The sequence below is a fragment of the Diospyros lotus genome, chromosome 7 (assembly GCF_014633365.1).
Source record: "Diospyros lotus cultivar Yz01 chromosome 7, ASM1463336v1, whole genome shotgun sequence".
NCBI lineage: Eukaryota > Viridiplantae > Streptophyta > Magnoliopsida > Ericales > Ebenaceae > Diospyros > Diospyros lotus.
The window spans coordinates 34,219,934-34,364,112 of NC_068344.1; the positions used below are offsets into that span (position 1 = coordinate 34,219,934).

Consider the following 144,179-nt stretch of genomic DNA (forward strand, 5'->3'; position numbering starts at 1 on the left):
ATAATTTTATTTTTTCCACTCACCTTGGCAAGGAATACAAGAAAGGCCGATAAGTACATTGATTTATATTGGGAAGGCCAGAGAAAAGCCCATAGTAACATTGGTCTGGGCCTTTGTTGGTTGGCGGGCTTGTAGGCCCAATGTTCTTGAATTGTTTTCTTTTGCTTGACAATATTTTTCAATCATATTCTTATTAGAAATTTGAAAAACAAAAATTGCTTAAACCCCTTCTAGTTTTAAACTTGAACTCCAACCATCGAACAAGGAACTACAAAGATTAGTCTTTTATTTTTTTTACGTGTGTGTACATAGTAGATGCCCTTTTTTTCTATTCAAATAAAAAAATCGATAAATATATATGACTCTCAACCAATTGACAAGCTCTCTTAAATATAGACATTGAAAATAAAAGATTCAAACTTGATAAAATAATTGCTTGACACATGCTAGGTACTAACTTAATTAAAAGGATAGATTTCGCCTCTTGGAGATGATGTCTTAGTCCCAAATTTCAACAAGCACCTTGTACCAACAATTGAGAAACTTAAAAATAATTTGAACTTAGACCCAACAAACAAAAAATTTTGAGAAGGAAGAGAAGAGCTAGAAACGTGAGAGAAAGAGTGAGTGAGAGAAATAATCATAGTACAAACCCTAAGGTTTGTGCATTTAATCACTTTATTCTGTATATATTAGAGGGTGGTCAGTATTTTGCAAATGTTAAAAAAAAAATTAAAATTTTAAATGAAGATTTATTGGGTTGCATTTGACGATAATATTTTGACATAATTATTATCTTTTTCATTTTTAAACAAGATACGTGAAAGATATTTTTAAAAAATATTTTATCCACGCATTTTTATAACATCAAAACCTCTATAGTATAAATAGAGAGACGTGTATGTGATGGGAATATCCTAAGAACATCAAAAAGCAAATGAAGCAATGTAAATCTAGCATATGGGAAGCAATAAGAATCCTCTAAAAGCTAGGCAATGGAGTATAAGGGGAAGCAATAATGTATGAATAATGGCCCTTCTTGGACCAATGAGAACATATTCTACAATATTACAATATTAGCCACAAGTCGAGAGATAGAGAGAAAATTGAGAATAAATAAGAGATTAATACGTGAAGGTAAGAAATATTAAAAAAATTAAAATTCTTAATTATTTAGTATTGGAGAGTTAAAATTTGGATGGATTATTCTAATATTGTAATAAGATCACAAATGTAAGCATTAAGATCGAACTACGTACGTTAAAGCTTTATATTTTTTTATTTCTTGATTTTTATATATAATATATGTGATGTAATCTTAACAAGCGACAAGAACGATAGTAAGATAATGTAAATAAAGCAAGTAATTCTCACTCATCTAGCTAGATGAGGAATATATAAAAACTGTTAGAAGGGATAGAGGGGTGCAGCAAAGAGAGATTCAACTGAGATCAAAGGGGCAATCAACAGGGGGGGGGGGGGGGGGGGGGGGGGCGCTTGAACTTTGCAGATGCATAGGTGGCCATAAAGCTGGGCATCTGGTTCTTATCTGCATATAATTATATATATTTTGCATTTCTCGGGGTCGGTTTGATGCTTAGAGGAATCGAATTTTGTTCAGATTCTTGAATCTCATTTCCAATTCTGCTATATAATGCTTCGGTAAATGTTTTATGGCATTAATGATTTGCCTAATATTGCTCATTAATGGTGGTCAATGTCTTAACTTGATTAGTTGAAAAGCTCAGTTGCAGAAGCCACTATCTGCCAAGTGTTTCTTGGCCCATCCCTCGAAGAAGATGATGAATTATATATATATATATAGATATATATATAGAGAGAGAGAGAGAGAGAGGAGGGGGGGGAGATTTTCTTTTCTTCTTCATTTTCCGGGAAAATGGAAGTCAACAGATTTCATTGCCTTCATGTGAGAACACTTGGAGCCACACACACACAGTTCAAGCCCCATGTTTGGGCAAATAAGAAAAAAAAGAAGAAAAGAAATAAAAAGTTGTTAGTTGAAGATTCATGAAGTGAACTGAAGTCATCAGGAGAACCCTTCTTGTTACATGGCATCACCTGGAAGCAAAAGAAACAAAAATTAATCAAAGGGTTGGGAACCAAAATTTAATTAATTAGCTGTAACCCAACTTCAATAATTAACTATATGTATATATTGTGTGCAGATTGCTAATTAGTTACCAAAGTCCTTTGGTGCTTTGCATTTGAAGCATTCCATCCTGCTTGCATAGTTGTGCATGCCACATCCCATCCTGGCAACATCCATAACATTTCCATTTTAAGCACAAAATTGCACTAAAAATGGCACATTTCACAAGAATGCTTTAAGCTAGCAGGGATGATATGTTGCCGGGTTGGGACCGTGTTGGGTGCGAATCCCACCCCTCCATGGGGCTCCCGTCCCCCCTTTTGAATTTACTCACGTTGAACAAATTTTATGTTGTCCGTGTCATTTCGTTAAGGATAATTCTAAATATGCCTAATATATTGTTCACCATTTGATAACATTTTTAGTTTAGCATTGCACATATATAATCTGAAAATATAAATGATAGTTTTTCATTTTATCATATTTATGTCCCTAAATTTTTACGATTTTTTTTGTAGAACCCTAAATTTTTTGTGATTTTAAATGTATCTCTAAACTTAGACCAAAAGCATATTTATACCTTTGAATTTTTTCATGATTTTAAATATGCTCCTGAATTATGCAAAAACACTTATTTAAACACCTACCCAACAAGTGATCATGCACATGTACTAATGTGACAATTTTTTAGCGTCTTCTCATCTCCATCTTTCTCTCTCTTTGGTCAAGTATCCTCTATCTTCAATGTTTCCTATGTCTCATTTAGTTGGGCTACGTAGGCCGGTTGGGTTAGATGGGTTACTGACGTGCCCGAGTCAATAATCACCCCATTGTCTAAGGGATCGAAAATGGGGCCAGTATGGGAGTAGCATTTCTTGTAGGAAACACAACCAGAAAATACATTGGAAAGAAAAAAGTTGTAGTTGGAGAGAAAAAGGGAGTTGAGGAGATGTCAAAGAGATAGGGAGCTTAAGAGATGTCGTCGGAAAGAGAGAATGAGTTGAGGAGATGCCATCGAGGAGAGAGAGCATGAGGTGAGGAGACACCGAAAAAAGAAAAGATGCTAAAAAGAGAGTGGAGGGAGTTGATGAGACTCCAAAAAAAACCACTACGTTAATGCACATGCACATTACTTGTTGGCTAGATGTTTAAATGAACGATTTTACGCAATTTAAGAGTATATTTGAAACTATACAAAAAGTTTAGAGTTTAAAAAAAATATAAAAGTTTAAAATATACTTTTGATTTAAGTTCTGGAGTATATTTAATACCAAAAGATTAAAATTAAAAAAAAAGAGAGGCATAAATATGCCTAAGTTATGTAGTTTCTTCATTTCAAAAGCTACGTGGAAGCATTTTCTCTCATTCGTAGAGTAGTGACATAAGTCTATTAAAATTGAATCATGGTAACTTTCTAAGTATAAACTAACTAACCTGTTGCAAATCCAGTCGCCAGACTTCCAGCCAGGGAGGGCGCCGCTGCCGTCGAACATATAGCCTCCGCCGGCCATGACGGAAGTCCCATATCCGGCACAGTAGTCATCTTTGGTGGCGCCACATCGGAAGCAGCTGGTTCGGCTGGCGTAGTTATGGGCTCCACAACTCATGGAGGAGCAGTACCAGTCGCCGGCGAGAACTTCCGTCCGGTTAAGTCCATAAGCTGCTACGTCCGCTGCATCCGCAAACTTCGGGCACCGGCACCGCTGGCACGAGTCCCGCTTCTTGAAGTTCAAGTGCTGGCATGCACTGCACATCCAGTCTCCCTCTCTGCTCATCTTTATTGTATCTGAAATTACAGACGGATAGAGAGCTGAAATGGTGTATCTTAGAAGAAACACGGGATTCAAAACAATGTATTTTTGAACTGAATCCATTGAATTTTATGGGTGTGGTACAGAGCTATTTACGGAAAAAACTATATATATATATATATATATATATATAAAGTATGTAATTAGAAGAGGCTCACCTGAAGAAGAAGAAGAAGAAGAAGAAGAAGAAGATGGAGAAATGAAATGAAGCAGTAGGAGAAGAAATCAATAGCTGAAGATTGGCGATGTTAGCGGATGAGATTGAGAGGGTTTATATAGTAGCTGAGAGGCCTGAAGATGGGGCCCTGGGAACTGCTTTTTCATGTCATATGAGCTTCAGAATGTTTCCTTAAGATGGGTTCCAATCCCAAAAGTAGAAATTTTCCCACGGATTTCAGATAAAATTAATGGCTCTTCTTTCAAGGGTTTGTAAAGCCCCGAAACTGCAAGGTCATGCACAGAACCCAAGCACAGCTAGCTTCTCTTCACGTGATTCGCCAATCAATGGCCTCTAAGTTGGCAATTCTTCAGCCTCACTTTTTCCTCTCTTGAGTTTTAACGTGGGTGGTTTCCTGCTTGTTTGGGTTTAACGTTCTAAACAATATATATATATGTACAAGTTTAGGGTTTAAGATTTTAAGGAAATATTTAAATATTACTTAATTTTGGCATGTGCATAATGTTTCTTTGATATTCAGTCTCACTCTTTTACCCAATAATATCTCATCTTCTTTGAGAAACCCACGCATAAATTTATATTTACTAGCAAAATATCCGTGATTTGTGTGCTGTTAATTATTAACAACTAATTTGCTAGCTAGCTACAAGGTGTTATAAGGGGGAGTTGGTATTCGGAAATGTGTGTTGCTAAGTGAGATATGTTGCATATATATCTCCCGTTCGGCCATGCCTAGTTCACGTGGAGCTGTGATTCTCTTTCAACTATATAGCTAGCTCGCAGCAGGTAGACCTTCCCCAGTAGCCTTGTTCTTGATTAATTGGTCTGGAATCAGTTCCTTTTCATGCACATCCCTCTGTCAAATCCTAGCTATATATATATATATATCTATTCTTCTTCATCGGCAACGGCTCTACATATATTCATGTCCATTAGTAATTATGCATGGATGGTTTTGTGCTGTAAAATTCTGTAAATCATAATTAATTAACAACCAAATTCTCAAAAACCCATAATTAGTTTATTTTCTATCATCATTTTTATATATGAACTCATTTTACAAAGTCAGAGCATAGTTAGATAAATTCTTGTTAAACTTATGTTGAAGGTGTAACAATCAAAGTCTTTATCAAAAAGTGCTAATTGAATATAACAATATATTGGGTTCAAAAGATTAAGTAATTAATATATCGAAGATATCATGACTGGAAGTAGGGTATGGTAAAATCCCCTCCTATTTTTAATTCGTGGTATCAAATTAAGTCCATTTTAAAAATTCACTTCTCAAGTTGGTCCAGATTAAAAACAGTTTCTTAATCTGCCGTCACTTGGTATTAGTTCTAAATAAACTCTTATAAGACTTGTAAAATTATGGGATATCAGTTGAAAGTATTAACTAAATGTGAGATCAAGTATACTCGAGGTCTTCCCAATAATTAAACTACCGCGCGATATAGAATTAACGTGAAATGTATTTACCATAAGCTTTTTCACACAAATATAAACAGTTGAATGTCGTTGATTTTGTGTGTGCGTTGCTTGAAATTGAACTCTCTAATGGTTAAAAAAAGTCACTGTAATGACTAGGACTACAACTCATCCATTAGCTAGAAAAAGTCACATAAGATTGAGAGATGCTGAAAAAGTCGACAGATTTAATTGATGGGGACCCAATGAGCAATGGGCATGCAATGTTAAAGCCACACTTGATGGGGCATGCATATAAATGTTCCTTTTGATGTAGTGTGAGCTTCATATATACATACCGTTTCCCTTGGATGAGATTCCAAAAGGAAGGAATTTATGGAAAGATTTAGATAAAACAGCTCCCCCCCGCCCCCCGCCCCGCCCCCCCTTGCTTCTTCCTCTCCTTTTTGCAGCTGGGTCTCTCATGTGTGACTGTGGGGACAAATGCTTCTAAAACACTATGTGTGTGTGCGCGTGAATATGAACTAGCTAGCAAAGTGCTTCCATTCAAACACTTGTTTTTGTTCCACATAGAGTTCCAATAATATCCTCCCATTCTTTGTGACCCACCATCCCTTATTTCAAGGAAATAGGGTTAGTTTTGGAATGCGATGCTATATATTATGCTCTCTGTCTCTGTCTCTGTCTCTCTCTCTCATGTTTCCATTTCTACATATGCGGTGAAAAGATGATGTTTGAAGATTGGGTAAAGAAGTTTTGTGTGTGTTGGAATCTATTCTTTCTTATGCATGCATGCACACTGTTTGCCAAAAATCATATTGCTTCCTAGCGAGAGGCTCCTACATAATTAACTGTTTTCTTTGCTTTTCCTTGTGCCGATAATTCAACCATCAATCAAACACCAAAATCACAATATTTTCTTTAATTGTTCATGCACTCGTATATATACATCCACTCTATATTGTGAAATGATCTTTTCTTATAAGAATTAAACTCATCAAATCTAATTGTACATAATTAATTTTTATATACTTATATAATCTCATACACATAATTTGTGTGCTATATTAAACGAATTATAAAGTCTCGTAAATGAAAAAAATACACCTCACTTAAGGTTTTCTTAATTAATTTACTCTTAAAAATTGACATATATTAGTATTATATGATTGTAGGTTTGAATCTTCTCATACTTTTTAGTGTGAACATTTCTTATAATTTTTTGTGTATTAAAAAAATTAGGCATATTTTACTTTATTCATTAATGATAAATAATGTAGATTTGGTAGTTACATATATATATAGATAAAAAAATACTTTTATTTTTTTATAATATGCTAATATTGCTATAATAACTTGGTCATTTTAATCATCGTGCATTCTGAAATTGTTAAAAAGGGTTGAAAATGTTGCTGACCCTGGCGTCCACGCAAGCATCTTGCAAAGAAGCTTGCGAGTTGACGTGGGATTCGATAAGGAGGAATCCTCATCATCATCATCATCATCATCATCATCATCAATTTTTCTGGGAAATGAATGAACATTCCAAAATACAAACCTCAGACTGAGACACAAACTCTTTATATATATATTCCATCTCAGTGACTGTTCTTGAAATGGGGCCAATTCCCATCAATAATACTTGGGAGAATCCACATCCCCAGCCGGCGACTGAAAAAGATAGCCGTTGCTTTTGAATTTTTGAATATTCCCCTTATGGTGCCCTCTCAAATCGCCTCCTCAATCTCAACTAGAGGATGGGAATTTAATCTTCCACTGCTGCTGCTGCGACTTCCACATCTTTTCACCATTTATAGGGTTCACCTGACACCAGACTGACCCTTCTATCAAGTTTAATTTACTTCTCTGTTTTATAAATGGATGTTGCTATATGGGTCAAAAATTTAAGGGTCAAAGAGCCGACGATGAGGTTCCAAATTGATTCTCAAATTAAAAGGAAATATATTATGTCTCCGCCATTCAAGTTTTTAAAAATAGTTCCCTCACGTCCATTGTTTGTGTCCACAAATTTGCAAGTAATTGAACCTTATAGGTATATAAATATATATAGATAGATAGATAGATAGATAGATAGATAGATAGATAGATGCCCAGAATAAGAACAACTGAAGAGGCCACAAGAAGCTGCAGTGTGATATTTTTGAAGTCCCCTCAATGATTGGCAGAATGGACCAGAGAAGCTCATTCCCTCTTGTACATGAATATATGATAAAGTTCCTTAATTTATTCCATGGACTGCACAAATCTTCATTTTTTTAATACATTTTTTAATTTATATCTACCTTTTTAATTTGAAGAATAGGTATGACTAACTGTGTTATTATTAAAAATGAAATAATCAAAACACTTATAAAGTGACAGTATAGTGGGAGTCAGACTCAAACAGGAACCAAATATTTCGAGTTTAAGTGTCATATCTTAGTTAAAAGAATACCAAAATATGTAATTACTAATCACATCAATATTCATATTAGCTTTTGTTAAATGCTTTTAAGTTATGTTTGTTAAATGCTTTTAAGTTATGTTTGGGACTAGGATTTTTAGATAGGAATGGAAAAGATAGTAAATGTTCTAAATTTTGGTAAATTAATTTATTTTATTTTGGTAAATGATTGTTGAATGGAGGAACCCTTCATGATTTTGGAATTTTGGACATACATTGTTGAATGAGGTACCCTTCAAGTGATGATTCTTCATCCTCTGGAACAGTGATGCTAAAGCAAATTTATCTTCCTTAGGGTTTCTTGATGAAGCCATAACAATTAACAGAGCACATTCAAGGAAATTAGAGCTACTGATTCACTGTGAGTCAAATGCATCTTTGCATGATAAAATGCGTCAATTAAATTAAATTGAGATGAATCCAATACGTTATATCCAACAGAATGCAGAAGTAAAGAATGGTATTTAATTTCAGGCCACTATCAAGACGGGAAAAAAAATCACAGAAACCAGTTTGAAAATGGGGCTATACAAGTTTGATGAAACTTCTTCTTCTTCTTGGCTGCATAACTGTACTATCGGCCTTCAAGCGAATCAACATCTACCATGCCTAAATGAGTGGGAAAAGCAGGCTGCTTCGGCAGACGTAGATGTGTTCTTTCATTGTTTATCATCAAAAGAACATCTGACATGGAAGGCCGGTCTCCTGCATTTTCCTGGACGCACAAGAGAGCCACCTGAACAACGAGCGCAAGCTTGTCTAGACAACATTTGTTTTCCATTGCCGGATCCATCAACTCCACATATCGACCATCTTCCCACACCCTCCAAGCCTGTACATTTTCAAAATGAGTGTTGGTCATCAATCTTATGGCTACAACAACAACGACAATGACATATCAAGCTTTTATCACATTATGTGAGGTCTGCTACATGAATTCTAACTTGTCAATTATTTCTATCTATAGCCTTGTCTTTTGTTATCAAACATATGGCTGCTGGCATGGAAATATGTCAGAGGAGTAACTTAAAAGCAGTTTAACGTACATGCCCTAGCAAGTTCAAAGGGCCCTCTGTCTCATAGAAGGTCGAGTTTCTTCTGCCACTAACGATCTCTATCATAATCACTCCGAAGCTAAATACATCAGACCTTGCAGAGAAAAGGCCATGCACTGCATATTCTGGAGACATATAGCCACTCGTTTCATCATTCAATTAAGACATGTTAATATGCCCTTTCTGTTTCTCTGTGGCTTGTCTAGAAAAGGAAATTTACCTACAATGTCCCTGCAACCCTCCTTGTTTTTGCTAGAGATATTTTCTCATAAAAAATTCTCGCTATTCTTAAGTCTGATATTTTAGGGTTCATGTAACCATCCAGCAAAATATTGCTGGTTTTCAAGTCTCGATGAATGATTCTTAGTCTTGAATATTTATGAAGATAAAGAAGTCCTTGGGCAATGCCTTCAATGATATTCACGCATTTTCTCCAATCTAGCAGTTTTCACTTCACTGGATCTGCATCAGTTGTATATTAAACCACATAGCATACTCCAAAAAAGATGAGGAAAAAAGCTGTAAAAAAGTAGGAAATTGACAAACCAAATATGAAGGAATCCAAGCTTCCATTGGGCATGTACTCATAGACTAGTATCTTTTCTTCTCCTTCAATGCAGTAACCCAGAAGCCGAACAAGATTCCTCTGCTGCAGCTTGGAAATCAATTGCACCTCATTTCTGAATTCCTCTAGTCCTTGTCCAGACATTCTAGAGAGTCTTTTCACTGCAATCTCATATCCTAGCAACATACCCTGCAAGAGCTACATATATTCGTTACTATATATCCTATGGATTCCTATCTACAGCCAGCCCCAATCCAAAAAGGACAAGGGTGGGTTAGATAGCCGACAGTCAATATAGAACTTGCTGGATCAAACAAGATGAATTATGTTGTATAGCTTTTGAGATCGGGTTATAAACAACTAAATTGCACCTTATAAACTGGGCCAAAACCACCCTCTCCAATTTTACGTGCAGCAGAGAAGCTATCGGTTGCAGTTACTATGCAAGAGAAACTGAGCAGTGGCACTTCAGGATCCTTCCCACTGGCAAATTCAAGACCATCTGCATCACTTCCTTCATCAATAGCTACTATATGAGTACCAAACTTATAAAGCAATAGTGATGCAGTTTCTTTTATGGCATCCTGTTTTTCAATTGTACCTGGTTGATATTGAAAATGAAAACAGAACACTTAAAAACATATGGTGATATCTTAAGTATGTATGAGCGCTAGTGTTAGAAGGGTACCTGTAGCTGTGTTCTTTCTCCATTTTCTGTAGCATGGTACTGAGATGAGAACCAGAAAAATGAAGAAAGAAGTTGGAAAAATAACTTCCAGAACTAGCCTCCTTTTCCTTGGTAAATCTAGAGAGGAGTAGAAAGGAAGAAATTTAACCATCCAATTTATGCAATATAAAGCCTTAGGAAGTTACTTCAAGGTTTTACAAATTATGTAGAGAAATGTAACTTTGATGCGCTGATCATCTAGGATTTTCAGCATACTTAAAAAATCAATTATATAGTATCAATGCCCTCTTAATATCAGATTCTGAACCCTTACACAATTCATAAACACATAAAAAAAAAAAAAAAACGAATGACAGAAGATTCTTGCACGATCTTATGGAATAATTTTTTTTTAAATTGTTAGTAAATACATCAAGCTCACCGGACTGGAAAGGGGCAAGTCCTCTGATGTAAATTGTTCCATTTCCCTTGCCTATCATGCCAAGAAGACCCTTTACTTCCCCAAAATACAGTTCACATCCTGTTCCATCATCATGAAAAGAGGCATATGCAGTACACGAACAATTGCCCCTGCACATTATCTCACAGTCACTAGGTCCCATCCAAATTGATCCACTCACAACCAAAGACGTTGGCAGTATTCCTCTAATTTGTGAGAATGTACCATCCTTTCCACACATGGATGGCATTGGTATCAAGCATCCGTCTGAGGGATCTGCTGATGCACTGTCACATAAAGTATGGTTGACCATTACAATACTTTGATCCTGCCAAGTGTACTCATTAATGTCCCCCATTGAGTTCAGCACAAACCAAGACATATTGTTCCCTACTGTATCAAATCCAAGATATATATCTTTCTGGTTGGACATATATGAAAAGTAGTAGGATTTTGATGAACTCTGGAAGTAAAATCTGAAATTACGACCATCCCAAAAACCAATTTGCCTAAGTAGACCATCTCTGCGCCAAAGGTTTAAGACTCATATTTTTTGCAGCAAGTGCTATTGCAAATGCACCAGTTGTTGGCACAAGTGGACTCAACCAAGATACAAGAAACATTAGCTTTACATGATCTGTGTCCAAGCCCAACCATCCCAACTTCATACCCGGCAGAAAAGTATCAGATGGGAAATAAAAACTCTGCCAAGCAATGTTTTTGCCTTCCATGAGAACTAGATTTCCTGAATCAAGAAGCTTTGCAGTTGTGTTACCACTGGATGCAAGCATTCCATAATCTACTATAATGGGAATTAGCCTTGTATCTGTAATCACCAAGTTTCCATCATACCTTATAGTTAAAATTCCTGTGTTATCCAAAATAGGATTGTTGTGGTTTGCAACCGAAACAGGCTTTTTGTAGGGGTCATTCTTGAACCAAATTCCCAGGTAGTGATTGCTTGAAGGTCCACCCGTGCCAAAGAAGCCTAATTCAAAAACCCCACCAGCAGAGACTAAAGTTTGATTGTTTGTTAAACTGTCTCCTGGTCTCAGGGTGTCTAATGCTTGACAAAAGTACACGAAGTAACAACAAAACGATAGAAAAGAAGCAAGAAAAGCTAACCCTTTTAGTTCTTTCATGTTGGCCACTTACAGAGAGCTTGCTGGTTCAAACAAACTCCAGAAAGAAACTAATTTCCAGAAGAGAAGGAACTATCTAGAAGACTAGAACCAAATACGATAGGAAATAGGCATCTTAAGAGAGGTGCTAAGGGTAAATAAACTTCATAGGAGGGAGGGTTAAGTTGGTTGACTCTTCCATAAATTAGTATTATCCTGATGCAATGGAATGCTACATAGCAGTCCAAGTCAATTGTGCCTTTTTCATATCATTTCTCCAATTCAACTCTCCATGTTTCCTCTGTATTGGGTGGGGATTCATTAATCATCACAAAGAGTCCTGCAACATCAATTGGTCTCCATCTCAGATAGCTGCCAATTTAACTGTCTGATTTGAACTTCAAGGATTGAGTAATAATTGTTGACACCATCTAGTTCCCGTGGTTAAGTAAGATTGTAGCCATCTTAATTCTCAAATATTAGGTTGTGAGGTAAAGTTGGGAGGTGTATGTCAAGCTGTACCTACCAAGTTTTTTACTTGTGCATTAAAAAATGATTCATTTTAGAATCTCACTTACGGCTTGAACACTGTTTATATCATTTCCAGCATGAACAATTTCCATAATTATCAATCAAAATCTTGAACAACAAATGAGAGATAAAACTTGTTTCATCAATCTGCTTTATCTATGTTGTTTCAAATTAGAACTTATTTTCTTAAAGATAAGATATAACAATCTCAAAGGCATATTATTCCACTTAGACCTGAACGTATGGTTGAATGCCCTTGTCAACATCATGTGTACGTCATTCTCTATTATTTGAAACACCTTAATACTCAATAGTCTACATTACCTTTTAGAATCTCACAAGTGACAAGACAAACAATCTGACTCCAAGATGACAATCAACACCAAGACAAGAAAAATTCATGCTGGAACATGTACATACCATGGCATACATGTTCTTTTATGCGTTTAGTTCAGGTAGAAAAATAACAGTGAATTACAGCGCATTCAAAAATTGCTAGTTACATAAGGACTGACAATAAAAGAACTCAAGTGATTGGTTTTTCTTTTTTAATTTTAGGTTAACCCATGATTTCTTTATTTATATCTTAAATGACGTGTTGACTTTTTAATAGATGAAATAAAGATATTCAATGGAGATGATCTCTGGTCAGCCAAAATAAAAACAGAGATGATCTCTGCCCCTTTTTTATTCAATGCAAATTTCACATAATGTGTAGGAAAAATAGTAAAAGAAGCACCTCTTAACCATATTATTACCGTTTCTACCTGGTCATACACCCCCTTTCTCTACATGTATAATGAGCACAACCATGAAGTCCCAAGAAAGAGAATCAATAAGCAAGCAATCATTCAATAATGAGACAAATTTGAACAAAAGAGAGAACCAATTAATTTATTGGTCTAACTTGTCAACTTGACCAAACAACTCATCCATTTCAGGGAAAATGAGAGGGGGAAAGAAATGTTATCTAAGCAGAACGGCATTCCCTATCATGTGTTGGTAAACTGAGTTCTTTTAATTGTCAATTGAAATATAAACACATTTGAATATTTGGATCCCTTTCCTCTTTGCCCAACCTTGTGTAATCCTCAAATAAGCAAGTGCATTACTTGGTCAACTTGGCTCCTCTCCCTTATAATATATATATATATATATATAATGTCTAGAAAACAGATTGAACGTAGGAAATGGATGTCAAAAAGGGTTGCTAAAAATTTCCTTGAGGGGTAATGTTCAAATTTTGTTCGATGTATTTTAAGAGAATTTTTTACTGGAAATTTATATTCACAGAAATTGCAAGTCACTTTGATAAATTTTCTGTAAATTACATATATAATTCTGTTTATCCCCATGTATTTGATCAGGTGTATGTTTTACTATAACTTCTATGGTTACAATTTCGAGCTTTAACAACAATATAGATGAAAAGGAAATTCTAATCATTCATGAAATAATTTGCTGAATTTGAATCAATATCTGCCCCAGAATCTTCAAGTAGCGCAATTACTCCTGGGGTAATTAACCAAAAAAGTTGTGAATTGACCAGAACATGGTTATGGCAGCCCCAGCTCCCATTTGTTGTCATGTGTCTTTCTTCTTTTATTTTTCTTACCTTTTGCAACAGGAACAGTAGAGTTTTATTGCTCAAATATGAATTTGAATTTGGGTTAATCATATGTTTGATTGTAAGAAAGTGATTGAACAAATACATGATTTATTGGCATGTAACTTTTGCAGAAATTTCTTATATCAGTCTGTACAATGGAGTTCACTGTCATTTGCATTTTGCCTATGCCTCCTCCATAGAGCTCTGATTATGTATATATTTTCCACCTTTTCCAAGTGAAGGAGAAAAAACAGAATAAATTTAGGCAAATGTTGTAATCTTCTAATCTAAAAGGCATTTGCTTACTGCTCTGCAAGGGTCTGGGAGGGCCATATACAAACCCGGGACCTTCCATGGTCACAAATGAGCAACCTTTTCGTTCCTAGCTCACTCACATAGACAAAGTCAAAAATAAATTGAATAAAAATATAAATTAATGTAATATTTCAGAAATGCCACAGCTTCTATAAAGTAACAAGTAGCGCCAAAAAGGAATATACAATTACCTCTGCTGGTCTTTCTGGCTCAAAACGCCCATCAGTTTGCTGTAAAAAAGTCCTGTGAGACACTTGCAATCGGCATGGCCAGCGGCGGAGGCCGTGTTCCGCAGCCGCTGCGCGCGTTGGCGTCGGGCGCCGCCGTCCTGCTCGGCGGAATGTTCGCTCTGTCTCTAACTGCTTCCGCCACCATCCGAACGCTTCAATCCATCGCCGAGGCTAAGCGGGTAAGCTCATTACACATTACACCCCTGCATATCCAACGAACCAGTGTATGAATGTATATTCTTGGCGTGATTTGGGTTAGAATTGGATCTGAATTTGGACAGAAAAAGTTCGCGTTGCCGTGTGGAGCATGCAGGGGAAAAGGGTTCTATCCTTGCAAATTGTGCCAGGGAAAATCAACCATAGAATGGTCTCCTCTGTATGATCCTCTGGTTATCAATCCGTGTCTCTGCCCTACTTGCGATGGCAACAGGTCTGTGATTGTTTGCATTTTCATACCCCTCTTGGAAGGCTTTGAAAATGCGAATTCAATAAGTTATTGGAATTTGGTTTTCCACTCTAATTGCAGGGTGCAGCGCTGTCTCAATTGTTTGGGCAGAGGGTATTACTGACGATCTTAATTCCAGCTTTCCGTTGATTGCAGTTGCATCCGACTCTGTATATCTTTGAATCTATTGTTACCGGGAAAATTTGTCTTCTTGAAGTGACTGATGGTAGCTACTAGTTTGGTTGATAGGATGAGCAAAGGTGTTTGATAAAATGCTTACATGAACTATGAACCCTCTGCCTGCAATTCTTGAATTTTTTTTTTTTTTTTCTGCTGAGCAAATTATTTGAAGACTTTTGTTGAAGCTATTTTATCTTATTATTTTAATTCAAATGCTATTAATAGAGTTTTGAAATTTTTATGCACAAAATATCATTAGAATTGATATATTTTTTTTTAAGTAATGTTTACGAACATTATTTAAGGGCAGATACCTGTTTAAGTATTTTTGATGAATTTAAGTTTTTTTTTTTTTTTTGTGATCATCGGAATTATACGCACATCTCTCTTTATTTTCACGTAATTATTGAATATGCACAATTGGCCCTTAGCACTAGAAAATCAATGTCCATGATATTCCATTCCACTCAATCCTACAATGCCCTTATTGCGTGCCCCCCTTGCAGCCTCCACCTCTACCTCTACGCAACCCTTTGCGTGAACGCTGCTTGGCTGAACCTTCGCTTGCGCCACCTCAAAGCTCTTTGCACTTCAATGCTTCTAGCTCGTTTCATCTTTTCCTACGCAACCATTAGAGATGCATACCCACTTGCTTGTTCTACCCAGCCCTATTCAGCACTATCATGCTAAAACCAAGTCAACTCTAGTACTGTTTGTCATATGGCTAGTGAATTTCCCTATGTGGTGTCCCAAGTGCAAGAAGAAAGGGTCAACCTTACTCGTTAGGTAACAAACATAATCGTTAAGAATAAGGTATCTTGAAAGTAGTATACCTAAACCAGCAACATATACGCATCGACACTCAATAAGAATATGTAGATCACCTTCTATGCATGACTGACCCTTAACATTAGGGAGTAAGTCATGGTTTGTAACATTCTCACCTACCCAATTCCTTAACACCCTCGTGACCTATAATATTAAGCGCTTAGTATAAGCAAGCCGCTATCTACTCCGCCTTGAGGTAATTGGCGTTTCGTGCTTCCAACTTATTTCTCACTTAATATGTCTTTTCTTATGCGACCACTAAAGAAGCATGCCCACTTGTTTATTTGTGCTACCATTTAACCCACTTTTGATCCCATTTATCAGAAGACATACATTTCTCAAGTGACATCCTCAACCCCAAATAATAACAAAGAACTAATTTTCCTCCACGAGCAACAAACATAATTATTAAAAATAAAACATAACTGCCCTTAGAGTTGAGTTTAGCAATTGAGACTGTATACGAGCATGATCTCCACGTAGAGTTTGCATGTCCCGTGTTTGATTTCAGCCAGTTACGCCTCCCGCGATTTAATCTCTCTGTTGGAATTAAAGGGTTAAGTGACAAAAGCGCCAATAATAAGACATAATCTAAAAATAAAATAAAATAAAATATAGCACAATCCACACCTGCAATAAGAATAATTTACTCAAAAAATTAAAAAGACTAAAATTCATTACATTTTTTAATTTACAAGTGCATGACATTGGCTTGCCCCAATAAGATTAATTTATTCAAAAATTTTAAATTTTGACTCAAATATATTTTTTAATTCACACATACATAAAATATATGGCACGGTGATAAGAATAATTTAAAATATATTTGACCAGGTTTAAAAACTAGTCAACGCTAGGGTGTGCAAAACTAAATTGGTAAAAATTTATTAACTGATTAAACTAAACTAGAAGCAAAATCGAATCAAACTAATTAATTAAGCCAACAAACCAAATTAATCGATAATCAAAAAAATTAAACTCAAACTGTATAAACAAAATCGAATCAATTAAATTAAAAAAATGTAAAAAAAATTAAAATAAATAAACAAAATTAAAGAAAATAATACCATTTTATAAATATCAAAATAATATTAGTTCAGCTAATTGAAAAATTGAAGTGAAAATTGATTACCGTACTTTTAAAAAAAATTAATCAAACCAAATCAATGCAAAAAAAAATTAAACCGAATCAACAAGTTTGATCATCCAATTCAATTTAGATAAATTAAATTTTTAGTCACCCCTCATCAACCCTAACAATTAGCCTAGAGAAATCAATAAATTTCAAGACACGTCCCCTAAATCCCTAAGCCAGAATCAATTCCTTGAGTCATAATTTTCTCTCTATCTTCCTTCTCTCTCGACGACATCCGTGGCGTGCATCTCAGGCGTCCCTTGTTTGCAGTCCATCTTGGGCGTACGACGTTCGACGTCGCAGCTTCATCTCCCATCGTTGTTGCTGCTGTTTCCGTCATCCCTTGTTCGTCACCTTTGTTTCCTTGCTTCGTTCGCTTCGCTCTATCATTTCCGACGTCTACGTGCATATTCGGCGTCCCTCATCTATCCATCATCTCCCGGCGCCGCTGACCTATCATCTTCTTTCTGTGGTTGTTCCTGCTGTTTTCAGGGTCCTTTCCTTTGTCCGTCGCTGCTGCTACTTCATCTCCCTCACTCTGTTTGCCTTATCATCTCCGAGTCTCCGACGGCTGCGCATTCCCATTTGGCTTCACATTTCTGACATCATAGCAAGTTCAAGTTGTCTTCTTTGCTGCAGCCTGCTCGTATGAAAAATAATAAAAAAAATTAAAAATAAAAATAACTTAAAACTCCATCCTAAAACTTTACCCTTACGGCTGTATGTAATTCCAAAAAGAATGCGAAGCGGGTTATTTTCGTGGGTCGGTGCTTTAAAACCGACTCAACTCGGGTAGAACCAAGGCTTCAGGTTTTCCTTGCAATTTGCATCACTTGACCCTCTTGCAGACCACACGGGTGTGGGCCCGATTTGAATCGGGGCTCAACACTAAAATGGGCCGACCACGCGCGCATAAGAGCGTGGATCTTGTAAACAACACGAAAACAGATACCAATTTTTTTATTTGTTGTAAATAATTTAAAAATGTAATAAAAATATGAATGTTGTGTTGATTAGTTGGTAATAAGATAAAATAATTATATGCTTCTAAATCTATCCCTGTTTAAGTGAATTTAGACAGTGTTAAGTCAATTGAGATAGATTTATTGATAAATAATAGATTTACCTCTCTTATAGAAAAATATATAATTATTTATTTTTTTAAATAATTGAATCTCTAATTAAAGAACAAACATTAATGAAATAAGGATAGATATAGATAAAAATGATAAAAGAGATTGAACGAAGGAAAAACCTTCGGCATGTGATAGAACAAATATTTCAAACTTAAAAAGTATTCTTATTAAGTCAAAATTCTAAATAAATAGATAAATAAAGAAGAATGATAACAGGGGATCTCGAATGATTAGTTCAATAATAAAGGGTTCAGTATATTTCTTATTTAATTAAGTTACGAGATTAGTTTTAATTTTATTAGTTTAGTTTAGATTATTTCTATATTTTTTATTGTCAAATTTATTTATTTTGTAGTCACTCGAGACATACATCGACATAAACAGTAGACCCTTTATAGTTTTTTCCTATAATATTCACTTATAGAAATTTAAAGATTTGATGTCACGTATTAACGGGTAACAAAATATTACATAATTAAATTCTAATATTATGTTGGGTGAGTTATTAAAAACATAAGTGACGTCAAAATTGTGGCTTCAACATTTTGTCCAATTATTGGGAGCCGCGAGACACGCACTAGAGGCGCGTGGTGAAGTGATGGGGAAGAATACAAAAACGCGCCGACTTAGTGTGACGATTTAAATTTGAAAGAAAACGTGACTCGTGATTCGTGAACGGACGCCAGTTTTCCATGTCAGCTCGGCTCGGTGTTCTATGAACTCGTCTCTTATAGCCTACTCTCCACCACATTCTGTCTTTCTCTCTCTCTCCTCTCTCCCTCTTTAGGGTTTCTTCAACCCTTCACTTTTCAGAAGCGAGATTCGAAATCGGAAGCTGAAATCGTTTGCTGGAGGATAAAGATACGCGGTTGTTTCGGATCGACTGGCCTTTGAGGTTCTGGTAAATTTTCTAATCTGAAAAAGAAAAAAAAGCCCTAAGTTTGATTTGCTTGGCAGATCGGTCGTTTTTCCTCGGGTTTTGTCTTTGTTCGGGTTACTTTTATGCGGATTCTGGTGTACGTCGGACTGTTGACGATCGTGCTGATTAGGGCTTGAGGTTCTTTGAGGGCGGGGGTTAGGTTTTCCGCCTGATTTTAGCCGGATATGCCGTAATTTAGTTTTCTGGGTTGGATTTCGCATGTGGACCATGTGGGGATTCTGTGTGTTTGCTTTCTAATCTGAAAATTATCACTTCAATTCAAGCAAACGGTCTCTTTTTTCTTTTTGCCTTTTCACTTTCTTATCGTTCTTTTTTATTAAACTAGTTGGAAGATAGGGTTTATTTTCGTGCGATTATAAATAGAAATCGTAGTAGAAATAAAAAGGCAGACAACTGGGCTGAGTTCTACCGACAAAATTGTGTGAGGTGACTTATACTCCGGTATGTGAACTTCAATTCACCAGTTTGATCTTTCTTTGACAGTTATAGCTTTAAAAAAGGCTTTTCAATGCTTGCAATTTGATAAAACCTTGTGAAAGTAAATGAAGTGTACCTGATGAATGGAATTGTCATGGGCCTATAAAGGCATTTCATATTTCATATAATGGTATATGAAGTACTCTTATGGTCTATTATTTCTTATTGTAATTTGACAACTTTGCATTTCAACAATTCCCATTGTGTACATTGCCTTGAGTTGAATCCTTGATGGTCTGGACTTATAATGTTGTTACATCAGTGTCTACATTGTGTATGGCTATATGTTTAGATGAGATGTATAAACTTGTAGAATACATTGATTGGTTGTTACTTTTTATCTATCTTTTTTTAGTCATATACTATACTATAGAAAGTGTACTCTATGTTTTCCTTTATCAAAAGGAAAGCTTGGGTCGTGTTTGATTGGTGTTTAGTTAGAGTGGTGGAGAAGCACCAGTTAGAAGAAGAGGTAATTAAGAATGGACTGCAAAAGAATATTTGAGAAATTAAGCAAATGAATAAGGGTTAGAACATTTGAATGAATTATTGATAAAATAGAACAGTTTTAATGGGGGCAGTTATCTCACCAGATGAGGCCTTATGATTGTGAAATGGGTTTTGTATGGATTAAGAGTATCTTGGAGCTGGGAATTTATGCTTTATATATGTTGTTTGGCAGATTCCATAATCAGCATTTTGCAGGTGATGCGTAGCTTCTTTTTGTTTTATGTTCTCTTTATGTAGTTCCTGTTGGCTGTCCAATTTCCTGAGGGATGTTTATCTTTTGTCACAGTTTTATCTCCTTAACATATAATCTAATAAAACAAGAATATTAATGTTGACAATTGCCCACCGAAATGGTTGTCTGGTTATGGTTACCATTCATTCTTGGCATTGTTGTGTGAAAGAAAGCTGTTGAGGAATCAGAGCCATCCAGTGCATGTTCCAACATGTATTCTCTCACCACATCCATTGTTGTTAAAATCGCGAGTTGACTCGTATGATTTTACGAGTCAGCAAGTGTTAAACAAGTCATCTCGGATGTAGTATCGGTTGTGGCAAAATTGGAGCAAACTCGCTAGTGGAACTTGTAAACTCAGACCGAGTTTACCGAGTTCAATTTAGGCCCCATTTCCAGGTTAGAGACGGAAACATTTCCATCTCTAACCAACATATATATATGTGTATATATATATAACGTGTTGCTGACTGCTCCGTAAGTTGTCTCCTTCAAACCTAATTGGCTGCTGAAACCCTTGCAATCGACGCTCCCCCTTGCTGCGATGTGCTTGATCGGAGTTCTCCCTTGCTGCAATGTGGTTGATCGGTGTGGCGGTGTCGGTGGTGCTTGCTGCGTGCAATTGCTCTGTATTTGCTCTGCTTCTTCTTCGTTTGTTCACGGGTTCACCTTCCAAGTTCAAATAATCAAAGCCTCAAAGGTATGTGAGTCATGACTATGTTTTTTGCTAAGTCCGATTGCTGTTTTTGTGCTGTGCCGAGCTATGTGCTGCGCCTGAAGTCCAATCGCTGTGTGTGTACTGTGCTGAGTGAGACAGTGAGTGATACATATATATATTATATATTTTTGGGTGCATATTTTGTGCATACATTTCATTCACTTCACTGCAGTTCTCTTTCAGAAAAATTAGGCTCAGATATCTGTTAATAAAAATCTTTTTATTAGTAAATGTAGGCGTGGACATATATATTACAAATTTACAATTCTTTCGTCTGATTGCAAACCGTAGTGATGTTGTAAAAATATAACATTTAAACAACAAAAAAATTTACCTTTAGTATTTTTGAAATTGATAGATTAAGTAATTTTGAAATAGGTACATGTATTTCATTTATATTAAGGATTATGTTATTATAAATATATATTTATATAAACTAGATAATATTTTTAATTATCCATAAAATTGTAAAATGATCCGATTTTATGGACCCTATTACAATCCCACGTAAAATCTCAATTTTAACAACCTTGACCACATCCAATCTCAATAGCTCACGGTAAATGTTGTACCCAAGGGTACACCATCTTTGGCTGCATGATTTTGAAAAATCTTTGATGTAGGGATTGATTAAGGAACAATATCTGCAGCGATAATTCCTTTAGTGGCAGTAATGCCATTTGTATTGCAAGAAATTTTGGGTTCTTACCCATTTTGTTTTCCTTGGATGATGTTGATACAGTTCCTACTAAAGCAGTTTATGATTATTGCAAGTGTTACTTTTCAGGTGTGTATATCAACTATGGAGATATATATTTTTCTAGTGTTGCAACATCAACATGATGCCACTACAATTAGCTTATCTTATATGATATTGTCACATTCCATTCCATATACAAGTACAAAGTTGAAGATCTCTTGTTAATGTGCTTAAGCATGGTGGTCTATCTGGGAACCAAAGCCTCTTTAAGTTTGTGGGTGGCATACTTGCATAGAACTTGTTTTACATTAAATTCCAGTCTTTTTTCTAATCTCTTTGTCAAAGCAATTGTTGGTGATGGAGAACAAGATCATGTTTTACTTGAAGCATGTATGCTAATATTCTAAATGTTCCTTGATCTCTCTCGAAACTCCTTCACACCGTATAAGATGTTAATTTCAAGGCAGTCAAAGGTGAAAGGCACCCTCAAGGCACTGGACCCCCCCCCCCCCCCCCCCAAACACGCACACGCGCGCACGCACACACACATAGATTGAGGCGCTAGGCACTAAAAAGCTTTCTGCCATCAGTGTGAGGCTAATTCATCTTTACAGTAGAGCACTTCTTTTGTTTTTCCACTGAATTTGTACAACTACTAAAGTAGAGCACTTCTTTTGTTTTCATCTTTTCAGTTTGTACTATTCTGCTACTGTCTATTCTGAGGTGCCAAACATTTGTTCAGAGTTTGTGCTGATATATTGACATCTCAACATGCCAAAGGAGAGGAGAGATCGTTCTGTTTCTTTTGATAGATCCCAGGCATCTCCTTATACTAGTAGCTCTAGTCGCCCAAGACAATCCTTGCCCAAAAACTCTGAAAGTGAAGATAACATGAAAGAATGGGAGGAAGCACGATGTCCTGTCTGCATGGAACATCCACACAATGCAGTTCTCCTTGTATGTTCATCCCATAATAAAGGCTGTCGCCCTTACATGTGTGACACAAGCTACCGCCACTCAAACTGTTTTGACCAGTTTCGGAAATCATTTGCTGAAACATCATCAGCAACACCTCAGCAACAAGAAAGTGCTCCACTACCATCAGAACATTCTACCAATGATTTGATGTCAGAAGCCATGGTGGCCAATTTGCAGGTTGAAAGGGTTGAGGAAGGTTCCACCTCATTACATCCCCTCTCATGCGAAGACAAGGGAAAGTCAAAGCTGCTGTGTCCTCTCTGTCGCGGGCATATCACTGGATGGATTGTGGTGGAGTCTGCTCGGCATTTCATGAATGCAAAGTCAAGAAGCTGTGCGTGTGAGACTTGCAGTTTTAGTGGCTCGTATAAAGATCTGAGGAAGCACGCAAGGCTGGAACATCCTGATGTCAGGCCATCAGAGGCGGACCCAGAGAGGCAGCGCAGTTGGAGGAGGCTAGAGAGGCAGAGGGATTTTGGAGATTTAATTAGCACTCTCCAATCTTCTATTGGAGAGGAAAGGAGTGACGATAGCCACTTGTCTTTTGATGATGAGGGCTGGCTTACCGTGTATTTCCTCATTCGAGTTTTCCGACCTGGGAGTGGTTTGAGAAGCAGTAGCTGGTCTAGTACCTCAAGAACGAGGGCACAAGTGACTGTCAGACGGAGAGCAAGGCTTTGGGGGGAAACCCATGACGGGGAAACTGAGTCTGCTTCGAGAGATGAGGATAATGACTCTTCAGATGGTGGATCGGGCTCTTGGTGGCCACGTGACTGGACCAGGCGACGACCCACACCAGACAATGAGTTATGATTGTCATACCATTTCCAATTTGCTCATTATTTATGCTTGGATATCTCAACTGTAAGCAGTAAATTTACGCTGTCTATATTATATTTCCGCCTCAGTAGTTTTCCAGTCATTTGTACTGTCTTGATGAGTGGGTGGTGTCTCTTCGGGTGTTTTTAACATAATCTTTGTTTTTTGTTTCAGGTGGACGAATGACAGGAAAGAAGTGCAAGTTATTTTGCTTAAAAATAGGTCCACTCAGTTAAGCTATTACTTGGGAATTGCAGATTGTATTGTGTACCAGGGAAAGGAAACAGTTTTAATTTTTATCTTTAAATTAGCCAATTTTCATTTCTTTGGCATATGGTACGTCTTATATATATTCATGGGCTTCTAGTTGAACTGAATACACTTATTTCAAATCTTGCTTGCATTATATATATATACATATATATATAATTCCATCATTGTATTAGAGAATGGCTGTCAGTTTGCCTCCGGAAACTTATAATACTTTGATTTTTGCTTGCCTCAGTCACAACAAATTCTTCTATATGAGTTTGAACTTTTTGATATTTGGTTGAATGGTATTTGAATTTCTGGGAGGATGTATTTTGTTGGAGCCGTTGTCCAATTAAATTTGATGCTCTTCTTATGACAATTAGGCAATATTTTGAGCTTCTCTAGTTCTGGGTCAAAAGTTCTTCTTTGTAATTTTATTTTTATCTCTTTATCTTTGGGGCTCATTATTTTACAACCCCCCCTCCCCCCTCATTTGTTTTACTTCATTTTTTTGCTAACTGGAACCTCTATAGGTCATCTTTAAATTTTTGGTTACACTAATCTCTTGTTAGACAATTAAGTTCTTTCTAAAAAAATATATTTATTAAATATGTTTTTGTAATTTTAATTTTGTATGGGACAGAGCAATAAAAATTAAATTTTGTAAAAAAAACTTTTATATAGAATAATATAAGACTTCTGCTAAAAAGTGAAAACAAAGAGTGGGAGCTGTCAAAAAGTCTCTAAAGTTGAACCAATGAAAAGAATAATTTTTTAATTTGAATTAAAAGAACAAAAGTGAGAGTGAGGGCACAGAAATGAAGCATCAAAGGTTCCAATTTAGTTTTTGAATGGGTAATGGGTTTGGGTGTCATCCACGCAAACATTACAGACAATTCATAGCTAAAAATAAAATTTTCATAAATTCTAAGAAAAATTCTATTTGCAACCATAATTTTTTTTCTCCGCAACCAACATAAGTAAAATTTTAGTTTTTGCCATTTGTAACTAGAGTGATTTACTTTTTGCAACCATTTATATTCCAAACATACTCTCTAAACACCCATCTTTTAAAAGACACCTCCCACGCGCAACAAACCCTCTTTACATCATTCCTCACATCAAACCTTCTTCAGACCATTGCCATCTCGTCGTCGCCAGAATCCCTTGACTAGCCCGTCCTCTTCGCTGGAGTCACTCGTTTTTTCATCGGAATCACAAAAGCCAAGCAATAAAGATTTATGAAAATTCTATTTGCAGTCAAGTGTTTTGCTTTTCGCGAGATAGTGTGGCTGCCCATCATCACACCTAAACTTTAACGTTTGGGGGCTTTGAAAGCACCCGAATGCATGATTTTAGGAAAATATAATTCTCCTGAACCCATGGGTTCGGGAGAATTCTCCTGAATACATAACTTCGGGAAAAATGGTTTTTCTCGAACTCATGGGTTCGGGATAATTGATTTTTATTGAATTCATGGATTCGGGGTGCTTTCAAAGTCCCTGAACCCTAGGATTTGCATTCGATTGCCAGTATTCAGAGGCATCGAACGGCTCCAATAACAGTTGGTTGGAATGCCTCCGAATCGCAGCATTCGAAGGCAGTCAGCCTCCCCAAACCCTAAGGTTCGAGGTTTCCCGAACATGCAGAACACTAGGGTTCGGGCGGTTAGGGGTTCCCTAAATCCCGGGATTCGGGGAACCCCGAACCCCCCAAGCCCCGAATCCCAGGGTTCGAGGATTCAAGGCACCGTATTTTTTATTTTTTAATTAATCTTATTTTTTTAATTCATTCGTCATTATGTGATTGAACTAGTGATCGATGTTGTAAATTGTGATGTTTCTTGTTAGAACAAAAATATTCGTTATCTTCTTCGTCAAACTTTGGTGTAAATATTTGCGGATAATAATCTTTTATTGCTGACAATAACTGGTAATTGACTATGACGAAGAGAACTGGGCTGAACAATGTTTGATGTTAAATAATAGTGGCTACATAATGTTTAGTGTTGAATAATAGTGGTTACGCGATGTTCAATTGTGGCTGAGTAAAATAATTGTGACAATAGTGGGTGAGAAAGTAGATGTATGCGTTTGAGAAGTAATAGTGGGTGATTGAGCATCAAAGATTTAAATGAAAGATAAATATGAATTTTCATCTCAAAATATTTTAAGAATTTTAAAAATAAGTTGTGAAGAGCAAAATATGGTTGCAAATAAATTTTCTCAAATTCTAATAATGACTTCATCCTCTTGTATGAATATTTCTTGTATGGACGGATTAACCCCATAAACACTCCTTAATTTCCAGTTTTGCCCCTTCCTTTTTTCGTTTCAAGAAAAGGTTGCCTTTCCTCTTCTGGCCGCAAAGAACAGAGAGAGGGGGAGGGAGGAGGGAAGGACAGAGAGAGATCGATCTCGGAGGGTCGCTGCTTGTTTCCCGAGAAAACGGAGTAAGAAAGAAATTTCTTTGCCGCGGGATTCTCTCAGATTTTGGTTGGGTCTTTACCAGAAGAAGAAATCTGAAGAATTTGAAATGGGGGCAGAGAACGCCTCGAACTCGAGCTCCGAGCCCCGTGGTGGGGACACTGAATTCCAGACTCAAGTTGTGTTGAATGTCTACGACCTCACGCCCGCCAACAATTACACCTCTTGGATCGGATTCGGGATCTTTCATTCCGGTATTGAAGGTGAGAAAATTTTCGGTCCAAGCCAAATTTGGCTTGGTTTTAGCCCTATTCCCGTGACAATACGAATTGTTTTTCTTCTTTGCAAAGTTTTTTGGTTTGTCAGTTTTATGTGGTTTCTTAATCTTGAATTTGGTTCGATCATTGGAAATGCGAGAGATTATCTGGGATTTTGATTATGGGGGCTGCCGTATAATTAGTTTGCCTAACAAGATTATAAATGGGATTTACTTTGATTTACCTTCGTATTGAAGGATATCTGGAGCATTGCCTGCAAAACAGGGCTGATAGGATTTTTGTGATTCTTCTCAGTTAAATCTGTGAATTGAAGGTTTTTGCAGTCTGGATGATTTGGATGCAGTCGACTTGTTAAAATGGTCTGTGATGATGATTGATAGCGAATATGCCTTTTTCATATAAATATGCTATAGGTTGAGGCACATGGGTCTGTCTGAAAATGATTGATCGTTTTTTGTTTTAGTTTTTGATTACTTATGTTTCACTCTTCTTTATTAAATGAATGCAAGATAGAAAATTAAAAGTATATAGTATTTCGTAGTTATGAAACTCCCCACTTTCCCTCTCTTATGATGGGAATTGTTAAAGATATTGTGGAAAATATTGGAATAATGCTACTTTTATATGTTTAGCTTCATGTTTGCTTTAGATAAATTGCTGCAAAATTGATTGAATCAGTGAATAGCTAAATCCCCTAGTGACACATTTGACATTTTGAAGTAGTGACAATATCAATGTGTTAACATTAAATGGTGCACACCTTGCAGATTTTCTCTCCTTACCTTTCTCTCACACTGTTCTGTTTTTATATTTCTGTTGTGATAATTTTCTCACATGCGAATATAGAAACAACAAAAAGGAGGGATATGAAAAAACTTAACATCTGTACTGTTGGGTTACTATCTCTCTCTCTCGCGTGCGCGCCTGCGTAAATTGGACTGATGAAAAATGATGGTTGCAAAGACATATAGAGATGCTGGTGTGCTATGTCAAAACTGTAGTTGTTGTAGGTTTGGAGTATGGCGGAGGCATCTTTAACCACCACTTGAAATATTGACCCCATCAAGTTGATAAATTTATACATAATTTAGTTTGTAATTAAGGTAATTTCAAGGCAGACTTTTGACCAAATAAAATTGGGACACAGATTCAAAATTAAAATGGCACAAAATGGAGCTCTCCCTTTGTAAATAATCTTTACTGGATCATCCGTGTGAATAATCATAAGATTAATTAAGCTCTTCTATCCCTGTAATGTGAAGAATCATAAGATTAATAGTTTAATACTGCATTTAGTTGTTTACCATCTAACATATAGCACCCTGTTTTTCTCAGTCCATGGTATGGAATATGGATTTGGAGCGCACGACTTCCCCATTAGTGGAGTATTTGAAGTGGAGCCTAAAAATTGCCCAGGTTTTATTTTCAGATGTTCCATCCCACTGGGTCTTGTAAATATGCCTCCCGCTGAATTTCGGGCATTTCTTGAGCGTATGGCTTCTGATTATCATGGGAACACGTACCACCTCATCTCCAAGAATTGCAACCATTTTACAGATGACATTGCGTGGAGACTTACTGGCAAACATATCCCTGGTTGGGTGAATCGGCTTGCCCGGCTGGGTATGTTCAATTTTGATCACAAGATAATTTTTCTCTAGGCCTGCTTTATGCAGTCTTTATTTCTTGTGTTCAATGCACCCGTGCATTAGTATGCATGTTTGCACTTGGCCGTAGTCCTTGAATTCATAATTACAAATATGCTTTTAGCGTTTCTTTTTATCTATTTAGGACTTCTGTCCAAGTCAGAGTATCTGTCAAGGTTTTGCTTATTTATTTTTTGGTCAGAATATTGTTGTTCAAAGACGATCTAAATTTAGGACTTCTACAGCACTTTGGCTGACCGTACAAATGAAAACTACTCCACTTATTAGAAAAAATAACTAAATAAATGAACATGATTCCATTAAGCCTTCATTCTCATGCAAACTATGAAGTTTCCTTTTGTGTCAGGTGTGTTTGGCAGTATCAGATATGGATGCTCTTTTGACACATCAAAGTACATATTTTCTCTTTACCTGGCATGTCCAATGGGTTCTTGTAGAAATTAATTCTACTTAAGTTAGAAGTTTGGATGTTTACTCTTTTATTTATTTGTTCATTATTATTTACATTCTTAATGAATACCGTATCTTGATTGACACTTTTGAAGCTTGCAATGGCGTATCAAATAATCTTCTTAGACTTGTGACAATATCTCTTTTTTATGGATGGCTTATTAACTAGTCAATTTACATGGTTTTCAGAGTGTTGCTTTTTCCAATGATCTTCGAGAATATTGATTGAATAGTATTTTTCATGTTTATCTAGTGGTCCTAATATTTTGGTTGTTTGTGGATATATTTCCAGGTTGCCCAATAATGTATAAATATTTCCCTTAACCCTGCCATGCCCTTTTCCATACTGTTTCTGTTTATATCTGGGCTGATGAGTGGACTTCTTTTTTAGTAAAAGTTGAGTGGACTTTGTTTTTTAATTCCTTTCATCCTCCACTCTATTGCGGGGTGCATGTGCGAATTGTATCTAGTCATCAACTTTTTTTTGTCATGCAGAACTTTTTTGGTGAAAGATGTGCTAGGCTTAGCAGTCATCATCATCATCAACTACTGCACTTTATCCTAAGCAAGTTCGGATCAGTGGCCTGGCATTCATAATGTCAATTAACTTCTAAAAATCACATTGATAACACAAAATTGAAGCTAATTCATTTCCTAGAAATATATTAAGATCTGGCTTGTCTGCAGTGGATACATTGTCATACCAACATTCTAATGTTTTACATCCATGGCTGAAGTATGTTAATTTTAGTAATACTCCATGAAAATCCACTTCCATTTTCAGTGTCATTTTTACATATTCTTGAATTCATAAAACATGACAAGAAATGTAAAAATATGTTATTTTGCCCCAAATTACAGGTGCTCTATGCAGCTGTCTGCTCCCTGAAAGTCTTCAAGTCACTACTGTTAAACAGTTGCCGGAGTACCATGCACACCCAGGTTTGTTGTCGCAATCCCCCCCTCCTTTTCCTTCATATATCTGTCTCAAGAAATGATCAGGCAGCTCTCTAATTTCTTCTTTTCCGATTCAGACGATGACGGGGTTGAGTGTTTGTCGGTCACCACGCACGAGCAGACAGAAAGTGACGATGATCAAGATAAGCTCTTGGCGTCACTGTCAACCTGTGGCTCAGATGTTGCTTTCATTAAGGAGGTCCAAAGGTGAAGTTAATCAAGCTTAAGCTCAAGCTCGTATGAAAGACGGGGAAGGTGGAAGAGAGGATTCTTTGTTTACTGTTCCATGTTTTCGCATCTTAGGCAGCTTTAGAATTATTTGCTTCAACATTTTCGTAGGAAAATTCCCAGCCACCGTCCCTCGTCGCCTGTATGTGTGGTTGTTTGCTTGATTTCCTGTAATTCCCTCTCTTTCTTTTTCCAAATTTTTGCTCTTCCTTTCATTAAGTTCCTGAACCTGGATATAGAAGGAAGTGGATTGTATTGTAATCCATTTGTACAAAATCTTTGTATTGGTCTCTGAGCAATTGGTACTGACATCCCCCATTAGTTGAATCTTGCAAAATCCTAAGCTCCAAAAATGTATAAGCTTTTCCTCTAAATTTCAGAGTTGGATTTTGAAGACTCTAGTCCCATCTGATGTTTTCTTTGATGGTAGAATTGGAAATTGAGGGAGAAATAACAATAATTGAGGGGTGGATAGAGCGAAATTAGGGAGATTGACAGAAAATAGAGGAAAAATCAGGAGAAGGGGGAGAAATCTGGCAAGATTGAGGGGAAAATTGGAGAAAATGATAGGGGAAAGGAAGATAATTTAATAAATTATTGATAACTTGTAACATTGATATTCCAACCATGAGGGTTATCGTTGTACATATAAGCAACCTATAATTTTATAGAGCAGTTATTAATCCTCCACTATTAGTAATTGTTTCTTAACCACTCCATTACTTTTTTGACTATTCCATAACTGTAATTTTTAGAACATAATTGTAAATAATTATTAAATAAATATATATGATAACTTAAAATAAAAATAAAAAAATATCTTCTTAATTCTTGTGGTCTTGACGCATTTGCTTATTATAATCTCAACTCAAGGTAACAATGTTTATTGGGATTATCGTGATTTTCTTGTTTTTTTTTTCTTTTTATGAAAAAAAGTGGTAGAAAGTTGATTCAAGATCATCTTTGGACTAGGAATTGTAGATAGATTTGGAAAGAGTAGGGAAATGGTCTTGAGAGCATGGGAATTGGGAACTTCATTGGCATAACGAACCATATAGCACTAAACAAGGAATTTTGTGTGCATGGTATAGAATTGAAATTCAATTTCTATCTTTGGCACAGTCCTGTATGTAAAGAGTTTAGTGGGAAGCTGCTCAACTATGAACACAACCACCAAAGTTCACCCTCCAAGAAGTTCCAGAGTTGTTACAAGCAGGGCCTGTGCTCTTCCATATTTTAAGGTCATCAAATTTGGTTATTAGATAATGCTTTGCTCCCAAATGTTCAATTCAAAGGGTGCTTGACTGAGCGGTTTAATCGTTTATAAGTTATTAGTGAAATTTAAATATTGTATAAATTATATATTTGTTAAAAATTAAAAAAATTAAATGCTGTCGAACTTAAACGCTATTTGACAGAATTTTAAAAAAGTTCCTTCAATTTTTTTCAAAATATTGTCCATAACTTATTTAGTTGACAAAGTATTTTATAATTTTACTCTCCAATGATTATTATATTTCTAACTTTAAACATTACAAAATTCTATTTGCCCTCCCTCCATCTCCTTTTCATCGCTGCCTTCTTCCATCTCCTCCATTGCAGCCATCGCCTCCAACCCCATCCCCATCGCTGTCGCTTCCATCGCCGCCTCCTCCATCTCCTTCAATCGCCCATCCCCAAATGTTCAATTCAAACACCCAAGCAATGTCAAGATGGTGCTTTTCTTTCTTAGGTGCATGGTCAAAAGAAAGCTGAAGGAAGCATATTTGGACATGCCTACAATGAACTTTTCATGAATCCCAAGTTCAAATTTTCTACCGTTGCCATTTACTTAACGGGACAAATTGGGACACAAAAGAACTTAGTTAATCATCCAGACTTGGTTCTTCACTAAAATGGAAAAAAAAAATGACTGGCGCATGAAGCTCTTGCTTTATGAGAGTAGTATTTATACACAGCCTCCTTCATCTTTTTCGCAAGGCAGATTTCGCAACTTAAATCTGTAACCTTTAAGTCACAAAGGAGCAACTTTACAGTTGCTATAAAGATTAATAGAGAAATTTTTTTTTGCTATTATACCAGTGAGATACCCCGAGTCCGAAGCACACTGAGCAGGCCACACTTGGTTGGGGTTCCAAAAGCTATTTTCTGGTTCCAGAACTAGTGAATTGATTCAGGAACTATCCCCAAAAACTATGTTTCCAGTAGTTCCAAAAATCAATAATTATGGTATCTCAATATTTACAATGTTGTTGGAAGCAAAAGACAATGGAACAAGAGGAGGGAGGGGGGGGGGGGGGGGGGGGTGTAAAAGAACAGTTGAATTATAACCAAATGGATTCTACCTTCCAACATTCAAAAATCTAGCACGTGTGTCACATGTATCTCAACTAAACTTCTCCACCAACTCAACCAGCATACTACATACACACATGGTAAGCTAATTTAGCAAACTTGGTCATTCAGAAATAATATATCACACACAATAATGCTAATTTAAGTATTCAGATTGACTACTCTTGTTCATATTAAAACACGACCATAAAAGTTCATAGCTCCATCAGACAGAGGCACATATCCCAGCACTCCAAATCCAAACATAAAAGGGTAAAAAAGAATTGAGCAGTGAAATGTCAATGTGCCATGCATCTTGCATCACTACTGGCTTTAAGGTGTTATCCTCTTCAATAATTTCCCCACTAATTATTATTCTAGGTTCCAATGTTTTGGCAAATTATGAATGCTCCCCCAGACCAAGCTTTGATGTCAGCCAAGAGCACAACTCTTCCATTTCTTCAGGAATTGTGTAATGACCAAGCCTGCAAAGTTTGAATGCAGCTTTGAAAGCTCTTCTAAAATTTACGAAAGGAATGAAAATTTTAGAGGCAAATATGAAATCACGTACCCACGATACTCTCTGAATGTCACATCTTGGAATCCAGATGAAGTTAAGACCTGTGAGGATTTCTGACCAAATTTGAAAGGAACTACATCATCACCTGCATCAGTTTGTGCCAAATTTAATACTGCATGGTTTCAGTTTATACCATTATGAGCCAAGAAACACTTGCCAAAAAGCTTTGACAAAGACCTAGGTACCTTGTATAATCAAGCCTACTCTAATATTCACCAGAAAACAAGATAGTTAACTTGAAAAGTAGACCTATTCATACTTTATTTGATAGGATGTAATGTTTCTATAAAGAGAATGAATAAAGAAACAACACAGTCCCAATTGCCAGGCACCGCCTTTTGAGTTATTCTAGCTTCTTGATTCATTTCCATTCCTTCCAAGTGCTAAAATGTTATAAATCTGAGATTCAAACCAATTTGTCTGTCTAGGTGAAAGAGGTGTAGCAAAAAGTGCAGGGAATTTTAGTATCATATCATATGTAGCAAACCAGCTTGTCTGTCTATGAGCTCACACGCGTTTAAAATCTGCAAGCAAACTATCAGAAAACTTGACGGGTAATATTATGGGACAATAAGACAAGACAGGCTGTGTACTGGTCTTCTGCACTTGTTAATAAGCTCATCAAATCAGACTTTCTGTTAGGAAACTTGGTCAGCTATGCTTGACCATGGATGAATAATTGAGCACTTAAAGATCACACATGCACGCACTGATTTGAAGACATCAATATCAAGGAGATAATAAGGAATATGCAGTGAAGAACTAGAGAAGTCATGGGTCCACTAGTTAATCTCAATGAAGATACATGCTCAAATGTATCTACAGGCAAACATTGATTGCACAAAATTTACTTGTAAGTGATTCATTAACACTCTAGATTTCATCCTCACCAACCTTATTCCCAACAGGTGAGGCATTAAAACTCTAGATTTAAAATAATAAAAAAAAACAGAAAATACACAAATTATTGACAAGGTACAAAAAGTTAAAAAGGAAATGGGCTGGTGATATGCCGTGTGTGTGTGTGTGTTTATTGGGGTGGGGAAAGGGGAATGTCACCATTAAGTACATTTCTGGACACAGCAGGATGATAGTGAGGGAAAACCGAACAATTGTGGCGTGTTTGAAGTTGTTGTCAGCTTTTATTTGTTTTGTGTTAGTCTTCATTTTCTATTAAAAAAGTAGAAGCTGAATGTTATGTTTGATAATTTGCTGTTTTCCAAGATTTTCCAACTAAAAACTGAAAATAATATTTGAGAAAAATATTGTGTATTTTATTAGATGATTAAAAATATTTGATAGGGAATTTGTATTATGTATTTTCAGTCAATGGAGTATGGCTGGTTAGTGACCAAAGGTTGGGTTGATGAAGGAAGCATGTCTCAGTCATCAAAGGTTAGATTGATGGAAGGAGTGAATGAAAACAAAATATAAACAGAAAAAGGTTCAAATTGGCCCTCCAACTTTTTCAATCAGGTCAATTGACCCCAAAATTAAGTTTTGGGCCAAATAAACCCAAACCTTTTATTTACGAACCAAATAAACCCAATTTTTTCCTGGCTCCCACGCATTGCTCACCTTACGAAAAAAAATGAAAGAAAAGAAAAGCCCTAACTTCTCTCATCTTCCACCCAAAACAAAAGCCCTAACTTATCTTATCTTCCACCCAAAATCAAAGATCACATAATCGATGGACTCACTAGTGAGATCGGCTTCAAGTGTTTCCACTACATTATGACGATGCCGGAATAGCAATCGGCCTAACTTCAACTACAAGGGGTGTGCTAGGTATTGTCATTGTGGTATGAAGGCACCAAAATGGGTATTTTGGAGTATCAGCAATCTAGACAAAAGATTCTACTCTTGTAAGGTATTTGTTTGCAAAAACATTATTGTTTTTCCTTTATTTTATAAAGGAGTTTAAAGGAAAAACAATTTTATGGCTTAGGGCAAACTTTTGACATCTTTAGAAAAAAGGTCAACTTCTTTAAAAATTCAGCAGACAGATTTTGCAACATATTAACAGTTTCATGCAAAAGGTCAACTGTTTTATCAAACATGTCGAGAATTTTGAGAAATTTTCGATATGTTACAATGACGGTCAACATTTTTTGAACCTACACAAAAATTACAAAGAGTGTGAAAATGCCATGTCGATAGTTCATAGGAACGGCTGACTGTTTTTGTTCTAAGGCTAAAAAGGGTCGACTCTTTTGACAAAGAGGTCGACAGTTTTTGCTTGATTCATCAGCCCATTTTCTAAGCCTCCTTACGCACTGCATTCAGGGCATGTAAGTCACGAATGGGAGCAGGCAAAAATTGGGTTTATTTGGCCCGTAAACAAAAGGTTTGGGTTTATTTGGCCCAAAACTTAATTTTGGGTTTAATTGACCTAATTGAAAAAGTTGGGGGGGGGGGGGGGGGGTGCGACTTGAACCTTTTTCCAAATATAAACACAGAAACACCATTTCAAAAAATGGAGTTGGAGAAGAAAGGAGTTTAAATTGCTTATAGGCAAGTTATTGAGGACATGTATTATCAAGCAAAAACATGTGTTGGGAATTGTAGAGGAGAGATTGAAGCTTTCCCAATTACAATTGGAGTACATTGAAAACATGTGTTGGGATTTGTAGAGGAGATATTGAAGCTTTCCCAATTACAATTGGAGTACATCGAGAATCTGCATTAAGCTCTTACCTTTTTTCTCTTACCATGAACGAACTCACAAAACACATCCAAGAAGTGCCTTGATGCATGTTAATCATAGATAATATTGTCTTGATGGATGAGACAAAAGAAAGTGTGACTAATATACTTGAATTATGAATAAACACATTAGAATCCAAAGGTTTTAAATTAAGTAGGCTGAATCAAAACTAAAAATGTGAAATGGGAGAGTAACAAGTCAAAATTCATTAACAGGGAAAAACCGGGCAGTGGCCAGCAAAACATTGAAGAAATTAAGAGAAATGGTGGAACTGTGCCTCAGTAGCCAGAAAAAAGAATGGAAGAGACAACTGGTGGGAACTATACAGTCCAATTTGCTTGTTTATCAACAAAAACATTATGAAGAGAAATCATAAGCCTTCTTGCTTTCTTGGATAGCAAATGAGTGAGCCTGAAAAATGGTAAATAACATTTGTTACATCAGTTCATTGCCTCATTCATGCTGCAATAGCCATTCATAGTTCCTCAGTGCCATATACATGTCTATTCTTCAATTAAGTGAACCATACACCTAAGCTATCAAATATATCTTACATTAATAAGACATGAAAGAGTAATGCAAATACCTTTGCCATGACAAAGTAAAACAGGCAAGGATGCAGCTCGCCCTGCAGCTTCAACTTTCCCTGCAATCTTGCTACTCAAGTCCCTAGTAAACAAAAAAGTAAAATTATTGTTACATGCATGAGATAGTGGAAAAAGAAATTAAATGTGGCACAAGGATGAGAACAAACTTTGAACATGGAAGCCAGCCGCTTAAACCAACAGCTGCACTTAAATTGGTTGTGTATGGGTTGCCATTTGTATATTTTTCGAGAGCAAAGCAAGTTGCAGAGTATAGGGCCGTCGCTGCACCCATACTGAAGCCTCCAACAGCAAGCTTAACTGTAATAGAGAATATAATAAATGATATTATACCAAGATCACACAACAGCATTGTCTTTAAACATTTCAGTTGTTTGTCAAGGCACTAGAAAGAAGTGAATCCTTGAGAGTAAACTCAACTTTAAGGTCAGCAAAAAAACTATAAATCAAGCACAAAAACAAAAAGGAACCAGTGTCAATGCATGAAGTCCTGGCATGAATAGCATACAAAATGTCAAAGCTTAATAAAAGAAGACTGAACTAACTTAAGTCTGAAGTTTTACATGATGGAATACCTCCAACTTCATGGAATTTCAATTTTATCTTTTTAATATATCAGAAATTCAAGGCAAACCCACAAATGCACCATGAGAAACCTTACAGAACCAGTAGCAAAAGTAGTAACAGCAGCAACATTTCACTGTGCATTACAGAAAATATTACCCACATAACTTTGCAATTGCTAATGAGTATAGATAAAGAAATTATAGAAATACAAAGAGTATTTGTTCTACAAAAAATTAAATGGGACCAAAAAATGTCAAACTTAATGAGAAAAGGAAACTGAAAATAATTAACTAGATCCATGAAAATATCCAAGATCCAGTGTATCAGAGAAATAAAATTGATTTATGGTAGTGCTTAAAAAGGGATGAAGTTTTAAGGAATATTGTAGTTTCCCATGAGTCATAGATTACACCTGAACATTAGTAAGCAAGTCCTCACAAAAGGAGGATCATGTACAAGAATGCTGATGAACAGAACTTACTGTCAGCAGGCTCTGTTGATAACAGACTTGCAACATGTGCTGCTGATGCATCCAGACCGTCTAAATCATCTTGAGCAGTTTCCGAAAGGTCAGCTACATCAAACCCTGTTTTTGTTCGAATGTATCATGTTCATCACAAAATTATGAAGACCGTGAGGGATTTTCATTTTGGGTATAAAAGAAGAAGGAAAGGAGATATATTCTTATGTCATTAACTCTTCTTGCTTTTCCATCTTCTTTTTTTTTTTTGTATAGTTTTAAAATCAGTTATTTCTTACCATAGCAACAATCACAAGTCTTAATCCCACTAGGTGGGGTTGGCCACATGAATTATAGATATTCAATCAGCTCTTAAATCAGGCTACTTCTTAAAAAAAAAAAAAATCAGATCACTTTAACAATAGAACAAATTTTGAAAGGTGATGCAGAAGGCTAAAGGTTTCCTGGAGTAAGTTAACTTACAAGCAGTAGAAGGAAAACCACCAAACAAGGCTATCGGTTGAGAAGGAGCAGTTGGGCAGATCCATTTGATCTGCATGGCACCACATATGTTTGACCTAGAATATATTAGAATTTTATTGACAAAAAGGAATATACATCTTTTCATCATAGATAGTGAAGCAAACCAATTTTTCATATCAGTGTGAGATACATGCAAAAGAACTCAAGCTCTCCTTACATTTGGAAGAGGAAGCGTCTCCAAGAGTTGGGACCAGCTGCCAGGAGGGGGGAAGAAAAACACCATATGAGGTTTAAGCCATGATTGTGATTTCTTACAAAATTTTGGCATAGATGAAACTCAAAGTAATTCATTGTTCTCCACACGCAACTGAATACAACCTTGATACTTGTTAGACAACATAATAAATAAAAAATATTTTCTTTCCCCTTGGCATTTCAGTATATAATAAAGGCTTGGAATGCCATCGCTTAGCCAATAATGGTAACAACAATAATAAAGAACAATCTAAGTGCTTGAAAAGCAGTTAAACTGAGTTTTTTGGTCCAATGCTAAAACATAAAAAGCAGAAAGAAACTTTAAAGGATATTCCAACTACAGATGTACAGATAGAACATATTTCACAAAACTCAAATAATGAAAAATGCAGACCACTCAATTTGTCCTTGTCTCCATTTACACAAAACTCAAGAAAAGAATAGAAGGCCAATAAACGTATAAACTATTAAATCAAATGAAATGTTGTATCCACACATCTGGACTAAAAGCAATGGAAACGAGAAATATTAAAGCTACCTGGAACCAGTATCACCAAGGCCGTGCAGCCAGACTATGGTGGCCTGGTGCCTGCCTTTAGGCTTGACCACATGGGTCCTCCCAAACTCAAAGGCCCTTCTAAAAGTTCTACCACCTGAAACAGAATAGATTCGGTTCTGAAACAAAACCAAGAATTAACAACATCACGAAGATACATTTGTGGTATACCCCAACATTTTTTTCAAGTGTTAAAAATGAAAGGAGATAGTAAATTGAAGGTCCATCCACTTTAACTAATAAATTCAGGAGAAGAGGAGAAGCAGATGAATTAAGATGTCAAATCTTGGTATATCACTTTGCAGCCAAAGACAATGAGAGGCATTTGGCAAGTGAACCGTATATAAACCATACTGCAATGGTTTAGCCAAGATATTCAATTAGGGAAGTAAAAAAACAAGAGAGACATTCAAAGTGGCATATCATTTTGCTTGAAAAAGATTGAAAATTTCCCCCTCTTTTCTTTTTTTCCTCTCTTCGGTGTTTCATCTTGGTAACCAAAATATAATGCTGACTTATCAAACCACAGAATGCAGAGAGAGACCAGAAAGAAACTGACCAGAACTCACAGAAGGGCCACTGAGGCTCATGTTTAACCCCTCAAACAAGAACTTCGAAAAGAGATGGATGAGCTAATCAGTGATCGCAAAAAAGTTCCTGCAATGAAAGTAAAAACGCAACTTGACATTAATAGTACATCCCAACTGGATGAAATCAACTTTCAACCAACACAGCTCCATTAAAACTATGCTTGATTTCACAAAAGTCAATTGAAAGCACAACGTACTGATTACATTAAAAAAATAAATACATAAACCCCCAACAAGAAAAAATAGGGGGAAAAAGCCCTGGTTGACTTGCTAATATATATACCCATCTGGGTGCTAACACCAATCATGTACCAACACCGACCAATCTAGCCCGATTTGATTGAAAAAAAAAGGCTAAAATGCCAAAAGGAGCTCAAAATTAATAACAAAACATGAGTAATTAACAAGAATTTTTCCAATAAATCGTCAATCCATAGCTCCAATTACAGCCATTTCGCAAAAAAGATCTGAGAAACGTGCGGTTCACATACATAAATCTTGGGTGCGCGAGAAGATCTAAAGAAAATGAAGGAAAGAAGAGATTGAAGGACACGGGATAGGCATGAAATTACACAAACCTGAGCTGATCAGAAACAGGAACACAAATCGGAGACCCCAAGGTGAACGTTAGAACACCTCCCCCTTCTCCGTCTCTCTCTATATTCTATCTATCACTTCGCGGATTATACCATTCTCTGTTGTGTGTTTCCCTCTAGGCTCTGTCGTTATGTCCACGTCATCTTGACGCTGTATAAAGGATAAATTATTTGGTTACTTTGAAATAATAGGAACACCAACATCCTATCCCGTGCTATCTGAAAATACTGATATTTGGGGGTATTCATTTTGCTATTCGTGTTTTTTTATTATATCAGGGAGATAAATTATAAATTAAGTTTTTTATTTTTATGTAAAATGAAAATTAAAGTCACAATTTATTGGATTAACACCTACATATTATTTATTCAATCACTAGACTTATATGTTAAGAGGGCTTTTATTAAAATAAACAAGATAAGAGACATTAAGATAAAGTTATAATGCATTCCAGATCGAGATATGAAATGATCAAGATAAGATTAAAAAATATTTTAATATTTTTATCAAATTGTATGTTAATTTTTTTAAAATGCACTAAAGAACACAAATGTCTTTTTTTTTTTTTTTATCTATAAAGACCAAAATATATTTATCTTGAGAGAAGAAGAAATAAACATATCTTGAAAAATCAAAATAAATGGTCATTAATGATTTTTTTTTTAAAATTTAGATAAGCTTAACAAACATGCTAGAAATGATAAAAGTCCAGTATACATCCTATATCTTGACTTTTTCATCCCACATATTGATTAACAAATGCCCCCTAAATTCTTTTTATAATGCAAATGGTGTTACGATATAATATTGCATAAAGATCTCTTATAGAGTGAGAACAACTAAGTATAAGTTTGATACCCTAAACTAATGATTCCCTATTATATATATATATATGTTAATATTAAACAAAAAATCTTAAAAATGTATTAAGAAATTTAATTTTATTATTAATGAGTGAAAACAAATTTGAGAAGTTATATTATTAGTAACTATTGTATTAGTAATACTTTTATAATGATAAAATAACTAAATAACATATTATAAAAATACTTTTACTATTTTAACCAAATTATATATAGACTTTACCCCACTTAATGTTTGTGATTGCTGTTGTTAATGTATATTATATGTTTATTTATTTATTTTCCTTGTTCTTGCATTTTTTAGTAAAAGAAAATGTGATATAACTCAAATCTTAATAATAAGCAAAAGGAGAAAAATGAATTAGAATTACTATAAGCATGTGTATTTCCTTTTTACAAAATTAAAAAAAAAAATGTCACTTTGAGGAGCTCTTAAGGCGGACGAAAGGACACTTGATTCTATTGTAATTTGTTTTATTTAAATTTATAAATATATTAAAAACTATCCATATTTTTAAATATATTGCAGTTATCAATTAATAATTATAAATGAAAATCCTTTTTAAAAATATTCATTTAACTCCTTATTTTATTCTTATTATTCTTGAAGTCCTCAATGCAATTAGTAATCACCATCTAAACCTTTCTTTTTTCTTGGTCCAAGGTGAAATCGCTCATCCCAGGCGTCTCCCATACCTGGCCCGATAGGACGTGGGAGAGGTTAATTATGGTGACCCAGCCGGACGCAGTAGTTAGACCCAAACTCACCGTGCACAAGAAACCCCCTCACTTTGGAGAGAAGTATCTCACACTGTCGCTTGCGAGACTCGATCCTCGATCTTGGTCCAAAATTCACCACGAAAGACATTTTGTACCCCCTTCTTGACCAACTAGGCTACCCATGCGGGCAATTTTTCTTTTTTCTTTTCTCACATCATATAAGTTGTCAATGTAATTAGTAATCCCCGTCTTATCCTCAGTACTTAAAATTATTAAAAAAATATTTTTTAATTTTATTTATAGAAAACAATGAAAAACATAATATATATATATATATGTATATTGTCAACCTGGCTGGCTCTAAGCTTTGGCACCGCCATGACATGACAGGAACAGGATGAGATAGGAATGAGGCTTAATTGTGTAGTCCCCTAAAGTTTATTGCATTTTCTCATCAACAGCTTGGGCAGGGGCGGTCATGATCCCAAGCCAAGTCTTCTGGTATCATCAACTTTTTTTTTTTTTTTTTTATTCGCATGGGATATTTGAGTTTCACCTAATTAATTTTTAAGGACACATGAGATGCATCATTTAGATAAATTCAAATGCGATCATAGTTTATACATACTCAAATCTAAATATTCAACGCAATTCATACGAAATTTGCCTTCAACCCTCCCTTACTACTATTTTTCAGCAATAATTCTGCCTTTCAAATTGTCATATTGATTCAAATCTTGATATTCTATATAAAACTCTAAATATTTTTCTTCCTTTCTTTGTCACTTACAATTACAAGCAACCAATACCTATTGAATAACAACAATTACAATGAACAACTACCTATTACCTATTACATGCCAACAAAAAGTCACCTTAAGGTTGCAGTATGTTAGGAGTGAGATTCGACACAATTCAAGTAGAATTTGCCTTCCACCTTTCCCGCTGTCTTTCAATTATAATTCTGCTTTTCAAATTATGATATTGATTCGAACTTTGATATTCCATGTAAAACTCTAAATATTTTACCTTTACACCTTTCTTTGTCACTTACAATTACAAATAATAAATACTTATTGAATAGCAACAATTACAATAAACAAGTACCTATTACATACCAACAAAAAGTCACCTTAAGATTTCAGTATCTTAGGAGCTAGGTAGCACGGAAACGCGTTCGGAGCGCCGTTTCGGCGTTTCCGAACCGTTTCTCGTTTCGGAAACGGCCAAAACGCCCAGAAACGGATTTTGGGCGTTTCTGTAAATTGCGAAACGTATGGGGGCCGTTTCGCAATTTATTTAAACATATTGGAAACGCGTTTCACACAGAAACGCATTTCCATTTCCAGCAACTAGCAGCCTTGCATTTTGGAGGCAAAAAATCAACTGTTCGGCGCCCGCCCACGTTGCACACATCTCCAAAGGAACACTGCCCAATGCCATTTAATGCTCATTCTTCTTCTTCTTCTTCTTCTTCTTCATTTTTCTGGTTTTTTCCTTCTTCATTTTTCTGGTTTTCTTCTTCTGGTTTTCTGGTTAAGTTGTTGCTCCTAGTGTTAGCTTTGCCGCCGTCCGTCGTTCCTTCAGTTGCCATCGCTTCTTCTTTCGGTGTCGACCTCGAAGTCTCGCCATCACTTGCTCCTTCTCAGGTCGCTGCTGCCTACTGGTATCTCTCTCTATATATATATATATATATTCATTTCTATTTGTGTTTGGATTTATATTTGTATGTATTCTATGTATTCATTATTATTTGAATTTGTATGTGTTCTGTGTGCAGGTATCTCTCTCTCTATATATATATATATTCATTTTTGTTTGTGTTTGGATTTATATTTGTATGTATTATGTGTATTCATTATTATTTGAATTTGTATGTGTTCTGTGTGTGTTTGGATTTGGATTTGTATGTGTTCATTATTATTTGAATTTGTATGTGTTCTGTGTGTTTGGATTTGGATTTTAATGGCTGATTTATGTTATGGAATTAAGAACTTGGACGGATGTATCTGTGTTTGGCGTTTTTATGTATTAGAGGATTGACTTTTGTTATTATATGAACTAATAGGAAACAGAATTTAGAAACTAGTATTGAATTATTTTTACAGTTTTTCTACTTGTTATTAATTTGCTATATATGTTGATCTTGCCCTCATGAATAGTAAAGCTCAAACGAGAGCTTTTCTGGAGGCTTGAATTCAATGCATTTCAAGTGGTAATCAAAATAAAAATTCTGTTTTATAATGACATAAATGGTATTTGGCATAAATGATATTTGGCAATTTTAACTAATCTTTAATGTAAGGCATGGAGGCTTTAAATAATCTTTAAAATTTAAGTGTTATTAATTAAATCCTCATTCAATCCTCTTTTAAGTCTTATTAACTTCAATCCTCTTTCAATTCTCTTTTAGTATTTTAGTCAATTGTTTTCAAAAATTTTAAATAAATCTTTAAAATTTTCTTTTATTTAGTCTACCAATATCAAAACTAGTGGTTGAAAATGATAAATTATGAACACTAGTTATTGACAATTCACTATTCTTTCATTTACTTACAGATTTATTAATTTAATTCATAGATTTGTTCTTTTATTTATTTATTGATTTATTAATTTAATTTCTAGGTCATATGGCGCAAGCTCATTCAACTTCAAGTTCAGGATCTAACAGTTGTGTTGCATCAAAAAATAAGGATGAGGAAAATAGTCCGTTATGGAAATATGTGACTAGAATTGAGAAAATAGGAGAATGAGGGGGTAGTTGGAAATGGACTTGTAACTTTTGCGGTTTGCAAAAATTTGGGACATACACAAGAGTTAGGGCTCATCTATTAAATATCAGTGGGAAAGGAATTGCTTGTTGTAAAAAGGTTGGTCTTGAAATTATAGCTGAGATGAAAAAAATTGAAGGAGAAAGTGCAGAAAGATTGTCAAATTTACAACCTAAGCAAGTGCCATTACCGACAAGTAGTGTTTCTTTGGGATCTTCTTTGTCTTTACATGAACCAATAGTTTCAGAACTATTAAAGAAGAGAAAAGCTATTAATTCACCTATTGCTAAAGCTTTTGACATGCAAGTTAGAGCACAATTAGATGCTGAGATTGCTCGAATGTTCTATACTGGGGGTTTGCCTTTTAATCTTGTTAGAAACCCATATTATTTAAGTTCTTATTCATTTGCTGCTAATCATCAATTGGGTAGTTATGTGCCTCCTGCTTATAATAAGTTGAGAACCACATTACTTCAACAAGAAAAGGCAAATGTTGAAAAATTGTTGGAACCTATTAAAAGCAATTGGTTGGGAAAAGGTGTTAGCATTGTTACTGATGGTTGGAGTGACCCACAAAGAAGGCCCTTGATTAATTTTATGGTTGTTTCTGAAAGTAGTCCAGTGTTTATCAAATCTGTGAATTGTTCAGGTGAAGTAAAGGATAAACAATTCATTGCTAATTTGATGAAAGAGGTAATAGATGAAGTTGGTGATCGAAAAATTGTACAAATTATTACTGATAATGCTGCTAACTGTAAGGGAGCTGGAGAAATAATTGAAGGTATGTTTCCGCATATTTATTGGACTCCTTGTGTTGTCCATACACTTAATCTTGCTTTGAAGAATATATGTGCAGCTAGGAATTTACAAAGTAATCAAGAGACATATGATGAGTGTCATTGGATCACTGAAGTTCATGGAGATGTTTTGGTCATCAAAAATTTTATAATGAATCACTCAATGAGATTGGCCATGTTCAATCGATTTAGTTCTTTGAAGTTACTTGCAGTTGCTGACACTCGATTTGCTTCAATTGTTATTATGCTTAAAAGATTTAAACTACTTAGACGTGCACTTGAAGCAATGGTTATGAGTGATGAATGGGCACATTATCGGGATGATGACCAAGGAAAAGCTCGATTTGTTCGTGAATTGGTTGTGAATGAGAATTGGTGGGAAAAAATTAATTACATTCTCGCCTTCACAGCACCTATTTATGACATGATTAGAGTTTGTGATACAAACCAACCATGTCTTCATTTGGTTTATGAGATGTGGGATTCTATGATTTTCAATATAAAAAAGGTTATTTATGATCATGAAGGAAAGCTACCAAGTGAATTTTCATCATTTTATCATGTCATTCATTGTATTCTTCTTGCTCGTTGGACAAAACATAGCACTCCATTACATTGCCTAGCTCATTCATTAAACCCGAGGTAATTTTCAAATTTAATCTCTATTTCTTATTAATTCAATACTTTATGTATTACTTATTTTTTTAATTTATTTTTGTTGATTTTGTCTTTTGAAGGTATTATAGTTATAAATGGCTTGAAGAAAAAGAAGGTAGAATGGCTCCACATATGAATGCTGAAGTCTCCACACAAAGAATGAAGTGTTTTAGGAGACTTTTTCCTAATCCAGATGAGCGTGCTATTATTGATGATGAGTTTGCTAATTTTTCTCTTGAAAGTGGGCCATTTGGAAATCTAGATTCTATCCAGAACAAGTATGACAGTGAACCTAGAAAATGGTGGGCATGTTATGGTTCACATGCTCCTTTGCTTCAAAAGTTAGCTTTTAAAGTGCTTGGCCAACCTACTTCTTCCTCTTGTTGTGAAAGGAATTGGAGTACTTATTCATTTCTTCATTCATTTAGAAGGAATAAACTTTCTCCAAAACGTGCAGAGGATTTAGTCTTTATTCATAACAATCTTCGTCTTTTATCAAGGAACACCTCCTAATATTACGACGAAAAAACAAAGATGTGGGATGTTGGTGGAGATGAATTTGGGAGTATGGAAGATGTGGGTGTTCTCGAGTTTGCTAATCTCTCCCTAGATGAACCAGAGTTGGAGTCTATATTTTTTGATGAAGATGTTAATGGAGACAAAGAATGATGAACTGAATGAACTTTTATAAATTGTATTAGGTTTGATTTTGTTATTTAAATTTACTATTTGTTTTTAATTATTAAGTTGTGTAAGAATTATAGAACTTTAAAAATATTGTTGATGAATGTTTGAATGCATTGTGAAATTTATGTTTATATTTGTTTGAATGTATTATTGAATTTATATTTATTGTTTACGTTTATTTGTATTATATTATAATTATTTTGTATAATTTTTATATTAAAATTTATATTTACAAAAAATCTCCTATATTTTTTAAATTTACAGTTTACCCCACGTTTCCGTTTCTTACTTTTTTTAAAAAATACCATTTCAGCGTTTCCGTTTCATTTCGGAAACGTATCGTTTTCCGTTTCTGTGCTACTTAGCTTAGGAGTGAGATTTGAGCCGGATTAAAGATATGAAGTTTAAGTATTGTATCAGGAATAAAATTTAGAAAATTATTTATCATATTTAAATAGGATTTATAAGTGAAGAGATTTATATGTTATCATTGATAGACAATGAAGAATTATTTGGTTCTTCTGTACAACTGAATAACAAAATATTGAATTCACCTCACATGAAACTCTCTTAATAGTGAAATAACTCTTTAAAAAAAAATGCAAAGAAAGCCCCTTGCAATAAGGGAATTTAGTTTTTTTTTCTTAATATGAAAAATCTAAATCTTTAACTTGACTAATTTTTATGAACACATGTAAATCACCTTGTTCGCATGAGTCAAGTAAATCTTTATCATGAGATAGACAAAATCTCATCACGGTCATAAGAGATACATAGTATTTACATAAATTTTATCACACAATATGACGAGTGAAGTAGTGCATCAACGACATATAATACACAAGACAACGCAAATTTTATCATAGACTGTGACATGCATAGCGATCCTAGAATACAATTAAAAAATATCATTTCATATAGTTAGCAAAGATTCAGACTTACCCCCAAACAATCCAAGATCACGAGAAACTGCTTGTTTGATAAGTCCCTTGGCTGAAAGCCTTGCATAAAGCATAATATTTATACTCATGGTTGAAATGCAGAGCTCCATAAGAAAACCTTATTATATTGAAATATTCTACATTGTTTAGTCAGTGGGATTGATTGCCATGCAACCTCAAAGTTGACTACTCTAATTTGTTTTACGTTTATGGATGGTTTTCTAACATTATTTGCAGTTTGAATCCGATAAAAATTTTATTTTTAGTTTGAGAAATTAAACTGTATTGTCATAGAAAAATAAAAAAAGCTGTGTGAAAATGAATATATTTTTTAAATTTAATTTTAAAACAAAAACAAAAACAATGCATCCAAATGGTTGATCATTTCAACTGTCAATGTTTTACTCTGCTTATTTATAGTTTGGATGGTTGCATAGAAGAATTCGTGGTGAATAACAGTACCTCCTGTTAAGAAATCACTGAGATATTGACAAAAATGGAGGCTATACACAGATACAGGAAGGGTAAATACTGACCCACAAATCATATTTTCACAATGAAGCAGATGCTGATTCAAAATGGGAACAAAAGGAAAAGAAAAGCAATATTAATTTTTAGAACAATAACAGATCTCTCTTCCCGTAGATTGGGATTCCAAATCGTAGTTAACAAAAACATGGTGCGTCTCGAATACTGATATGGTATTAAGAAAGAAGTATACTAATATGCTAACAATATGATTAGAAGGGGTAGGTTTAACAACATGATTAGAAGGGGTAGGTTTAAATTTGGTCGTGGTACAATTTGCAGTATGCACTTTGATGGAATTAGTTTGGATTAATATTTTGTTATTATAGAAGCTAGTTAGTTCGTTTTCTTTTGAATTATTTGTTGTGTGTGAGTGTATATGTCTCAAGTGTGTTGGAGTATTTGTTATTTCACATTATTTGGCAAGGAGATTTTAAGTGGATATAAATAAGCCAAATCATGATATTGGGTTTGAACCCTAAAACTCAAATTGTAATACCCTAAGAGCTCAGAGAATGGTAGTATATATCGAGAATAAGTAAGGAATGAAATAATACCAGTTAAATATCTTTTGAGCTGAATGTAAGCAAAGAACTCTTGGGTTAAGCATGCTTGAGTTGAGAAAGTTCGAGAATGGGTGACTACCTGAAAAGTTCGCGTAGGCCTATCAAGATAAGTTGTTTCGGTCATCCTTATCGCTCGATGTGGGATGTTATAAGTGGTATCAGAGCTAGCTCTTGGAGACGACGGTTCGATGAGGACGGGGAATGGCGTCAGGACGCGAAGGCCTGAGCAAGGAACGGCTCCTAGCAGACTTTTAGAATGGCAAGCTCCAAATGGGAGAAAATCTGAGACAGTTATAAGGTCGCATGACGAGTACGCTATGTGCTCAATGGGGGAGAATGTAATATTTCAAAAGCCTAGAAAAGGGTAATATATATCGAGCATAAATAAGAAATGAAATAACACTAGTTGAATATCTTTTAAGCTGAATATAAGCAAAGTACTCCTAAATTAAGCGTGCTTGAACTGGGGAGCTTAATGATGGATGATCCCCTAGGAAGTTCGCGTAAACCCATAAAAGTAAGTTGTTTCGATCTTTCCTATCACTCGATGCGGGATGTAATTTTGTGAGTGGGCAAACCCATATCCACATGCGCACGTCGCCGGTCGGACAGATGGACGGATTAGAAAAAAAAAAAAAATTAAAATTTTATTTAATATATTATATTTTAGTAAAAATTGCTTCGCGCGTCCAGCATGTTTCCGAAATTGCTTCCCCACATGTTTCTCTCCAACAACTTTTCGATTTTTCTGCTGCTGCTTTCCACATTTTGTGCGTTTGTGTTGGGCCGTCCAATGCTTTGTATTAATCGAGCTTCCAGTTCTTGTGGGAATAGATTAGCAGCTTCAGTCTCTCTTTCTTGCTGTAGTACGAAAATCGAAGAGGTTATTCTTTGCTTTTCTTCTTTCTGCCAGCCAAAATCAAATGCCCAGTTTGTGTGTGTTCCTTTCTTGATTATTCTACTGTTCACCAGAGAGCAAATACCGTTCGATTTTTGCCAGCACCGGCCATTCTTGGCTGTTATTCTGCTGGTGAGATCGTTTCATCCTACTAAGACTATTGCCGTAGTCTACAAGTTGCCGGTATAGGGCGATTTTGTCTTCAAGACAGTGCGTTTGCACGACTCAATCTGTAAAATTTTTCTGTTCGTTGTGATCGTTCCGTCTTCGTAGACTTAATTACAATTTTCTTGTACCGATTTTATATTAATATTGTTATTTACCCCAACATTATTTTCTATGCTTTTTTGATTCATGCAACAAAAAATACTATACAAATTAAGTCAAGTTTGAATATAATTCAAAATGAAAAAAAAAATAGAAAAAGTGAATTAGGCATTCTCTTTTCTGTAATTCTTTTAAAAAATTATTCAGAGAGTCATTTTAATAAAATTGTACATGACTGACTTAGGGTTCGCATTCTTGAGAATCTAGATCACGAAAAACTACGACATGGAACATGTAATCCGAACGGCAATTCAAGGGGATGAGCAAACCTGGTAACGAAGTACCAAATGCTATCTGCCTGATAACACTGACATTGCAAGTGAGCCTGATAATGGGGAAGGAATATCACCATCTACCTGACGTCTTGCAACTGCAGCAACTCTTCTTCTATCATGGCCAGGGATTGGGTCTTCTTCATCAATCGCCAAAAGATCAACGACGATCATTTGTGTCTGAGGAGGCTCTTCCACTGGCACACGGCCTTCAAGCATTTCCAACACTTCAGCCATGGCTGGCCTCAGCCTAGCCTTCTCCTGAATGCACCACAAAGCTACACAAACCAATCTCTTGACCTCTCTCTCATCAATGTTTCCCTGTTCTAATAGCCTCGCGTCCACCACTTCCATAACGCTGCCTTCTCGCAGTTTCTCGCTCACAATCTTGGGGAAGAAATCAAATCTCCTCCTTGACTTGTCCATGTGATTGTCGGTCACGCAAATGTTCCTCCGGCCACCGATGATCTCCAGAAGGACCATTCCGAAACTGTAAATGTCGGATTTCTCAGAGATGCCGTGTTCCAGAATCCACTCTGGCGCCAAGTAGCCTCGAGTCCCTCGAATCGTGGTCACAACTCTGCTCTCATCTTTCCCCATGAGCTTTGAGAGGCCGAAATCCGAAATTAAGGCTCGGTAATTCTCATCGAGAAGGATGTTTTCCGGCTTGACGTCCAGGTGCAGGATCCTCGACCGGCAATCGTGGTGCAGGTAAGAAAGCCCCTTAGCTACATCGACGGCGATTCTACGCCTCAACTCCCACGGCAAGCATTCAGCATTTGAGTTTTGGTTTCCTCTTTGAGGAAAAATCCATCTATTCAGCGATCCATTCGAGATGAACTCGTAAACGAGAAATTGGGGACCGGTTGGGACGCAGCAGTATCCAATGAGGCGAACGAGATTCACGTGTTGAACACTGGCAATGGCGGCAACTTCCGATCTGAATTCCTTCTCGCCGCGCTGATTTGACTCGATCCGTTTCACGGCCACGGCGGTGCCGTCGCTCAGTATTCCTTTGAAAACCGAAGCCGACGATCCTTTCCCTATCAGCGACCGGAAACCGTCTGTTGCTATTTCAAGTTCCCGGTGCCTGAATTTAGTCGGAACTCCGGCTACTTTCCGGAGAAAACTGTACTCGATTCTAAGCTCTCGGCCTTCTGAAACCACCTGAGTCTCGAACAATCTCCTTCGGGAGTTGAATCGGCGTCTGACTAGAACAATCGCTATGACTGCAAGGATCGCTGCTGCATCTGCTCCGGCAATGAGATAGAAAGTCTTGGACAATCCGAGGGAGACACGAGCAACGATGATGACAATGATAAGGGCGATGATCGACGAACCAGCAACTATGTTTGCCCTTTTGTCCTCCATCAAAGTTTCATTGCGTTTCCATGCTCAAGTTGTAAAGAAAAGGGATTTTCTTGTGTATTTTCCTAGGAAAGAAGACGACCGCGTCCCCTTGGGAAATTACTCTGCTTCTTTAAAGGGCCGCTTTCCATCTAGATAGTCGACAACTTGCATGGAAATGAAAAATGAATATGACTTCAAATAAAAGGCACAGAAATGATAATTTTTTTTAAAAGTAAGAAATAAAAATATAAAATTATTTGTAAATAAAAAATATAAGAATCTTTTTATAAATATATTTTTTAATATAAAAAAATTATTATTCAATCTAAAAATAAACATAAATTTCATAATATATTCAAACAAATATCAAAAATAAATTTTAAAAAAATAAATATTTTAAATTAGAAAAAAAAATATTCATCTCTAATCTCTTGTAGACATAAATGTGTTTCTAAATTAAAAAAGTGTTTCTGATATTTTTTTAATATTATGAAATAATCTCAAAATATTTTTAAAATTATAAAAATGGTCTGAAAATATATTTTTAATATTTTGGAAAATGCTCAAATGGTGCGAGACATTTCTGTACATCAAAGTTAGTCATGTCAGCCAAAAAACGAGTCAAGGAATGAACAAGAAAACAAAAAATGAAATAATTAAGAATGCAAATAGAATTAACAGAATTTTTACCATACAAACAACAACCAACATGTTTAATGGATTTTAAGAGTTAGGATTAAATTACTAATTGTATTTTTAAAATATTATATAATTTAATATTAAAGGTCACTTTAGTCATTATGATAGATGCTTTTTAATGCCGTATATTTTAATTTTATTAATAATATAACATCCTACATTGAGCGATAGAAAGGACCGGAATAACTTATCCCGATAGGTTTATGCAAACTTTTCAGGGGTCACCCATCCTTGAGCTGGCTCAAACACGCTTAACCCCGAAATTCTTTGTCTACATTCAATCCAAAAAAGATCCAACTAGTATTGTTTATTTTCTTACTTATTTTCGATATACATTATCATTCTTTGGGCTCATTGGAGTATTACAAATAATGTCAGTTATATCCTTAATTAAAATAATCCCACGTAATCGCAAACACCTCTCAAATTCATATCCTCACAAGTTGCAATTTGTATATTTTTAAAATACTATAGCCAATTTAACTCTAACAACTTGTTTGATTTTTTTTTTATAATTACAGTAGTTAATTTTATCTCTTGTCTAAAATACAGTACTTATTTGACACATCATTTTATTTTTAAATTTTATTATGTGATTCTATGCTTAGATTTCATTTTCATTAGGTAAGGGTGGCAGTTCTCCATGCCCACATTGTCGCATCTAAATGTCTTCTAATAAGTTTTCTTAGATTTTTATTATCTCTTTGTCATTAAACTCTTGTCTCTTTATCTTTGCCAAGGGTCATTTATTTTATTTTATTTTTATATATCCGGACATCCACCTTAATATCTTGATTATAAATCGTAATTGACATTTAAATTAAATTTTAAAGCTACTATAAAAAATTATATATCAAGTTTATAGTTATTTATAAATTTGATAGGATCTTAAATAATTTTTTCAAAGAATATTTTAAAATTTATGTAACCAATCTGGCCTAATAGCACTTAGAATTTAGCCAAAAATAAAATAAAAGAAAGATTTAAAATTGTTGTTATGGCTATTGTTGTCATATCCTAAATAATTTTCTTAATTTTTAAAAATTTAAAAATAATCGAGTCAATGAAAGCGGACAGCGAAAGAACACCTAACATAAATGTAGCTAACTTGACTCATTCATTCCCTATATTTAATAAGCCACCCACTCAAGACCATAGTCGATTGAATTAATTGTGACACGGGGGGAGGGTCAAAACAACCATTTATTTTGGGTAAGCGTTTTGATGCCATTTGATGGCACGGGCAATTTGACCATTTGTAATTTTAGAATGGGTCTTAGATTTGAGGCTAGCCGTGGAGGACAGGTTGACTATATAAGCATATGAGAACTAATATAAAGGGTGAATTATTAAATAAGTCACTTATTTTGGGTTTAGGGTTAATTTAGTCATTGTATTTTAAGAAATATCAAGTAAATCCTTGTGTTTTTAAACTTAAGATCATTTGGTCACCATGTTATAAAAAGTGTGAAATAAATTTATAGTGGGGTATTCTAGAAAAATTAAAACTAAAAATTCAAAAATTCAAGAAATATTTAAGAAGACCGAATATCCAAATGACTCTAAAAAGTCTTTAGAAAACTTTGAAGAATCTCCAAGCTAGCCAAACCTTTAAGCTCATTTAAGTCCATCCAAAAAGTGTTTCAAACCCAACTCACTCAATAACTTTGAATAGTCTTTTAGGGAAACCCACTAAAAAAAATACTTTTTGGGATATTCCATTCACATTCAAGCCCTTCGCCCTCATATGCATTCTTCTCACCCAAAGAGTTTTCCAAGTTATATTAGCATGTCAATGCCTAGAAATACCCTTGGTACGCGTCAAAATAGGGGGATGACTCATATCTAAGACTTAAAGACTCAGACCCAAGTCTAACACCAAACACATTAGAAGACACTCATTCGAATCTTCATACCACATTCATGCATACTACACTCTGTATCATGGCATCACCTGACAATGACATCGAATGGCTTGCTTGGAGGAGCTTCCTACATGCTTTCTAACTATTCTTGTTTTGCAGACACGTTTAGAGACTCTCCCAACTTTCTTAGAGCCTACCCATCTAGAGACTCGCCACAACCAAGCCATCTAAAGACCCGAGTCATCGAGGACCAAGTTTCCTGAATACTCCCCAAGCCATCCGAAGACTCAAGGCACCCTCTTTGCTCTCCCGAACAACTGATCGAGTCTCGCCCTAAGGATCCTACTTTCTCAAATAATAGATCGAGCCATATTCCAACCAGGCGCCCGTTCACCTCCTTTACCGTCACAAACCTTATTCCTCACCTTCTTGTCGAGTTCTACCAAATTATTTTCTATGACATATAAATTTAATTATTGTATTCTAATAACAATAAAAATCATTAATTTTTTAAATTTTAGATTACATTAATTATTATCATTATCTAACGATATTTTAATTCTATTAAGAATGCCAACTTTTGTTCAATTCAAATAACAACCCCCCCCCCCCCCCCCCCCCAATCACAAATATAGTTAGCTGTAATTTGTGTATTTACAAAGTACAGTAACTATTTTGCCTCCGGACTTAAAATACAGTGCCCATATGTACTGTAGTACTTATTCTTTTTTTTTTTGGGATCAATTTTGTAGTTAAAGTTTTAAAATTGTTTAAACTTAAACAATTGTTAGCTCATGGTTAGTCAAACTAGCATTGGTTAGTACTAGAAATTGACTCATTTTTAAAAATTCTAAACATTAGTTTGATACAATTTGACTTATTAAACGCTAAATTTTTATCATTTTTTTATTTTGCTTCTATTTTTTCATAGTTAAGTAACATAAACATATCACATTTAAATTCAGAAGGTATAAAATTAAATCTAAATGTATTGAGTACACAATTCTAAAGACTATCTGCCTAGTTTAAGTATGTTAATAGATTTAATTACCCAAATCAAAATTTAAATTCAATTATATATATATATATATCATAAACGATCTAAATATAGATGATTAATTAAATAGATAATATTAAATATATTTAACATTATATTAGTTAATAATTATATATAATAGTAAACATATTTAAATATTAAAGATTACATAATATATTTTATATTTAATATAATATAATATTTTTTGCTGACAAATATTATATAATATTAAATAATAAATATATTTAATATATTATATATTTAGTTTATTACCTATATCTGCACCGTTCATAATATAATCAAATTCAAATTTAGTTTTCTTAATCGTATCCATGAGTACTCTATTAAAAGGATTTGACTATTGATAAGCATAAGGCAAGAAAATTACCTTTGGAAGTACTTATCTCTAGATTTAAGTTTGGTTTTATATTTTTATAATTTAAACATGTTATGATCTCATTTACAAAATTAGATCAATTTAATATTTAAATTTTTTGAAAAAATAGATTAATTTCATACTCATCGTTAGTCAATTATTTGTTTGACTAACGATGATTAATAGGTTAATGATTAAATGATGATAGATATTAAAGTGTGACTATTTTTGAAACTTCAAATACTAATTAACTAATTTAAAAAATTATAAATTAACTATTGGTGTATAATATGGGGACCAAATTAGACTTTTTGCCAAATAAAAACATAACATAGGGTCCCTATCATGCCTTGATTGAACTTGTTATGGCCTGTCATATTAGAGCCTTTTTTTTTTGCTAGTTTCATTAATTATCATCCTAGACATGCCTTAATTGAACCCAGCTTTGTCACACCCTAATTAAAATGGGAAATTGAGACTCCTATAATGAATTTAATCAATAATGGGATGGGGATGGGATACTTATACGCCTATAACACCTATTAGTTATTTCATTTTGATACCCGTTGTTGGATTTTGCATAAGAGTTTAACATAGTTTTTCCCATGTTGGTTTAGTTATTTTAATAAATACTATTGTAATTTATTTTTTAATATTCTAGTCTCTATAGTTCAGTCCAGGAAGAAGACGTTTTTATTTAAAGATCATAAGAATTTAAAATATTAGAAATGAGGATAAATTACAATTGGTACGCTTGACTTTTGAAAATAACAAAAGCATCTCTTGACTTTTGACGATTTATAATATTTTGACGTCGCTTAGTAATTTGTAGTTATTTTTTAAAACTATAAAAAAATCTCTATTTTTTTCTCTTTTCTTTATCTCTTTAGAATTAACATTTTCGCTTTTCTATATTTTCTCAAACGACAAGAGAGGCAACCCTCTTCCCTTCCAATATCTTTACCTCTTTTTCCTTTTTTACAACAATTTTTATCATCAAACGCATTATGTTCAAGTTCAACTATGTTCGAATATCACTCGACCATGGTTGAACTTTAGAAGTTGGGATGAGAGAGAGCGACATCATTTATTCATGGTCAAAACCTTACAAAATTAAATTTCTATAAAAAGCATTAATCTTGAAAATAATTATTTTATTTTCTCAGAGAGAACAGGGAAAGAAGGATATCTTTATATATAATGAATTTTACAATCTCAACAAGTGGAATTTATAAACTCACTTGTTGCACACGGGCATACACACAGATTTTATAAAAGATTTTCTAACCAAGTCTCTTTATTGGAGATTTTTTGCAAAAAATAAAATATTTTATTTTTGTTGAGTATTACTCTAATTTTCACATTCCCCAATGACTATTCTTGCAAAAATGTGCAATAATGGTGAAGTGCTTGTCTTTCTCCCATAATCTCAACCTCTACGATTAACTATTTAAGATTTTATTATTTCAACGAGTAAGAGAGTTTCTTTGTAACTTATTTGACCGGAGTACTACTATTTATTTAAATCTTCAGTTTAAATGACACTTTTTTATTAGATAATAAAAATATATCTTTTCATTGTTCAATAAAAAATGTATCACCTATTTCCAATTTAAATAAATATTATGATTCATTTGATTATGGCAAAGAGAAATAATAAAGAAAAAAAAAGAAAAAATAAAATAATAGCGTCTTACAAACCTATTATAAGAGTTTTAAAACCCCTATAAGTAAGAGAAAGAGAGAAATAGTTGGTCAATACTTTAATCACAACTTTTGTTGAGATAAATGATGAAATAGAGATATATATATATATATAAAAAGATATATAATGAAACCAAAAAAAAAACAGATATAGACAGAAGATAGGAACTGGAAGGTAGAGAAAGAGCCAAGAGAATGAGTCAAGGGCAAAACGGTAAATTTATATGATTTGTTAATGAAGAGGGAGGTTTTTGTTATTTTTAAAAATATAAATGTAATAATTGTATTTTTGCTAAACTTGAAAGTGCGTAGAGTGTAATTTACCTTAAAAACAAGTTTGTAAATATAATCCAAACGACTACTATATTTGGTGGTTGTGCAGTGATAAGCCAAACAAATATATATTTTTAAATAAAAACATATATATGAATCTAGCAAAAAGTATTTATTGTCAGTTTTTGCAATGTTTGGTCAAAATTAAAAATACCTTTTTGTTTTATATAGTAAAAGTAAAGGCGTAGCAACTCTTCGGCTGTGACAAAAAAAAGTTTTTTGTCATTATAAAATATTAACTAAATATATATTTTGTTTTATGTAATTGTATATATTTTTTCATTTAGACGTTGGAATTTGTTATTATTTTAATTATATCTTTTAATTATATAATTTTAAATTAATTACACACATTACCACAATTAATCTAATAAGTGTAACGCACGCATGTTAAAATATCCAAATTATATTTTATGCACATGTAAATCGATCATCATCTATGCTACATATTCTTTTTTCAGTAGCTAGAAATGAGGTAAGTGTAGACCGTTGAGAAGTAATAGGCAAAGACGACATGTGTAGGTCATCGTCTATCAAAGAAGATGAAAGGCAAAGTTGTTTCTTCGTCTTTTGTCTTCTTAAATTGATGACGGCCTGCACCTACTACCTTCGCTTATCACTTCTCTACGGCCTACACCTGTCTCATATCAAACCATTGAAAAAAAAAGTTATGACAGAGATAATTAGTTTACACGCACGTAAAGAGTAATTTGTGTATTTTAGCGCAATTACAATTAATTGTGGCGAGGTGAATAATTGACTTAAAATTATATAATTTAGGTGTGTGATTAAAATAATAAAAAAATTAACTATCTAAATAAAAAAATATACAAATACAAAAATAAAATATATATTTGGCTAAAAATTATTCCCATCAACATTATCTACATGCACAATAATGAGACTCCTGCCTTGCATCGCGACGAAGAAGGTACATTCCCCGTAAAACACATCCAAGTTGCACGGTAGTGCCGTGCCCCTCGACACGCGCGGTTCTGCTCTCCTATAAACCACTTTAGAGATATTTTGTTGCTTTCTTTACCATAAACATGGGCTCCACATGCATCCATGTATATGAATGATCGCTGCCCTAAAATGGAGCCGTTTCTCGCACTCATCAGTCTCCGAGCAGTCACGGTTTCTCTCTGTTCTACTTCTACCAACGCAGGATGGGAAGCTCCGCCAACCGCGTCGCCGGCAACCGCGCCTCCTCAAGCAATGGAGGCGCCGCCGCCATCGACAAGGGCGTCGACTACGCTAACTATTTCTGCACCTACGCTTTTCTCTACCACCAGAAAGAGATGCTCTGCGACCGTGTTCGCATGGACGCTTACTACAACGCCGTTTTTGAGAATAAACATCACTTCAACGGAAAGGTAGATGCAACTCTATTTAGGGATGTTGATACTCCTCTATTGTCTTGTCATCGTTTGTGAGCAGTGAAAGCTCATTCAAGTTATTTAATTTTAGATCACCTATTGCTAGAAAATTTCTAATTTTCAAGTTAATTCTGCATGGTTTCTTGCATTAGCTCATGCCTTCTGCGTGGTTTATTTAGTATCAGAAGAAAGTCTGTTAATACATGGTCTGATATACTTCCATGTCTGGTTCAAATGTTTTTGAATTTTTTTATGGGAACGAACAATGGTGAATTGAAGTTTGTAAAGGGAACAAGAAGGACAAATTATGTCAAGCCCTTTTATTGATGCACCTCTGGAAAAAAAAAATCACTTTGGACCTGTTGACATATGTCAAATGCTAGGAATGAAAGCAGTATCAATTGCTTATTTATCGTACAATGCCCAAAAGCTGGAGAAAAGAAGTCACCAACTCTCAATATTGTTAATTTGAGAGAATTTCTGGGACAGCCCTTTCATCGGCACTTGTAAGTAAAGCTAGAACTGGCAAAAAGTGAAAGAAAACATTAAATGAGCTAGTTCTACTTCTACAAGTAAATTGCACGAAAAGAATTAAGTAGGGTGGAGAAATCACGATACAAGTGGCCTAAATGACAGAATGTGGTCAGTTTCTGAATTGGTCCTAGCAAAACCTGAATAATCTTGCATCCATATTTCCAATTAGACGACCATATTTAACTTAATTTGGAGTTTGCAGAGCTAGGCATCTGTGTTATGCCACTTAATAAGTGAATTTGCATAACTGTTAGTTGGTGTGCAGACATAGGGTCTAGTGACTTAGTTTGGTGTTTGAATGAGATGTAATGTTATTCTAGTCAGGCAGTTGAAGTATTTACTGTTTGATTTAAGGAAAATTCCCTTAGATGTGTAATTAACTTGTGCATCCAAGGAAGGGAAAAAGAAACCTGTAATTAACTTGAAGGATATTTTTGAATGAGAATATCAACCATCCTATTTCATTTTGTTATAGACTTATGTTATTGAACTAACTAATATCTAAATTGACTTAAAAATTGGAGCCTTCTGAACGCAGGGAATTAATGGACTTATATATGTTTTTGATGGACCTAGATGCACTTAAGTTGCAAAACCTATGTGCGATAAATAAGCATACATGTGCTTGAGCACTCCATAGGGCTCACCAAGATATATGATTGTCCTTCATATTGGTGAATATGTGATGAAACTATATGTAAGAAATACGTTAATATGTGTTTGAGACTAAATTGGTGTGTATGTGAAGACTGTACTGGATGTGGGAACTGGGAGTGGCATTCTTGCAATCTGGGCAGGACAAGCTGGTGCTAGAAAGGTGTATGCAGTGGAAGCGACAAAGATGTCAGAACATGCACGCGAGCTTGTGAAGGCAAACAAACTTCAAGATGTCGTTGAAGTGATTGAGGGTTCAATAGAAGATATTATTCTACCAGAGAAAGGTTACAGCTTGTAATTTTCAACACCTGACTCTCCCTCACTAGCATATTAATATGCTAATTTCTTTTTTGATTTCATGCAACTCCTGTAGCTTTTACTCTAAACATTGAGATTGATGGATGTGCAGTTGATGTTATTATCTCTGAATGGATGGGATATTTCCTTCTGCGTGAATCTATGTTTGATTCTGTTATTTGCGCGCGTGACCGCTGGCTAAAGCCAACTGGGGTTATGTAAGTGCTTCTACAATACAACCTGATACTTTGCATGCTTTTCATGGTTTTATTTGCTTGGTCTTAGTTTTGTTTGTCTGAATGATCATTCCTCTTCTATGTCATTTTCATTCTTCTTGGATTTTGTACAATGAGTTAAGACTGCCTTACGTAGATCAAACTTCCTTTGAATTGAGATATGTGCTTCCTAAATGAAAACATCCTTTTGAGCTGGGATGCTTTTTATTTTTCAGACACACTATGGAGTTCCTTAGGAATAAAGAGGCTAGATCTCATAAATTTTATTGGTACATGTCAAAATTCACACAGAGGACCACTCTGTTTTTAAAGGCCTTTGCCTATATGCCTTTGAGCTTTCATATATGAGAAGGTCTGAACTTGTTACCTCTAGAAGATATAGCTATGGAAATTTGGCAGGTTTGAAATGGGTTTTGCTCATCCCTACCAAGTAGCAGCTGCTATTAGAAAAATGTCTTCCTATAGTTCTCAAACCACATTGGGTTATACCCAGCCATCCTGTTCTGTGAATGGTTGAACACCCTTATCCTTTCCTGATCTGCCCTAAGTTAAATTGGTGTGGGTTGAGCAGGTTAGATAAGCTACACTTGCACAATACTTGAAATTTAAAAGGCAATGCTAAAATTTGAAATATAAAACTACATGTGTTAAAGATTAGGAGCACTAGGAATGCAAATCTCTCACACTCTTAGTTGAAATAAAAACCAACAACATAAATAAGAAACTGAAATGCAAGAACAGAATTTAAATGAGATAGAAGCAACCAAACCACACAAGTAAACAAGCGCAAGTTATCCTGGTTCGGATTGCTTGAAAGCAACCCCACATCCAGCCTCTTCGATCCAAGAGCAATCCATTAGAATGAATGAAATCAGTACACAAGAGTCCCTCTCACACATACACACGAGTACAGTCAATCTTGGAGATTACAAAGTCTATCTTTCTTCTAGCTTTTCTCTCACACACTGCACTTGCACACCAGAATGAATGATTGCCCCCAAACGGCTGCCCTATGTCTTCTATTTATAGACATTATGGGCGGATGTTACAAAGGAAATAAAAGACTACACATTTCCTATTATAACCCCCATACATAAGTACATAACTATACTAAGAATTATCTGCCGCTTGATACTGTGGACTTCACTGGTTTCTTCTAGGGCTTAAACTCGATGCAAACAACAACATGATGTATAATGTTAAACTAAATCAATAACTTATAGTGATATTGTAATAGGGGTTATCATTGTTAAAGTATATATAATTGGAGAGTTATGGCAGGGTAACCTAAATAGTACCTGCGCCAATCTGTATTTAGGTTATTAGTAATTTTCCATAACTCGCTTTTAAATTGATTATATAAATCTCATAATCTTTCTCATTAGGCACCAGGCAAGGGTGAGAGTAGGAGCATGGCCCAGGCTTTTTTTGGTCCAAATGTCATTCCTCATAGAATACATGCAATTGGTTGATGAACTCTGAGTGAGTGTGCTAAGTTTGTACTGTCAACTTGTGTGTTGAGAAGGTGTGGCCATCCTACTTCACGTATCTGTTAATGAAGAAATTGCAGAGGGATTTTTATTTTATGGATTGAGGTTAACTTGAAGTATTATGGGTTGGTGTTGTCTCTGTTAGAACAAGAAGGTTTAGGTTAGGGAGTTGAAAATTTTCAATCATGCCATGTTATGTGGTGAGTGGTGATGGAGATCTGATTGCGATAGGGAGAAGTGCTCTGTGGTATTAAATTCATGGAGGGGCATTCCATCTAGTTCGAAGGAATTTGAAACTTCATTCATTTTTAAGGTTGGAAATAGCTTAAGCTTCTAGGTCTATGTGTTGTATGGTAACTTGAGATGGAAGGAGGCTTCACAGCATTAGTTTGAGTTATATGGCTCAAAAGGGCAGCAGTTGGTCATTATCACAGATGCACCGTCTGTGGCTTGTTTAGGGCATTAGTTCAGGAATCTACATGAACAGGAAATTAAGGAGTTCAAAGAGTTGCTGGAATCGTATATCCTTTACCTTTTTCAGGTGGAGGAGGAGATTCTTTAGATGAATCATAGGTGCTTGCAGTGTTTTGTTGGTGAAATCATTTTATGAGACTTTTGATGAGTCAAAATGAGATTTCGTTTTCTTGGAACGGATAATGTATCCAGAGGTGCCATTCTTTGTGTGGATGCCCATGGTAAGATCTTGACAATTGGGAACTTACAAGAACATTTCTTGTTAATTGGCGGTCCTTGGAAGTAGACACTGAGGGAGTTGACTAATCTCTTTATCACTCGAGTGTTACTGCATTTTGGTCTCTCATATGTAACCAATGAAGGACGGGTTAGGTGTTTCCTTGGCAGTGAATTATTTGATTTTGTCTGGGTGAGGAGCTTCTATTGCCAAAAGGTAGCAAATAGCTTTATGCTTTGTGTTTGATTTTTAATGTAGAATGTCCCTGAATGTCTTTCCAAGATAGTGAATTTCCTTTGTTTGGGCTTAAGAGTTGAATCCTGTTGTTTTGTATTGCTAGCTTTCTGAAGTCAAGGGGCATTCTATGAACTATTTTCAGAATCTGTTGGGGATATTGATTGATTATTTTTGTTGTAAATAGGAATTTAGGTTTTTGTGGTGATACACCCTGGTGCCTCTTCCATGGTTTTCTTTCTTTAAAAAGAATGGAAGTCAGAGTAAAAGCATGGGGTGGTTATGATTGGAGGCAACATATTTCCAAGAGCAATCAATTTGGATAGGATTTGTTTTTCCCCCTATTTGTTTTTTTTTCTCTTCTGAAAGTTATAAGGAGGGTTAATTGAAAAAAGGATCCTCAAGGGGCTGTATTGAATAATCTGAACTATGTCAAGCAGAGAAATATTGTGAAGTTGCTGCCGAAGCACCTTTGCTGGTATGAGTAGGTGAGAACCAAAAAATATGATATGACAAACTTGATTCAGAACCGCCTAGGTGAGATATGTTGATGGAGATGAGCCTTACTGATAAAAAAAATTGAGATGGGGATGGGAGTTTTTGACTGAGTATCCATGGTCCATGGACAGCAGACCAGTAATATTTGGCCATGAACTGAATGTGACAAGCAAACCTGTAGCTGCAGAATTCGGGGGGGGGGGGGGGGGGGGTGTAGTCAAAATTAGGTATGAGGATCTATTAGGAAGTGTTGAGTTTTGCATTGAGTATTTTTGTAGAAGGATAGAAGTAATCAGGAGAACTCTCAAGTGATTGGAAGCGGCTAAATAAACTAAGTTAGGAAGAGGCTATCTTATGTTGTATATACGAGGGGTAGTTTAGACTTTGTGTAGTCTAACTTTAAAACTTTGTAATATCCACCCAAATCCTCTATAAATAGAAGGCTTAGGCAGGCATTCGTGATCACTTGATCATTCATTCTATATACGAGTATTGTTCTGAAAACTGAGAGAAAAGGCTGATTAGAGATTCTTTGTAATCTGGTTTGAGCAGTGTACTCGTGTGGTAGATGTGAGGGTTTCTTGTACCGATTCAATTTGGATTTCTAGTGGATTGCTCTTGGATCGAAGAGGCTGGATGTAGGATTGCTCACAGCAATCTGAACCAGGATAATTCTTGTCTCTTGTGTGGTTTGGTTGTCTCTTTCCCTATTTCCATTCTTGCTTTAAATTCTGCTTTTACATTCTGTTGATTGATTTGAATTGGGGTGAGGATGTGTTTTATATTTGGCTGAGATTAGAGTGGTCCTAGAGCTCCTAATCATAACAGGAAGATTTGTCGGTAATAGTGTTGGATGTGTATTTATATGTACAAAGAATCCAGAACATGATAAAACCTTAAGGCTAACAAGCCTCCTGCAGAGCTTGTGTGAATGATAGGTTTTAATAATTAGGAAGGTGGATTACTTTAAATATTCTTTTCTTAAATATGATTTTTGCCTTGGTGGTTGACCAAGGAGCTTTATTTTGCAGGTACCCAAGCCATGCTCGCATGTGGTTGGCACCTATGAGGTCAGGATTGGGAGATCAAAAAATGAGCGACTTTGAAGGAGATATGGATGACTGGTTTTGTTTTCTGGATGAGACTAAGGCTTATTATGGTGTGGATATGAGTGTTCTAACGAAGCCTTTCTCTGAAGAGCAGGACAAATACTATCTACAGGTGAGTGCCACATTTCATTAGGCTCCAAGTCTAAAATCTCTAATGTAAGTATTGACCGTGGCAGCATTCCTTTTGACAATGTGCTATAGATTGTTAGTTTCTTTTTCTCTATGCTAGTGTGTTACTGTGTTTGGCTGCATTTAGGTGGATTGTAATTATAAAATTTCTAATGTAATTATTGATCATTATAGTGTTCTCTTCTAGTAATGCTCTATGGGTTTGTAGTTTCTTGTTCTTGTCATATTTCAGCAATGAAATGGATATGAATTTGTCAGACACTACTGCCATATTAGTTATATATACCACATCCCTTGTTTTATGTTTGCCTATTATCATGATTGAGACATTTTGGGTTTCTAACTTTGATTTATTTCAGGTATTATTTGGTGTTTCAGTATTGCAAAGGACAGTTAATTGTGGCCTTTTTTTTGTCTGAATTCCTTGGATTTAGTAGGGTCCAATGAATCTATAGTTCCAGCATAGTTAAAAATTTGACTTGTTTCTTTTTCACATTTATATCATGGATTTATGCCTATACCGGACAATGTCTGTTTAAGCAGTTTGCATGCTTCTAAAGCCTGCTACTGTCAGCCCCATTGATGCAGGTGCTTTGGGGGACGGAGATGTGGTTGCACTACGGATCTAATCTTGGCATTATTTCTTTATCTACTATGTGAGATATAATTAGTTATTTTTATTTTGCTGATGAGTTTGGAGAATATAATTGTGGTTAAACTTGCTGGTTGTCAAATTCTGAACACTAAATCCTTCTCCGTCTTATGCTTTAACTGGTTGCACCTTAGTAATGATTGCAAACCAATCTCTTCAGGATACCAGCCCTTCATTTCCGTTTCCCTAACATTTTGTACTGTTAATTTTTCTTTTGGTAAGTTACTTTTATATTTGTTTGTCGGATTTGATCATCATAATCTATACTGATATTTTAGTCTCATATTTGTGGCAGGATACCACATATTTAGAGGTTCTTGATTTTTTATTAACTAACCATCAAATAAAGTCTTCCCCCCCAATGAGCAGAAAAGGTCTTCCAATTGTTTGGTTCTTTCTAAGTATCTTCTAGCATTAGGGTTTGTGAATTATAAACAAAGTTTGTTGATGGAGGCATCTAGCTGGGTCAGGGAACAATATGTGTTAAGAGGATTGTACATTATCTATATAACTTTTAAATTCTTTGTTTTTTGGTTTTATTTTTTATGCTTAGATATTCAATGAGTTGATAAATTCACATGATTTTGAAGTTATTCTCTCCATTCTGACTCACTTGTGAGGCTTTGCCTTTTGCTTTCAAACCAAGGCACATCAATGTTATCATATTGTATATACTTATTAAAAAGTTCATTTTACCATTCCCTTCTCCAATTGTTGGCTGATTTTATAACTGAAGTTCTTCCTGTGCTTATCCCCTATATTTTCTTATCAACACTATATTTTGTTAATGGTATTTTTGTGTTTGTTCATTTTGGAAGTTGATATGGCCATAAATAGAAATGAATGGCGAGGTAGAATTCATGTAGCCAAGTCCATCTAGTGGGATTAAGGCTCAATATGTTGTTAATTTTTAAAATTGAGCTAAGGAAATATGAGACATCAATATATAGATCTAAACTCTTGATGATCATATTGTTTCCACATAAGAAAAGAAAAGAAATTGCATTGTGAACTTTTAATCCTGATTATCTACTTTGTATTATGCTAATTGTTGGATGAGTGCAGGGGCGGAGCCAGGATTTTGATTTAGTGGGGCAAATTTAAATACAAAAAATAATTTCAAAAATAAGATAATAATGATAATATTAAAATGTAAAAACTTTTTGAAATATTGTTCTTTACGGCTTTTCATACTAGAAATTACAATTGTTCAAGAAAGTTATCTTGATTATGAATCTTTAGACTCGTCATGACCACGAAAGGCTAGTATTTGTCGTAGAAAAAGTTGAACTCAATCAATTGATGCATTCAGATGAATTTGATAATCACACAGTGTTTATTCTAACTGCCTGAAGAAAACTGTCTCAATATTTTGCTCTTGATTCATTAAGCCTTCACAGTTGTTTCGAACTTAATTGTGTGCACTATTGGCATCTCCAACATAAACTTAAAGTCTATCATTTTTTTTTTTTTTAAATTTCTAAACCCTTCTTTCACAAAAAAATCATCACCTCCTTGTTCCCCATTATTTGTTTTAAAAAGATAATAATATAAGTAAAATGCGACATTTTTGCTTATACTATATTCCAACCAATCACCAAATTCATTAAACTAAGTTGGAATGAATCGTCTTGATTTCGAGGTTGACATAGACCTCTTTGCAAGTAGACTCTTCTAATTTGATCTCGAAAATTAATATTATAATCTATTATTGTAGTTCTTAGCCCGAGATCCATAGAAAGTTGTGCAATATCAATTTGCTCAATACTTGCTTTGTTAACTTATTCATTTTCTTCAATATAAATTTCATCCATGCTTTCTTTACTTCACAATTTTCTTCAATACTTGCTTTCTTTGCATCATCATTGTAAAAAAATAAAATTATGAGCAAATTGTAAAAAATGTTGTGATGGTTACTATTGGGCCATTATGTACTTGCTTTTTTCAATACTTACTTTTTTTATTTCTAATAGTAAGTATAATATAACTTTCTTTATTTCAAGTAGTAAATCATTGTAAAAAATATTTTTTTTAAAAAAAATTCTGCGTGGCTTCTAGTTCTACGACTTGTTAGAATGCATGATAGCTGTGGCACACAAACACACTGCACTTCCTGTTTATGTATCTGACATGTATTCAATACATGCTTGTCTTAACATGTCAAAATATGTGTTGGACACATCATTTGTGTATCTGATAGCCTATACTTGAAATTGGATTTACTTCAAAAGTCGAAAGGGAATACTTTATGAATACTGGATGTTGGTTAATATTTTTGAATTTTTAAATATCATTGGGTTATGGTTTGCTTGACCTATAAATTTATCTATTTCTGATTCTTAATTGGTATTGTATTTTTGGGTGTCTTTTGGATATTATTTTTATAAAATTGACTAATTAAAATTTAAAAGATAACATTTTTTTAGCTGCATCCACCATCCACACCGTGTATAAGTATCTTCTTTTTTCTTTTTCTTTCCTTACATCTCTTGTCTGTATCTACATGCATATGTGAATTAATGCTTCTTAGCATGGTTCTACTTGGATTTTACCTGCTAAAAGTGGTAGCTATTTAAAGTTACTTCTATGTAATTTATGTATCAATTGTTTCTTCTTACTGTCCCATCCCCTAAGACAGTGCTGTTAAATTGTTTTAGACAGCATTGTGGAACAACCTCCATCCTAATCAAGTTATAGGAACTGCTTCCATTATAAAGGAGATTGATTGTTTAACAGCTACAGTGAATGACATCCTTAATGTTAGAGCTAGCGTTTTATCATCAATCTCTGCAAAGGAAACAAAGCTCTGTGGTTTTGCCGGGTGGTTTGATGTCCATTTCCGGGTAAGTTGATCTTTAGTATTTCTGTTTGTTCTGGCATGGACTAAATCTCAAGCAACTATGAACTAATTTGAATACTAACTTATAACCCCTGTTTATATGCCTCAAGGGAAGTAAGGAGAATCCAGCAGAACAGGAAATTGAATTGACCACTGCTCCCAGTGAAGATTACGGCACACATTGGGGCCAGCAGGTTTGTGTTGTACAATAATTGTTGCAGACGGATACAATAATCTAGATGGGGTTTGATGAAGTTTTTTAGAGTTTGTAAAGTTGAATTTCTACACTAGAACCTTTTGTGCCTATCATCTGTGGTAACATATAATTAGTAACATTCTGCCATTTGTACATCGCTCATTCTGCCAGTAGCACGACCAAAAGGGTTAATATGGTAAGATCTGCTACTGCTATTAATTTCACACAGTTTACGTGATATGGCATAGGCTTGAGTTTTTGTAGAATGGCTAATCAGCCTTTTGTGATGCTTGCAAACATGTTGGTTACTTATTACCGCTAAAAACTATAAATATGATTCTTCTCAATGGTTATGAGCTCACAGCTACTACCCCGTACAAATGTCAGATGTTGAAAGGCTGTTCCTACTTTTGCTTATCTTGTGGCACTGATATCTCGCATGTTTTTTCAATTAATATGTTTTGTTTCTGATTGTTTCCGTCTTGTGTTAAATGCAGGTGTTTCTTTTGCATCCTCCTGTATGCCTCAGTGAAGGTGATGATCTGAATGTTAATTTTTCAATGGAGCGATCCAGAGAAAATCATCGGTTGATGGAGGTTGAGCTTAGTTGTGAGATTAAAAAGTCTTCTGGCACGCTGCTTCCCCCATTCAGAAAAAAGTTTTACATTGAATGATAAAGAAATAGATGCCACTAGCATTATACTAGTAAGTCCTTTTAGCACCTTTTGTTATCACATAACATATGCCTAGAGGGCCATGGTGCTGCTATTTGCTCACAAATTTTCCTGGATTTGCCATTATTTTTGTTGTGGTACTCTTCAAGCTAAATTTATTTTAAGCTTCCAAAGTATAGTCATCATAACCGAACTAGTGATTGAACTGGTCGAGGCGTTAGTTAGTGGTTCTACCCAAGTTCACCTGGACACATAACAACAACAATCACAAGCCTTAACCCTGCTAGATGGAGTCACTTACATGACTTCTAGATCTCCAACCATCTGTGTCAATGGCATTTTGTGTAGCTGAATCCATATATCCGAGCCGACCTCACCTACTGGGAGTTTGATATGTTGTTGTAATATTAGAGCATCATAATTCAGTGTAGCATTATGTGCATAACATTTTATAATGTAAAACTTTGCAATGAATTTTTCTTAAAAGATTGATATCTCATGGTATAGACCTAATAGTATGATACGTTGCCTATCCAAAAAGAATATTAACTTTATAAAATGTTGTAATGTAAAATATATAGCACATATATATTCTTGTATAATATAGTATTATTGTAAAGAAGTCAGTGTAAACATATAGACTTATAGTTTATACTCTTATTAATTTTACAACATATTAAGTTAATTAGGCAAGGGTATTGGTGCCAAACCGAGGCTGTGAGAAGAATGATCAATAGGAGAAGAAGGAAGAGATGAGGATAAGAAGAAGAAATCTGAAGAGAAGGGGAAAAAAGAAGAAAAAGAGAAGGGAGAGAGACGTAGAAGTGACAGAGAAGTGGAGAAGAGGGCAAAATCAGAATTTTTTGTATGTTCAATATCAATCAATTTTGTTCATACTCTTGCCTTTTCATCTATTTGTACGGGAAAATCAACGTAATCCTACTACAATTATACTACTCAAAATACAAAATATTGAAAAATGAAATACGAACCTATTCTTAAATTTCTCTTGGTTTGTACTGGTGGTTTTGTCCATTGGGAAACGTTTCCTCCTTTCCTTCTCCCAGAATGCTTCTATCTTCCTTATCCCTATTGGATACAATCGTCTTTTTATCTCTATCCTATGGGATCATATCCCACAAGGGACTACGTATGTATACTGTAAATGCTGCTGTAATATTAGATGTTCCAATATCATTTTAACGTTCTTGAATTTCACAGCAAAAGGATTCATCCATGGTCTAGTTTGTAATTGCAGTACTAATAACTGGATAGTGTAATTTCTAGGATGGAAGATTGTAAGAATTGCTTTGCTTTGGATGCCTAAAATGTTGGAATGCATATAGTGAGAGGGTGTACTTTACTAAAGCTTGGGGTTTAGTGTGTATTTTCCTAAACCCTAATCAATTTTTCCTTTCTTAAGCATTCAATTCTTAGTCGACTTGGTTAATTAATGCACATGATTTCATGTATCTAATTAAGTCTTTGCTTTATTTTAGGGCTTTGCTTTTTGGCGAAAGCGTGCTGACTGCAATGCACCTCAGTTTTCATAACTGAGCGCGTCTGCCTCAAATTTTGAGCCGTTTTGCATCTTGGTTGTTTTCTTCTTCCTAAACATGAAGCAAGATACTGTTCTTGTTAAGAATTCTGATTTCAAGGTGTTGTGATAGTAGATAGGCTGCTTGTCTTCCTTGTAGTTCCTTTCTCATAAGCAATGACAAAGGCCATGACTATAAGTTTAATGTGTAAACACAATATATTATCAATTGCAGCAATTGTCTGCCCAAATGAACCTTTTTTTACAAGAGATTCCCTTCAATACAAAAACCATAAAATTGGTTCTGTTTTTAGTAGCCGAGACAATGACTCTTCCCTAGAAAAGGAAGAGAGAGAAAGCAAAAGGACATGTGGTTGTTATCACAGCTTGTAATGTCTTTGTTGCAGGTACCTTTTGTTAAATTTAAGTTTGCTTCCAAGCAACACATTACATCACAGGCAGCTTGGCATTGCCAATATGGTGATACAATTGAGCTTCAAAGCAAAAATATCCATATCTATATAAAGATATGAGCAAGATATTATTTGTAGAGTAAAATACGTCGTAGACCTTTGAGGTTTAATAGAAGTGCATAGATGACTCTTCACTTTTAAAAATTACATTATTTCTATTCTTCAGAGGTTGTTTTAAAGTGCTTTTTGTCATTATAATTTCTGACATTTTATATACTCGCATAAATTTTGTATCCTTTATTTAATGAAGAGGGATAAGTGTAATATCTTAAGACCTGGGGATATATTGTAATTTAATGAAACTTTATTAGTGCTGAGTGTAACTTTCTTTATTATATGTTGCTTTAGACATTGTCCAAGAGATTAGAGTGGGGCATGGTGCCAAACCAACATGTATTTAAGATTAATGCTAAAGGAAACTCTTGCATATTTATTCATTCATAATGGTATCTTTGTGTGACCAATTACATTATTCACTTACAATAATAGCTTTGTTTGATCGATCACTCTATCCTTGTTTCTGAATAGGACACCCCACCTGCCTCTACATTCACAATGTTAAAAGAAGAAAGGTCCTGTGCCTTGCATTGGATTAATCCCAACATAATCCATTCCCTAATTTAGTACCCTCATAACCTTTCATTCTAGATATAGAATTTTCATAGTTGCTTGCAAACTCATACAATTAATAGTTCTTTTCTGTTACAACCATAGAAGAGAGGCTTATTATCGAAATATTGAGTTTTAACTTCTTTTAGTACTTATTTTTCGTAATTTAGAATAACAACTTTCTCAAATTGGCATGTTATAATACTTATTTTATATAAAAAGCTTTTCAAGACTAAAGTTCGGTATTGGTTATCCAATTTTGACTCGAATTAAATTTGGCTAAAAAAGTTATTGTAATTCACAATTAAAGCTCTAATTGAAGTATTTATACACTACCCATTTTGTATGAAATGCTTTATAAATATAGGCTAAAATTGGGTATCAGTTATGCAATTTTGGCTTGAGTTAAATTTAGCTAGAAATATTTTTGTAATTTATAATTAAAGCACAAATAATTAGTTGGTAACTAGTGATTTAAATTCAAGTTCTTTTCTTTCCCCTAAAGGCTTCCAACAAAAACCAACCATTTTTACCTTATTTGGTGTTCATTAGCAAACATATTTGGAAAGTATGGTCAAAATTATGAAGTCAAAGTCAAATAGGCTAATTGCTGATGGCTGGCAAACAAAATTCAAAACATTGTAACTGAGGAGGGTGGCTTGACCCAAAAGTCTTTAGATCATTAGACAGCTAAGTTAGTAATAATCATATATATTAATAAGAAAAGCATTCACCAAAGTGACTTGTAAATTCAGAAATGCAGTTGTTATGTCCTTTTTAATAATATTTCTTTATGTAAATCTTACAATCTGACATTCTTATTTGTTGATTAATCCACATTATTACATTCTAACATTCATATTAAATATAAGAACCAATTGACTAAATATTAAAAGTAGTGTTCATAATGAATGTTAAATATGCCTTTGTATAATACTATACATAAAATTGTGAAATCATCAAAATAGACTATTTCTTGAGGTCATAATCTAGTCTACATTAAGACTCGATATGCATAGATTTATATAAAACTACTCTAACAAACTTTAGAATACTTATGTTAACGAAAAAAAAAAAAACCCTAAATTGTTGAAAATAAACTTTTATTTGAAAATTTTCTTTATTTTTAACTTGCACGCATGTAGCACGATGAGCTCTCAATTTTTATTATTTTCATTAGTTGCTCATTTTCATTTTGCAAAAATTTTAAAAATTTCCAAAATTGAAAAATAATAAAATAGTACTTTCACAAACTATTTTCGATCGGTGACCTAATATTGTCGGAATATTATTAAAGTGGTCACTCATAATCTATAATAACCTTCGCTTGAGATTAAGTCAATGAACCACAAAAATTTTCTTGATATTGTTGAGAGTCGACTCTATAACTCATTGGTGAATTCTAACACTCTCATTAGTGATCAAAGATTTCGTTATTAATGGCGCATTCAATACATTTGTAAAGTGTGATATTATTAAGTCATATTAAACCTTACTATTATTTTTATTGGATGTCATAAATTTTAAGAATAACAAATAGTCTTCATTTTATTAGTACATTTTTTAGGATTACTATTTTTGCGTGATCTCCGATACTCATACTCTCGATTACATCCAGAGAGGTAAATTGTAGGTTTGATCTTTGGCCCTTGCATAGAGCAATGATCAAACTCTCAATCTATCGGATTGATATCGATATATTACTCATCTGACCATTTTTGATATTTATTTATTCTATAGAAAACAGAAAAAAAAAAGAAAAAAAAGCGCAATGAACACCCAAGAACACGATAAGGAATAGAGGTAAATCCTCGTAACCAAACAAAGCAATCCGGGGGCAGTTGGCGACTTGGCATACAATGCACACCATCATATTCCCTTCTGTTTATTAAAATTTGAAAACAAAAACAAAACCCTGTTTTTCATAAACAAAAACACATCAGCAGGGCGTGAAACAAAATCAAATTCCATTGAATTGAAATCTCTCTCTCTCTCTCTCTCTCTCTCTCTCTGTATCATCGATCCACCGATCGAAGCCGGAATCTCCAAGAACGGGTTGGTGCATCTCTTCGCCTATTTCTTCTTCCCGATCAATTTGTTTTCGCTTTTGATCCAAATTGCTTGGAGAAATCAATTTCCGTGGTTTCTAAAAGCAACTCCTCGAGTACGTCTTGGTTCTTCGTTGTTGACTTGTTGATACTGATATCTTCTGTTCTCTTGGTTTCTCTCGTAATAAATAATTTACATGCTGCTGCTGTGTTTTCTTCTTGTTTTGTTGTATTTGTTTTTATCTGTTTTAAGATCGTTGTACTCCTGTATGTGTTTCTTTGTATGCATGTTTGCAATAGAGCGATTAGAGAAGATAAGAGAGAAGCAGCGTTCGAATTTAGGACATAAACCTAACCCTAGAAACAAAAAATATGCAATCTGTATGTATATATAGCTATATATCACAATGATGTAGATAACTAGGTCATATTAATTGTACCGGCCTTCGTAAACACATATATGCTCGCTCGGTTTTAGAATTCAACTACATAAAAATATATTAGAATGTGAATATATGTCTATGCATATGTGGACATACCTCAAATATCTCAATATGTGAATGCTGCTGATTGTGGAAGTTCTTCAAACATGTATACTCTTTTGAGTCCTGAAGTGCAATCGGTGCATTCATGTATATGTATGCCTGTATACATGCATACACTATATATCTTTGCATATAGTTAGTTGCATTTGTTCTTCCTCGTTATTGCTTGATACTTGTTGATGGTTTTTTCTTGCATTTTGTTCCCAAATTTAAAAGTTATCTTTTTAGTTTTATGATCTCTTTTAGCTTTTGTTCTTTTGCTTACTTTATCTTGTGGTTGATCAATAGGTTTTCTGCATTGCATATTGGTGCTGAGAATATAGTGATCATGAGGTATAAAAAGGGGAGTATTGTGGAGGTCTTGGGCAAAAATGAGTTGCCATCAGGCTCATGGCGCTGTGCTGAGATAATCTATGGTAATGGACACAACTACACTGTTAAATACAATCTGGACTCTGGCAACACCAGCGAGGCAGTTGTTGAACGGGTATCTAGGAAGTCAATTAGGCCCTGTCCTCCTCCAGTGGAACTGTTGGAGGATTGGGTTCCTGGTGATATTTTGGAGGTGTATCACAATTTCTCTTGGAAAATGGGAATCGTGTCTAAGTTATTGGGGAGAAAATACTTTTTGGTTAGGTTAATTGGATCATCCCATGAGTTCAAAATCAGCAAACTTTACCTTCGGGTGCGACAATGTTGGCATGGTAACAAATGGATCGTGATTAGAAAGGTAGTTTTATCTGAATCTGTTTTATAATTAATATTACATAACCTTTCTATTTATTCATGCAAAATTTAGGAGTTCCTTTATTACATTCTCCTGATTCCAGACAGTTGTCCATGTAGCATTTTATAGCTGTTACTCTTACAACAATGTCACAAGCCTTAATCCTACTAGGTGTAGTTGATTGATAATTCTTATCAAGATGTGATATTTGATAGATGAGTAATTAAATTCATGTTTATTATATCTATAGTCATCAGTATCTATATTAAGTCATTTGGTTTGAAGTTTCTTCAGCAATATTGATCATCTTATAATTTCAAGTTGTCATACAATCAAAACCATGTAAGATGAAGTTTTGACGCATCAACTCTATACTAATTTAGTATTTTCCTTTTCTTTTTCATCTTTTTGTGCAAACAGAGCTTTCATAAATCTGAAGATGGAAGCAAATACAATCAAATGGTGAGTCCTCAAGCTAAGAAAAAAGATAGGAGGATGAATTTGCTTGCAAAAGATGAACTTCCTGCTAGGAGCAAGAACTTTGAGGAATCATATATCATTCCTTCTAGGACTCTGAAGAGAGCACTTCCTAATGGCAATTTTCAAGTTGAGGCACCTGTGAAATTTAGAGCGATTGAGAAAGAAGACAGGCACCGTCGTTTTCTTGCTGAAAATCAAACCCCTTTACCTGTAAAGGTAGACACCGTTGCTTCCTTGCGAGTCATGAAGGGTGAAAAACACATACATGCTTCTATTAACCACAGAACAGCTCACTTAACTGAAGTGGATGAGAGGGAGAAATCAAGTGGAGCTCTTGGGTTTTCGCATGCAATTAGGTTAGGACCTAATGATGCAGATAATACTATATCGTCTGTGGCTAGTTGTAGTGTTATTAGCAATCATTCTCTTAAGCTGGACTGTAATTTTCTTAGGTTCCCTGTTGAAGGTACTGATGGTAACTCTAGTGATGCGGAGTCTGTTTTTCATTGGGGTTTGGAGGAAGGGAATTTTTCTCTTCCAACTCAAGAGGAATTGGCAGCAGAAATTCATAGGTTAGAGTTGCATGCCTACCGTTGCACCATGGAGGCATTGCATGCATTGGGACCCTTAAGTTGGGAACAAGAAACATTGGTGACAGATCTGCGCCTTGTGCTCCATATATCAAATGATGAACATTTGATGGAGCTAAGGAGCTTAATTTCTACTACTACCAGCATGCCTCTTAGTTGACAGGAAATAATTCCCTTCTCCTCGACACATTCTCTCCCTCTTCTTCCGTTTTTTAGATAGAAATTTTTTTATCTTTGGTATTAGTGTCATTGTATGCAGAAGCAGGATGACCTGATTTTTTTTTGGTGGCTTTTACTTTGTTCATAAAAGTCTGTACTGCTCTAGTTCGAAAAGCTTGTAACACAAAATTCTATATTGCAGTGGACATTTCTGAGCTTATCATGTGTATACTTCAAAAGATGACGTATTGCTAACTACATGACATGAATTGACTCCGATGTGATTAACTATTTTTGTGATGTTATGGTATGGCCAATTTATGCTTATGATTTTCTCTTTATTTGTAATTAAGCTTGTGGCATTTGTTTTTTCTTATTATTTCTAAGTGATGTTTTTAGCAATCCTCACCATTTGGCTTCCTGGTTCTTAAGAACACACCAATACACTCCATTTTGATACAAGTATTTTGTGGGGTTCATTTGAAATATCTGAATATATTCATACCATTTGGCAGTGTAAGCAGTTTTAGGACAGTATTGATACTTCCCCTGCATTTTCCAGGACTGAAGTAGGAGGCTGTACTCCTTGCTTCCAAATCTCTAGAGATGATCCTGGGGTTTGCCACTTTCTCTCAGTGTACTCAGTAGTTTCTTGGCATCACTTTAGCTACAAATTATATGAGATTATGATGAGCCATTGGTAAATTTAATACATTTAGGTGCTTCATTCCTTGTTCATAGGGCACCTTTGAGCCCTGGATGTGTTCTTCCAAAGGATGTAGAACTGGAATTATGTGGCTGCAAGGGATTCCCTGATATGTGGCTGCTTGGAAGGTTTTAGTTTGGACCTTTATTTCAACTCATCTATATACTTTTATCTTGTTCTTCTACCTGTTTATTTTCATTTGTTGAGTTGTTGTGGATATTATAACTTCTATAACCTATGAATATTGTTTTGATATATTGGATGACCATCTAATGATGATGACGGGCATCTATATATATATATATACATATATTTTTTTTGTTTTTCAGAAATTTGACTGTAATATTGTGAAAACATGCATATATCATTTTTTGACAAGTCAAGAAGCAACATGCTTATCTAAAAAGAAGGCTAGTAAAAAAAAATCTTTCCTGCTAGCAATGGTAGAATTTTGATGCGCCAAGTATAGGATTGCAGTCTCAAGTTTGAAAGCGAGAAGCAAGATTAGATCTAAAACTAGACTTAACCTTCATTAACTGGGGCCAACATTAGACTGTTCTTTTTGGTATTTTATAATCTCTATGATGAATTTTGCTCCAAGGTTTGGAGGGAGGAGCTTGATGAATTGAAATTTGGTGCCTTTTCAAAGAATGAGCTAGTTATCTGTTCCAAAGATTTGGTACAGTAATATCCTTGTTCTTGCTATCACCATTTACTTGTGTGACCACATTGCTGGGATCCCTTAGATTGCAAATATGCACAAAGATCAACCTTCATTCCATTACATCTAGGTACTATTAGAATATCCATTTCCACTTCTTGCTTTATTATGATGGATATTGATGGTGCTTTCTAATTTTGAGTTGTTTAGCAGTTATGTTTCAAATGTGTTGATCAATTTGAGAAGCCATGTTGCATAGCACTGTGGACAAAAATGGAAAGAGCTGACAAAAAATGAACACGCTAAAGATGACAAATTCTTGAAAAAGTTCTAGACTTGCACAATGCGAAGGCATCGCAATTCATGACAGGTACATGAATATGAAAGCAAATTTATATGCTTCTCTATTTATGCTTGAGTTTATAGTGGTAGTATAACTCTAAAGAAGCAAAAAGAAAGAAACTTTTTGTAGAAAGCCTAAATTTCTCCATTATCAGAAAGAATTGTTTTTATTTTATGTATCCAGTGTTGGACAATTAGAGAGTGAACCTTAGTAGCAATGGTAAAGTTGCTCCTTTGTGACTAGAAGATCATGGGTTTCTAGATTGTAGAAACAGCCTTTTTGCAAAACAAAGGTAACTTGAGTACAAAGATGATCTTTTCCCATTCCTCACGAATTGGAGAGCCCTTGTGTTCTGTGGGCCTATCATAGTAGTGTTGGTGTCAAATATCAGCTGATTTCTGTTTGGCAGTTTTTGTACTTCTTGGTGACAAGGAAATACACATTATTGTTATTTAATGTTTTTTACCAACACAACTGATATGAGAGTGTTGTTGTAGATATGCTATCATAAAAATAAAAAAGAAGGTTGAAGCAGAAATGAAATTATCTATAAGATAAGATGTGTGAAATTTCATTAAGATTGTTCAAATATGTGAAAGAAGATTATGGATGCACCTAAAACAACAGTGGAGGAAATGATAGAAATTAAGTTTGAAAAAAAGAGGTAAACAAACACCAAAACGTTTAGACATGATGTAAGATTTAGTAGCCTTACAAAAGATACAATTATATATAGGGATGCACAAGAGCTAGAATTCATATAGTCAACTCATCTAGCGAGAACACTTGTAATGATGATGGTTATTTAATGTTTTTTTCGCATTAGTCAATAGTGTCGTGGACTCATTTGTGCCATTTGGATAGCTTTTCTATGAGTGCTGATCATTTGTTTAAGCTGAAAGTCCTTCTTAACTTTTATCCATATGCATCAGAAATGGTGCAGATTTCTTTTTATGGTCAGTAGAGTTCAATATTCGTCATGGTTAAACATCTTCTTTGATGTTCCAACGTGTCTCATCCTTCTTTTTCACTTTAGTTTATGGGTCTGAATCTTGTAATCTTGATCCTTGTTCAACCTACCTAAGATGCTATGGTGTAAGTTTTATTAGTAAGCATGGTTTAACTGGATAATTTTATGATAATGATTGATGGGTGAGATTTTATGCTGAGAAACCAATTCTTTTGTACATGTTCTTTTTGAAATAATATGATATATGTTGATAGAGCAGAATGAGAAAAGGGCTGTTTGAGAAGCACTTCATCTCCCCAATATTCAGCAAAACAACTGTCAAAAATGGTCAGGATCTCTCACCATCTGCATGTTTTTCTCTAGCCTATATCTAAGGCGGGTCACATTGGTATGCACTGATGGTAAAACATGGCATTATTTCCCCTACGCTGTATCACTTTTTTGCATTTCCTTGTGATGGTGCTTTTGTAAGACACAGTGATTTCTTGTATTTCTGCTGCTCCGAGCATTATCAGTCTGGGTAAACTTCAACAATAATAATATATGAAGTCTTAATTTCACTATGTGGAGACAATTTTTTATCTATAACCTTATATTATATAAGACTCTTATAACTCATATTATAATTAAGGAGTTCCTCGGGAAATTTTGTTAAGCCTTTCTACCCATTTTACCCGAAAAAACCAAAAATTTTCATCGCAAGAGTTATGAACTCCACTTCCTAGGCTCTCAGACATCTGTTACTAAAATTATTGCCAGCAGTGACATCAGACTTTTTGTTTCCCAATACAGCAGGTCTGTGATTGTCTCTGCTCTGATGGTGTAGTTTTTAAATGTCAGGTTTCCAGTTCAGTGAATTAGAAAATGTTATTGATCATGCGAAAGGAAGCCTATCTACTTTTTTACCCTTGTATCATAATATTGCCCACGTGACAGTGTTCATTTGGTTCTTTCCGTACAAATACGATTATTGCCATACACTCGCAGAGCAGCGAGCCATGCATGCATCTAGACCGCCCTTTTTTCCCTTTAGTATTATGCTATAATGTGTAAAAACGTGGTGTGTGAGAATCAAGAATTCTGTTACAGAGAGAGGGTGAGTAGAAATTCGGTAATTTCCAAGTGTTAACTTCATATTTTTGGGACAAGAAGTTGCCCATTATTCTTGAAAATTGAAGCTTTGAATCCTGATGCAGAATATGATAGAATTTACTAACGGCTCTTTCGCTTACAGCATTGAATTCTAGAATCAGAAGTATAGCATCTGATCAGACAACGCATACGCTACACGTCTTGTCTTGTCTTCTGCAGGATCAGTTCGTTTTCATATTATCATACCAAACAAGTTTGTTATGATGAGAAAGCACGATGATGCTATTTTAACAGCACATACAACTGTCAGGGTAAAGAAGTGCATGCCGCTTTAGCAGTGGCTGGTGGTTTTTAGACGTGAGCTTGCATTTTCGTTTTTTTTGCTAAGAATTAGCTTCCATTTTTATTTTGTAATTTCCTTTATGTTCAAACACCCCCCAAAGAAAAAGAAAAGAAAAGAAAAAAATGAAAAAAATTGGAGATCTAAATTATGCTATAATCCAATACTACAATAAAAATCACGAGCCTTAATCCCTTCAATGAATGTCAGCTCTAAGAATTTTTTAACAAGTTTTCTTCAATCTTTTCCTCTTTTTTTTTTTTTTCCAAAATATTTCCTCTATTTATTAAAGTTCTAAGATACAGTCGATTCTTGAATATTCATCAACGATTGCCTATTGTCCTATTGTTCTTTCTCAGCTAAACTTAGATGTGTTGTTTTCAGCAAATGCAGGACTGCTTTTGGCCAGTTCCCAAATGTGATTGCTGCCTTCCAAGGTTAGCCTACCTAGGCTCATGAGATTAGTCAGTTTTACTAATTTCTGGTTCCACTTTAAGCTAAAGTTGAATGCTTATCAGAAGTTAATTTCAAATTCTTAAGATAATAGTCCTAGTGCTAACCTTTTAATGAATCATTCGTGGGATGACAATAGCTCCCATTTTTTTTATTTAAAGTTAAAATAACTATGAAAAAGTTATATTTTTAAGTAGAGATAAAATTTGTTTAAACATTTACTAAATAAATCCTAAATACTCATTTAAAATTAAAATAAATTTAAAATTTTATAATTAAAAAATAGAAACATAAAGACATGTTTTGAACATTTATTAAATGAGAGATTTACTACTAATTTGCTATCTCTATAATTGTGTCTCAAAACAGAAATAATTAATGAAAAAAAAAAAACAGAGGTTGCATTTCAGACATTTAGTTATGGAGCTAGTGGCTAGTCGTGCATCTTAAACAAATATTTAGTCTCATTTTGATGGCTTGAGCATTGAACAAGGATTCTACACCTCTGTTGAAGTGCTCCATAATAGTCTTTCCATTAGATATTCATAGATTCAGAGACTATGCAAGGGGAAAATTCACTCAAATAGATGAAAACGCTCGAGAGTATGCATTTTCTTGTCCAAATTAGTTTTGAAGATTCAGCACGTAAAAGACAACTGCATCATGTAAATTCTCACCACAGTGGGCATGAGAGAATCTAAAGGCGCGTAAGCAAACCATGGAAAAAGCAGATCAAGGCTAAACAGCATTTGCTGGCTAAACAGCTGTGGGGAAACGAGTAGGCAGTAAATCAGCAAATAATATATTAAGGCTTGTAACGATCTTCAGGATTAATATAATGCAAACAACAGCTAAGTGGATTTGCTAGGATGACTCACAGTGATAATGCGCACACAAACAATAAGCAGATCAATAGCAGATCACTTGAAAACCTGTTGTGCAGAATTAATTAACATTTCAGTCAAACAAAAAGATATGAGAGGCCACAAGTTCTCGTTTGGTAAGCAAATCACAAACGGTTTTTTGAGAATTAAACTCTTACTAAACCACGACGAATTGCCAGCTTGACCCAGGGGTTTGGATAAAATCCAAATTAAAAAAGAGCCGAATGATTGACCAAACTGATAAGATAATGTCACGACCCCAAACATTAGGATTTTCTTATTTTTATTTTTAGTTGTTATATATATTTATTTAGTAATTATTTATAGTTATATTCTAGATATTATTGAGTGTTGAAAAGGTAGTGGAGTGATTTAGAAATAATTACTGGTTGTGGAGGATATGATAACTATCTTATAGAATTTGGAATAACTTATATATAAAACTATACCTTCAATGCCGTGACATCATGGTTTGAATTATCAAAAAATATAAAATAAATTCTTTCTATTTTTTCTGAAGTTCAGTATATTCTCTCTCCTATTTCTCTTGAATTTCCCTTCTCCCTAATTTCAATTTGTTCTCCCTACAATTCTTGCTATTTCTCCCTCAATTTTCAGTTTTATCTTCTAAGCAAGCTTCAATTAAGACTAAAATTCTTGTGGAAAGATTCAGGAGTGGCGTCTTGAAAGGAAGCTCTAAAAACAAATATTATTTTCGAAGGTGGGTACCTATTTGAGCCACATTTTCTTCAAGGCTTGACAAGTAAGAATAGGCATTAAAAAAAACAAAAGCAACAGAATTGAATATCCCTCGTTTTGAGATAGTCTGATGTAGCATCACAATACAACCGTAAAGCCATCAATTGAAGAATAACAATTTTCTGACTTACGAGGTTTTAATGGATTGTCGGATCAACTTATTCAACATAACGCAGCCAATTCATGAGAGAGAGAGAGAGAGAGAGAGAGAGAGAGAGATGGGCTGCAACCATGGCTATCAGCTCAATAAAGGAGGGTAAAATTGTATAAGGCTCAAGTGAATCAAGAGATTCATTCAGCAGCCAAAGATTTCTACCACGAGGACATAAGCGTCAACCTGAGTAAATAACACAGCCAGGACTGTCTTACTATGGAAATGACATTCACATTCAACAGTGAAATGCTGACAATTTGGGGAGAACTCAGCACCCAATAAAAAGGAGCATAGGAAAGGATATAGCAACAGATAAGAGCCTCCCCATCATTCCAAGCACTTCACTCAAATGCATCATCATCATCATCAGGAAGCGGCTGACTAGCTGCTGCAGCAAGCTCAGCTTCGTGCCTGTAAGAGTACCAAAGAGGTAAGGAACGCCACATATTGATCACACAGTTTCAATGCAATCTTTGATTCTCCTAGATCATTAATGGCCAATCTCACAGGGTCACCGAACTATGACTCGGAAATCATCTTCACTGACCAGGTTCGAGAAAGCTTTCTAAACACTAATTTATCATCTTTTAGTGTTGGATTAGCAACCTGAGATCACCTAAGTAGAAAAAACTTAAACAGATGTGTCCCAAGTAAGACTTTTGTTATGGTAGGTTGATCCTATTAGTACTCAGATATTATCAATAAAAATTTAACGGGCAAAAAAGCAAAAGCAGATTCTCCAATAATAAGTCTTACTGTTGCTGTGCAGCCAAGTCGATATTAACTTCTGGAGGAGCAAGTGCAGGAGACTCCACAAAATGGAGATTGGGGTCCCTAACATCAGAAAAGCAATCATTTTCAGCACAGGCCATGGTATCTACAAACATATATAGGAAAAACGTGCTACTTCCATTACCCGGCAAGCTTCCTAGCAAGGTACAAGAAAGGTTTTTCAAAGTTGTAGTTGCTCTTTGCAGAGATTTCATAGTATTGCAAGTTCTTCTTCCTGTGGAAAGTAACCTGCTTTGCCTTGACCTGCCTGTTCTTCACATCAACTTTGTTTCCACACAGAACTATGGGTATATTCTCACAGACCCTGCATTTGCCACAAATGGTAAAGTTAATACTTGGATAAACTAAGGAGCCATAGTATAACAAGCTACACATATTTTTCTAACATACCTGCATAAATCTCGATGCCATGTAGGAACATTCTTGTAGGTCAGCCGAGCAGTAACATCAAACATAATGATTGCACATTGCCCATGAATGCTGTAAATAGATGCAGAAGATTTTAGCATGAATGCACAATTTTTTTTTTCAATAAATAATGGTGTGTAATACAAAACCTCCATAAAGGGGTGAACCCTATATAAAAGAAAGACAGCAAACCAGAATATCATTCTATTCACAACCAGGAGCTAGAAGAGGATGAGCAAACAAGACATTCCACAAAGGTTCTACAGCTAGTGGCTTAAATGGCAATAAGCACCAAACCAATCTAAAAGCATTCAGACTATTGCCAAGGACCTAAAATATAAACAAAGTTAACAAGTCATTTTGAGAGACTATGCAGCAGAGTAAACCCACCATAAAATTTCTTGCAAAAGATCTTCTACAAGTAATCCAATCTTAACAGATTGAGAAAGCCCATAAAACCATTCATGGAAATAGTTTCCAAATCAAACTATGAACTGGGCTTTCAATCTTCTTGTCACTTGCAGACAATAAGACTGTCAGCTAGGGAACTGTAACACCAGCAGCCTTCGAAGGTAGATAAATCCAACAGAGAGCACAATTCCTCTTAAAACCTAATTAGCACAATCCCAATCTCATTGTACCATTTTCATGGAACCGAGCCGGATGGCACAAGGGACTGTACTTCAATAGGGCATTAGTGGGATCTGTGTAGGTTTGTATAATCATAGGTCCTAGATCTAGATCATCACCCTACACGATTCTAATTAAGTTGCATTTTGGGATAAAATGAGGCCTATTTACTATCTGTTTTTGGCCTATTTACTAAAGCTCCTACAAGTCTACAACAATAACAATTTAGGATTGTTGAGTAGTGAAAAAAGCAGTTTTGTTTTCTTAAAAAAATATAAAATAGATAACTGAGAAACTGAAGAAAAAAAAAAAAAACAAGACTAGAGGGCAGATCAATTAGTCATTGATCCAGTTGGTTTTGTTTTTGAATTTATTTTTAAGTTTGTCATTTTTTTAGGAATTATTTGTATATTAGGTTGATTAGTCAATTACAAACACATTCCAGTTATATCATCATCGCAAGACCTTAGCCCTAATTATAGTCATCATCAAGACCTTAGTGTTATGGACCTTAATTGAAACCATCATTGTAATCAGTTGATAGTTTCAATGATAGCTTCAATTCACGTGGACCATCAAGATAGCAATAATATAGTTGAGCAATTTTTCACTTCGCAGAACCTTCCACTTTTCCATTAGTGAATAAATTTACTCATCAAAACAATTATTTGAATTGTTTATCAAAATGAGCGTGAGGCTTAGTGGTGGCAATAAGGTTGTTCCTTTGTGATTGAAAGGTGACGAGTTTGAGCTGCAAAAACAGCCTCATTGCAAAGGAAAGGTAAGCTTGCTGACAAAAAATTACCCTTATCCAATCCTCATAAACGGAGAGTCTCATGCATTGGAAACACCTTTTTTAAAATTGTTTATCCAACTAAAAATGAGCCTTGATAATAACAATAGGGTTGTTCCTTTGTGATGGAAAGGTTACAGGTTTGAGTTGTGGGAATTGCCTCTTTGCATTGCAAGGGTAAAGTTACGAACAAAATGACACACCCCGACCCTGGAAAATGAGGAACCTTGTGATAACATTCCTCACAAATGTGATCGAAAGGTTACAAATTCACGATGTGGAAAGTCTCAAGAAGGGATCCAATGTAAAATTTAGCCACATCATTCTTGTTAATGGATCTGGATTGTCAATGTGACTTTGAAAAGTCAATTGACGTTATGAATGTCGTGCCATCGACCCTAAGTTAGGATAAGGTGTAGTTAAGGATGATGATTGATGATTTATCACTCTATGTAAATCATAAATCAAACTCTGATACCCTCAACCCTCTAATCTCAAAAGACGGTTGAAAGTTGAAACCCATAACTACTTGGAGTCTTGGACCAATTAGCAGCCTAAATTGCAAGTTTTGTCCAACACTCGCAAACTGGCATTCAAATATGCAATTCTGATTTTAGGAAAAGTTTATGAAAATTAATCCATACTCTCCAACCTATCTTCAGTCGAATTTCTATCAAGGCCCAAAATAGATTGAGAATCTTAGTAAAATATGAAGTATAAAGCATTATTATAAAATGTTGTCCAGAACTTTCATACAAATTGTGGAATGCAAATGAAGTAAAACATATCTGTAGGTCACAGTCAAGTAAAACAAAGCATTGTCAACATTCATAAATAGTAACTGATTCCAAAAACCTTACTAGTAACCATCTCGAAGACCACCAAATTTCTCTTGGCCAGCAGTATCCCAGCAATAAAATCGGATTTTCCCACAGTTTGTGAAGAAATCCAACGGATGAACTTCCACACCAATGGTAGCTATTGAAACAAAAGAATTGACATATCAAATTAATATCCATTCATGCCTGGTAGAATAAATCTACATATACAAGTGATCCAACAATGAAACCCCAAGAAAGATTTGGCTTCTATTACACACTCACGTTCATACTTCTTTTCAAATTCCCCCGTGAGATGCCTCTTCACAAAAGTTGTTTTCCCTGCATCATTCAAAAACATTCAGCATCCAAAGCTGTACGCATCAAAGAATTCATTTATTGAAAAACTAAATCGTATGCTGATCAGTGATGTTCACTAGAATAGTTAAAAGCTTTGATTGAAAAAATATGAACGAGAGCAGTTCCATTTCTCAGAAATTATCGGTTCTGTTAATGGCAAATGGTCTGGCTAACTTTTTCTAGGAAAAACTTTATTAATTGCCTCATCTCAGTTAACAATTCTAAATTGCTTTCCAAACACTTGTCAACACAGGCCCTAAGAATCTTCTGTCCTAGTCTAGTGGCAACACTTGTCAACGATGTCTTGGTCTAGTGGCAACACAGGCCCTAAGAATCTTCTGTCCTGGGAATCCTGCCGTATTGCAGGGATTTTTCCAACTTCAAGTTGGTAATTCGTAATTAGATGGTTTATTTGGTTGTATTATAGTGAATTATTTACAAACGCTTGTCAAAAGAAATAACGATTTCATGCCAAGAGATTCTTGATAAAACGTATGCGAAATAGTCGGTAGAGGAAGTAGATAAAAAAGGAAAAAGAAAAAAATATTAAATTACCAGTTCCACCATCGCCGACAATGACGAGCTTGAAGTTAGGGTAATCAACAACCTGCTGGTTCGGCAAAGCCTGCAAAAGCGCGCACACACGAAAATAAAACATCAAACTCAGCCCCACAAATGTCACCGAGCCCTAGAGCTCCATTCTTAACATGCAAAAACTCTTCAAATGAACAAAAATACTAAAAGAGGATAAAATTTTCCCCTAGACAACGAACGTAACAGGTCGCGATCCATATAGAGCACATATAGAGCAGGAACTGAGTTACGAAAGCCCTAGAACCGAACTGAAAGGGGGCACGAAATCGGCCAGATCGGAGCATGAAAACTGCGAGCAGAAAGAATAACCAGAGAGATTGGGGGAGAAGTCGTACCATTTGATTCGATTTTCCCGATTCTGAAACTGCAACTTGAAAGCGGCTTCCAGAAATGAGAATGAAAACAGATACAGCACAAAGGAGGCGGCGAGGTGAAGAATATTACATATTATAGACACGTATATATAGTGTGGAGAGAGAGAGAGAGAGAGAGAGAGAGAGGGGGGGGGGGGGGGGTGGGGGGGGGGGGGGTGGGGGGGGGAGCGGGGACGGCTTTAAATTGACGCGACTCCACTTTCTCTATTCCTAATTGCACTTCCACCCTCGCACTAAGCGAAAATTTCACCTAAAACACCCCTGTCGCGTTAAGAAAAAGCAAATATTATAATTAATCTAATGTCTCTCGTTTATATAGTTTTTTTTTTTAATATGATATGGTATAGATAACGATTCTATTTATTATTGATCATGATAAAAATTTAAAATAATAATTTTTAATAATTAAGATAATGAATATTGACATTTTAACCTTCGCATACCAAACACCATTTTTTTGAATTATTGAGAGCCCCAAACATATTAAGCCATATACTTATTTTTGTTAAACTTTAAAATAATTATTAGCATTACCTTATTTCAAAAATTATAATTACTTTTAGATCAAATATATATTTTTATTCTTATACTTTCACGTTTTATTACTTGAACTTTTCGTTGTTTCAATTACACCTCTAAATTTGTATTTTTGAATTAATTTAATCTTATATTTTAATTTTTTTTTTGTGATAACTTAAACTTTTTATTGTTTCGATTATATTCTTAGACCTAAATTTTCGAATCAATTTAAATCTTTTAGTTTGATATGAATAGAGTGTGACGTGTATTTTATCATCTTACTTTATTTATTTTTTTTACATATGAAAGTACAAGAATTAAATTAATTAAAAAATATAAATGTATTAGCATAATTAAAACATGAAAAGTTTGTGTTGTCACACAAAAAAAAATCAGAATATAGTGATTAAATTGACTTAAAAATTAAATTTAATTATATAATCAAAATAATAAAAAAATTAATAATTATATAAAAATATATAAAAATACAAGAACAAAAATATAGATTTAACCATTATTTTTATATAACTAATTATTTTGAAACTTAATTAGCCCCGTTTCAATAGTTAATTGTTGAACTTTTCCTTTTTGGGGATTTAACACCTTTTTGGTTATGATATAGAGAAAATAAAAGAATAGAATATTGGTGTAAAAACTGATCAAAATTAAGTTATCTTCAATTAATCAATTTAATGCTTGGACTTTGAGACACGTAGTGTTATTCAAGTGGAACCACTCACTTAGGTACTAATTTACAAATTTATATATTAGATGTAGGATAAACTTCTCCCAAATTACATTTGAGGTTTTATAAAAAAATACATCCACCACCCTTGTGCCATAAAAAAATGATGGCAACTTTTCTTAAATTTCATTACCCCGTATAGTTTCCTCATATCATTTGAAAATGGGCTATTAGTATGAAAATTTTAAATATTTTTTATAATTTTATCTAAAAATTTTAATTTTAGCAATAAATTCTGATTTGATTAATTGATTACAATTTTATTCACAATCTCGAATCTAATTCGTTGGCGTCCAAAACCCTATGGCATGGCATAACACCTCGTATTTTAAAATAATTTAAGTGGGTCTCACATGCAAATATGTAAAAAAAAGTTATTAACATGAAAAATTCAAACATTTTTTGTGTTTTTGTGATTTTATCCAAAAGTTTCAATTTTGGTAATAAAGTCTGACTGCACTCTCACCCTGCAATTAAAACACAATAAAAACAAATCATAATAAAATTTTTATATTTTTTTTATTTTAGTGAGAGGTTTATACTCGCCAGTGTACGAGTGCAGTTGTAGTCCAAATTTAAATTTATATTTTCTGGATGAATCCAGGTCGTCCACTGAGAGATTTATTTATGGCAAAAGAAAAAGAATGTCACACACACGCACACGCATTTGGACAAATTGACAACAAGATTTTTTATGGTTTTGTTTTTAGACAACAGATACTAGAAAATAAAGTAAGGCAAAAATTGAAATAAACATTAAACGTAAAAATATGAATTTGGATAGTGCTTGAGTTAAGACAATTTCAGTACCAACCCGTTGATTTCCAAATTTTAGCATATAAGATTAGCAACATTAATTTAATTTCAGATATGAGGGTTTGTTATTAAATGCAATTAGAGATGATGATAGTTCTAGGTTAAGCAATCCCCATACATGATATGCGGGATTCTAATTTAAGCAACTACCATAAATCCAATTACAATTAATATACAAAACAACTAAATTAATCATCTGGGTTTGGGTATGATAGCGTTTCCAGTTCTAGTAACTCTCATACATGGCATGAAAGCTCTAAGTTAGGCTTACGCTCCAATCCAAACCTAGTGATTTTTTAATAATTAATACACAGTCATACTGAAATTTAAATTAATGTTACTTATTTAAAGCGCAGTTTTCTTTGGGAATCATTGGCATTGGACACTGTCCTTGCCTTAACCCAAGATTTTAACTACTCATTTTTATTTGAAAGTTAATTGACAGAAATTTAAATAACGTAATTTAAATAACAGAATTTAAATGACAAGAAATTTAAAAGCATAAACTAACCGGCCATTTAGGCGGTGGATAATTAAATGACAAGAATTAAAATTGCAGAAATTTAAAAGCATAAACTAACCGGCCATTTAGGCGGTGAATAATTAAATGACAAGAATTAAAATTACAGAAATTTAAAGGCACAAATTAACCGGCCATTTAGGCGGTGAATAATAAAGTAATAATAAATGACATAAGAATTTAAAAGAAGAAAGAAAAAAAAGTAAGATTATAAGAGAAAGTACTAAAGAACATGAGAAAGAACAAGAACAATTCTCAAAGAGAGAATTATAAGGAAACAACTAAACTTTTATTCAAGAATAATAATCACCCTTACAAATGCAATCAAGTGAGCTATTTATAGACCACAAGATGCAATACATACCACATAATTTCAATTATTCAATTAGACATAATTATATCTAATGGGCACTCACACACTTAAAGTTAAATGGATTTTAGCTATAATATCCACCTAATAGTTAAATGGATTTTAGCTAAAAAACACATCTAATAAAGCTCTCACATAAAAAATAAAAATAGATTTCTATAAATTGGTTTTTAATCTTCATTAGGATTAAAAATAATCCTTGGGCCTTCTCCAAATAATATTTTCCATGGGTTGCTCAAATTAGGCCTTAATTCTTCATGGGCTTGAATTCTTCATGGACTTTAATTTTTCATGGGTTTGATTTCTTCATGGACTTGATTTCTCCATGGCTTTGATTTCTTCATGGACTTGAATTCTTCATGGACTTTAAGTCTTCATGGGCTTGAATTCTTCATGCCTAAAAAAAATAAAAATAATTTAATGTTATTAATAAATTATATATTATATATATGTATTACACATGGCACATATATATTAGATTATATTATATATATATTACATGCATGCATATAATGATATATATGTATTATATATAATTTTATATATTATTATTATTTACTTTAGAACTTCATTTCATTCATCTTTCAATTTAAATTTACATATAACCATAAAATATATATTAATATCTAATTTAAACCATATTTAAGATCGAAAGAAGGGTATAATTATAACAAAATTTTTACAAAATTAACCACTAATCATACCCCCCAACTTAAACATTGCTAGTCCCTTAGCAAGCAGATTATACACCTGCCAAACTTTATTCACAATAACTGTATGAATGTAAAAATTTCAAATTCGAAACCGAAATGCATAAAATTAAATAAATAATTTAGCATTCTAAATCAGATTTTTGGTTAAAGGTCATACAATCTCAGGAATGGAAATTAGGATAACCAACACACAGACTTACTCCCTCGAAGTTTTGACTTCAAATCTTACTATGGATTTTCTCTCCAATAAAAAGGATTCCTCAGGTGTACACACAAGGGGGTGCACCGTTATAAGAGTAAATGCAGAAAAAGTTCAAAACTCGGTGCCATCCCAAATACAAGGAACGTATTTTCATGAAAGAACAAAGAAATTGACATAGCTTCATGATTGGAATAATGCTCTAGATGAGTAACTTCTGAATTTAAACATGATTCCCTACTCCAAACTTGAATTCTGAGATCACATGATTTATAGCATCAAAAGGGACCGGACTGGGTTGTAATGGGGCTATAAGGTTAATACGGATTGTCAAAGAAAAGGTAGAGTGTGCAAAGGGTGTGTCGGGATTTTTTTTTTTTTTTTTTTTTTTTTTTTTAGCATTCATTTTGAAACAGTTATGCTGAATAGCTAAGAGAATTTGCCCCCTTTTTTTTCACTTTTTTTTTTCTTCTTTTTTTTTTCTTTTTTTTTCTTTTTAAATATGAAAATAGATAAACAGACTAATTCCCAAAATCACACCAGGTTGGATAAAATTCATATGGTTATGGGTTAAACGAGGGTAACGAAAGAAGTTGTACTACAAATGGCTCAAATAGGCTAACAAGAGGTTGATTTAAAGAAAAAAAATAGGCTCAAAATGAAAGAAATTGATCCCCCTATCATGCTTCTCAGTCATCTAATTCATAGTTTGAAACCAGTCAAATTCATCCGCTATCATACTAGACATTCAAAGCGAATTGATATTTTGAAGCCATTGAAAAGATAAGATAAACAAGAGAGCATATTTAGAGTAAGTGTTATTTCACTCAGAATTAACGGTTATTAGGCTCAAACACTTGCTTGGGTAATAGTCTCCACTTCTGTTGAGGGATCATTCAATGTACTAATCAGCTAATTACTGTTACCTTTGACTTTATGACCGATAACCAATTTCTAAATTTTGAATCCCTGATAAATGTAAATTACTTATTCTCATGCATAAACGTTTTCAAATGAGAAATCAATGCATTCATGTTTCGTATTGCAAACTTAACAAGCTATCAGTGCATAACTTTAAAGCTTTAGGAATAGCATTATTTAAAACACATAATAATTTTTTTTTTTTATAAGAGCAGATAAAGATAATCAATTCACACAAGACTACAAACTAGCAATAGCAAACTCACAGTTAAATATGAACCAAATAATTCATAACTAAACCTTACACCCTCAAACTTGAATTGCAGTAATAAATTAGGGTTGTTAAGAATACCTGTAACTCCACAAGTCCATAGATTTGCTGTGAACTGCTAAAACTTAAACAACAAATGAGCACACCATATATATATATATATTTATATTTTCACACCAAAATAAAAATTTTATGCAAGTCATAAGATAAGCAAAATGCGTCTCAAGAGTACAAAAAGTACTCCTTACTCAGCCACCTTATCAAAGACTTTGCTAACAACATTCCACAGTTTTGTTTTGTTTTGTTTTTTTTTTTTTTTTTTTTAAAGAACACAATCAAGAAAAATTCTGCGAGTTGTACAATAACTAGATGCGTCTCAAGAGTACAAAAAGTACTCCTTACTCAGCCATCTTAATAAAGAGCATTTCTCACAGTGATAAATCTAAATTAATCGGACCTCTTTGGCGCTTGTTACTAATTGCCTTAGACCAATCTATCCGAGGCTCATGAGGATCGTACTGTGGAACATAAGCATGTAATTTCTCTAGCAGCTTATCAATGGTGGATGCAGAAATGAGAATCTTTCTTGCTGAACGAGAAATGAACTGTTGGTCCACAGCCTGATCAAGAAAAGAGAGTAACCCATCGAAAAAATGGTTAACATTTAAAAGTCCAATGGGTTTGGTATGGAGATTACTCTTGGCCCAGGAGATTATACAAAAGATTTCTTCAAGTGTTCCAAAACCTCCTGGTAAAGCAATGAAGGCATCTGACTGATAAATCTTACAAGCCATGCGCTCAGACATAGAAGTCGTTTCTATAAGTTGACCGCGTGTAATCCCGGAAATATGTGGTTCAGCTAAAGGGATTGGCATTACACCTACCACAGATGAATTTCCAAGATGTACAGCTTGTGAAACATAACCATTCAATCCACGACTTCCCCCTCCATATACCAAATTAATTTTTTTCTCTCCTAATTGTTTACCAAGTTCGCTCGCTGCAAGTGCGTAACAAATATCGCTCCCAAGTTGAGAGCCACAAAGTACACATATGGTATTGATTCGACGAACTAACTGGCCTTCCATGTTTGTTCCTTTTGTATGTCCTGAAAAGAAGTTTGGCGATCAAAAGTAGCTATACAACAATTCAACAAGAAATAAATACAAACAAAAATCATGCGTATGTATAAGTAGTTGTGATTGTGGCTCACATCTTTCTCTGGTTTTACGTCCAGAAACGGCTTAAACACTTTCTATGAAGTGGGGATAAGCTTTCCATCCAATTTTCTTATAGATTGGCAAACAGGGTCGTTTTTAGTCAGATTCCCAAGACTATAGCGTTGGTGGTCACTTCTGAACTGGGTCCATAAAGCAAGAAGTTCTCTTTGCACTATTCCACATGGATGCGTCTCAAGAGTCAATCGGATATCATCCAGAGACTCCTTACTCAGTCCATCCTTTATGAAACTAATTTTATCTTCTCGATTTATGGACGTAAACCCCACAGATTTGCATCGTGTGTTACAGGTCCATCGAGCACATTTGTAACAACCATTCACTCTTTTCGCTCTTCTTTTCTTCGCAAAACTACTCTTCCCTAAGCCTGGAAAATGCTTAAAACTAGGTGAAGTTTCACCAGCTAATCGAACTTTTGCTTCGATCAGCCAACGAATATCTTCAGGGATGTTATTAAGCATCAACAACCTAAGTCTTTCACACCTAGCAACATAAATTTTTTTCAAATCATTCTGCGGGAGAGATGGATAGTACTTGTGAATTTTTGAGAGATAAAGATCCATTTTTTTTTTTTAAAAAAAAATTATACTAAGAAGAAAGTAAAGAACTATAAACTTTACAAAAGGGATGAGAGTACCTGATCGGAGAATAACACAAAGGAGAGAAGATTGAGCTCAAGAGGGGTGACTTGCCTCATACAGATATGGAGTCTCTTATAGAGCAATGGGCATCACTATTCTACACTCGACTCGAGGCATGCCATAATTGCACCGTCAGACTTGACGTCGTTTAGCGTCTCATTTTTCAACATTTGGCAGTGTGCCTTTTTTTTTTTCAACGCTCGGCGCCTCTGTTTTCAACATTTGGCAGTGTCCCTTTTTTTTTTTTTCAACGCTCGGCGCCTCTGTTTTCAACATTTGGCAGTGTGCCTTTTTTCTTTATAGGGCAGTGTGATTGCACTGCCCAAGAAAAGATGGCTACCACCAGCGTCAATTCTGTCTCTCTCAATTCAATTTTTTTTTTAATTAATTTTGTTTTAATTTTTTTTTTTTTTAGGTAAAATTTTGTAGACACCTTACCCCCAACTTAAATTGCGTATTGTCCTCAATTGGCAATAAAATGATAGAAGATAGGCATACCTGGCGGTCTTCAATACATAAACTCGTATGGAGAAATTTTATTTAGACTGCACATAGAGAAACACTAGTTAAGTAATGAAGAAAAGGAACAACTTATATGTATATATATATATATATAAAATTATTTTATTATATTTTTATTTATTTATTTTTTTTAGAATTTTTTTTTTCTTTTCTTCCAATTAAGGATCAAATGAGTGGTTGCCCACCTAATCGTATAATATCTCCCATTCACTACACCACTTTTAAAGTTATTTTCAAAATTATATAAATTGATTTTTCTCATGAATGCACATATATATTTTGAAAATATATCGTCCGGAGGTGTTGGTTTTATTATATCCGCGTATGGCACATTAATTTGCACAAACATCTCACACGTGTTTGGTTTAATTTGATCCTCAATAATATCGACTAACCTAAAAGATAGAAATTGAGGGGTAAATGTGGATAAACTTATGATTTTTTCACATTTTGGCTCTCGAATTTTATCCTCTTCTTTCTCCTAGGTTTCTTCTTTTCTTACATCATTTTGGTCTTTTTCTTCCTCCAAGGCTTCATTGACATCTACCTCACTGTGATCAACCACTCTCTCTTCTTGCACCAAAGGGTGTACTGTCCTAGGGGCATCAAGTTTCTCAATTATTTCTCCATTCCTTAAGACAGTCACTCCTATGTCCTGCTCCTGACTTTCACTTTTGATGATGGATTTTATTAATGGGATTTGGAGTGAGTTGGGATGGACAGGCTCTGACATGCTCAAAGTCTGTGTTAGCTGTGTCAATTGGTTCCTAATGTCCTCTGTAACTCTAATGGTATGTTCTTGACATTTGGACATTTGTGTAAAAATTTCCATTTGGCCTTGCATAAATAGATTGAAGGTATCTTCTAATGAACTCCCATGAGGGGGTTGATATGCATCGAATGTAGACCCTTCATTAGTTTGAAATGATTGAGGCTGGGAAAGGAAGTGCTCATGTGGTTGGGCTACAAAATCATTTTCCCATGAGAAATTTGGATGAAAGTGTGAATTAAGGTGATATGCATCAAAGTCCGAATGGTAGTTTTCCTCATGGTTCTGGTAATACATTCTCTCATAGTTGTGTGTGTGTGTGTAACTGGATTGACCATACAATACCTCCTTAAAAGCAGGTATTATAGGGCAGTCATCCGTTAAATGAGCTGAAGTCTCACACACAGCACACCAAACCTCAATTTCATGGTAAGTGGGTAACAAATGGGTAGTTTCTGATTGCAAATCAAAAGTGGTTTGCCTAAGAGGGTATAGATAATCCTTAAGAGGTCTAGACAAATCAGATTCAAAATGATAATTTTCATCATGATAAGTATCTTGTGCAGACAGATTGTAGTAATTTTGAGACATGAGTGTAAAGTTGACAATTCAATTGCAGGTAAAGACTCAGAATGATATGAAAATACTGTTTCAAAATTCTACCTGATCTCAGTCTCATATACAATGCACAAACAAAAATAAAGTAAAAGAGAAATAGAGTTACCGATTTTATCAAGAGATGCTTATTCTTTTTTCTTTTTTTTTTATTTTTTTCTTTTTATTTTTGCCTTAATCTCCCCGGCAACGGCGCCAAAATTTGACTGCACTCTCACCCTGCAATTAAAACACAATAAAAACAAATCATAATAAAACTTTTATATTTTTTTTATTTTAGTGAGAGGTTTATACTCGCCAGTGTACGAGTGCAGTTGTAGTCCAAATTTAAATTTATATTTTCTGGATGAATCCAGGTCGTCCACTGAGAGATTTATTTATGGCAAAAGAAAAAGAATGTCACACACACGCACACGCATTTGGACAAATTGACAACAAGATTTTTTATGGTTTTGTTTTTAGACAACAGATACTAGAAAATAAAGTAAGGCAAAAATTGAAATAAATATTAAACGTAAAAATATGAATTTGGATAGTGCTTGAGTTAAGACAATTTCAGTACCAACCCGTTGATTCCCAAATTTTAGCATATAAGATTAGCAACATTAATTTAATTTCAGATATGAGGGTTTGTTATTAAATGCAATTAGAGATGATGATAGTTATAGGTTAAGCAATCCCCATACATGATATGCGGGATTCTAATTTAAGCAACTACCATAAATCCAATTACAATTAATATACAAAACAACTAAATTAATCATCTGGGTTTGGGTATGATAGCGTTTCCAGTTCTAGTAACTCTCATACATGGCATGAAAGCTCTAAGTTAGGCTTACGCTCCAATCCAAACCTAGTGATTTTTTAATAATTAATACACAGTCATACTGAAATTTAAATTAATGTTACTTATTTAAAGCGCAGCTTTCTTTGGGAATCATTGGCATTGGACACTGTCCTTGCCTTAACCCAAGATTTTAACTACTCATTTTTATTTGAAAGTTAATTGACAGAAATTTAAATAACGTAATTTAAATAACAGAATTTAAATGACAAGAAATTTAAAAGCATAAACTAACCGGCCATTTAGGCGGTGGATAATTAAATGACAAGAATTAAAATTACAGAAATTTAAAAGCATAAACTAACCGGCCATTTAGGCGGTGAATAATTAAATGACAAGAATTAAAATTACAGAAATTTAAAGGCACAAATTAACCGGCCATTTAGGCGGTGAATAATAAAGTAATAATAAATGACATAAGAATTTAAAAGAAGAAAGAAAAAAAAGTAAGATTATAAGAGAAAGTACTAAAGAACATGAGAAAGAACAAGAACAATTCTCAAAGAGAGAATTATAAGGAAACAACTAAACTTTTATTCAAGAATAATAATCACCCTTACAAATGCAATCAAGTGAGCTATTTATAGGCCACAAGATGCAATACAAACCACACAATTTCAATTATTCAATTAGACATAATTATATCTAATGGGCACTCACACACTTAAAGTTAAATGGATTTTAGCTATAATACACACCTAATATTAAATGGATTTTAGCTAAAATACATACCTAATAAAGCACTCATAAAGTTAAATGGATTTTAGCTATAATATCCACCTAATAGTTAAATGGATTTTAGCTAAAAAACACACCTAATAAAGCTCTCACATAAAAAATAAAAATAGATTTCTATAAATTGGTTTTTAATCTTCATTAGGATTAAAAATAATCCTTGGGCCTTCTCCAAATAATATTTTCCATGGGTTGCTCAAATTGGGCCTTAATTCTTCATGGGCTTGAATTCTTCATGGACTTTAATTTTTCATGGGTTTGATTTCTTCATGGACTTGATTTCTCCATGGCTTTGATTTCTTCATGGACTTGAATTCTTCATGGACTTTAAGTCTTCATGGGCTTGAATTCTTCATGCCTAAAAAAAATAAAAATAATTTAATGTTATTAATAAATTATATATTATATATATGTATTACACATGGCACATATATATATTAGATTATATTATATATATATTACATGCATACATATAATGATATATATGTATTATATATAATTTTATATATTATTATTATTTACTTTAGAACTTCATTTCATTCATCTTTCAATTTAAATTTACATATAACCATAAAATATATATTAATATCTAATTTAAACCATATTTAAGATCGAAAGAAGGGTATAATTATAACAAAATTTTTACAAAATTAACCACTAATCAAAGTCCCGATTTGATTGATTGGTTACAATTTTATTCATGACCTCGATTCAATTTGTCGGTGTCCAAGACCGCTAACAAGACATACCACTTGACATTTTAAAATATTTTGAGTGGATCTTACATGCACATGTGTAAAAAAATAGAAACATTTTAACATATATATATGTTATATATATATATATATATGCACAGAGAGAATGAAACAGACGGTGACAGTGACGAAAGAATATGGCAACGGCGATGACTGATTAGTGGTTAATTTTGTAAAAATTTTGTTATAATTATACCCTTCTTTTGATCTTAAAAATGGTTTAAATTAGATATTAATATATATTTTATGGTTATATGCAAGTTTAAATTGAAAAATGAATGAAATGAAATTTTAAAGTAAAATTTAATAATAATAATAATAATATATAAAATTATATATAATACATATACATCATTATATGCATGCATGCAATATATATATATATATATAATATAATCTAATATATATATGTGTGCCATGTGTAATACATATATATAATATATAATTTATTAATAACATTAAATTATTTTTTTTAGGCATGAAGAATTCAAGCCCATGAAGATTTAAAGTCCATGAAGAATTCAAATCTATGAAAAAATCAAACCCATGAAGAAATCAAGCCCATGAAGATTTAAAGTCCATGAAGAATTCAAATCCATGAAGAAATCAAACTCATGAAGAAATCAAGCCCATGAAAAATTAAAGTCCATGAAGAATTAAGGCCCAATTTGAGCAACCCATGGAAGATATTATTTGGAGAAGGCCCAAGGATTATTTTTAATCCTAATGAAGATTAAAAACCAATTTATAGAAATCTATTTTTATTTTTTTATGTGAGAGCTTTATTAGGTGTGTTTTTTTAGCTAAAATCCATTTAACTATTAGGTGGATATTATAGCTAAAATCCATTTAACTTTATGAGTGCTTTATTAGGTATGTATTTTAGCTAAAATCCATTTAATATTAGGTGTGTATTATAGCTAAAATCCATTTAACTTTAAGTGTGTAAGTGCCCATTAGATATAATTATGTCTAATTGAATAATTGAAATTGTGTGGTTTGTATTGCATCTTGTGGCCTATAAATAGATCACTTGATTGCATTTGTAAGTGTGATTATTATTCTTGAATAAAAGTTTAGTTATTTCCTTAGAATTCTCTCTCATTTTTTTTAGTATTTTCTCTTGCGATCTTACTTCCTTCCTTTCTTCTTTTAAATTCTTATGTCATTTATTATTACTTTATTATTCACCGCCTAAATGGACGGTTAGTTTTTGCCTTTAAATTCCTGTAATTTTAATTCTGTTATTTAAATTGTTCACCGCCTAAATGGCCGGTTAGTTTATGTCTTTAAATTCTTGCAATTTTAATTCTTGTATTTTAATTATCTACCGCCTAAATGGCCGGTTAGTTTCTTCTATTTTAATTCCTGTCATTTAAATTCTGTTATTTAAATTATGTCATTTAAATTCCTGTCAATTAATTTAATGGAGATGAGTAGCTAAATCTAATCTTGGGTTAAGGCAAGGACAGTGTCTAACGCCAATGATTCCCAAAGAAAGCTACGCTTTAAATGAGTAACATTGGTTTAAACTTCAATATGAGTGTGTTTTGATTATTGAAAAATCACTAGGTTTGGATTGGAGCGTAAGCCTAACTTAGAGCTTTCATGTCACGCATGAGAGTTACTAGAACTGGAAACGCTATCATACCCAAACCCGGATGATTAATTTAGTTGTTTTGTGTATTAATTGTAATTGAATTTATGGTAGTTTCTTAAATTAGAATCCCGCATATCATGTATGGGGATTGCTTAAACTAGAGCTATCATTATCTTTAATTGCATTTAATAACAAATCCTCATATCTGAAATTAAATTAATGTTGCTAATCTTTTATGCTAATATTTGGGAATCAACGGGTTGGCACTGAAATTGTCTTAACTCAAGTACTTTCCAATTTCATATTCTCACGTTTAGTATTTATTTCAACTTCTGTCTTGCTTTATTTTCTAGTATTTGTTATCTAAAAAGAATCATAAAAAATCATGTTATCAATCCATCTAAATGCGTGTGCGTGTGTGTGACATTCTTTTTTTTCTTTTGCCATAAATAAATCTCTCAGTGGACGACCTGGACTTATCCAGAAAGTATAAATTTAAATTTGAACTACAACTGCACTCGTACACTGACGAGTATAAACCTCTCGCCTAAATAAATAAAAAATATAAAATTTTTATTGTGTTTTGTTTTGTGTTTTAATTGCAGGGTGAGAGTGCAGTCAATGACCGATCTAGAAACTGGAGGTGACGATCAATCTGGGTTTGCTCCTACTCACGGCAACGATGCTTGATCTTGAAACTGAACCGACCACTAATCTGGGCTTCTTTTTACTTAGGGCCATCTCAAAAAATGTGATCGATGGCCGTTTGCTCTTGCTGGCCGATGACGTCATTTGTTGGTTGCCTCACCTTCGCCGTTGGTTGCTTAAGTCGACTCCATCGACGTCAACGATTAGCCATCAAGATTCCAGATTAGGTCTCCTCCAGCTTCTAGATTGATCGTCGCCTCCAACCCAGCATCGTCGCCTACTGCCATCTTCCGTCGTCGCTATCCCTGTCCTTCGCCTGCCTTTCTTTGTAAATATAGCTATAACACACACATACATATATATATATAACATATACATAACATTATTTTATTTTTTTTACACATGTGCATGTGGGGCCAACTCAAAATGTTTTAAATGTCATGTGGCATGCCACGTCATTAGGTCTTGGACGCCAACGAATCGGATTCAAGTCGTGTATAAAATTGCAATCAATTAATTAAATTAGGATCTTGTTGCCAAAATTAAAATTTTTGAATAAAATCATAAAAATGCAAAAAAAATAAATTTTTCATATTAATATTATTTTTTTACACATATGCATGTGGTACTTACTCAAAATATTTTAAAATACCAAGTGGCATGCCATGTTAATGGGTCTTAGACGTCGACGAATCAGATTCGAGTCATGAATAAAATTGTACTCAATTGATTAAATCGAGACCCTATTGTTAAAATTAAAATTTTTGAATAAAATCACAAAAATGTAAAAATGTTTAACTTTCTCATGCTAATAGGTCTTTGAAAATTGCTATTAAATTTTTATAAATGCTCAAAATGCCATCGTACTTATATTTTCTTTCGTCTTTTCCTTGTTCTCCCCCTTATTCCTCCTTGTTCTTTTTTTTTATTTCTTATTTATATCTTACTTGCAAAGTTCTTAGTAAAGTTATCAACAACAATTATTCTATCTCCCTCTCTCTCTTGAAGGCGCAACAATGATCATTAAACAATTTCTTGACAGTGAAATTATAGAGACTTACCACCAAGGGTGGAGCCAGGAATTTTTAACAACACAGACAAAAATTAAATAATACAAGAAAATTTAAAATAATATAATATTAAAAAATATATTGATAAACTATTACAATTGTTCTCTATGTGTTTTCATATTTTGATAACGCTGCATAATAACATCATTATCAATTTCATTAAATACACATTTTTCAATATACACAATCAAACTATCATTCAACCACTGATCTCCAATTCGATTGCACAGCTGAATCTTGACAAGCTTCATAACAGAAAATACTATTTCTATTGTAGCAGTAACAACAAGAAGAATTAATGCTAGTGTCAAGAGTTTGTAAATTAATGGATATACATCATTTTTCTTTGTCATTATCAACTTCTGCGCAAGATTACTAAGGCCCTGTAGTCCTTCAAAATTAGTGTTAGTATGCACATCAATAATATATGTTTCAAATATATCATCAAGCGCCAAAAGATCTATTGGTGAAAAATCTTCAGGATAATACTCACAAAGTTGAATTAACTTATTCTTATCAAAAGTAGATAATGAATCATTTAGACACAAGCATGCTACATAAAGGCACAATTCACTATTTACCTAAGAAAAACAATAATTCAACTCCTGAAGTTACATATCAATGATTGCATAAAAGAAATCCACTCGTAAGTGATGCAAATTTGTCATTTCTGGGGTGTTACGTCATGAACGACCTGGAGGTTTATAAATATCATCCATGTTAGGAACATTAATACTATGCTTTCGACAAAAATAATAAATTGTTTCCAAAAAAGAATCTCATTCATTATCCCTCATTGCTTGAAATTGTTATTTACAAATTTTCACTAATCTTATGGCATTAATAATATCTTGATCTTTCTTTTGTAGTGTCTTTGACAATTCATTTGATATTCCTAAAATCTTTTTCATGAGATGTAGTGTAACATCCCGTTCGAGCGATAGAAAGGTCCGGAACAACTTATCCTGATGGGCCTACACGAACTTCCCAGGGGGGTCACCCATCCCTGGATTACCCCAGGTCAAGCACGCTTAACTTGGGAGTTCTTTGCCAACATTCAGCCCAAAAGGTATCCAGCTGGTGTTGTTTCCTTTCTTACACTATCCTCGATATAATCTAACTTCTCTGGGCTCTCGGGGTATTACATTCTCCCCCCCTTAAGCACATGACGTCCTCGTCATGCGACCTTACAACTGGTCCCAGACCTTCTCCCCTTGGGGGCTGCCATCCTAGAAGCCTGCCAGAAGCCGCTCCTTGTACAGGCCCTCAAGCCCCGGCGCCACTCCCCGCCCTCATCGGACCGCTTTCGCCAAGGGTCGGCTCTGATACCACCTGTAACATCCCGTTCAAGCGATAGAAAGGTCCGGAACAACTTATCCTGATGGGCCTACACGAACTTTCCAGGGGGGTCACCCATCCCTGGATTACCCCAGGTCAAGCACGCTTAACTTGGGAGTTCTTTGCCAACATTCAGCCCAAAAGGTATCCAGCTGGTGTTGTTTCATTTCTTACACTATCCTCGATATAATCTAACTTCTCTGGGCTCTCGGGGTATTACATGTAGACTAAATGTAAAGTCAAATGTTATTATCAAACTTAACAAATTATGTGCTTCACCTATTTTTCTAGAACTTGGAACATCATTAGCAATCATTTCAAGAACATCAATTGTAGGTGAAAACATATGAATCAAGTTCAATAAAGAACCATAGTAAGAGCCCTAACGTGTATCACCGGAATGCATAAGAATAGTTTGTTGATTAAGGCCCCATCAACTTGATATTTCACCATGACTAAGTGCTTCAAGAATTTGGAGTCTTTGTTTTTCTCTAAGAAGATCACACCGTTTAGTTGATCCTTCAACAACATTCACAACCCTATCAACCAAGTCAAAGAATGCTTCAATCTCTACATGCTTGTTTGCTATGGCTATAAGAGTCTGTTAGTTCTATATAATATGGTAAGTATATCCCAAGAGGGGGGTGAATTGGGATTTGGATAAATTTTTGTCAACTTAAAAAACTTTGGCTTGTAGGATACTATGTTTCGAAACTTTGAGGGAGTATGTTTCGAAATTTACCTTTCTGCTAAGTATGTTTCGAAATATAGATAAGTATGTTTCGAAATCACACTTACTGGTAGGTATCTTTCGAAACCTTACTCACTGATTTGTAAATTTTGAAACTCCTTTAGATTTTTAAAAATGATTCTTTTAAAAAACATAAACAAGGATAACAAGTAGGAATGAGAAATTAAGTACGCATAAGATTTATAGTGGTTCGGCAATTTGCCTACTCCACTACCTTCAAGCTTTTACTCACTTGAAGGATTTGCAAACCGCAATCACTTTCACTAGTAATCAATGACATCAAGGGTTTTACTACGGTTCACCCTAAAACCTTACACAATGAGTTTTTATGAGCTCAATTCAAACCTTATAACAAGATAAAATAACACTTATCTTTTACAACCCAACAATTTGAATGTAATTAAAAAAACACCTTACCAAATAGTTATAACAAACCTATTGGTATGAAGTGAGGAAAGGTTGAAGGAATGAGAGCTTTAGTTTTGGCTTACTTCTCCTTTTTGCACCACAATGCACACCAAGGAATGATTGAAAGGATCTTTCTTGAGAGTTCGTTAGAAGAGCTTCGTTCGCTTGTGCTTGTGGCAAAAATTTCTTGTAGATGTGTAAACTTGTGTATGCTTGTGAGAGAGAGTTTTCTTGTCTTCAAAGAGTTGATATATATAACAAAAAGATAGACTTTTGGCTAATTATAACCGTTAGAGACAAGATAAAAGAAGTAGGTTTCGAAACATACTTATTAGGTTTCGAAACAACACATTTTTACACAGAGATTTTGAAACATACATAACATCTTTCAAAACATACAGCCTTTACAGTTAGATATGCACCAAGAGACAAAATGAGTAGAAAACATCTCTTTAAAAACAAAATGATTTGGTTTTATTCTCCACTTAAAGTATATTTGAAATTAAATCATCAGGGTATGGGGGTAATTTTAAAAATAGGCTTTTAAAAATAGCTTTTAAAATAAAGTGCAAAAGCATGACATAATTTTTTAAAACTCTTATGATAGAGTCAGATGTTTCGAAATATGAAAAGGTTTCGAAACATACTTCAGAAATATGTTTCAAAACATGTTGAATAGGGATACATTGCTAACAGAGGTTTCAAAACATACTATATAGGTTTTGAAAGATAAACTTAGTTTTCAAATAGGTTTCGAAATACAACATATAGATTTAGAAAAATTTGAGACCTTATCAATATACATTTCGAAACATGTTTAGAAACATGGCAAACTGATGTTTCGAAACATGAGAACTTTGTTTCGAAACATGATGCATAAAAAAAATTGGATTTATTCAAACATATCAAAGGGCATTTTGAATATGTATAGAAACATAACAGAATAATGTTTTGAAACATAAAACCTTGGTTTCGAAACATCTTGCATGAGATTGGATTTTTTTATCATTTAAGCATTCGCGCCAAAAATATTCATGCATGTTTTCGAAATATGAAAATTTATTTCGAAATATGATTTTCACAAGGATATGTTTGCATCACACACATTTTCTCATATACCAAAAAATATGATACAACAATTCTCCTCATATTTTTTGGAAATGATGAAACCTTTTGAAAAAATAATATACACATAACTCCCCTATAAACTTACATCGGAGATAGAAATACAAACCTTTGAAGTGGCACATTCACTTTTGTATTTGTTTGAAACTACATAACACAAAAGTTTTCTTGATACCAAGAGTTAGTGTTTCAAAATAGGATGCCAATTGTTAACTTGGATATGAAAACGTTTTTGATACAAATTTTTACTAGGCATACAATGCATGCATCATGCATTTTCATACATTTTTATCTTTTTCTATTTTTCTCCCCCTTTTTTATCATAAGCAAAAAATATGGTAGGCAAGTTAAAAACATCTAAATCATGGAAATTCAATACCAAAACATCCAGCAGGTAATACATGCTAAAATATCCAAAACAAAAATACATCAATGTAAAAACATCTAAAACCTAAGGGGACGGGGAATAAGGAGAACTATCTCTCAGATGGCTAACTACTAGCTCTTCTAAATTTCCTATCTGATCTCAAAGACTATCAAGGTACTCTTTGGTTTGGCGATGATTGTCGTTGACCTTGTCGTTTAAGGATTGCAGTTGAGTCCCAAAAGAAGCTTGGATAGCCAAAACGTCATCGAATCTCCTTGTCATGGATGCAAAACGTTCAACTATAGTGGACTGAAGTGATGCTAGCATATTAGGCGTGACTCGAGTCGATGGTCCAGCATCAAAGGCGACTGGTGCGTCTTCATCTTCTTTGTTTTCTGCTTCCTCATCTTCTTCCTCATTTTCTTCCTTATTTTGCGCATCCATCTCAAAACTAAATCTTTGGTGACGATGTATAATTTTGGTGTATCGTTGATTTACATCATCATATCGATATCCTATTTTGGTAAGCGATGTATGGTTAAAAATAATGAGTTTTGATATAGGGAGAATGGATAAGGATTGAATGTTAGGAAATTTGGATTTGATAAATGCTGAAAGCAAGCAACCGTATGGAAGTGATTTCTTACGATGAGCACAGGCATTTACTATTTTGTTGCACATAATGGAGGGAAGATTTATTAGCTTATTATCGATAAACTTTTCCATGAACCACAAGTCTTCAGGATAGAGTTGAGCAAAATTGCCCTTCCTAGGATGCAAACTTAGCAAATGATAAGATGCAAGATACGGAAGTCAACAAATAAAGTGTTAATGTTTTTAAAAGGCTTTGTAAGATTAGGATTTCCTGAGATTTTCTTGCAAATATCTAAGGATTTGAAAGTATAGGGAACATAGATATCACCAGTGGCTGGAATGTCCAAAAAAATAGCAAGGTTTGTAGGGTTAAATTCAATTTCGGTGTCGTGGAGAAAGGTTTTAAAATGATCGGTATAGTCATGCCCATCAAATGAGGTTTGAGCATTTGAGTAGAAAATACGAACATAGTCTTGAACCAGAACTCGTAGTTCAAGAAGTTGTAACCAGTTTCGATTACAAAGAGAAGTGAGATATGAGAAATTAGCTTTTCCTAAGACATCAAGATCAAAGAGGCCACCGAGGTTTACCTCGCGTTTCTTGAATAAGGATTCGAAGATCTGGAAGGATTGAATGGTAGGAAAATCATCGTGATATTCTTGAGGAGGCGAAGACGGCGAAAGTTGAGTGCGTTGACGCTTGCTGGCGAATCTCTTCAACCTTACCATGATTGATTTGATAGAATGAAGAGAAAGATTGAGAGAGATTTCGAGTGGGTGAGAGTAGGAGAGAAGTTTCGGAGGCTAGGGTTTCGAAATAAGGAGGAGATTTCAGAAGAGTTGAAGTTTTGAAACTGCTCAGGTATTTATAATCCCGACATTAGATTTTGAAACATGCTAATCATGTTTTGAAACATACCTCTCTGAAAAATAGGTTTCGAAACATAGATCAAGTATGTTTCGAAATAACACTCTTTGGAAAATAGGTTTCGAAACATGGAACAAGTATGTTTCAAAATACAACTATCTAGAAATTGTGTTTCAAATTAAGATGATATGATGTTTCGAAACACTATATTCTTGATATAGCACATGTTTCGAAACTTCCTTAAGTAAAAACACTCAGATTCAAATTTTGAGAAAAGCAAATCTAGAATTTGATTTCCAACAAATTAAGGCATGATCTAAAGTGTTCAAACTTTTTGTTATCCAATGGTTTGGTAAAGATATCGGTGACTTGATTATTTGTATCTACGAATTCCAATGTGATATCTTCTTTTTGAACATGATCCCTTTATAAATGATGTTTGATTTCAATATGCTTGGTTCTTGCATGGAATACCAGATTTTTGGATAAAGCTATTGTACTTGTGTTATCACACTTGATTGGTATTCTTTCTAAGTGGATGTCATAATCTTCTAGTTGATGCTTAATCCAAAGGACTTGTGTGCAACATAAGCTAGCTGCTACATATTCAGCTTCGGTTGAGAATAGGGCAACGGTATTTTGTTTCTTACTACCCCAAGACACTAAAGAGTTTCTTAGAAAGTGACATATTCCACTTGTACTTTTTCTATCAATCTTACATCTTTCATAATCAGCATCGGTATAAGACTTTAGTTTGAAATCTTTTGATTTTGCATAGAATAGACCTAGGTTTTCAAAGCCTTTGATATATCTTAAAATTCTTTTAGTGGCTTTCAAGTGAGACTCTTCTGGATCGGCTTGGTATCTAGCACATATACCAACACTAAATACAATATCAGGCCTAGAGGCCGTTAACTATAGCAAAGAGCCAATGATTCCTCTATATAGCTTTTAATCCACTGCTTTTCCTTTCTCATCTTTATTAATGACACTAGATGCACTCATAGGAGTTGATATAGGTTTATAATCTTTCATACCAAATTTTGCTAGGATTTCTTTTACATACTTAGCTTGGCTTAAATAAGTTCCTTGAGGTGTTTGCCTAATTTGAAGACCTAGGAAGTATGTTAATTCTCTCATCATGCTCATTTCAAACTCGTTTTGCATTATTAAGGAAAACTCTTCACATAACTTAAGATTTGAGGATCCAAAAATAATATCTACATAAATTTGGGCAAGCAACATATCATTTCTTTTCTTTTTAATGAAAAGTGTTGTGTTAACCTTACATCTTTGAAATCCATTTTCAGTAAGAAACTTACTTAGCCTTTCATACCAAGCTCTGGGAGCTTGTTTTAAACCATATAGGGCTTTAGTAAGCTTATATACACGATTTGGATATTTTGGATCTTCAAAGCCGGGTGGTTATTTTACAAACACTTGCTCCGAAATGAAACCATTTAAGAATGCACTTTTAACATCCATTTGATATAAAGTGAAGTTCTTGTAGCATGAGAAAGATAATAGGATTCTTATAGCTTTAAAACTTGCTACTGGAGCATAGGTTTCATCATAATCTATGCCTTCTTCTTGACTATAACCTTAAGCAACTAATCTAGCTTTATTTCTAATGATGTTGCCACTTTCATCAAGCTTGTTTCTAAAGACCCATTTTGTTCCAATGATAGGATGATTTGAAGGTTCAAGTACAAGACACTGAACTTCATTCTTTTCGAATTGATTTACCTCATCTTGCATAGCTTTAACCCATTCATCATCATTTAAAGCTTCTTGAACATTTTTTGGTTCTATTTGAGAGATTAGAACTAGATCTGTGTTTAATCTAAGGGAAGATCTAGTTGATACTCCTTTACTAGGATCTCCTAGAATTTCATTTTCTTTAACATAGTTTCTTTCTCTTGGAAATGAAACTTCTTTTTGATTTTCAGGATTTTGGACAATAGATTGATCTTTTTTTTCATTGATTTGAATCTAATTTACCTTATTTGAAATGACTTCTAGATCATCATCATTATTGTCTATTCTTGGATTTTCATCAAACATTATATGAATTTATTCTTCTACAACTAGTGTTCTTTTGTTAAAGAATCAATAGGCTTTGCTTTGAGATGAATAACCTATGAATATGCCTTCTTCACTTTTAACATCAAACTTTCCTAGTTGATCTTTTCCGTTGTTTAGAATGAAAGACTTGCACCCAAAAGGATGAAAATATGAAATATTGGGTTTATTGTGCTTGAATAATTCATATGGGGTTCTTTTAATGATAGGCCTTATTGATATTCTATTTAGAACATAGCATACTATATTTACAGCTTCAGCCCAAAAATATTTTGGCAAGTTACCTTCTAGCAACATGGTTCTAGACATTTCTATAAGAGTTTTATTCTTTCTTTCAACGACACTATTTTGTTGAGGGATTCTAGAGACCAAGAAGTTATGATGAATTCCGTTTTCTTCACAAAAGTATTGATTTTCAAATTCTCCACCATGATCACTCCTTATTTGTTTTATTTTTAATTCTTGTTCGTTTTGAAGTCTTTTGCATGATTAGTGGTTAATTTTATAAAAATTTTGTTATAATTATATCCTTCTTTTGATCTTAAAAATAGTTTAAATTAGATATTAATATATATTTTATGGTTATATGCAAGTTTAAATTGAAAAATGAATGAAATGAAATTTTAAAGTAAAATTTAATAATAATAATAATAATATATAAAATTATATATAATACATATACATCATTATATGCATTCATGTAATATATATAATATAATATAATATATATATATGTGCCATGCGTAATACATATATATAATATATAATTTATTAATAATATTAAATTATTTTTATTTTTTTTTAGGCATGAAGAATTAAAGCCCATGAAGACTTAAAGTCCATGAAGAATTCAAGTCCATGAAGAAATCAAACCCATGGAGAAATCAAGCCCATGAAGAATTCAAGCCCATGAAGAAATCAAGCACATGAAAAATTAAAGTCCATGAAGAATTTAAGCCCATGAAGAATTAAGGCCCAATTTGAGCAACCCATGGAAGATATTATTTGGAGAAGGCCCAAGGATTATTTTTAATCCTAATGAAGATTAAAAATCAATTTATAGAAATCTATTTTTATTTTTTATGTGAGAGCTTTATTAGGTGTGTTTTTTAGCTAAAATCCACTTAACTATTAGGTGGATATTATAGCTAAAATCCATTTAACTTTATGAATGCTTTATTAGGTATGTATTTTAGCTAAAATCCATTTAATATTAGGTGTGTATTATAGCTAAAATCCATTTAACTTTAAGTGTGTGAGTGCCCATTAGATATAATTATGTCTAGTTGAATAATTGAAATTGTGTGGTTTGTATTGCATCTTGTGGCCTATAAATAGATCACTTGATTGCATTTGTAAGTGTGATTATTATTCTTGAATCAAAGTTTAGTTGTTTCCTTATAATTCTCTCTTTGAGAATTGTTCTTGTTCTTTCCCCTTTTCTTTAGTATTCTCTCTTGTGATCTTACTTCCTTCCTTTCTTCTTTTAAATTCTTATGTCATTTATTATTACTTTATTATTCACCGCCTAAATGGCCGGTTAATTTGTGCCTTTAAATTTCTGCAATTTTAATTCTTGTCATTTAATTGTTCACCGCCTAAATGGACGGTTAGTTTCTTCTATTTTAATTCCTGTCATTTAAATTCTGTTATTTAAATTATGTCATTTAAATTGTTGTCAATTAATTTAATAGAGATGAGTAGCTAAATCTAATCTTGGGTTAAGGCAAGGACAGTGTCTAACGCCAATGATTCCCAAAGAAAGCTACGCTTTAAATGAGTAACATTGGTTTAAACTTCAATATGAGTGTGTTTTGATTATTGAAAAATCACTAGGTTTGGATTGGAGCGTAAGCCTAACTTAGAGCTTTCATGTCACGCATGAGAGTTACTAGAACTGGAAACGCTATCATACCCAAACCCGGATGATTAATTTAGTTGTTTTGTGTATTAATTGTAATTGAATTTATGGTAGTTTCTTAAATTAGAATCCCGCATATCATGTATGGGGATTGCTTAAACTAGAGCTATCATTATCTTTAATTGCATTTAATAACAAATCCTCATATCTGAAATTAAATTAATGTTGCTAATCTTTTATGCTAATATTTGGGAATCAACGGGTTGGCACTGAAATTGTCTTAACTCAAGTACTTTCCAATTTCATATTCTCACGTTTAGTATTTATTTCAACTTCTGTCTTGCTTTATTTTCTAGTATTTGTTATCTAAAAAAATCATAAAAAATCATGTTATCAATCCATCTAAATGCGTGTGCGTGTGTGTGACATTCTTTTTTTTCTTTTGCCATAAATAAATCTCTCAGTGGACGACTTGGACTTATCCAGAAAGTATAAATTTAAATTTGAACTACAACTGCACTCGTACACTGACAAGTATAAACCTCTCGCCTAAATAAATAAATAAAATATAAAATTTTTATTGTGTTTTGTTTTGTGTTTTAATTGCAGGGTGAGAGTGCAGTCATTGCACAATCTAGAGAATGCTTTAAAAGCATCACTTTTATTTCCTAAAAATAACACCCATGTAAACCTTGAGAAATCATTTACTATAACTAGGGTATAGGATTTTCCTCCTAAACTTTGAGTTCTCATAGGACTCAATAAATCTAAGTAAAGCAATTCTAAAGGTTTAGCTGTGCTAACTAAATTTATAGGTTTAAATGAAGCTCTAGTTTGTTTTGCTTTCATACACATATCACATACATAATCCTTTTTAAAGTTGATGTGGGTAAGCCTCTAACTAGTTGTTTTCTAGCCAATTTGTCAATTAAGCTCATACTTGCATGTCCTAATTTCTTATGCCATAACCAAGACAAGTTTGAATTTGATGCAATAAGGAAATTTTCATGTTTTAGCACAACATCATCAAGTTAAATAACATATACATTACCATGTCTATTTCCAGAAAAAATAAGTTCATTTGATTTCAAATCATAGACTTTGCATTTGCTTGATTTAAAAGTGACTCTATGTCCTTTATCACATAATTGGCTTATACTTAGCAAGTTGTGTTTTAAACCTTCAATTAGGCATACATTTTCAATCTTTGTTTTACATAAACCAATTGTGCCATAGTCAAGAATTTTACCTTTAGAGTTGTCTCCATAGACGACATTACCCCTTTCTTTATAGATGAGAGAGACGAATTGATCCTTGTCTCCCGTCATGTGCTTGGTGCATCCACTATCAAGATACCACTTCTTCTTTCCTTATTTGGATGCCAAGCTTACCTACAAGAAACATATTATATTGGTACTTTTGGAACCCAAGTATTTTTGGGTTCATCAATGTTAGTAAACACATCATTGTTAACTTTTGGAATCCACTTCAAATTTAATTTATGAGCATTTTTTCTATAAAAACATTACTTGATAGAGTGTCCTTTCTTGTTATAATAATGACAAGTTAAACTTGTTCTTCTATAGAGATCTTGATTATGTTGGACAACATGTTTTCTAAATGAATGGGGTTTGTTCAAAGATTTTTCCTTAACAAACTTAGTTGTTGAGGTAGATGGCATATCATCTATATATCCAAGACCTCTTTTATCCCCAAATAATTTTTGATTTCCCAAAATTATTTCCAGCTTTTTCTTTCCTTCTAATAATTTTTCAAATAAGTCTAATAGATCCTTGTTCTTCTTTTTTAATTCTGAAAGTTTGATCTTTAAGTTTGCATTTTTATTATTCTTTTGTTCAATAATTTTTTCTAAGTCATCATATGCAATTTTAAGATCATTACATTCTTTTTCTTTGATTATTGAGTTATTTTTCAGAATTTTATTTTTTGCCAACACTTTGTTATATGTTTCTAAAAGTAAGTTGTATTCATCTTGTAAGGAATTAAACGAAAGAGAGTTGCTACTAGATGAACATGAAGTTATCTCATTTTCTTCTTATGCCATAAGACAAAAATTTGTAGCATCTTCTTATTGACTTGAATCGGAGGAGAAGGAATCTTCTTCATTTAATGTAGATAGTGACTTCTTCTTCTTGTTCCTTTCCAGCTTTTTGTATTGAGAACAATCTGCCTTGATATGTCCTGGTTTCTTACACTCAAAACATTTTAATTCGTAAGGAGTATCCTTAAAAAAGAATTTCTTGTTTTTGTATGGTTTTCTCTTGGAAAATTTTCCTTTTCTCATAAACTTATTAAAACGTTTTGTGAGTAGAGTATGTTCTTCATTTTCATCACTTGTTTCACTTTCATCTTCTTCTTTGGCCTTGAATGCTATGGATTTCATTTTAAGCTCATTTGATTCTTTTCTGTTTAGCTTAATCTCATGAGTCAATAGTGAGCCTAGTAAATCATCCATTGTAAGTGTAGATATGTCTCTAGCTTCTTCTAGGGCCGTGACTTTAGGCTCCCAACTAGATGGTAAGTTTCCTAAGATCTTATGAACCTTTTCTTCTATTGTTATTGTTTTTCCTAAAGCTTGAAAGTTTGTTACAGTGTTATTAAACCTTGTGAACATCTCTTTAATGGATTCACTAGTATTCATTACGAAATTTTGATATTCACTAGTAAGAATTGAAATTTTAGTGCTTTTCACTTTCTTAGTTCCTTCATGTGTTACTTCTAAGTGATCCCAAATTTCTTTTGTTGTAGTACACGAAATTATTCTATTAAACTCAGCTAGATTTAATGCACAATGTAATATATTGACAGCTCTAGCATTTAACTCATTGGTTTGTTTTTATTGTTCATTCCAAGTTTCCGTAGGAGGTTCTGGAAGTGTAACCGTACTAGATATACATGTATATAGTTCAGTATTTTGCATCAAGAAATACCTCATTCTTGTTTTCCAGTAGGTCTAGTTTGAACCGTCGAAATAGGGTGGCCTTGAGGTGTTTTGTCCTTCCAACTTGAAGTCGGTGTTGAATGCCATTTGGATCTTTGCTCATTGGTGCTTAAACCTATAAAACACTTAGAAACCTTGCTCTGATACCAATTGTTAGTTCTATATAATGGCAAGTATATCCCAAGAGGGGGGGTGAATTGGGATTTGGGTAAATTTTTGTCAACTTAAAAAACTTTGGCTTGTAGGACACTATGTTTTGAAACTTTGAGGGAGTATGTTTCAAAATTTACCTTTCTGCTAAGTATGTTTCAAAACCTACTAAGGTATATTTCGAAACCTTACTCACTAATTTGCAAATTTTGAAACTCCTTTAGATTTTCAAAAACGATTCTTCTAAAAAACATAAACAAGGATAACAAGTAGGAATGAGAAATTAAGTACACACAAGATTTATAGTGGTTCGACAACTTGCCTACTCCACTACCTTTAAACTTTTACTCACTTGAAAGATTTGCAAACCACAATCACTTTCACTAGCGATCAATGACACCAAGGGTTTTACTACGATTCACCCTAAAACCTTACACAATGAGTTCTTACGGGCTCAACTCAAACCTACAACAAGATAAATAACACTTATCTTTTACAACCAAACAATTTGAATGTAATTAAAAAAACACCTTACCAAATAGTTATAATAAACCTATTGGTATGGAGTGATGAGAGCTTGAAGGAATGAGAGCTTTGGTTTCAGCTTGCTTCTCTTTTTTGCACCACAATGCACACCAATGAATGATTGAAAGGATCTTCCTTGAGAGTTCGTTAGAAGAGGTTCGTTCGCTTGTGTTTGTGACAAAAATCTCTTGTAGATGTGTAAACTTGTGTATGCTTGTGAGAGAGAGTTTTCTTGTTTTCAAAGAGTTGATATATATAACAAAAAAATAGACTTTTGGCTAATTATAACCGTTGGAGACAAGATAAAAGAAATAGGTTTTGAGACATACTTATTAGGTTTCGAAACAACATATTTTTACATAGAGGTTTTGAAACATACATAACATCTTTCGAAACATACAACCTTTACAGCTGGATATGCACCAAGAGACAAAATGAGTGGAAAACATCTCTTTGAAAACAAAATGATTTGGTTTTATTCTCCACTTAAAGCATATTTGAAATTAAATCATCAAGGTATGGGAATAATTTTAAAAATAGCTTTTGAAATAAAGTGCAAAAGCATGACATAATTTTTTAAAATTCTTTTGACAGAGTCAGATGTTTCGAAATATGAAAAGAAGGTTTCGAAACATACTTCAGAAACATGTTTCAAAACATGTTGAACAATGATACACTGTTGACAGAGGTTTCGAATGAAACATAAGCTTAGTTTTCAAATAGGTTTTGAAATACAACATATAGATTTAGAAAAACTTGAGACCTTATCAATATACATTTCGAAACATGTTTAGAAACATGGCAAACTGATGTTTCAAAACATGGAAACTTTATTTCGAAACATGATGCATAAAAAAAATTGAATTTATTCAAACATATCAAAGAGCATTTCGAATATGTATAGAAACATAACAAAACAGTGTTTTGAAACATAAAACCTTGGTTTCGAAACATCTTGCATGAGATTGGATTTTTTATCATTTAAGCATTCGCGCCAAAAATATTCATGCATGTTTTTGAAATACGAAAGCTTATTTTGAAATATGATTTTCACAAGGATATGTTTGCATCACACACATTTTCTCATATACTAAAAAATATGATACAACAGAGCCAGTTGAAGTTGATGAGCAAAGCAATGAATATAAAAAGCACTTAGGTTCTTATTTAAAATAAGTGCTTTGAGACCATTAAACTCACCTTGCATATTGCTAGCTCCATTATAACCTTGACCTTTCAAACTAGATATACTCAATTTGTATCTAGAAAATAAATTATCAATAGTATCCTTAAGCGAGAGAGCTGTGGTACTCAAAACATATTCGATACCTACAAAACATTCAACTGCACATCCCTTCTTATTCACATAACATAAAATAGTATACATTTATTCCTTAACTGAAATGTCACGAGATTCATCAACTAAAATAGAAAATAACCTATCACTAATCTCGTTGATAATGACATTTATTGTTTCAAAAGCAGCATCACTTATAATATCTTTTTGAATGTCAGGTGATGTAAGTTTGAGATTTTCAGAAGCATTCTTGAAAGTAACTGCCTTAATCTCATCATTATGATCTGCCAAAGTTTTCAACAATTCAAGAAAATTCCCTTGATTATTTGAATCTTCAGATTTATCATGTCCACGAAATGTAAGTCCTTGTCGTAAAAGAAATCGAATACAATCTATTGATGCACCCAAACGAATTTGATAGTCATTTCGTGTTTGTTGTGATTGCTTCAAGAAAATTACTCGAATATCTTTCTCTTGATTTATAAAGGCTTCAAACTTAATTCGAACTTTATTGTGTGGACTATTGTGACTTCCAAGTGCTCTTGAAGTTTTTCTTTCATTTTCCAATTTGAGAACTCCCTCTCAACAAAAGTGTCACTACCTCCTCGTTCCACAATTGGTTGAAAAAGATAACAATAGAAACAAAATATTGCATCTTTTTAAATGTTATATTCTAACCAAAAAGGAAATTCATTAAACCAAGAAGCTTGGAAACATCTCAATGTTGATTTTCCAATTTTTGTTTGTGAAAATTTATGCTTACGAGGTTGACAAGGACCTAATTGTATGTATGCTTTTCGAATTTTATCTCGAGCATTAACATCATATTCTATAATTGGAATTCGTAATCCAGGATCTGTAGGAAGTAGAGTAACATCAATTCTATTATGAATATCTTCACCTCTAACATCCATTTCGACCTGAATATCTCTTTTATCATGAATTTCACTTTGATCTTGAATAACATTCTTTCTATGCAAATATCACTTTCTTGTCGAACGATATCAGTTTCACTTTGATTCCCAGCAATATTAGATTTCTTTCTATTAGCATTTTGCTCTTCAATAGAAAATGGGATTTTCCTTTTAAAAAATCTCACTATTGACATTAAATTTAAATAAAGAACAAAAAATTAACATAATTTCAAATATGTAATTGAAGGACTAACATAAAAACACAATCTCTAAGTAAACACAGTTTCAAATATGTAATTGAATGACTAATCATTTGAAGACAACAAGCTGTTAACATTGAGGCTATTATGGAAGCATTATCCAAGCTGTTAATAGTGACATTAAATTTAACTCTTATTATTTTTGTTTCTTCCAATAAGTGAGAAGTGGCCTCCAATAACTAACCCAGCAATTTCATGCATACATAAATTCCCACTAATTTGATTTCTACATATTTCAATCTCTTAATTTTTTGCTAAAAAAACTCATTAAAACAAAGCAATTTCACTAGCAGCATTAGAAATAAAAAATTCTAGAGATTATAAACTATTGGATCTGAAAAAAAAGAGAAGAAAATAAAAATTGAAAACAAAAGAATTAACAATACAGAGCAAAATGAGAAGCAAACAACAGAAAATATATATATAAAAAAAATACTAATGTTCGAACAAAAAGCTTAAAGTTAAAGGTTTATACGATAATCACATATGGATTGAATCACATATGCAAACAAAACAAAATCTCACTGTCACATAGTCACATCCTCACACAGGTTAAGAGCCTATCGTGTAAAGTTTTCCCACAAATTTTGTTTATTATGTTATAATTAAATTAAAATATTATAATGTATAAAAGAAAGATCTCAACCCCTTCCGGCCAAACCCAATGCACTGGCAGTGGTCGCCGGCCACTGTGGCCGGTTGTTTCCGGCGATTAGAGGCAACCACCCGACACCCTTATCCCCATTAACCAACATACCAAAAAATTAACAAAATCTAATGGCCGAATCTTCGTAAATCTAAGCATAAACTTCCAGCCAAACCCAACATCCACATATATACATATATATCATGGATTTGTGATGAAAAGACTTACCTCCTTGTAGATCGGAGCACTTTGACAATGAAAATACGATTGGATCGAAGATCAGACATCGATTTGTGGTTGGATTAGGGTGGGTTCTTGTTTTTGCTTCAGTGCGGTGCGGGAGAGAGAGAGAGAGAGAGAGAGACATTGGAAAGAGATAGAAAGAGTAGTCGAGTGAGCGAGGTGGGGTGCTACTGCTCGATATTAAAAAAAATTAAATTATATATATAATAACATTTTTAAAAAAACAGGGTGGGCAATTACCCACCCTTGGCTGGGTGTAGCTCCGCCACTGGGTTCTTATTCTTACTTTATTGCTGTAATACCCCGTGAGCCCAGAGAGATTAGTATATATCAAGGATAGTGTAAGAAAGGAAACAACACCAGCTGAATACCTTTTGTGCTGAATGTTGGCAAAGAACTTCCAAGTTAAGCGTGCTTGACCTAGGGTAATCCAGGGATGGGTGACCCCCCTAGGAAGTTCGTGTAGGCCTATCAGGGTAAGTTGCTTCGGTTCTTCCTATCGCTCGATTGGGTCGTTACAAATGGTATCAGAGCCGACCGCCGAGCTTCTGAGCGCGATGGTGGGGCAAACCTCAGCGAGAAGGCTGAGTCCCGATGGGGGTGCGTGTAGGCCCCTATGGGGAGTGCGTGTAGGCACCTTAGGCAAATCCCACATCGACCATGCAAAATGGGAAATCTGGGACCGGTTGTAAGGTCGCATGACGAGGACGTCATGTGCTTAAGGAGGGGAGAATGTAATACCCCGTGAGCCCAGAAAGATTAGTATATATTAAGGATAATGTAAGAAAGGAAACAACACCAGCTAGATACCTTTTGGACTGAATGTTGGCAAAGAACTTCCAAATTAAGTGTGCTTGACCTGGGGTAATCCAGGGATGAGTGGCCCTCCTGGGAAGTTCGTGTAGGCCCATCAAGGTAAGTTGCTCCGGTTCTTCTTATCGCTCGATCGGGTCGTTACAAGTGCGGTGCAAGGGAGAGAGAGAAATGTTGGAGAGAGTAGCCGAGCAAGTGAGGTGAAGGAGATGCCGGTGACCGATGGCAATGGGGGCGTCTGACGGATCGACTATCCAAGTAGAGTAGGTGAAAGAGAGAAAATGAGGTTGGGTTGGGTGAGGGGTGGGGTGCTAATGCTGATATTCAGAAAAAAAATTAGAAGAAAATAAATTATATATATAATAACATTTTTTAAAAAAACTAGTGAATCACCCATGCGATGCATGGATGAATGGATATCGTAAAAAAAAAAAAAAAAATTGTTAAAGTAAAAATTATATAATTTAATAGTTACAATAAATAAAAATCACAATAAAGAAGCAAAAAATAAATAAAATAACTGTGTTACAATCATGAAAATACAACAAAAAAATTATAAATTTTGAAAGATTTCCTTATATGCATTCAAGGGTAGACAAACAATTAAAACAACATAACTCTATCTCGAAACCATGTAAAATAAACCTAAATTAACATGTAATACAATAAGCAATGCGTAAAAAATAAAAAAATTACACAATAACAGGAAAAAAAAATAAACGATAACCAACCTCTTTATTTTGAAATATGCATTCAAGGGTAGACTTTTTTTGGAGGGCATTTTTACGTGTATTTGTCTCATATGTGCAAACCACATGAACTCTCAAGGCCTAATTTTTCTTAGTTGCATTCACATCACTCACTTGACAGAATAGTGATGCTATGTTACACCAGAAGACCAAACTGGGTAAAAAAATACGGTTAAAATTTAATAAGTAAAAGTAAAAAAGAAGAGAAAATTTGAAAAGAATAATTGAGAAATGAGAAGAGAAGAAATTGAAAGGTTGAACGGGAATGGAGAGGAAGAAGAGAGAGATATTTACTTTCTTTTATTAATTTTTCTTCATTCAAATTCTCCTATTCCTCTCAATTTATCAAATCACATGCCACTAGACATGGCCAAAATTGAACCGGACTGGCGGTTCGAACCGGAACCGGACCGGCCGAAACCGGACCCGGAACCGGAACCGGAACCGGACCGAACCGGCGAAATTCGGTCCGGTTCCGGTTCAAGGTTCCGAAGAACCGGAACCGCCGGTTCCGCGGAACCGGCCGTGCCCCCCCTCCCCCGTGCGGCCGTGCCCCCCCTCCCCCGTGGCCCCCCCCCCCGTGCGGCCGTGCACCCCCCCTCCCCCCCCTCCCCCAACGGTCCAATTTTGGACCGTTGCCCCCCCCCAACGGTCCAAAATTGGACCGTTGGCTGCCACCCCCAGCCAACTTTTTTTTTTTTTTTTTAAATTTTATAATTCCTATCTATATATACCCCTCCCTCCCCCACTCATTTTTCACACTTTCTCTCTCTCTGTCTCTCTCTCTCAAGTCTCAAGCTATTATTCTCTCAATTTTGTCTCTCATTTAATATTTTAATTTCAATTTCTTCAATCTTCTCATTTTGTTATTTATCAATTTATTCAATTATATTGTTAATTATTTATTACTTGTTACTATATTATTTTATCATTATTATATTTTTTTATTATCATACTTTTTTCAAAAAAATGGCAAGTGAAGGTAGAAATGTTGAAAATGTTGAGTTTGAAGCTCAAAATTTTCAAACACAAGAGAGTGAAACTCAACAAAAGGGAGGTGGAAAAATTTCTACTTCTGATATTTTTAATATTTATTTCAAGAAAACACCAAAAGGAGATGGTAAATTTGATGTATCTTGTAATTATTGTAATCAGGTATACAAATTCAAGCAAGGAGGTGGATATGGTACTTTCGCCCGACATTTGCAAACAAAGCACCCGCTCAAGGTTGGATTGAGCCGCGATCAAACACAAATATCCGGGTTTGCTACCTCTTCAAACTCTCCTCAATTATTTCATTATAATGAAGCTAATTGTAGGTCTGGTTTAGCTGAAATGGTAGCAATTGATCATTTATCTTTTAGTTTTGGTGAAAAATTAGGTTTTACTCGATTTTGTCAAAACTTTGTTAATCCTAGTTTTAAATCAATTCCTAGAAATACTTTGAAAAGGAATTTGTTAAAATTGTTTAAAAACTCAAAAATTGAATTGATAACATATTTTCAAAACAATAATATTAATGTTTCTATTTGTAGTGATATTTGGAGTGATCATTGGCAAACTCATTCATATATGGGTATTACTTGTCATTGGGTTGATGAAAATTATGTTTTACAAAAAAGAATTCTTGCGTATCGATGTTTTGATGAAAGTCATAATACTGAAAATATTTGTAGATTAATTCAACAAATTTTACAAGAATATAGATTAGTTAATAGAATTTTTTCAATTTCTTTTGATAATGCATCGGCTAATACTGCTTCTATTAATGAATTGAAAAGAATTTGCCAACCAAATTTTGGTGGAAGATTTTTTCATGTTAGATGTGCATGTCATGTTTTAAATTTATGTGTTCAAGATGGTATTAAGTCACTTAATTCTTATTTAGATCCAATTAGAAATGTTATTTCTTATATTTGGGTACACCCTCGAACTGCAAAAGCATGGGCACATTTTTGCACCTCCAATGGTCAAACCCCAAAACGTTTTTCAAAAGATGTCCCTACTCGTTGGAACTCAACTTTTAAATTACTTAATCAATCTTTTGAATATAAAGATTTATTGTGTTCTTTTGCAGCAAATTATATTCCACAATATCCTATTTTTCCAACTATGTGGAATGTTTGTAGTTCAATTTTGAATATTTTACGAATTTTTAATGATGCTACTCATACACTTAGTAGTGTTTATAAACCAACTTCACATCAATTTTTAATAGAAGCAATGAATGTGGCCGGTGTATTAATGGAAGGAATTAATGTTGAAGAAATTTGTCATGCTGTTTTAGAAATGAGAGAAAAATGGTTACGTTATTATCAATTTATTCCTGAAATTTTTCTTGTTACTATGGTATTTGATCCTAGGTGTAAATTTGATGGTTTAATTGAGTGTTTGTCTAACTATTATTCGTTGTTAGGATTAGAAAATAATGAAGAAATTGATGTGAATATTATAATTTCTAAGGTTAGAACTTTATGCAATCAATTATATGAAGCATATGTTATTGCTCCTAGTAGTGAAGAATCATTTCCATCCATGGCTCCGCATTCCTCTTCCTCCCAACCAATGAAATGGGGTCATAAATTTTTAGATCAAAGGAGGAAAAAACCTAGATCGAGCTCACATTCGGAGCTCGAAACTTATCTAACCACAGTTTTTGAGTTTGGTGATGATACAGGTTTAAATTTTGAAATTTTGGAGTGGTGGAAAAGGCACAAGGAGACATTTCCAACTCTTGCAATTATTGCAAGTCAACTTCTTGCAGTTCCAGCTTCAACTGTAGCCGTTGAACAAACATTCAGTAGTGGAGGCAACATTTTGGACGAAAGAAGATCAAGATTGGCTCCAGAATCATTGGAAGCTCAAGTTTGCCTCGATGATTGGGAAAGAGCTAACATGCGACGTCAAGAAGAACTTATCCATTCATCATCATCTGACGAATGGGTTAATGATGGTTCAACAACGGCGACTTCCGACTCCAATGAAGATGCGTAGGATCCAAGTCCATATTTTATTTTTTTTCACATTTGTAAAAATTAATTACTTGTATTACATTTTTGTTGTAATTATTTTTTAATGAAATTAAGTCTAATTCTATTTTTTATTTTTTATTTTTCACATTTGTAAAAATTAATTACTTGTATTACATACTTGTTTAGTTGTTTTAATTATTTTTAATGAAATTATTACTTATATTTCTTCAATTTTTAGTAGTGTTTTTTTATTAAAAATATGGTTGAGAATATTTATATTTACAATTACATTTAACAATTAAAAATCGAAACCAAACCGAACCGAACAACGGAACAAGGACCAAAATTGAATACAACAATATTTAAAAAAAATTAAAAAAATTCGGTTTGAACCGGAACCGGAACCGTTGACCGAACCGGCTCAAACCGGCACGAACCGGAACCGGAACCGAACCGTCCCAAACCGCCCTTGGGCGGTTCGGTTCAGGTTCAAAGATTTCTTGAACCGGAACCGGCGGTTCATGAACCGTGGCCATGTCTACATGCCACTATTAAGTTTTTCTTTTTTCCCACGCTTTGCCACACAATTTAAATCTTACTCACTTAACATAATTTTCAAAACACAAATTTAATTTGCATTTAATTTTTCCAAGTCCAACATATAACACATCTTCAATGTAGATTAATGGGAAAAAGGAGAATTAAATAAATGATAATAATCAATTAAATTGAAAAATAAAATTATGACATTTAAAATTATAAAAAATAATTTTAAATTAATTAAATTGTATGTAAAATAAAGATAATTTAAATAATCAATTAATTATATAAAATAATAATAATCAAATTTTCAAAATTAATTATCCATACATGACTTTACATATTTCTCTTAACAATTAATTATCACATTTAGGACATGTCAAATTTTTAAGAAAGTAAAAAAAAAAAAAATTATAACATTTAAGTTATATATAAAATTATAATATTTAAAATTATAAGAAAAATAATTTAAATTAATTAAACTATATATAAAATAAAAATAATTTAAATAATCAATTAATTATATAAATGATAATAATCAAATTTTCAAAATTGATTATCCATGACTTTACATATTTCTCCTTGCAATCAATTATTACATTTAATACAGGTTAAATTTTTAAGAAAATAACAAAAAAAAAGTTAAAAAAATAAAATTATAATATTTAAATTATATATAAAATTATAACATTTAAAAATTTAAAAAATAAATTTAAATTAATTAAACTATATATAAAATAAGAATAATTTAAATAATTAATTAATTATATAAATGATAATAATCAAATTTTCAAAATTAATTATCCATACATGACTTTACATATTTCTTCTGATAATCAATTATCATATTTAATACAGATCAAATTTTTAAGAAAGTAACAAAAAAATAAAATTAAAAAATAAAATTATAATATTTAAAATTATAATTTAATTAAATTTAAATTAATTAAACTATATAAAATAAAGATAATTTAAATAATTAATTAATTATATAAATAATAATAATTAATTTTTCAAAATTAATTATACATGATTTTACATATTTCTCCTCGCAATCAATTATCACATTTAAGACATGTCACATTTTTAAAAAAGTAACAAACAAAAATAAAGTTAAAAAATAAAATTATAACATTTAAGTTATATATAAAATTATAACATTTAAAATTATAAAAAAATAAATTTAAAATAATTAAACTATATATAAAATAAAGACAATTTAAATAAATAATTAATTATATAAATAATAATAATCAAAATTTTAAAATTAATTATCCATACATGACTTTACATATTTATCCTAGCAATCAATTATCACATTTAAGACATGTCACATTTTTTAAAAAGCAAAAAAAAAAAATAAAGTTAAAAAATAAAATTATAATATTTAATTTATATATAAAATTATAACATTTAAAATTATAAAAAAATAAATTCAAATTAATTAAACTATATATAAATAAAAATAAAATATAAAATTTACTTGACAGTCAGTATTCAACAGTATTACCTAATATCTCAAGATTTCTCCCGATTTAAAAAAGTCACATTTTTCTGTAATTTATTTCAATTAAAATTTTATGTTAATATTTAAACATTAATAATATGGATAAATTAATAATATTTATCTTGGCTCTTTATATACCAGCATGATTACATATTCTCCAAACACTATTTAGTTATGAAAAAATCATTTACATGTTCCAAGAACTACATGTTCCAAGAATTACATCTCCAAGACTTAATTAATGACCTATAAAAATTCTATTTCAAGTAAGCAAAAAAAATTAAAAAAACATAATAAAATATCAATATAGTAACTGAAAATGGGCGGAAAAAAATTTGATGGCTGTTTTGATTATTATCAATTAATTATATAAATGATAATAATCAATTTTTTAAAATTAATTATCCATACATGACTTTACATATTTCTTCTGATAATCAATTATCATATTTAAGACAGATCAAATTTTTAAGAAAGCAACAAAAAAAAATAAAGTTAAAAAATAAAATTATAACATTTAAGTTATATATAAAATTATAACATTTAAAATTATAATTTAATTTAATTTAAATTAATTAAACTATATAAAATAAAGATAATTTAAATAATTAATTAATTATATAAATGATAATAATTAATTTTTCAAAATTAATTATATGACTTTACATATTTCTCTTCGCAATCAATTATCACATTTAAGACATGTCACATTTTTAAGAAAATAACAAACAAAAATAAAGTTAAAAAATAAAATTATAACATTTAAAATTATAAAAAAATAAATTTAAAATAATTAAACTATATATAAAATAAAGATAATTTAAATAATTAATTAATTATATAAATAATAATAATCAAAATTTTAAAATTGATTATCCATACATGACTTTACATATTTATTCTAGCAATCAATTATCATATTTAAGACATGTCATATTTTTTAAAAAGTAACCAAAAAAACAAAGTTAAAAAATAAAATTATAACATTTAACTTATATATAAAATTATAACATTTAAAATTATAAAAAATAAATTTAAATTAATTAAACTATATATAAATAACAATAAAATATAAAATTTACTTGACAGTCAGTATTCAACAGTATTACCTAATATCTCAAGATTTCTCCCGATTTAAAAAAGTCTCATTTTTCTGTAATTTATTTTAATTAAAATTTTATGCTAATATTTAAACATTAATAATATGGATAAATTAATAATATTTATCTTGGCTCTTCATATACCAGCATGATTACACATTTTCCAAACACTATTTAGTTATGAAAAAATCATTTACATGTTCCAAGAACTACATGTTCCAAGAATTACATCTCCAAGACTTAATTAATGACTTATAAAAATTCTATTTTAAGTAAGTAAAAAAAATTAAAAAAATATAATAAAATATCAAAATAGTAATTAGAAATGGGTGGGAAAAAATTTGACGGTTGTTTTGTTATAATATATATATAGATAGGGTGGGCAATTGCCCACCATTGCTTACCACCACGAATGAGAAATTGACGATGTTGATTGGAAGGAAAAAAGAAAAGAAAAAAGGATAACATAGACGAATATATTTTTTCGCTTAATAGGGTGATTTACGTTATTACAAATATAATCATTTAATTTGATTATTTTGATATTATTTGAAGATGTCAATGATGTGTGAATATATACATACATATATATATATATATATCAATTTGGTTAACTCTTTCTTTATATCCCACTTTTATTTCTATCTTTTTATTATTTAAAGATAACCATGGGTTCATCTTCAAAGACCATTCGAAGATGAACCTAGATCTCCGCCTTCAAAAATAAGCGATATATATTCTAGATTTATTCCCAAATCAAACTCAAGTCTAGTTGTTCGATTTCATTCGTTGGTTTAGCTTCAATTTGAGTGTTTGATTTTGTTTCTTGCTCATTTATTCCTAGAGATTTCAATGTTTGTTTATTTTCGTCGAAAATAAAATAGCTCAAATCCATTTGAGTTTGAAATGATTATTATCATGATAAATGAACTCATATAAGTTATTCAAATTTAAAGGTTCAATCATCTCTTATAGGCTACCATATTAGTTGGTTGGATAATCGATGAGCAATAGAGAAGTTAGAGAGAAAGTGAGATAGCGCAAAATGGTCTTTTTACCTTGTTTTTAGACAACTAAGTGAGTTTTGAAAATTTAAGAGTGGTCAATCTACTTTTATCAAACTTCAAGAATAGTTTATAAAATTTATTCTAAAATGTAATTATGTTATCGTCCACATTATATAAATAAATATGATTGATAATTCTAACTATTTAGAAAAATAATTAAATAGCTTAAAATTATGAATAAATAATATTTATCAAAACAAAATATGAATAACTAATTAAATGTTTGATACTAGAAATTGGAAACAAGAAATTTGGCTCATTATGAATCAAATGGTCTTTAGCAAGGAGTTTTATAATTTATAAACTATTTAATACTTTGGATAAAAATTAAAATCGATTAATTGATATTAACCATTTTAAAAAAAATAATAATTTTGACATTTTTATTGAAATTTTAAGACTTTTCTTGAACTGCACCAACTTAGTGACCAAGTCCAATTAACATTAATACTATTTGCATCTATGTCACATCAGTGTATTTTATTTGGTTTTAATTTTAATTACATAATTATATTTAAGATAGGATTTGGATTTGTAGTTATAATTTTGATTCATAATTCTTGGATTAGTTTTATGCCATATATAATTGGCCCAATAATCTACTCTTTTACTTATTTGTTGATTATTGAATATAATTAATATTAATTTTCTCTCCAATCAAAAAATTTATTTTTAGATCGTTATTAATTTTTTATTTTTTAAAATAATAAAAACATAATTACTTTCATATTTTTAAAATTGTATTTTAAAAATTAAAAAAATATATAAAAAAATTCAAAACAATAAAAAGTCATTTTACCTATTTTCATTACAAACACACTTAAAATTTTCAAAACACATAAATGATTTAGACAAAAAGAACACATTTTTAATAATTTTAAAATAAAAATTCAAAATAAATTTAAAATTTAAAATTAAAAATTAAAATATGAAGAGGATTATGTTGCACAGAATAACTCGGAGGAACTGTTTTTTCGTTTTCAAAACGTTTCCCATTCTCATTTTGGATTTTATTTATGTTTTTTCTAAAAAAAATATCCGTTTTCATATTTTTATTTTGTATGAGAAATGTTTTTTGTTTTTATTTAAGTGCAACATAAAGTAGGAAAGTCTAAAATTTCATAAAAAATTTAGTATATTATTAAAAATTTTAAAAATTACGATTAACTTTTAAATTAATTATTTATATTTATATAACTTTTAAATTAATTATTTATATTTATATAACTTTTAAATTAATTATTTATATTTTTATAACTTTTAAATTAATTGTTTGCGGAAATATATAATTAACATAATTACATAAACGATTAAACATGATTTACAGTAATAAGTTCATCAATTCAGCTAATATACACAAAAACGATGCATACATACATACACACATACATACATATATACATATATATATCGATATACGCGCTTTACCGTATAATATACGTAACCGAACCTACAATCATACATCTTCTCCGAACAAAGGTCACCGGCCGGACAGGTTCGAGAAGTCGGAGGCCAGCCGGGAGGCGATCGCAGAGTGATACATCGGGTCGTGAATCGACGCCGTGTCGGTCGTCATCATCCGGAGCCGCCTGGCCTTCTCCTCGGTGAAACCGCCCGGAGCGAACCGCGATCGGGCCGGCTTGGGGTCCAGATTCGAGTCCGACTCGCCCTTGGCCTTGCCGTTGCCCTCGGAGTGGATGTAGTCAGGCTCGGAAGACCAGCCGAAGAGCGGCGTCCACCAGCAGGACGGCGAACCGCGACGAGTTTCCGGCTTTCGGTGCCCGCGGGCGGCGCTTCCGCGGACGGCGATCGACTGGAAAGGTACTAGACTCATAGCCATTTCTCGGTGTGTATACGCACGTATAGATACAGAGAGAGACACCGATTGGGGCACGTCGTTGGGTTGATCTGGAAAGCGAAAATACAAGAGAAACTATTTGGGGGTGTATTGAAGGAAAAAGAATCCTTATTGTATGACCATAATACCCTTGGACCTAGGAGTGAATTTCATAAAATGCCCAACATCTAGAACGATATATTTACCTGATTTCTGAGTAAGCTAAGTTAAAGGTCTCTCTCTTCTTGTCCATTGGGGTCAAAACACACCAAGGAAGGATGGTAAATATTCTCGGTATTGTACTTTCACAACATAAATATGGGAGATTTCAACTTATTTAAGTTGTTCTTCGAATACCCATCATTGTCAGTTAGTGTTAGGTTAAAAATCTTGTTCGTAATCAAGATTGATCTAGTAATAAGAAGTCACAAAGGGAACTTATTAGGGTCAATTCACACACAAATTATCTCACGTGTCCATTAGTACACATGGGCAGCGGCCCATTTACAGAACTTGGGCTCCACTAGGCCCATTTACAGGACTGGGCTGGGCTCTGCTTGTCTGGAATGAGTCCAGACGGGCTTTGTGATAAGAAGGAACTTTTTAATATATTAAACTAAGGTGTGTTTCTGGACCAAAAGAAGTAGAGGATTTCAACAAGTCAAGAGTACAGAGAATATATTTTTCAATTTCTTTTCACTGCAATATCATAGGTTTGATATTTTTATACAACACTTCTATAAATTGTTATTCAGATCATATCACTTTCCTTCTAATGCTTCTTTAAGTTAGCTTTTCCATGAACGGAAGATAAAAGCTAGTGCTTAAGCTGAACTGCTCTCATATAGATGAAATCTACAAGAAATAAACATATCAAGTGTTAAGACATAGTTTACTAGGCCTAGGTTTCATTGGTCTCGCCCAAAACGAGAAGGGGCAATGAGTATTCCTACAAATACACATTACAGTTCAATTAAAATGATATGACATCCTTAATTCTCATATTTTTTTGTGAAATATTACCTTAAGATTACTATGTGGTTACAATGATATGACATCCTTAATTCTCGTAAAATGTGAAATTTCGTGAACCTATTAAAGGTTTTGATGCATGTATATAGGATGGTTAAGAGGAAGCTTTTAGGTCCCATTAGATTAGCAAAGGGAGCATCACCAGCCACTGAACATGGCGTACGTAAGTGTTTGTTGAGGCCTAAAAACCAAAGACTAATAGAAGAAGGAAGAAAAGTATCAACTGTCCCGTGAACTCAACGGTAAAATATGTGAAATTTTAGAGAAAATATCAGGGATTAAATTTTTGTAATGACATTTATTTTATATAAAGGTATGAAATGAATATTCTATTCCGTACATATAATATTGTGACTGTATTTGAGTTCATTTGGTGGGCGAATTGAAGAAAAAGGTCGATTTGGGTTATAAAAAAAAAAAATGAAGTGATATTTAAATGACAAGTGCAATAATCAATCATGACAACTCCTGGGCTTAAACACATGTCTAGGAATGGGACACCACTGCAGACAGTATTTCCCTGGAAGTAGTCACTTTCAGTCGAAAATGCTGGACATTGGTTGCAGGCTTGCAGCCCACTTCGGGCGAGTTCCCAATTCCTTGTGTCGACATGTTTCTTGGGAGGTCTTAATTCTATCACAATTGCTGGCCCTACACTTTTAAATACTCTCAAGGCTAAATTAGCTAGTCTGACTAGAGAGCAGGGACCATATCATAACCGTGGGGCAAGTGATGACTACTCTTAGGCTATTAATTTTGACTAAAAAATTGATTTATTTATTTTTATGATTCAGATATTTGAGTTTCGTCTATCTAATCTTGAAAAAGATTAGCCTTTCTCTTTAGTTTGGCCTCTGAGTAAATTGAATGTGGTTGTAATTTTATATACTCTTAAACGGATATAAGGTCAACCTCTATTAAATAGAATATTTTTATCTTGATTAAGAGTTGATCTTTTGATATTTTCAAAAAAATTTGAGAGATTTATTACTTGTGCTATGTCCTCGCAAACCGAATTTTTTTTTTGAAAGATATGGTTGTTGGTTATTAGAAAAAAATAAGTTTTTGAGTAAAAAAAAAAGTACAAATAATTCAAAAAAATACAATAAAGTTGTGTGATCTCCTATCTCTTTTATTAAAAGAATTAGCATCAAATGAAGCTCAAATTCATTTTTTTTTTGTTTCTAAGATGTGGTATGTATCCTTAAAGGTCAATCATTTCACTTGGCATGTTTCATGATGTCTAATATCTATGTCAATTAAACTATGTGACCACAACCCACATGGAGAGGAAGAGAGCTTAATTAAGCAAATGGGAGAGGACAAATGACTTGTTCAACTTTGTCAATGTGATGGATCTCTTAAGATTCCCAATGGTCCAACTGTAATCTTTTTTTATTTGTTTTATCTCAATGATTGTTGTTCAAAGTGGACATCCGCCAAGCTCTACATGTAGGCTGACCTTTTACCTATACTCATATCACATGGAGCCCTTCAAAATCTATGAAATTTGCTTTTATCTTGTATATTTTTTCAGTGATATGATACTTGTAAATTATTAATATTAAACAGTCAGCATAGGAAAATAATGTTCTTATACAATTTTTATACAAAAAATGTTATTATCAGAATGTTGTGATGGTATTAACTGTAATAAATCATTTTGGTGGCTTTCATTCTTAATGTATGCTCCTTAACAAATTACATCTCTCTTTATTTTTCTAAAAATTTCGTATAAATTATATTTCAGTGTATAAATATACATATATATATATATGACACATTGTACGTTACTCCTTCCAATATTAATTCGTTAGGAAGGTTTGTAGTGCTTGAGTATTAATAATGCACATTATTCATAAAATAGTATATAAATTTCTCTGTTTAATGATGTGCTAGCTATTATTGCTATTGATGCGAAACACATCGAATGTTCACTTGGGGAAAGGAAACAAAATGAATGGTTGTCTGTTTCTTCATATTCATGCAATCCCTTCCTCACAAATTAATGGTCCAAATTAAGATAAGAGAAGGTGTCCGGAGAATGGGCTTCCTCCCACATGCAAAATGAGCATATTATTGGACCCTTCTAGGAAGGACAAACCCTTCAAAGTTTCAAACATCTTGAGGATTCACTAGGGACCCAGAAGAGACCTCCAGCTTCCCCTTTGTTTCACTTTGCCTGTTCCTACCCCATGCGGGGATGAGAATCTAGTTGAGTTAAATTTGTATATATCATGTGTAATTCCTATAGACACAATATTCAAAACCCTGTCTGTCTCTCTATCTAACATCCAACATAGGCTGCTTCTCGCACATTCTTGTGTTGTCATGAATGATGCATGCTTACATGATTCCAATTTGTAGAAGAGTCTCAAAGCCGCCCACTTTGCAAGGGATTGATTGATTTGTCTGGGATTATATATCCTCCCAATTCACCAACAGTCATGTCCAACATGCATGATTGAAGACATAAATAAGATCGCATTCAAAATCAATATTGCAATATATATGATGCTAAGAAATATATTGCAATATATATTGATGATCAGAACTAGCAACTAACTTGCTGGTGTGCTTTAAATAAATTTATCAAAATACATACATATAATAATAGTTCACAAACCAAATACATTGGAGTAAACCCATAAAAATTTATATATAAACTCCCTCTTAAAAAAATAAATAATTTAAACCCTAAGATCATAAAAAAGCACTGTAACCTTTTATCATCATAATTAGCAAGGGTATAAAGAAAGTAATTCAACAAGGGGGGGGGGGGGGAACCTTCCTCAGTTGAACCCAGAATCTTCTCTATTCAACAAGATGGGATGGGGAGGTTATCTCCTTAAAAGGACATTGATTTTGTTCAGCACAACATTTATGGGGTAGACAAAAAGATAAAAAATCAACAACATTATTGTACTATATTTTGCTTTTCTTGTCAAAGTTAGAAAGCTACTGCCTTTGGAGAAATCCTCAAGCCTGTTCACACCACCAACCTCACTTTTGCCCACTAATTAGTTAGTGCAGTTAAGCTTGTTCTAATAAAGCTTCAGCCCTTTCAAATACCACGCAATTGGCCATAAGTTTAGTTGAGAAAAAGATAATAATTAATAAACCAATTAATTAAAAGGCGCTACAAAGTGTTGGACCAATCATTCATTCTAAAACTTTTAATACAAACGTAAACGAGTAGGTTAGTTTTTACTGAAATTACAGATCTATTTTACCAAGTGGGGACTATCATTGTGATTATACTAAACTTCTTCTTTGCATACAATATTTGCATTTTTAGTGACTTAATTCAACTGGGCAACTGCAACATTTAGTTAATGAGTGGAATGGTTGAGAATACACTATCTTGCAAAGAAGAGCATGCTAAAGTAGATAGCTAAAGGATCAAAAACAAAATCATTCCCATGTTTTAAGATTCATTCCATCTTTTTTAATGTTTCTTGTTTTTCACTTCCTTTTTTGGAGCATCTTGTTTTTACTTTGTTTACAAAGGCAGCAGACATATATAAAAGCCATGTTTCCTGGCCCTTTTTTTTTTTTTTTATATACAAAACCTATACCCTAAACTTTAGATTCTAAGGTAACATTTAAGTTGATAAGATAAAATTGTATCAAGTTAAGATTAAAATATTTTTTGAATTAAGATATGAAACGATTAAAATAAGATTGTGAAATATTTTAAAATTTTTATCAAACTGTTTATTAAATTTTTAGGAATGTATTAGAGGACATACAAGTTATTTTTTCTTATTTGTAAAGTTCAAAATAAATTTATCTGGAGGGGAGAGAGATAAATTTATTTAAACAATCTAAAATAAGAAGTCACGTGATTTTTTTTCAAAGAGTTGACAAATAAATTTAACAAATACAATAAAAATCACTTTTATCTGAAATATTTTTCATATTCTACTTTTTTGGCTCATATCTTGATGAACAAACATTAGCAAAGTAGATATAATTATCATCTTTTGTTCATGTTTTTGATTATACCTTTATTGATAGTTTATTATTTATAGCAAAAAATTTATATATGAATTGATAAAGCTGTTACAAAAAACATATATATTGACGATCATATAAAGTATTTTTGACTATTAGAGTGTGTTTGATTGCATATTTTTTTCATGAAAAATGACCAATTTTTACCTAAATTCTAGATTTTATAGTGTTTGATTAATTAATTTTTTCATGAAAAATATTTTCTCACTTTGGCTCACCTAACCCTCATTTCCCACTTTTACTGGAATTCATTTTCCCATGAGGGCGATTGGAATAGATTTTCGAGTAAGGAGAGATGAGCGATTTGGCAGAGGCAGACGAGAAGAAAAATGGTCGAACGAAAAGGCGAGCAAGAGAGAGAGCGATCGAACGAGAGGAACTGCGAGAAATAGTGGCCGAGGGGACAATGGCGATAGCGATAAGGGAAGCTTGGCAACGACGACGATAATGGTAGTGGCAGCGACTGACTGAGTGAGAGAAAGGGCGAGCAAGAGCGGCGGCCAGTAAAGGCGGATCCATGCATGAGCTATCCTGAAGTCCAGGACAGTTCACAATTAAAAATAATTTTTTAATGTAAAAAATAATAAATTTTACTAATAATTTAGTCAAAAAAAATTTCAACTCATCCCAAAATTTCTAATGTGTAATTTATACCTCAAAAAAAAATTTTAACCTCTCATTGCATAGATTTCTAAATCCACCCTTAGCAATGGGGTAGTGGTGGCAGCCAATGATGATGGCCATGGCGGCAGCGGCGGCCATGGCAACTAGGAGCAAGCTATATGTATATATATTTGATTTTTTAAATATTTTGTGTAATATTTTTAATTTACTTTTACACAATTTTCTAAAATTCAATTAAACTAATCAAATACATATTTTCCTTGAAATTTAATTTTAGATAATTTAATTATCTAAATTTTTTTTTTCACTTAAATTTTATCATTACAATCATACGTACCTTAGACTTTTCACCATAGAAAGACCAGAAAATTTCCCTTCGCACGCGCAAGGAGAAATTTTGCAAGCGAAGCCACCAGATACAGATGAACTTTGGTGAGCATATGGGACCGTCCATTTATTTTATTAAATATAAATAATTATTCTTCATGCGCAATTATGCTTGACTTTTACTCCAACATTGCAATTTCTCTTTTGTTATTAATTTAACACGATTATATTTTTTTAAATACTAAAATTACCCTTCTTTTTCTATCTAATGTCTCTATTTCAATTCTATCGATCATGTTTATTATACTTCTACCACAATTAGTCAGCGGACTAAATAGTAACCTCAACCCCCAATTTTTTCTATCTTTCTTAGTTTAGTCGACTAATGTTTAAGATGATGCACGGACAATAAGTGATGCACGATCACTGAACAGATAGATAAGAAAATTGTGGTTGAAGATGACAGCGATGAATGATTGATTCCCGAATTATAACGGCTTTTGTTAATTGTTTTAAATGAATTTTGTCGTGTATTTGGTGGATCATTCATTTATTTTATTAAATATAAATAATTATTCTTTATGAGCATAATTAACCAAAAAAAAAATGGACGCAATCCCTTTAATAGAAAAAAAAAAAATTTACCTCCTTAAACAAACTAATTATATTTTATAATCACTCAAATAAACTAATTACATTCTATAACCACTTTAAATATTAATTTCGATTGTGAAATTGAGTAGAATATATTAAGATAAATCTAAATTAAAAATTGTGAGAAAAAATTGAAACTGAAACTGCACTCGTAATCAAATTTAATTGCTTAATGAAACTGTATTGTCAAAAATGACTATAGAGTGTAATTAATTTATTTGGGAGTAAAAATATTTTTTTTCAGGAAAAAGGTTAAAAATAAATTTTTTATTTGAGATGTGGTTAGGTTTTACAATTTTCACTAGACTACCCTCGACTTTTAATCCTATGTTGCAAGTTCCCCTTTGTTTTTAATTTAACACCATTATATTTTTTTAAATACTAAAAGTACCCTTATATTTCTATCCAATGTCACTGATTTAATTTTATACATCATGTTTATTACACCTCTGCCACAATTACTTAGATAGCCAAATAGTCCCCCCAACTCTCTCTTTCTTAGTTTATTGTCAACCATTAATGACACTAATGACCAACGTTGAAGATGATGTAGGGATAATAAGTGATACACGGTCATTGAATAGAGAGATAAGAAAGTTTGTAGTTGAAGATAACAACGATGGATCATTGATTCTCAAATATATAATGACCTTCGTTAACTGTTATAAATGAACTATGGGGTGCATAGAGAACCATCTATTTATTTTATTAAATATAAATAATTATTTTTCATGCGCAAACTATCCTTGACTTTTAATCGTACTCTGAAAATTTTCTTTTATTATTAATTTAACACCGTTATATTTCTCTAAATATTAAAAATATCCTCTCTTTTTTCTATCTAATGTCTTTGTTTTAATTCTACATGTTTATTATACCTCTGCCACAATTAGTCAACCCACTAAATAGTTTCCCCTCCCTTAACCCCCAACTTTCACTGTCTTTCTCAGTTTATTGTCAACCACTATTGGCACTAACGATCAATGTTGAAGATAATGCAAAGACAATAGGTGATACACAATCGGTGAACAAGGAGTCAACCACTATTGACACCAACGACCAATGTTGAAGATGATGCAGAGACAATAGGTGATGCATGGTTGGTGAACAAAGAGATAAGAAAATTGGTGGTTGAAGAAAACGATGATGGATCATTGATTCCTGAGTGTATAATGGCTTTCGAAGTGAACTTTGGTGCGCATATAATAAACCATCCATTTGTTTTATTAAATATAAATAATTATTTTTCATGCGCAGACTATCCTTGACTTTAATCGTACTTTATAATTTCTATTTTGTTGTTAATTTAACACTGATATATTTTTTTAAATACTAAAAATACCTTTTTTTCCCTATCCAATGTCTCTGTTTCAATTTTATCGTATTTATTATACCTCTACCATAATTAATCAGCCAACCAAATAGTCCCATCTCCCCCAATCCCCAACTTTATCTTTCTCAATTTATTATCAATAACTATTAACACCAACGGCCAACGTTAAAGATGATGTAGAGATAATAAGATATGCATGGTCGCTAAACAAAAAGATAAGTAAGTTGGCGGTTGAAGATGGCGACGATGGATCATTGATTCCCAAATGTATAATGCCTTTCTTCAACTGTTATAAATGAACTTTGGTACGTATATGGTGGACCATCCATTTATTTTATTAAACATAAATAATTATTTTTGATTTGTAGATTATCATTAACTTTTAATCGCACGTTGCAATTTTTCCTTTGTTGTTAATTGAACATTGTTATATATTTCTAAATACTATAAACACCCTTCTTTTTCTATTCAATGTCTCTGCTTCAATTTGATCATGTTTATTAATTATAACTCTGCCACAATTAGTTAGCCAACCAAATAATCCCTCCTCCCCTAACCCCCAACTTTCTCTATATTTCTCAATTTATTGTCAATCACTATTGACACTATTACCAATGACCAACATTAAAGATGATGCAGGAATAATGAGTGATACAAGATCGCTAAATAGAAATATAAAAAAGTTTGTGATTGAAGATGAAGATGATGAATCATTGATTCTCGAATGTATAATGGCCTTCATCAACTGTTACTAGTATTATATATTCAGTATCCTTTCAACTTTCTTAATATAAGGCCCAAAAAAAGAAATTCAATTGGTTCCTAGGGTAGTATAACAATATTTAGCAACCGTTCATGTAAGAGTAACACATGTGCCTTGTAGAGTTCTTCTTCAATAAGCGAGGATGAGATGATGTTGCAAAAGGTTTTGTCAGCAATGTGGTTTTCCTAGTAGTGCGATGCCATCATCGATAGGAAACCCTATCACAATGGTATTGTTTCCTCATGGCAATGGCGTTGCGCCATTGGGGAACCCCTATTGTTGCAACATGTAGCGAACGATATGAAACTTGTCACGTTGGTACTATTTTGCCATAGTGATGGCATCACATGCTAACAAGAAACAATACCATTGTTGATGAGATTTCGTATTGGTCTTGTCTTTTTTAGTTTGATTGTGGTGATAGTAATCATCTTGTCTTTTTAGTTTGATTGTTGTGGTAGTAATCCTCTTCTCCAACAATGAAGCCAAGATAAAAGAGATGAGTATGGATAAAGAAGATATGGGTATTTGATTTATTCTATCTTATTTTTATAGGTATTTGGATTATTCTATTTTATCTTTAATAGAAAGAGAAGTTATGACTATTTTCAGAATGCGTCACCCATTATTGTATAAAGTTGGAGTCACATCATCTGTTATATTTTTTTTTTCTTTTTAATTTATTCACTAAGTCAACATATAACAAATTTTAATGGTATATTACTTATAAGTTATTTAAATATAATTTTATACTCAAAAGTGAAAACAAAATTTAAACATCCAGTCAATCATGAATAACATATTCAAACAGGCATACAAATATATTGGAGAAGATATTTTAATACGTAATAATTTAAAATAAAAAATATGAATAATGTTAGAAGTCGATGATAGTATCACCAGTTATATGATATTTTTTTTTATTAGAAGAAATTATAGAGACTATGTCTTATTATTTTATTTACTTAAAATATCTTTCAATAAAAATATTAATAATTAATCATAATTTTTAATATTATTTAAAAAATATATATTAATACAGTCAAGAGGTAGAAGGGCTTCGGTCAACTGTATCCTGTATGTGCCCTCGCACGTGAAAGTCAAATTCGTTGTTCTGAGTTCCTTAAATGCCCCAACCGTATTGAGGTTGACTCCACTGTCGGGCCCATTAAATCCTGTGAAGGGGGAATGGGTCCTACTTGTTTTAACGGATTAGGATCGGATCCGAATCCGGGTACAGTCTCGTAATATTGAGCAACGGCAGGGGTATTACGAGAAACGCGTGAATCCCGCCGTTGGAAGTCGGAAAGGTAGTTAGTTTGCAGCGTGAGTGTTATTAGTTGCACTGACCCAACACGGAGATCTGAACCGATTGGGCTCAGATTCCCGATACGTGATGTGGGGAGCTTTTTTTTTTTGTTTTTTTTTTTTGTTGGGCCCCACTACTAGTCTGTGACACTTTCGTAGGCCTTTAAAAGTTTTTGACAATTTTAGTAACGGTAATAGGACGGTTATACATTAATAAATATATATATTATTATATTATATTATATTTTTAATATTTAAATAATTTATTAATTAATAAAAAATAAAATATGACGATACATTACATTTTATTTATTATTATTTAATTATTTTATTTAAAATAATAATTAAGATTACATCAAAAATAAAAATAAAATTTTTTATTGACGAGGAGATCAAAGCGAGAAGGCCCCAATAGAGCCTAATAAAAAAGGCTTAAGTTAAAATTAAGATTTGACTAACTAAGTCAAGCTCATAGATACAAAAAGGTTTACTCTAGCCTCAAAAAAAATTTTTCTCTAATTTTTAGTCCCATACGTTTCTTTCTTTTTCCTTTTCGTTCTAGAAACTGCTTAACATATTTTTTCTTGAGTGATGCGAGAAATTATATATCACATTCTCATGAAAAAATATGCTATGTAAAAAAGATAAATGACATAATTTTTTTATCCTCTTTCAATGAAGATGATGCACCATATGACTGCAGCAGCTGACGACGTCACCAGTCATTACTCCTAGCATTTTTTATTTTTCATGGTTATCTTTTTTCTTAATTCTTCACCTATGCCAATTGAAATGGCAATGAGAAGATTTGTTCATTATGACCACCACAACATTTTATATCAATTCAAACATTGGTGGTGTAAATTATGAAATCATCATTTATAATAAAATAATATTATTTAATGAGACTAATTAAAGTTTATATTTTGGAAAAGGGTCAACCATGGTGAGGTCTATGAATACAGAGGCACCAAAATTATTTAACTTTTGTATCTTTTTAAATTCTATTTAGATATTATTTTTTGTGGATCATAAATGTGAAATTAATGGGTGAAAATGACTGGTCAAACTGACATGGAAGAGACAAATTTAGATCCAAACTTGGAAGGCAGAGGGCATCTCCCTTGGAATGGTAGTGTCTTATCTCCCAAAGCCAAATCGAAAGTTGCTTGGCATAGGAAAGGCACCCACTTGTGCCAATTGCCATCTCTTGATTGAAACGCCGGGGGATCAAATTAAAGTGTTACAAAACAACTTTCTTTTTTTTTTTCTTTTTAGTTTTTACCAGAATCATTGTCAAGGGTATTATAGTCATTTTCAACAAACAAGATTTGAGGATTATTACTTATTAAGGAATTTAGATTCAAGATTCTTTATATTTATTTATCTAGGTAATTTTTGTTAACTGAAATATAAAAAATATATATATATATAAAGTATGAAAAACATTATAGATTTTTGTAATTTTTAATATGTTTATTAAATTTATTTGTCTACTATTAAAAAAGAAGTCACTTGACTTCTTATATTATATTTTCTAAATATGCCTATCTCTTCCTTATTTCATATAAACATATCTTGAATCTTACAAATAAGAAAAATGATGCATATGTCTTCCAATGCATTCTAAAAAAGTTAAACAAACAGTTTAATAAAAATCTTAAAATGTTTCTTAATCTTATCTTGACAATTTTATATTTTGGTCCGAAAATCATTTCAACTTTATCTTGATATAACCTTATCTTACTCATTTTAACAAATATTAACTTAGTGTACTTTCATCAACACACTAATACGTGTCATTTTGCATTACTAAGATATGATAAATCATATTGTCATCCTTATACACAAAACCATGTGAAACATTTAAAGAAAGACGAATAAGTGAGGAGGATTGAACCCCATGCAAGTGAAGAACAACCAAATCCCTCCCTATTACTAAAGTTTGGATTTCATAAAAGTATTAATTAGGATCTTCATTTTCCTTATTCAGACAAAAAATGGGTGACCTTTAAATGATAACTTCTAATTTGAATGATACAAGACAATGGTATACACTTGCTTTTTCTTATTTCTTAGGTATTATTACGTCTTTATCATTTCATTTAGCTCATTCAACCTTTGCCTTGGTCTATCTTTTTTTTTCTTTAAGAGTGCATGATCTTACACCTTTTAAGGAACGAGGCTATGTTCTTATAGTACTATATATTATACATGTGTATATGTTTGTGTTATACAATAAAGGTAATGTACATTTTTTTTTTTCTAAATCTTCAATTTCTTTTGGTAAGTTATTTTTCCAAATTCTCTAAAAGAAAACAAAATTAAAACAAATATATGATAATCAAAGAAGCCCTACATCTAATAGACTTAAAGACCTTTCTTAGTTTTCAATATGCCATTACCAAAAAGAAAGAAACATTTTATGACACCAAAGATTACATTAATATTCTGTCACATTCCCTTGTTGGACACATAAATCGTTGACTTAACACTTTGTGCAATCTAATTTAATTAATTAATGGTTACATATAATTGAATTAGGAAAGAATATATTTTATGAACCATCCAAAAAGGAATAAAAGATATATTTCTTCCCTTACTCGTTTATTTTTTGGTTGGAATGATGGTTGATTTGAGGGTTAATTACATAAAAGATATCAATTTCATTTCGTACTTTTAATTTTAAAATTATCTTTTTATTTTTTTTAATTTTATATAACACCATTCATTTTTGTTATCTCACAATATATAATTACCGATGTAAATAAAAAAATCCTAATTAATCTTGTTTACGTGAGCTATGCTTCTACATCAATTTTCATTCCCTCTTATTCTCACCCTAATAATATTGTGCAATTTTAAATAGCTTGTACGATCTCGTGAGAATGAAAAACGGAGAGAATTGACATGAATGCATGATTCACAAAACTAAGGTTAATTTAAAATTTTTTATTCATGTCATCGGATCACATTAGTAATTAATAGCGAGAGATGATAGAAGTTGACGGTGTTATAGATTTGTTATATCTTAAAAATATAATAACAAGAATTGAAAAAAATTAAAAAAATTATTCTGAAATTTAAAATAGGGGATAAAGTTGGTATTTTTTTTATATAATTAACCCTTGATTTGGTATAAGGATTTTCATCGACGAGTGTTAATATATCGTATTTTAAAATATTTGTCAATCCATAAAAAAGTTCAAATTAAATACTCAAAAGAAAATAATATTTAATGAAATGCAAACTCCAATAATGAATTGAATTGGATGGGAGAGTCCAAATTGCAATATATTACAATAATAATTATAATAATAACCATATATATATATATATATAAACATCAAAGGGACAATTGGCATTTAATTAATTAATTGATCAAACTCATATCCAGTCTCTATATATTTATGGCTGAGGGGGAGGCTAAGGATGAAAGTCAACCAACCCTCTTCACATTTATTTATGGGACGATGCTACTACTAGTCTGAGGACTGAGCAGCATATATGTATGTAACAAACGAATTATTATTTTTTATACCAAAGTATTATTATTGTAATTGTCATGACAATATTATTGTGTACTATATATATATATATATAATGTAAGTAGTAATATTATATCAATGGATGATATTATTATGGGATTACACCGACCTAGATGGTATAGTAGGATAGGATAGGATAGGATGGGGTGGGACAGACCACTCCATTAGTAAGAAATAGAATATATTATTAGGTGTGAAATTTGGAATATGAGATAATGTAATTAATGTAGATGTGGATGTTAATTAATATAAACAAAGCCCAGTGATCAAAATTAAAAAAAAAAAAAAAGAAAATAAAAGAAAAGAAAAGAAAAAAAAGGGAAAATCAGATCATGAATTGAATGTCAGTGTCCATAAATATCTGGGGGATACGGGTCGGGTGGGGGGATGCAATTGGTAAAGCATCTCCTCGTATCTGCCACCGGATGTGTATACTTACACACGGGCGAAGGCGATATGGGACTGGAAAGGGGCAAAAGCGTCATTCAAGGGAGTTTCCTTGAAGCTGAAGTCTGTGGGGACAAGGAGAAGAGAAGAGACCCGTCTCCTCTTCCTCCTCCTCTCTCTCTCTCTCTCTCTCTCTATGTGCGTGTCCAGTCTATATATATGTGTGTGTACACGGATAAAGAGGGAGAAAGTGAAGAGAAAAAGCCAGTGACAAACTGTAACAACTAACGCAAGAGAGAGATATGAGAAACGGAGGAGGGCTGTTCAGGTCTTCAATATTGTGTGGAGCTGTGGAGCAAGAGATTGAACAGTTCTCCAGAGACGGAAGCCATTACAGCCTATCCACCGGAATCCTTCCTTCTCTCGGCGCCAGAAGCAGCCGCAGCATTAAGCTCCACCCATTCATCGTCTCCCCTTACGATCGCCGCTACAGGTTTCTCTCTCTCTCTCTCTCTATATATATATATATATCTATATATATTTGTATATACAGTTTTATACGGCATTGAATTTTTGCTCCTTTGATAGTGACGAATGATGCCAAATAGGCAAATACCAACTTTATTTATAGTTTCCTTCGTTTTCTCGGTGTTTCCTTTTCTTTCGTGTTTCTTCTCCATATTGGTTTTTGCCTCTGGGCCTTGGGAGGTAAGATTACACCACTTAAAATTTATTTAGGAAGAAAATATCTAAAACTTACAAAGACTAGAGCTGGACGTTGTGTCTACTACCACTATCATTCATCTGTCCTCGAACTTGATGATTTAGTTTTTGTTATAATTGTGCGTGCACAGATCTTCTGGCAAAAATCTCGGGATGCAAGTTTTTGTTACTTTCCATATGTTCATATTTTCTATTGGTCGGCTTCCTTCCAAAACGATAATATAAAGAGTTAAATCATCTCTCTCTCTCTCTCTGGGTGTCCTATTACTGTCACAATGCCATAATTGTATAATTTTATAATAAAAGAACGATTCAGAATCTTGGGTGACATATATTATTTTCTATGTTTCATATACATTCACTGTTGCCATTTTCCTGAAAAGTTGTATTCAGGTTGGAATCTCGCAGTCCTTTCTGCGGAACACATTTCTCGTAAACTGTGGTGCTTTTTCTAGTTTCTTTTCCTTTTTGTCCAGAGAGATAATCTTACTTTAATCTCAAATGATGAAAGCTTTTTTTCTATGTTTTCAAATTAGTTCTAGTTTTTGATTGTGAACATGGGTTCGAAATTGCATGGTAAAAAAGTGTTGGACCAAAAGGGCCCGGAAAATTCAATTCTTTCAGCGTGCAAGTCTTCCTAGTTGACGACTGTCTTTGAAGACCCTTTGCGAGTTTAGAAAGCCGTGTACGAGTATTAATGAGTTCGAGTTGATGTTGCTTATTTGGTTTTGAGTTTTTCACATTTTGATGGAAAATTATGATTTGAACACTTCTGAAGATTGTTGCAGTGCGTGTTTCTGGGGTTCTTCTAGTTTTGTGCAAATTCTAAGATTTTTCTATAGGAATTTTCTGCTTCCCATTTTATGTACTAGTGCTTATATTGAATCCATGGAAAGAGATGGTTTAATTGGTGTTGTTTGTTACTTGATTTAATTTCCATGTCTATATATGAATGCGCTTCCAGCTGAAAATAGCTGAGTTAAATTAATTTTGGCAGGGGATGGGAGACTTTTCTCGTGGTTCTGGTGATCTACACTGC

At 33.3% G+C, this 144,179-nt stretch overlaps 12 protein-coding genes across 19 annotated transcripts in view; 6 read left to right on the forward strand and 6 right to left on the reverse strand.

Annotated features, from left to right (window-relative positions):
* Window positions 1-1,838: 1,838 nt before the first annotated feature.
* On the reverse strand, window positions 1,839-4,490 carry LOC127806640 (uncharacterized). The gene is made up of 4 exons (XM_052344053.1): window positions 4,080-4,490; window positions 3,545-3,896; window positions 2,203-2,273; window positions 1,839-2,079 (listed from the first exon to the last, which is right to left on the reverse strand). Exons 2-4 carry the CDS (start codon window positions 3,883-3,885, stop codon window positions 2,066-2,068), a joined length of 426 nt encoding a protein of 141 aa, XP_052200013.1. The 5' UTR covers window positions 3,886-3,896; window positions 4,080-4,490; the 3' UTR covers window positions 1,839-2,065.
* Window positions 4,491-8,382: 3,892 nt separating this feature from the next.
* On the reverse strand, window positions 8,383-12,491 carry LOC127805701 (G-type lectin S-receptor-like serine/threonine-protein kinase CES101). The gene is given in 8 exon segments (XM_052342456.1): window positions 8,383-8,823; window positions 9,038-9,188; window positions 9,365-9,414; window positions 9,531-9,800; window positions 9,983-10,212; window positions 10,300-10,416; window positions 10,721-11,280; window positions 11,282-12,491. Coding segments are annotated over 8 exon segments (2,235 nt in total). The 5' UTR covers window positions 11,881-12,491; the 3' UTR covers window positions 8,383-8,565.
* Window positions 12,492-14,437: 1,946 nt separating this feature from the next.
* On the forward strand, window positions 14,438-15,404 carry LOC127806580 (uncharacterized). Its single transcript, XM_052343961.1, has 3 exons — window positions 14,438-14,723; window positions 14,826-14,974; window positions 15,071-15,404. Exons 1-3 carry the CDS (start codon window positions 14,580-14,582, stop codon window positions 15,111-15,113), a joined length of 336 nt encoding a protein of 111 aa, XP_052199921.1. The 5' UTR covers window positions 14,438-14,579; the 3' UTR covers window positions 15,114-15,404.
* A 3,573-nt stretch (window positions 15,405-18,977) lies between these two features.
* On the forward strand, window positions 18,978-24,019 carry LOC127806577 (uncharacterized). 2 transcript variants are annotated; one of them, XM_052343956.1, is made up of 3 exons: window positions 18,978-21,127; window positions 22,538-23,687; window positions 23,817-24,019. In XM_052343956.1, exon 2 carries the CDS (start codon window positions 22,617-22,619, stop codon window positions 23,634-23,636), a length of 1,020 nt encoding a protein of 339 aa, XP_052199916.1. In that variant the 5' UTR covers window positions 18,978-21,127; window positions 22,538-22,616; the 3' UTR covers window positions 23,637-23,687; window positions 23,817-24,019. The 2 variants fall into 2 exon arrangements, with proteins under 2 accessions (XP_052199916.1, XP_052199915.1); XM_052343955.1 differs by having other exon boundaries at window positions 18,979-19,169.
* Window positions 24,020-26,239: 2,220 nt separating this feature from the next.
* LOC127806579 (deSI-like protein At4g17486) lies at window positions 26,240-30,274 on the forward strand. The gene is made up of 4 exons (XM_052343959.1): window positions 26,240-26,583; window positions 27,934-28,221; window positions 29,577-29,657; window positions 29,750-30,274. Exons 1-4 carry the CDS (start codon window positions 26,430-26,432, stop codon window positions 29,881-29,883), a joined length of 657 nt encoding a protein of 218 aa, XP_052199919.1. The 5' UTR covers window positions 26,240-26,429; the 3' UTR covers window positions 29,884-30,274.
* Window positions 30,275-32,336: 2,062 nt separating this feature from the next.
* On the reverse strand, window positions 32,337-39,767 carry LOC127806578 (uncharacterized). Of its 2 annotated transcripts, XM_052343957.1 has the most exons (10): window positions 39,616-39,767; window positions 39,007-39,104; window positions 38,430-38,544; window positions 37,854-37,890; window positions 37,637-37,706; window positions 37,175-37,279; window positions 36,276-36,426; window positions 36,108-36,190; window positions 32,806-32,899; window positions 32,337-32,719 (listed from the first exon to the last, which is right to left on the reverse strand). In XM_052343957.1, the coding sequence occupies exons 2-10, from the start codon at window positions 39,035-39,037 to the stop codon at window positions 32,635-32,637; spliced, it is 771 nt and encodes a 256-aa protein (XP_052199917.1). In that variant the 5' UTR covers window positions 39,038-39,104; window positions 39,616-39,767; the 3' UTR covers window positions 32,337-32,634. The 2 variants fall into 2 exon arrangements, with proteins under 2 accessions (XP_052199917.1, XP_052199918.1); XM_052343958.1 differs by lacking the exons at window positions 32,337-32,719; window positions 32,806-32,899 and adding an exon at window positions 32,906-35,932.
* A 9,713-nt stretch (window positions 39,768-49,480) lies between these two features.
* LOC127806576 (probable receptor-like protein kinase At5g20050) lies at window positions 49,481-51,150 on the reverse strand. Its single transcript, XM_052343954.1, has one exon. It carries the CDS (start codon window positions 51,030-51,032, stop codon window positions 49,680-49,682), a length of 1,353 nt encoding a protein of 450 aa, XP_052199914.1. The 5' UTR covers window positions 51,033-51,150; the 3' UTR covers window positions 49,481-49,679.
* Window positions 51,151-58,115: 6,965 nt separating this feature from the next.
* On the forward strand, window positions 58,116-70,448 carry LOC127806542 (protein arginine N-methyltransferase PRMT10). The gene is made up of 8 exons (XM_052343905.1): window positions 58,116-58,400; window positions 59,686-59,878; window positions 60,004-60,109; window positions 64,072-64,261; window positions 67,588-67,773; window positions 67,880-67,963; window positions 68,463-68,670; window positions 70,139-70,448. The coding sequence occupies exons 1-7, from the start codon at window positions 58,194-58,196 to the stop codon at window positions 68,637-68,639; spliced, it is 1,143 nt and encodes a 380-aa protein (XP_052199865.1). The 5' UTR covers window positions 58,116-58,193; the 3' UTR covers window positions 68,640-68,670; window positions 70,139-70,448.
* Window positions 70,449-73,104: 2,656 nt separating this feature from the next.
* Window positions 73,105-79,742, forward strand: LOC127806170 (uncharacterized). 6 transcript variants are annotated; one of them, XM_052343275.1, is made up of 6 exons: window positions 73,105-73,422; window positions 74,140-74,581; window positions 74,999-75,414; window positions 76,370-76,424; window positions 76,549-76,641; window positions 77,388-79,742. In XM_052343275.1, the coding sequence occupies exons 2-5, from the start codon at window positions 74,180-74,182 to the stop codon at window positions 76,621-76,623; spliced, it is 948 nt and encodes a 315-aa protein (XP_052199235.1). In that variant the 5' UTR covers window positions 73,105-73,422; window positions 74,140-74,179; the 3' UTR covers window positions 76,624-76,641; window positions 77,388-79,742. The 6 variants fall into 6 exon arrangements, 5 of the variants coding, with proteins under 5 accessions (XP_052199235.1, XP_052199234.1, XP_052199236.1 ...); XR_008024361.1 differs by having other exon boundaries at window positions 73,107-73,422; window positions 76,527-76,641; XM_052343274.1 differs by having other exon boundaries at window positions 76,549-79,742.
* Window positions 79,743-82,236: 2,494 nt separating this feature from the next.
* On the reverse strand, window positions 82,237-87,059 carry LOC127806171 (GTP-binding nuclear protein Ran1B). Its single transcript, XM_052343277.1, has 8 exons — window positions 86,900-87,059; window positions 86,526-86,595; window positions 85,896-85,952; window positions 85,653-85,770; window positions 83,352-83,441; window positions 83,086-83,265; window positions 82,926-83,003; window positions 82,237-82,580 (listed from the first exon to the last, which is right to left on the reverse strand). Exons 1-8 carry the CDS (start codon window positions 86,900-86,902, stop codon window positions 82,511-82,513), a joined length of 666 nt encoding a protein of 221 aa, XP_052199237.1. The 5' UTR covers window positions 86,903-87,059; the 3' UTR covers window positions 82,237-82,510.
* Window positions 87,060-127,907: 40,848 nt separating this feature from the next.
* Window positions 127,908-128,514, reverse strand: LOC127806589 (uncharacterized). Its single transcript, XM_052343972.1, has one exon. The coding sequence runs from the start codon at window positions 128,425-128,427 to the stop codon at window positions 128,068-128,070; it is 360 nt and encodes a 119-aa protein (XP_052199932.1). The 5' UTR covers window positions 128,428-128,514; the 3' UTR covers window positions 127,908-128,067.
* Window positions 128,515-142,474: 13,960 nt separating this feature from the next.
* LOC127806850 (potassium channel AKT1-like) overlaps window positions 142,475-144,179 on the forward strand; it is a 7,259-nt gene continuing 5,554 nt past the window's right edge. Inside the window, exons 1-2 of the mRNA XM_052344390.1 lie at window positions 142,475-142,910; window positions 144,138-144,179. The exon at window positions 144,138-144,179 is cut by the window's right edge and continues 324 nt beyond it. Coding sequence (XP_052200350.1) covers window positions 142,720-142,910; window positions 144,138-144,179 — 233 coding nt within the window. The 5' untranslated portion in view covers window positions 142,475-142,719. The remainder of the gene's footprint in view (window positions 142,911-144,137) is intronic.

What these genes read in the sequence shown, in the direction of transcription:
- LOC127806640 (XM_052344053.1), bottom strand. Translation starts at nt 3,885, where the DNA reads ATGAGCAGAGAGGGAGACTGGATGTGCAGTGCATGCCAGCACTTGAAC. An exon ending in GGCGACTGGATTTGCAACAG is followed by an intron (nt 2,274 to 3,544) that starts GTTAGTTAGTTT and finishes GGATGTTGCCAG; the next exon opens with GATGGGATGTGGCATGCACA.
- LOC127806580 (XM_052343961.1), top strand. Translation starts at nt 14,580, where the DNA reads ATGGCCAGCGGCGGAGGCCGTGTTCCGCAGCCGCTGCGCGCGTTGGCG. An exon ending in CCATCGCCGAGGCTAAGCGG is followed by an intron (nt 14,724 to 14,825) that starts GTAAGCTCATTA and finishes GAATTTGGACAG; the next exon opens with AAAAAGTTCGCGTTGCCGTG. An exon ending in CCTACTTGCGATGGCAACAG is followed by an intron (nt 14,975 to 15,070) that starts GTCTGTGATTGT and finishes CTCTAATTGCAG; the next exon opens with GGTGCAGCGCTGTCTCAATT.
- LOC127806577 (XM_052343956.1), top strand. Translation starts at nt 22,617, where the DNA reads ATGCCAAAGGAGAGGAGAGATCGTTCTGTTTCTTTTGATAGATCCCAG.
- LOC127806579 (XM_052343959.1), top strand. Translation starts at nt 26,430, where the DNA reads ATGGGGGCAGAGAACGCCTCGAACTCGAGCTCCGAGCCCCGTGGTGGG. An exon ending in GAATCGGCTTGCCCGGCTGG is followed by an intron (nt 28,222 to 29,576) that starts GTATGTTCAATT and finishes CCCAAATTACAG; the next exon opens with GTGCTCTATGCAGCTGTCTG. An exon ending in GGAGTACCATGCACACCCAG is followed by an intron (nt 29,658 to 29,749) that starts GTTTGTTGTCGC and finishes TTTCCGATTCAG; the next exon opens with ACGATGACGGGGTTGAGTGT.
- LOC127806578 (XM_052343957.1), bottom strand. Translation starts at nt 39,037, where the DNA reads ATGAGCCTCAGTGGCCCTTCTGTGAGTTCTG. An exon ending in TGGTTTTCCTTCTACTGCTT is followed by an intron (nt 37,280 to 37,636) that starts GTAAGTTAACTT and finishes GAACAAAAACAG; the next exon opens with GGTTTGATGTAGCTGACCTT. An exon ending in ACATTCAGAGAGTATCGTGG is followed by an intron (nt 32,720 to 32,805) that starts GTACGTGATTTC and finishes CAAACTTTGCAG; the next exon opens with GCTTGGTCATTACACAATTC.
- LOC127806576 (XM_052343954.1), bottom strand. Translation starts at nt 51,032, where the DNA reads ATGGAGGACAAAAGGGCAAACATAGTTGCTGGTTCGTCGATCATCGCC.
- LOC127806542 (XM_052343905.1), top strand. Translation starts at nt 58,194, where the DNA reads ATGGGAAGCTCCGCCAACCGCGTCGCCGGCAACCGCGCCTCCTCAAGC. An exon ending in AGGACAAATACTATCTACAG is followed by an intron (nt 64,262 to 67,587) that starts GTGAGTGCCACA and finishes AAATTGTTTTAG; the next exon opens with ACAGCATTGTGGAACAACCT. An exon ending in GGTTTGATGTCCATTTCCGG is followed by an intron (nt 67,774 to 67,879) that starts GTAAGTTGATCT and finishes ATATGCCTCAAG; the next exon opens with GGAAGTAAGGAGAATCCAGC.
- LOC127806170 (XM_052343273.1), top strand. Translation starts at nt 74,180, where the DNA reads ATGAGGTATAAAAAGGGGAGTATTGTGGAGGTCTTGGGCAAAAATGAG. An exon ending in AATGGATCGTGATTAGAAAG is followed by an intron (nt 74,582 to 74,998) that starts GTAGTTTTATCT and finishes TTGTGCAAACAG; the next exon opens with AGCTTTCATAAATCTGAAGA.
- LOC127806171 (XM_052343277.1), bottom strand. An exon ending in GGTCTTCGAGATGGTTACTA is followed by an intron (nt 83,442 to 85,652) that starts GTAAGGTTTTTG and finishes ATCTATTTACAG; the next exon opens with CATTCATGGGCAATGTGCAA. An exon ending in CTTGCTAGGAAGCTTGCCGG is followed by an intron (nt 83,004 to 83,085) that starts GTAATGGAAGTA and finishes TTCTGATGTTAG; the next exon opens with GGACCCCAATCTCCATTTTG.
- LOC127806589 (XM_052343972.1), bottom strand. Translation starts at nt 128,427, where the DNA reads ATGGCTATGAGTCTAGTACCTTTCCAGTCGATCGCCGTCCGCGGAAGC.